The sequence below is a fragment of the Salvelinus namaycush genome, unplaced genomic scaffold (genome assembly GCF_016432855.1).
Source record: "Salvelinus namaycush isolate Seneca unplaced genomic scaffold, SaNama_1.0 Scaffold656, whole genome shotgun sequence".
NCBI lineage: Eukaryota > Metazoa > Chordata > Actinopteri > Salmoniformes > Salmonidae > Salvelinus > Salvelinus namaycush.
The window spans coordinates 1-140,593 of record NW_024061371.1 but is presented as its reverse complement, the minus strand read 5'-3'; the positions used below and the strand labels follow the sequence as shown (position 1 = coordinate 140,593).

General features: G+C 42.4%; 4 protein-coding genes across 4 annotated transcripts; 2 read left to right on the top strand and 2 right to left on the bottom strand.

Moving 5' to 3' along the window:
- The first annotated feature begins 2,395 nt into the window (after positions 1-2,395).
- Positions 2,396-3,523, top strand: LOC120042333 (equistatin-like). Its single transcript, XM_038987142.1, has 4 exons — positions 2,396-2,447; positions 3,098-3,229; positions 3,328-3,413; positions 3,497-3,523. The coding sequence occupies exons 1-4, from the start codon at positions 2,396-2,398 to the stop codon at positions 3,521-3,523; spliced, it is 297 nt and encodes a 98-aa protein (XP_038843070.1).
- A 31,668-nt stretch (positions 3,524-35,191) lies between these two features.
- On the bottom strand, positions 35,192-36,223 carry LOC120042334 (equistatin-like). The gene is made up of 3 exons (XM_038987143.1): positions 36,172-36,223; positions 35,361-35,492; positions 35,192-35,271 (listed from the first exon to the last, which is right to left on the bottom strand). The coding sequence occupies exons 1-3, from the start codon at positions 36,221-36,223 to the stop codon at positions 35,192-35,194; spliced, it is 264 nt and encodes an 87-aa protein (XP_038843071.1).
- Positions 36,224-58,791: 22,568 nt separating this feature from the next.
- LOC120042332 (tripartite motif-containing protein 2-like) lies at positions 58,792-106,750 on the bottom strand. The gene is made up of 20 exons (XM_038987141.1): positions 106,637-106,750; positions 105,070-105,160; positions 102,945-103,076; positions 99,125-99,362; positions 98,683-98,785; positions 98,256-98,368; positions 97,956-98,001; positions 74,502-74,653; positions 74,040-74,220; positions 73,690-73,846; positions 72,183-72,285; positions 69,975-70,113; positions 69,525-69,680; positions 68,325-68,523; positions 67,413-67,516; positions 67,150-67,317; positions 62,330-62,498; positions 61,844-61,914; positions 61,509-61,649; positions 58,792-58,944 (listed from the first exon to the last, which is right to left on the bottom strand). Exons 1-20 carry the CDS (start codon positions 106,748-106,750, stop codon positions 58,792-58,794), a joined length of 2,730 nt encoding a protein of 909 aa, XP_038843069.1.
- A 1,378-nt stretch (positions 106,751-108,128) lies between these two features.
- LOC120042331 (saxiphilin-like) lies at positions 108,129-135,665 on the top strand (the record flags this gene model as incomplete). Its single annotated transcript, XM_038987140.1, has 5 exons — positions 108,129-108,180; positions 108,835-108,966; positions 109,055-109,140; positions 119,542-119,605; positions 135,600-135,665. Coding segments are annotated over exons 1-5 (400 nt in total), but the record flags the coding sequence as incomplete, so codon positions are not given.
- Positions 135,666-140,593: the final 4,928 nt, after the last annotated feature.

The window sequence follows — 140,593 nt, the reverse complement described above, 5'->3', positions numbered from 1 at the left end:
ACTTTTCATACAGTTTGCGCCAAGCGAAGCTACGTCAAAAAAGATGGCGTCCTAAGCCACTAACATTTTTCGACAGAAACACGATTTATCATAATAAATTGTTCCTACTTTGAGCTGTTCTTCCATCAGAATCTTGGGCAAAGAATCCTTTCTTGGGTCTAATCGTCTTTTGGTCGAAAGCTGTCCTCTTGCCATGCAGAAATGCACATTGCGTTCGGCATGAACTGGAACGGTGCCCAGAGATTCACAGTGGCTCAGAAATAAATGTCCCAAAATCGCACTAAACGGATATAAATTGCTATAAAACGCTTTAAATTAACTACCTTATGATGTTTTTAACTCCTATAACGAGTAAAAATATGACCGGAGAAATATAACAGGCTACACTAATGCTTGGAAAAACAGTAGGTCGGTATCCTCCGCGCGCATGACGCACCTAGAAAAGAGGTCCTACCTACAGGATTTTTTCATTTATAGTGGCTGTGATTGGGCAATCGATACCATTCAAAGCGTCATCACGTAAAGGCATCCAGGGGAAGACGTAAGCAGTGTCCGTATACTAATAGGAATAACAGTGGCCTTAAAACTGACTCCAGAACAGGGGCCAAAATGTGTGAAATCTGACTCCATGTCAGGGAAATTGCTGTAGAATGAGTTCTGTTCCACTTAGATAATATGCATATTGTACGATCAAGAAGTTTGTAGGAAGCCGTTTCAAAAATTACACGATTTCCATAAATAGTGACAACAGCACCCCCTAGCCTTAACAGGTTAACCTGTTTGGGCTGCAGGGGCAGTATTGAGTAGCCGGATAAAAGGTGCCCATTTCAAACGGCCTCGTACTCAATACTTGCTCGTACAATATGCATATTATTATTACTATTGGATAGAAAACACTCTCTAGTTTCTAAAACCGTTTGAATTATATCTGTGAGTAAAACAGAACTCATTTTGCAGCAAACTTCCTGACAGGAAGTGGAAAATCTGAAATCGATGCTCTGTTCTAGGCCCTGCGTATAAATGTCCTTGATATATATCAGTATACATGCACTTCATACGTCTTCCACTAGATGAAAACAGTCAATAGAACTAAGTCTGATGACTCTAATGTGAAGGGGGGTCGAAGGAGACAGAAATTCGATATGACACTTCGACTGGCTGTTGTCATATCGATCCCGTTAACGGGACTGCAGCCATAAGAAGTTAATCCCTCCAGTTCAGAATCACCACCTCCACTAGCTAATATCTCTGTTAATCCCTCCAGTTCAGCATCACCACCTCCACTAGCTAGTATCTCTGTTAATCCCTCCAGTTCAGAATCACCACCTCCACTAGCTAGTATCTCTGTTAATGCAATCGCAGTGTTAGAATTCTAAAAATATCTTCATTACGACATAAGGCTTATGTTATAGCGAGAGAGTGGCCAAAACCTGGGCGCAAAACTACTAGTACACAGTTCGACAGATATATGAAAAAGCATCATAAAATGTTTCTTACTTTTGGTGATCTTCCATCAGAATGTTGGACAAGGGGTCCTTTGTCCAGAACAGTCGTTGTTTGGATTTAGAACATCGTTTTTCCCTCTTGAACTAGCAAGCACACTGGCCAAGTGGCGCGAAGCTCTCCATTCTGAACAAAGGGCACACAACGCAACACGCCTAACGTCCCGAATAAATTTCAAAAATCTAATAAAACTATATTGAAAAAACATACTTTACGATGATATTGTCACATGTATCAAATAAAATCAAAGCCGGAGATAGTAGTCGCCTATAACGAAAGCTATTCAGAAGGCAATCCCACTGTCCTCTTCGCGCCTTCCTGAAAACATGAAATCGGTGACACGTCATTCCAAGAGGACGTATTCCATCTCAGACCATAATCACCTCATTTCTTCTCTCACTGCATCTTGACATCCAGGGGAAGGTGTATGACGTGCATGTATACTAATAGCTATCATGCCCATTTATAGGCAGGACTTAGAAGAGAGCCTCGATTTCAGACTTTCCACTTCCTGGTCAGGAAGTTTGTGCCAAATTAGTTCTGTTTCACTCACAGATATAATTCAAACGGTTTTAGAAACTAGAGTGTTTTCTATCCAATAGTAATAATAATATGCATATTGGTACGAGCAAGAATTGAGTACGAGGCCGTTTAAATTGGGCACGTTTTTCCCCAAGTGACAACAGCGCCCTCTGTCCTCATCAGGTTAAATATTTCTAAAAAATATATTTTGAATTTCGCGCCCTGCACTTGAAGTGGCTGTTGTCATATTGTGCCCGGCTTCGGGCTTGCAGCCCAAAGAAGTTAACCTCTCCTCTAGTAACCACAGCCATTCCAGATTTAAAAATGCTCAACTAATCTTACACTCTTTCTCTCTCAGGAGACGATCACCATGGCGATATTGACCATCCTTCTGCTTGTCAGCACAGCTTTTGCTCTGGGAGGTAAGCGTGACATACCTCACACCTACTCACCTACATTTAATAAAAACATTTGTTGGTGTTGCTCTGTCCTACTTCACACACATGTAGGTATTAATATGCAGGTGTGAATGGAAATGCGTTTCTATTCATAACCAGTTTCTCCATGGAACACCCTCTGAGAGGTCAGACATTATCAACCTTGACACTGGAGAAATGAAGGTTGTGCCTTGCAGAAGGGCACATAGATAGATATATGAACTTGTCAGCTCACTGATTTGAACTGCTGGCCCAACTCTCAAACAGCAGGCTACCTGCCACTCCTCTAGTTCCAGAGATGTATATTGGTGTCTAGATGCTGGACTGAGGTATTCTGATATGAACGGTTTGATCATTCAACTGGATGTATGATTGGATTGTCTAGCAACTATCAGGAAATAACACTGATACAATTTCCAGTCTTAGTTTCATCAGGTCTTCTACAAAACACAGAAACTGGAATTTGACTCCACAGGCCTTTTAAACAAGTAGCAGAACTTCAATATTTAGCCAGGAAACTACTTCTGTATAAGGCCCATATGGGACACACCCCAAGATTCCAGAATGTATGTCCAGAAATGTATATTGTCCTGCAATGTTATGGTCACATTACAATGTATGTTACCTGTGTACAGATGCTATGATACGACCCAAGACCCCATGTGAGGATGCTAGACATGCCGCTTTAAATGGCTCAATTGGAGCCTACGTCCCCACGTGTGATGACAATGGACAATACACCCCCGAGCAATGTTGGGGCTCTACAGGTTAACACTGGTGCACACGCACGCACAAAATAATCAATTCAGTTGAATGTGACAATTCAATGTGTATATATTGTATATGCAACATGTCTTTCTGGTAGGTTACTGTTGGTGTGTGACCAGTACTGGACAGAAGATCCAGTGTACTGAGACTCCACCAGGCATTGCTATCAACTGTTCCACCAAGGTGTGTGTATATACATACTCTTTCACTAAATGTTACTTCTTTGCAGCTGGTTATTGATGTGTATTTTTGTTTTCTAATTGTAGATGAAAGGTGTTGGAAGTAAGATGTAGAAGACTGACAGTTGCCTTTAATGTACTACAGGAACTGACTCACATTCCATTCAAATAAATACATGAAGAAATCCTGATATTAAACTGTTGTTTTACTTACTTCATTGTTGGTGTGATATGCTGAACAATGTATATGAACCAGTTCATTTCTGGGAAATGGAGGAAGGAGTAGGACTGTTATGGTGACTGTATTACCACCACACCGGCAGTTACAGGACATGAAGGCAGTCAAATTCCACGTGACCATGTAGTAATTAGGCTTCTCCAAGCTCTGATGCTGGTGATGGTCATTAGTAGTCTACCACACTTGCTAACTGCCTGGTACTCAGCACTCTATTGTCCCTCTAATCACTCTGACATCAACTCTGATTGGTGGAAATCAGCAAGATTGACAGCTAAGAAGGGGGTTGTGGGGTTTAGTCACGTGCACAGGCAAGGCCTTCCTAATGCCTGTGGATCTTGGGTCCATGATATGGGGCATCAGCCTACTCAGTGACACCCACGGAACACAACTGAAAGAGTTTACAAATATTCACATCCTAACTCTGACTGCAGGACTTGGACTGTGGAATCAAATCTGTCAGTATTTCCTTTGTGTGGGTTTCTCTATATTCATTTTAATTATGGCATCTTTGGTCCTCCGTCGACATCGAAATGTCATTCCAATATATATATATATATATATATACAGGAGTTCAGCAGAGTCCATAATCAGAACCATGCTACTCTGAGGCTGAAGAATTGTTCCAGGCCACAGAGGGATGAAAGACCCCTTTACTGAGTCTACATCTTCACATTTCACTAAATCATTCCATTGCTTGCTTCTTGCATTATATCATCCTGTAAAATAAAGTACATGCTCTTCATCTTACATGAGTAAATGTTGTATTAGAACCTGTAGGATGACTTGATGATTCATATCTCCTGGTTTCGTTACATGTTGATGCCATCTGATCTTTTAGGGCCAGACTGATCTATTCATGTTCAGGGTACTTCATGTTCATGCCCATATTTGGAGGCAGGGAGGAAACTTGCCTGAACATGGTCAGTACAGTATTAGCTAGCTAGAATGTATTGGTGATTCACATGATTGCCCTCTGTGAACAGGACATCCAAGAAGTGAAATGAATAACTTTAGTGGGGTAAGTAAATGTTCAGCCTATAATTTGCTAAATAGTTAATTTATAACTAGAACGCAAACCACATGACAAAGTATGTGGTCACCTGCTCATCAAACATATTCAAAAATCATGGAGTTGGTTCCCCCCCCGTAAAACTGCCTCAAGGCTTCCGGGAAGGCCTTGCACTAGATGTCAGAACATTGCTGTGGGGGATGTGCTTCCATTCAGCTACAACAGCTTTAGTGAGGTCGGGCACTGATTTTAGGCGATTAGGCCTGGCTCACAGTTGGCGTTCCAATTCATCCCAAAAGTATTCGATGGGGTTGAGGTCAGGGCTCTGTGCAGGACAGTCAAGTTCTTCCACACCAATCTCATCAAACCATTTCTGTATAAACCTGCACGGGGGGGATTGTCATTCTGAAACAGGAAAGGGCCTTCCCCAAACTGATGCGACAAATTGGAAGCACAGAATCGTCTACAATGTCATTGTAGCAATAGGATTTGCCTTCACTGGAACTAAGGTGCCCAAACCAAGAACAACAGCACCAGACCATTATTCCTTCTCCACCAAACTTTACAGTTGGCACTATGCATTCGGGCAGGTCGCATTATCCTGGCATCTGCCAAATCCAGATACGTCAGTCGGACTGCCAGATGGTGACAAATCACTCCTGAGATCGCATTTCCACTGCTCCAATTGCGGTGAGTTTCACACCGCTCCAGTCGACTCCTGCCATTGAGCATGGTGATCTTAGGGTTGTGTGCGGCTGCTCGGCCATGCAAACCCATTTCTTAACTTCTTTGGGCTGCAAGCCCGATGTCGGGCACAATATGACAACAGCCAGGCCAAGTGCAGGGCGCGAAATTCAAGATATTTTTTTATAAATATTTTACTTTCACACATTAACAAGTCCAATACAGCAAATGAAAGATACACATCTTGTGAATCCAGCCAACATGTCCGATTTAGAAAAATGTTTTTTACAGCGAAAACACCACGTATATTTATGTTAGCTCACCACCAAATACAAAAAAGCACAGACATTTTCCACAGCACAGGTAGCGTGCACAAAACCAACCTAACTAACCAAGAACCAACCAAACTAACCAAGAAACAACTTCATCAGATGACAGTCTTATAATATGTTATACAATAAATCGATGTTTTGTTCGAAAAATGTGCATATTTGAGGTATAAATCATAGTTTTACATTGCAGCTACAATCGGAAATAGCACCGAAGCAGCTAGAACAATTACAGAGACCAAATTGAAATACCTAAATACTCATCATAAAACATTTATGAAAAATACATGGTGTACAGCAAATGAAAGACAAACATCTTGTGAATCCAGCCAATATTTCCGATTCTTTAAGTGTTTTACAGCGAAAACACAATATAGCATTATATTAGCTTACCACAATAGCCAAAAACACAACAGCATTGATTCAAGCCAACAGTAGCGATAACGAATAAACCAGCAAAAGATATTAAGTTTTTCACTAACCTTCTCAAAATTCATCAGATGACAGTCCTATAACATCCTATTACACAATACATATATTGTTTGTTCGAAAATGTGCACATTTAGCGGCACAAATCGTGGTTATACAATGTGAATACGTAGGCAAAATGCAATAACAATGTCCGGAGAAATCTTGGAGAGGCACCTAATCTAATCAAATAACTATTCATAAACTTTACTAAAAAATACATGTTGGACAGCAAATTAACCTGTTTTGGCTGCAGGGGCAGTATTGAGTAGCCAGATAAAAGGTGCCCATTTAAAACGGCCTCGTACTCAATTCTTGCTCGTACAATATGCATATTATTATTACTATTGGATAGAAAACACTCTCTAGTTTCTAAAACCGTTTGAATTATATCTGTGAGTGAAACAGAACTCATTCTGCAGCAAACTTCCTGACAGGAAGTGGAAAGTCTGAAATTGAGGCTCTGTTCCAGGGGCTGCCTATTAAAGTCCATGTTATTTATTAGTTTAGATGCACTTCATACGTCTTCCACTAGATGTCGACAAGGAGTGAGAGGAGAAATGGACTGTGTAACTTGATCTGGACTCGAATTACAGCTCATGGAATGACGTGTCCTCCATTTCCTGTTTTCAGGAAGGCGCGAAGAGGGACATGGATTTGCCTTTTGAAAAGCTGTCGTTATAGGCGACTACTATCTCCGGCTTTGATTTTATTTGATACATGTGACCATATCATCGTAAAGTATGTTTTTTCAATATAGTTTAATCAGATTATTGAAATTTTTTCGGGAGTTTTGCCGTGTTCCGTTCTCTGACTTTGTTGACGATGGAGAGCTTCGTGCCACTTGGCTAGTGTGCTTGCTAAATGAAGAGGGAAAGTGTCCGTTCTAATTCCAAACAACGACTGTTCTGGACAAAGGACCCCTTGTCCAACATTCTGATGAAAGATCAGCAAAAGTAAGAAACATTTTATAATGCTATTTCATATATCTGTCGTACATGTGAAGTAGTCGTCGGCGCCCAACTTTTGGGTACTCTAGCTATACCGAAGCTGGATGTCGTAATGAAGTTATTTTTTAGAATTCTAACACTGCGATTTCATTAAGAACTAATGGATCTATCATTTCCTATACAACATGTATTTTTTAGTTATGTTTATGAATAGCTATTTGGTCAGAATATGTGTCAGAAAAAGTGTCAGAAAAATATCTGGACGTTGTGGAAAAAGTAGCTAAGTTAGCACAATGTATAACCATTGATTTCAGCTCTAAATATGCACATTTTCAAACAAAACATAAGTGTATGTATAACCTGATGTTATAGGACTGTCATCTGATGAAGAATATCAAGGTTAGTCAAAAATTATATATCTTTTACTGGTTTGTCACGATCGCTAACTTTTACTGCTGGGGAAGGGCTTGTGTTTCTGGCTATTGTGGTTAGCTAATATAACGCTATATTGTGTTTTCGCTGTAAAACACTTAATAAATCGGAAATATTGGCTGGAATCACAAGATGCCTGTCTTTCATTTGCTGTACACTATGTATTTTTCAGAAATGTTTTATGATGAGTATTTAGGTATTTGGCGTTGGTGTCTGTAATTATTCTGTCTGCTTTCGGTGCAATTTCTGATTGTAGCTGCAATGTAAACTATGATTTATACCTGAAATATGCAAATTTTTCGAACAAAACATAGATTTATTGAATAACATGTTATAAGACTGTCATCTGATGAAGTTGTTTGTTGGTTAGTTGTGTTGGTTCTTGGTTAGTTAGGTTGGCTTTGTGCATGCTACCTGTGCTGTGAAAAATGTATGTACTTTTTTGTATTTGGTGGTGAGCTAACATAAATATACGTGCTGTTTTCGCTGTAAAACATTTAAAAAATCGGACATGTTGGCTGGATTCACAAGATGTGTACCTTTCATTTGCTGTATTGGACTTGTTAATGTGTGAAAGTGAAATATTAAAAAAAAAAAATCTTTTGAATTTCGCGCCCTGCACTTGAAGTGGCTGTTGTCATAAGTGTACCGACGTCGGGCTTGCAGCCAGAAGAAGTTAAAGATAGCTTAGTTCTTAATGCAATCGCCGTGTTAGAATTCTAAAAATAACTTCAGTACGACATCCAGCTTACGTTATTGCGAGAGAGCGTGCCCAAAATCAAAGCGGAAACACAACGACACATTTTCGACAGAAATAGGAAATAACGTCATAAATGGGTCCTACTTTTGCTGATCTTCCATCAGAATGTTGTACAAGTGGTCCTTTGTCCAGAACAATCGTTGTTTGGATTTAGAATGTCATTTTTCCCTCTCGAATGAGCAAGCAAAACTTGCCAAGTGGCGCGAAGCTCTCCATCGTCAACAAACGCAAAGAACGGAACACGCCAAAACTCCCGAAAAAAATTCAATAATCTGATTAAACTATATTGAAAAAACATACTTTACGATGATATTGTCACATTTATCAAATAAAATCAAAGCCGGAGATATTAGGCGTCTATAACAAAAGCTTTTCAGAAGCCAATGCGGAAGTCATTTCCGCGTCTTCCTGAACAGAGGAAATTGGGGTCCTGTCATTCCAAGCTGTCTCTTTTGACCATAGAAAGAGCTTGAGACCCCATTTCACCTCTCCCAACCTATTGACATCTAGTGGAAGGCGTATGAAGTGCATGTATACTAATAGAATTCAAGCAAACGATTAGGGAGGCCCTGGAACAGAGCCTCGAGTTCAGATTTTTCACTTTCTGACAGGAAGTTTGCTGCAAAATGAGTACTGTTTTACTCACAGATATAATCCAATAGTAATAATAATATGCATATTGTACGAGCAAGAATTGAGTACGAGGCCGTTTGAAATGGGCACCTTTTATCCAAGCTACTCAATACTGCCCCTGCAGCCATAAGAAGTTAAATGAATTACTTTAGTGGGGTAAGTAAATTTTCAGCCTATAATTTGATAACTAGTTAATTTTTTAACTAAAACACACACCACATGGCATTCGGGCAGGTAACATTCTCCTGGCATTTCTCCAAACAGATGTCAAAGTAAAGCTCTCTCTCTCTCACACACACACACACACATCAAGGATGGAGTGACACAGTGCGGTGCTTAATAAAGACACACAGAGCCTGCAATGGCATTACCATTATCTCTAGGCTATGCTGAGTTCAACGAGATGCCCCGCTTGACCGTAGCTCGCTTGGTCTGAGCGCAGCGACTGTGAAAAAAAGTAGGCCCATAATGAAGCCAGGACCTAAATTTCAAGTGCTTTTGGGTGACAGCGAGAGAACCGTTAGGGTTAGAAGCACAATTGGATGTCAGGAACGTTACTGAGGTCCTCCAGATCTGTGCAAGCCTAACATTGACCGTGTGGCATTAACCCTTAACAGTGAAAACAGATTTTTTTCATATCACAGTTTACAATGACATCTCTCCCCATAGGAATACATTGCCTTCTACTCTAAATTCAACCTGAAGCCTATGTGGGTTATGAATTCCTTATGAACCTGTCTTTGATGAAAATCCATCAGGCCACTATGAGGTCTACCTGTGTCGATTCTAAGCTTCCTGAAGAAACCGGAAGTGTTAAAATCACCCTAAAAGTGTTTTGCCATACCCAATCTGCAGTTTGAGAGAAATAGTGCATTCAACCCTGTGTAAATCAGTCAGTTCTTAACGTAAAGCCTTAAAAGTCAGGATTCTGTAAAAGCCTACCCTAATGAGGATATGTGTTTACTTTTAGCATCCTGTGCCAACCGTAAGTGCCATAATTGGGGTCAAATGGGCTGTTTTGAAGGGTTAAAAAAGTCAGAACTTTCCAAAACTTCATATGTGTGATTGGGCAACGTTCATGAACTGTAAATCAGTCATTCATCCCATCAGATTTACAAGAAAAACTCACACTAACACACACAGCAAGGATGGAGTGAGACAGTCGGGGGCTTAGAGACACACATAGCCTGCAATAGTTACCTTTGTTCAAACTATCAAAGAACCATCAGACCTAGAGCTCTGAAACTTTAGAAATCTGTTATAGAGCTCAAGTCGATAGTGCACTGTGAGTTATGTGGCTCTAGAAGGTTCTCAGATCGAGAAACAGCCTCGTACATTTGCAATAACTTCAATTCACTTTGACCATTACGAAAATGACGACATTTAGAAAAGTACCAGAGTCACAAGACTAGGTGCATTGAAACCGCCTCGGCCCATAGAGACGGACCCCAACGTTTCTGTCCTATAGCTCATTCAAGGACCCCGTAGCAACGCCCGGAAAATGTGGATTTTCAGCACCAATTAAGGTCGCTGCTCGGTCTCCAAATGACCTATCGAGCCGAAACTTGGGATTCGAGGTCGCCTCAGCTAGGCCTACACATAATGTCAGAACTGGACCAACAGCTAGATAGTAACTAGGTGTCATATGTTTTTATTATGGTTTAAACAGAAGGCGCTGTGAATTTTGGGCCTGCTCTGAAATATCTGATAGTTGGCTTCTAAATGAGTTTGAAAAAGTGGGTGTGGTGTCAGTTTGTATCAGTTTGTTGTAAGGATGATATCTAATTGACTGATGGACGGTGACTTGCTGACTGACTTTTGTCCATTTGCAATATGTTTCAACAGTGATGAACCATCACCAAAAAGACAGACTGAAATTAACACTAAAAATGGCATCACCATAGTCTCTAGGCCTTGCCGAGTTCAACGAGATGCCCCGCTTGACCGTAGCTCGCTCTGAGCGCAGCAACCGTGAAAAAATGCATGCCCAAAATGCAGCCTGTCCCTAAATTTCAGGTGCTTTTTGGGGACAGCGGTGGAACCGTTAGGGTTAGAAGGACAATTCAACCACAGGAATGTTCATAAGGTCCTCCCGATCTGTGCAAGCCCAACCTTGACCGTGTGGCATTTACCCTTAACAGTGAAAACTGATTTTTTTCATCTCACAGATTACAATGACATCTCTCCCCATAGGAATACATTGCCTGCTCCTCTGAATTCAACCTGAAGCCTATGTGGGTTATGAATGCCTTATGAACCTGTCTTCGATAAAAATCCATCAGGCCACTATGAGGTCTACCTGTGTCGATTCTAAGCTCCCTGGAGCAACCGGAAGTGGTTAGAATCAAATTGCCATACCCAACCTGCAGTTTGAGAGAAATAGTGCATTAAACTCTGTGTAAATCAGTCAGTTCTTAATGTAAAGACTTAAAACTCAGGATTCTGTAAAAGTCTACCCCAATGAGGATATGTGTTTACTTTTAGCTTCCTGTGCCAACCGGAAGTGCCATAATTGGGGTCAAAGGGGCTGTTTTGAAGGGTTAAAAAAGTCAGATCTTTCCAAAACTTCATATGTGTGATTGGGCAACGTTCATGAACTGTAAATCAGTCATTCATCCCATTAGATTTCCAAGAAAAACTCACACTAACACACACACAGCAAGGATGGAGTGAGACAGTCGGGGGCTTAGAGACACACAGAGCCTGAAATAGTTACCTTTGTTCAAACTATCAAATAACCATCAGACCTAGAGCTCTGAAACTTTAGAAACCTGTTATAGAGCTCAAGTCGATAGTGCACTGTGAGTTATGTGGCTCTAGAAGGTTCTCAGATCGAGAAACAGCCTTGTACATTTGCAATAACTTCAATTCACTTTGACCATTACGAAAATGACGACGTTTAGAAAAGTACGAGAGTCACAAGACTAGGTGCATTGAAACCGCCTCGGCCCATAGAGACGGACCCCAACGTTTCTGTCCGATAGCTCATTCAAGGACCCCGTAGCAACGCCCAGAAAATGTGGATTTTCAGTACCAATTATTGTCTCTGCTTGGGCTCCAAATGACCTATCGAGCCGAAACTTGGGATTCGAGGTCGCTTTAGCTAGGCCTACACATACTGTCAGAACTGGACCCGCAGCTAGATAGTAACTACGTGTTATATGTTTTTATAATGGTTAAAACAGAAGGCGCTGTGAATTTTGGGCCTGCTCTGAAATATCTGATAGTTGGCTTCTAAATGAGTTTGAAAAAGTGGGTGTGGGGTCAGTTTATATAAGTTTGGTGTAAGAATGATATCTAATTGACTGATGAACGGTGACTTGCTGGCTGCTCGAAACGTTTGACCCAAGTTAAACAATTTAAAGGCAATGCTACCAAATACTAATTGAGTGTATGTAAACTTCTGATCCACTGGGAATGTGATGAAAGAAATAAAAGCTGAAATAAATAATTATCTCTACTATTATTCTGACAATTCACATTCTTAAAAGAAAGTGGTGATCCTAACTGACTCAAGAAAGGGAATTTTCACAATGATTAAATATCAGGAATTGTGAAAAACTGAGTATAAATGTATTTGGCTAAGGTGTATGTCAACTTCTGACTTCAATTGTATGTCCTGTGGAGAAGTTCATATTTTATTTACCTAGGCATGTCATTTAAGAACAAATTCTTATTTACAATGACAGCCTACTGGGGAAACAGTGGGTTAACTACCTTGTTCAGGGGTAGAACGACAGATTTTTACCTTGTCGGCTGAGAGATTCGATCCAGCAATATTTTGATACTGGCCCAACACTCTAACCACTAGGCTACCTGCCACCCCACATACAGTGGTTGTATTTTAATGTCGGACTATAGGGAAGATAGGTCTTGTGCAGATGTTCATATTGAAACATGTATTTATAAATGTTTTGTTCCCAACTTAATTTGTTAAGATTACTACAGATTTTCTCAGGGGACACCACATGAGTCCTCGACCCCAAGTTTGGGAACCACTGTAATAACCTCTGTCTCTGCTTGCTTCCTCTCTCTCTCTATCTCCTCTGCTTCCTCTCTCTCTCTCTGTCTCCTCTGCTTCCTCACTCTCTCTGTCTTTGTCTGCTTCCTCCTGCATGAATTGCATCCTGCCTCAGCCTCACCACTGAGCACCACATCAATGTCTGTCTCAGTAGCCTACTCTCTGTAAAGCAAAGTTATTGGGTATTCTTTGCTCCTGCTGAGGCTACGTCTAAAGTTAGCTTCATACTTCATCCTACTAGCTAGCTAAGTAATACTAGTAGTAATACTAGCCAGAGCCCTTCAACGTTACTGCAATAGAAGTCTATGCCAGCAGCTAGTCAACTGACTGGCTGACATATCTATAAGCAGTGCTTAATTTGAGCTGGAACAGGATCCGGCACCTCTCAGATTTTACAATGTTTGTTCCGGCACCTATTTACCTGGATCCAGTTCCTCTCGCGGCGTGATTTATTAATTGTTTCACTGTTGACTTTCAAATAAAAGCGATCAGAGTTAAATCAAGATGCCTCCTTGTTATTTATCACCCCACCAGAAGGACCATCATGTAAAAGCACAATCATACTTCTGTGTAATCATTCTATCCTGCCACACTGATTACAGACCTGCTCTCTTATTTATACATAGAGGTTATTGGGAGGGCCAGTCAGGTGAGTAACTGATCTTGACACACGTCTTAGTAGTGGTGGTCAGCTAGTAAAGAGATTCCTACATAATCAAGTTAACCTCTAACGAGCCTCAACCCCGGATCCGGGATCACCCCCCACCCCCCCCCACACTGATTAGCATCGCTAGCATAGCGTCACAATTAAATAGTAGCATCTAAATATCATTAAATCACAAGTCCAAGCCACCTAATGAAAGATACAGATCTTGTGAATAAAGCCACCATTTCAGATTTTTAAAATGTTTTACAGGGAAGACACAATATGTAAATCTATTAGCTAACCACGTTAGCAAAGGACACGATTTTTTTACTCCCAACAGCTTTTTCCTGCGTCAGTAGCTATCACTAATTCGACTAAATAAAAATATATATAGCCACTAACCAAGAAACAACTTCATAATATGACAGTCTGATAACATATTTATGGTATAGCATAGTTTTTTTTGGGAAAAATGTGCATTTTTCAGGTATAAATCACAGTTCTACATTGCAGCTGCAATCTGAAATAGTGCTGACCCAGCCAGAACAATTACAGAGACCAACGTCATATAACGAATTACTCATCTTAAAACATTTCAGAAAAATACACAGCGTACAGATATTGAAAGCCCAACATCTGGTGAATCCAAACAATATTTCAGATTTATTAAATGTTTTATAACGAAAACAAAATGTAGCGCTAAATTAGCATAGCTATACCAGGCAGATTCGGCTAGGCGCCCACGGCCAGTTCACATGCACAACAGATATGATATAACATCGTAAATTGGGTCTTACTATGGCTGATCTTTCATCAGAATGTTGATCAAAGTGTCCTTTGTCAAGATGAGTCGTTGGTTCCGTTCAGAAATCTTCCTTTCCCACTCCATTTAGCACAGGTACCGGTCGAGTGGCACAGATCTCTCAAATGTAAATAAATTGTGACAACGGAACACCGCAAAACTCCCAAAAAAATTCAAATAATCTGATTAAACTATATTGAAAAAACATACATTACGTTGATATGGTCACATGTATCAAACAAAATTCGACACGGAGATAGTTTTCATCCATAACGCCAGCAAAACAGTACACAATCGCAGCTCCAACTCGTGCGAATCAGCAAACCGGAAGTTGTCGGTCACGCCAAAGAAATAGGTCTTATTTCACGTCAGTACCAGATAAACAAAGAATTTCTCCTCTGACGTCCTCTTGACACCCAGAGGAAGGCGAATGAGGTGTGTTTCGGGTCATAGGGGGCACGACCATATATAGGCAGAGCTTTGAAGCCAGCATAACACATCTTGATTTTATGTTCTTGGTCATGGAAAGTGCTGTGAAATGACTTCTGTATCACTCAGAGACAAAATTGAAACGGTTTTAGAAACTAGAGATTGTTTTCTTTCCAATGGTATTATTTATATGCATGTAGTAAGAGCAATAATTGAATAAGAGGCAGTTTAATCTGTAGAGCAAATTATGCTAATGGGAAAATAGCACCCCCTGTATTCTCAAGAAGTTAAAGTAACCTAGTCTAGTCGTCTCCCTACTGAATCTGAAATTTGGGAAAGACAAATAAAGAATGGACAAGAAAAGGTCATCGAGTTTGATGGTAAGTTGATGACAAAAATCCAGACAAAGCTGGTGAATCGAACCCAAAACGAACCAGAAAACGGTCATTGCCGAGGAGTGGAGTGAGGGGAAAACAATTCCTGATGGCGATGCCTTAGCTAGTAGCGCTGTTAATCCCGCCAGTTCAGTATCCACTGGATAGTATCTCTGTTAATCCCTCCAGTTCAGCATCACCACCTCCACTAGCTAGTATCTCTGTTAATCCCTCCAATTCAGCATCACCACCTCCACTAGCTAGTATCTCTGTTAACTTCTTCTGGCTGCAAGCCCGACGTCGGTACACTTATGACAACAGCCAGCTCAAGTGCAGGGCGCGAAATTCAAAATATATATTTTTTTTAAATATTTAACTTTCACACATTAACAAGTCCAATACAGCATATGAAAGGTACACATCTTGTGAATCCAGCCAATATGTCCGATTTTTAAAATGTTTTACAGGGAAGACACAATATGTAAATCTATTAGCTAACCACGTTAGCAAAAGACACCACTTTTTTTACTCCACCAGTTTTTTACTCCATCAGTAGCTATCACAAATTCGACCAAATAAAGATATAAATAGCCACTAACCAAGAAACAACTTCATCAGATGACAGTCTGATAACATATTTATTGTATAGCATATGTTTTGTTAGAAAAATGTGCATATTTCAGGTATAAATCATAGTTTACATTGCAGCTACAGTCAGAAATTGCACCGAAAGCAGCCATAACAATTACAGGCACCAACGTCAAATACCTAATTACTCATCATAAAACATTTCTGAAAAATACATAGTGTACAGCAAATGAAAGACAGGCATCTTGTGATTCCAGCCAATATTTCCGATTTATTAAGTGTTTTACAGCGGGAAAAAAATGTAGCGTTATATTAGCACAATAGCCAGAAACACTTGGGCGCCGGCGACTACGACAGATATATGAAATAACATCATAAAATGGGTCTTACTTTTGCTGATCTTTCATCAGAATGTTGGACAAGGTGTCCTTTGTCCAGAACAGTCGTTGTTTGGATTCAGAACGGCAACTTTCTTCATTTAGCAAGCGCGCTAGCCGGGTGGCACGGATCTCTCCATGTCAACAAACGGAAGAGAACGGAACACGGCAAAACTCCCGAAAAAATTTCAATAATCTGATGAAACTAAATTGAAAAAACATACTTTACGATGATATGGTGACATGTATCAAATAAAATCAAAGCCGGAGATTGTAGTCGCCTATAACGGCAGCTAAACAAAAGGCAATCCCACTGTCCAGCTCGCGCTCTTCAGAGTACCGAAAATGGGGGACACGTCATTCCAAGATGATGTGTTCCATCTCAGACCAAGATAATCACCTCATTTCTTCTCTCACAGCCTCTTGACACCCAGAGGAAGGTGTATGACGTGCATGTATACTAATAGGTCTTGTGCCCATTTATAGGCAGGAAGAAGAACAGAGCATCGATTTCAGACTTTCCACTTCCTGGTCAGGAAATGTGCTGCAGAATGAGTTCTGTTTCACTCAGAGTTTTAATTCAAAAGGTTTTAGAAACAAGATAGTGTTTTCTATCCAATAGTAATAATAATATGCATATTGTACGAGCAAGAATTGAGTACGAGGCCGTTTGAAATGGACACCTTTTATCTGGCTACTCAATACTGCCCCTTGCAGCCCAAACAGGTTAATCACTCCAGTTCAGAATCACCAACTTCTTATTGCTGCAGGGGCAGTATTGAGTAGCATGGATGAAAGGTGCCCAGAGTAAACGGCCTGCTCCTCAGTCCCAGTTACTAATATATGCATATTGTTATTAGTATTGGATAGAAAACACTCTAAAGTTTCTAAAACTGTTTGAATTATGTCTGTGAGATTAACATAACTCATATGGCAGGCAAAAACCTGAGAAGTTCCACTTCCTGTTTGGATTTTTTCTGGGGGTGCCATATTTTCAACCAAGCTCTCATTGAAAATACAGAGAGATATGGATGGGTTTTCACTTCCTACGGCTTCCACTAGATGTCAACAGTCAATAGAACTAAGTCTGATGACTCTAATGTGAAGGGGGGTCGAAGGAGACAGAAATTCGATATGACACTTCGACTGGCTGTTGTCATATCGATCCCGTTAACGGGACTGCAGCCATAAGAAGTTAATCCCTCCAGTTCAGAATCACCACCTCCACTAGCTAATATCTCTGTTAATCCCTCCAGTTCAGAATCACCACCTCCACTAGCTAGTATCTCTGTTAATCACTCCAGTTCAGAATCACCACCTCCACTAGCTAATATCTCTGTTAATCCCTCCAGTTCAGCATCACCACCTCCACTAGCTAGTATCTCTGTTAACTTCTTGCGACTACAGGGGGTGCTGTTCCGAATTAGCATTTTGTCGTCTCCAAATTAAACTGCCTAGTACTCAATTCTTGCTCGTACAATATGCATATTATTAATTCTATTGGATAGAAAACACTTTCAAGTTTCATACAAAGTTGGAATGATGTCTGTGGGTGACCCAGAACTCTTTCTACAGCGAAATCCATGACAGACAGTGAAAGGTCTGAGAGCGAAGCTCTGATTTCAGATCAGTTTTAAAAGTCTCTGTCTATCCTATGGAACGACACGAACTGCACCCGCCTTCCCCTGGATGTCAGTAACCAATGAGAAGTGGAATGGGCCTTCTGCGTAGCTCTCAGAGGTTATAAAGGACCAAGGAGTGAGGGTAGCCCCCCTTTCGACGCTCGCCTTTACGCAGGAAGACACCTCCGGATGCCATTTTCAAAGGCTCGGTTATCAACGTAAAATGTATCCGTCTGTAATTTAATTCGATATAGGACTTAGAAACATCATAAGGTAGTTAATTTAAACCGTTTTATAGCAATTTATATCCGTTTAGTGCGATTTTGATGCATTTCTATGTGAAGCACCGGGCACATTTCGGGGTCCCGGTCGAACGTTAGCGGGCATTTAGACGGACAAAGGACATCTTTCGACCAAAAGAAGATTAAACCCAAGAAAGAATACATTGCCCAAGAATCTGATGGAAGAACAGCTCAAAGTAAGCAATATTTAATATGATAAATCGTTGTTCTGTCGAAATATTTTAAACGCATATTTCGCCATTTTGTTTGTTATCGCGTCACTTGGCGAACCCTGTATTGAAAAGTAAGGATAATTTTAAAAATGTAAGTCAGCGGTTGCATTAAGAACTAATTTGTCTTTCGATTCCTGTCAACCCTGTATTTTTTAGTCAAGTATATGATTAGCTTTCAATTAAACTAGATCACTCTGATAGATGACGTCAGACATATTGAGGCTTGATTTCCTAGTATTGTCATTGTGTAACCACGGTTTTGTATGGCTAAATATGCACCTTTTCGAACAAACTGTATATGTATGTTGTAAAATGATGTTACAGGAGTGTCATCGGAAGAATTCTGAGAAGGTTAGTGAAAAAATTAATATCTTTTGGCGATGTTGACGTTATAGCGCTCTTTGGCTGGAATCGATGCTCTGGTAACGTTTGCACATGTAGTATGCTAACTTATCGATTTATTGTGTTTTCGCTGAAAAACGCTTAGAAAATCTGAAATATGGTCTGAAATCACAAGAACTGGGTCTTTCCATTGCTATGCTTTGTCTATTTTTATGAAATGTTTTATGATGAGTAAATTGGTCATACACGTTGCTCTATCTAGTAATTCTAGTCGATTTGTGATGGTCGGTGCAATTGTAAACTGTGATTTCTACCTGAAATATGCACTTTTTTCTAACAAAAACTATCCTATACCATGAATATGTTATCAGACTGTCATCTGATGGTTTTTTTTATAGGTTATTGGCTATCAATATCTTAGTTGAGCCGAATTGGTGATAGCACCTGAAGGAGTAAGAAACTGATGGAGTTAGAATAGTGGTGTATTTTGCTAACGTGTTTAGCTAATAGATTTACATATTTTGTCTTCCCTGTAAAACATTTTAAAAATCTGAAATGGTGGCTTTATTCACAAGATCTGTATCTTTCATCTGGTGTCTTGGACTTGTGATTTAATGATATTTAGATGCTACTATCTACTTCTGAAGCTATGCTAGCTATGCTAATCAGTGTGTGGGGGGTGGGGGGTGCTCCCGGATCCGGGATTGATACTCGTGAAAGGTTAATCCCTCCAGTTCAGAATCACCACCTCCACTAGCTAGTATCTCTGTTAACTTCTTGTCAATAGGGGGAGCTGTTAGCACTATTTTTTTCTTGATGTTCCCAAATTAAACTGCCTCGTACTCAATTCTTGCTCGTACAATATGCATATTATTATTACTATTGAATAGAAAACACTCTCTAGTTTCTAAAACCGTTTAAATTATGTCTGTAAGTGAAACAGAACTGGACTTAGAGCAATTTCCCTATGTGGAGTTGAGAATGCAGATTTTTCCAACCTGTTCCCAGACCTGTGTATAACTCTCCCTGTCTTCTATTGGTTGAGATGCACTGCATACGCCTTCCCCTGGGTGTCAGCGAATAGAGGGCCTTGAAATGGAGTCTCTACGCAGAGCCGAAAGTCTATAAATTGATTGGAATCGATGTGTCCCTCCTTTTGGATCTTCGCGCTGACGCAGAGAGGGTCTTGGAATGTTGTTTTAGAAGCTCTGGTTTTAGCTCCTAGATATATCCGGCTCTGTTTTTATTCGATATAGGCTTTAAAGACATCATAATCTTGTTATTTTAAACCGATTTATATCAGTTTATGTCAGTATATTGCGATTTTCGGGTATTTCATTTTCTGACGTTGTAGAAAGTTGGGTATCTCTCTTTCGCATGCCATTGTTTACTGCTAATTGCAACGTGGAAGAGGACGTTCTCCAACCCAGCAACGATTCTTTTGGACAAAGGACACCTATCCCAAGATTCTGATGGAAGCTCAGCTAAAAGTAAGAACTATTTATGCTGATAATTCGTTGTTCTGTTGAAAAAAGTAAAATGCATAAGACGCCATTATTTGCAGTGTAGCCTTGCGTTATCGCACCCTGTATTGCACCCTGTATTGCACAGTAACGTTAATTTTAAAAATGTAATTCAGCGATTGCATTAAGAACTAATTTGTCTTTCAATTGCTGTCCACCCTGTATTTTTTAGTCAAGTTTATGATTATTTATTGATTAGACTAGGTCACTCTCCAAGATGGTGCCCGACATTTTCTGGGCAGCTTGGCAACTTTTCTGAAGAATTCTGAGAAGGTTAGTGAAAAAATTAATATATTTTGGTGGTTTATACGTTATTGCTATGTTTGGCTTGAATCAATGCTGTTGTAATGTTTGCTATTGTGCTAAGCTAATATAACGCTATATTGTGTTTTCGCTGTAAAACACTTAGAAAATCTGAAATATTGTCTTGATTCACAAGATCTGTGTCTTTCATCTGCTGCACGCTGTGTATTTTTAAGAAATGTTTTATGATGAGTAATTAGCTAATACACGATGGTCTCTGTAGTTATTCTAGTCGTTTTAGTGAGAGTTGTGATGGGGGCTGCAATAGTAAACTCTGATTTATACCTGAAATATGCACATTTTTCTAACAAAACCTATGCTATACAATAAATATGTTATCAGACTGTCATCTGATGAGGTTGTTTCTTGGTTAGTGGCTATTTATATCTTTATTTGGTCGAATTTGTGATAGCTGCTGATGGAGTAAAAAAAATGGTGGAGTAAAAAAGTGGTGTCTTTTGCTAACGTGGTTAGCTAATAGATTTACATATTGTGTCTTCCCTGTAAAACATTTTAAAAATCAGAAATGATGGCTTGATTACCAAGATGTGTATCTTTCATCTGGTGTCTTGGACTTGTGATTTAATGATATTTAGATGCTACTATTTACTTGTGACGCTATGCTAGCCTATGCTATGTTTTCTATGCTAGTTTTCTATCCAATAGTAATAATAATATGCATATTGTACGAGCAAGAATTGAGTACGAGGCAGTTTAGACACAACGATTTTTTTTGACTAACAATTTTTTACAAAGTCGAAATGGCGCCCCCCTATTGAGAAAAGGTTTAATCCCTCCAGTTCAGCATCACCACCTCCACTAGCTAGTATCTCTGTTAATCCCTCCAGTTCAGAATCACCACCTCCACTAGCTAGTATCTCTGTTAATCCCTCCAGTTCAGCATCACCTCCTCCACTAGCTAGTATCTCTGTTGAGTTTGAGTTTATTTTTACAGGGACAGTGCACATTAATCAACGTTTCAGTAAAAGTGCCGGTTTTAGCCAGCCGGCTAATTTTCAACAGCAGTCCCTGGGCATCACCACCTCCACTAGACAGTAGGTCTACTAGTGAGTCAAACTCAGCGGGCGAGGGAGATGGGAAGCTGGGAAAGTGCATCCACTAACCAAGTGCTTGGAGCAGGTTCAATTTGCAGTTCAATAACAAGCAAATGTATTACCCCTGGCTTGTCATGCAGGATTCAAAGCTGGGCTGTACAACATGCAAAAAGGTAGGGAGCTGTCACGAATACTACCGAAGGTGGCTCCCCTTCCCGTTCGGGTGGCGCTCGGCGGTGGCTCCCCTTCCCGTTTGGGTGGCGTTTGGCGGTCGTCGTCGCCGGTCTACTAGCTGCCACCGATCTCTTTTTCCTTTTCGTTTATGTCTGTCTAATTGTTTTCACCTGTTCCTTGTTGGGGTTTTGGGAGGTGTACTATTTAGTTTCGTTTCGCCCGCTAGTGTTTGAGCGGGCTTATTGGTTGTGATTGTACGTAGGAGGTGTATCATTGATTTTGGGTTTTCGCTGTCCAGTTTATTTAACAGTGGTCTTTGGGTTGTGTTTGCGCCTGTGTTTTGGCGTCACCCATTTTTGTACCTGTTCCTGTTTGACTGTGGACATTAAAGCGTTTGTTCCCTTGAAACTTCTGCTCTCTGCGCCTGACTCCACACCCATCATTCTCCTGACGTTACAGGAGCTTTTGTCTAGAAACAACCCTCTCTCTCTTCTCTCCCCTCCCCTCCCCTCTCTCTCTTCTCTCCCCTCCCCTCTCTCTTCTCTCCCCTCCCCTCTCTCTCTTCCCTCCGCTCTCTCTCTCTTCTCTCCCCTCCCCTCTCTCTCTTCTCTCCCCTCTCTCTCTTCTCTCCCCTCTCTCTCTTCTCTCCCCTCCCCTCTCTCTCTTCCCTCCCCTCTCTCTCTCTTCTCACCCTCCCCTCTCTCTCTTCTCTCCCCTCCCCTCTCTCTCTTCTCTCCCCTCCCCTCTCTCTCCCCTCTTCTCATCCACACATTTGTCTCATATCTTATTTTCTTGTACCACGTCACTTCAGACTCCATCCATCTATTCAATTGTCCTGTTCTTCCAGAAATACAGAAAGTCACGTTGATGACAAGGTTTGGTGAAAGAGAGGCTTGATCCTCACAAAGAAAAGGCACGCTAGCTATTCACCCTCTCCCACCTTCTCTCCTCCTCACAAAGGAATGCTGCTGGTCCTAGGGCATATCTCTCTTCCAATACTTTAGCCATAAGACATTAATCTATTACCTCTTATCTTGCAGACTGTTTTAAATTAAATCACACAGATATTATGTGGTTTATGGTATTTTTTGCACAATACCTTTGCACTGCGATTATGTAAAAACCCACAAACTTCTGCTAAAAATAGCCACCGCTAGCTGAGAATCATTGGGAATGGTGGGGCAGGCTGTGCCTGTCCTCCTCTCTTTTTGTTGCATTTTCAACGGTCTGAAAGATGCTGGAAATGAATATCTTGTTAATGCAAAGACCAGGAAACTCTGGAAATAAATACAAGTCGATTATTTCAATTAATGGCTCTGAATGCGCTGTCAGCATGCAGCCAAAAGTTACCAACCACTTTTGGAGCTAACTAGCTAGTGCTCAAATGGAATTCTTATGTCGACAGCCGATGAGAGTTGTGTTCATAACATGGCTAACTTACCTAGCTAACATTACCTAGCTAACAAAACAAGTTATATTAACAGGATAGATAGCTGGCCATTAGCAACATTGGGTTGTCAATGAGACAGAGCTCGCTAACCAGCTGAGCCAGAAAACAATATAACAAAATAATAATTTTGTATTTGAAAGAACTCCAACAGACTCTGCATTTCAGGAATCACAGTAGCAAGTATCTCTGGTGCACTGTTAAAAATATGTAGCCATTTAAACTATTCGTTTTTCAATAAACTCTACCTTTTTTGTAATCCTCTCAATGGATTTCATGTGTTGTAAACATGAGCTCTTCCAAGTTGTTGGACTTGACGACGGTTGCTATTCATTGGAGCTCTACGATCAGTTGCCCAACATTCTGGGGCAAAAGGTCAGTTAGACAGACGGCAGATAATTCAAATGAATTCAACATTCCAGAGTTTATAGTTAAAATGATGCTGCAACTAAAGTCTATCTGGTGACATCACAATGATGACAAGAGGTTTTCCTGCTCATTATTAATGTCCTTCTGAAATGTCATTGTGTTTTCAAGACATTGTAATGCACTTCAGACTACATCTTCATCAGCTTCAATTAGGTAGAATTAAGTATCTTCATAACCATATTGTGACCCAATATGCAGCACATGAATGTGTTACAAAAGTTCAATACCTTCTCTTTGAATTGACTCCAACCCTGTCAAACAAATAGATGTCGGACAGGTCCAGCAGGTTTTGGGCTGGACAGAATGTATGCGGAGGGTTGAAGGATGAGAGCGAGAGAAAAATAGAGGGAGGGGTCTGACTGGACGGGTCCTTAAATAGGAGTTGAGGGAGAGGTAGAACTCAACTCACAGGCAGGACAGAGAGAGACCCAGTGAAGACCTTTGAAGATCTCTGAAGAAGTGAAGCTACAACTGAAGACTTCAGAAGGTGAGATTTCAACATCTGTTCATCTAATACTGTACCTGTCTATGTCCCAACTGACCTCCTATTCCCTTAGTAGTGAGCTACTTTAGACAAGGGTCCATATTACCTTTGTGGCCCTGAGCAATTCTCTATTTAGTTCACTGTGGGCCCTGGTCCAAAGTAGTGCACTACATAGGGGATAATAAGCCATTTAGGAAGCATCCATGTTCCTGTGTGCAAGGAGAATCTATTGTAAGTGGTTGAAGAGATGATACCTGGGATCACCAGGACCGAGTTGGGAAAATGCTGCCTTAGCAGTAGCATAAGTTTTGTAGCTTACACAGGGTTTCCTTAACCTCTCTGTCACGGATCCCTCCAGTACTGTTGCTCTTTCCGCGCACCGGTTTCGGAGGCCAACGTCACCGGCCTCTAGGAACTGAACTGTGTCATTGCCCACACCTGGTCCACGTATTCTCCCCTGAATAGTAATTGTATGTTTGTGCCCTTTGTTCTCATTCGATTTATTGTTCCAATGTCCGTTGGTCGTGTGAGTACCTGTGCCTTGTTTTGGCTTTCGTGCCGCTTGTATTGTGCATAGATGATTACGAGTCTCATCCCGTGTAATTATTTGAGGTACTCTTCGCTCTTTTGAATGGGTTTCAGCCCTGTGTTTTGTATACGTGTTTGTTAGGTTATAAAAAAAATTGCATGCAGTGGGCATAATACAAGTCAAAATAAAACCCTTTGCTTTTATATTTAAAGGATTGACGCTTTATGGTTACGTGATGACATCACGTACTCCAACACACAACGATTAATCAGTCATTTTCCACAACAATTTGAACCCTTTTTATTCCATTCTTGGACTTCACTGTTCTCCACTCATCTTTCTCGCTAACTGTACTCAACTTGATTTCAACTTCAAATGACACTTTTGCTACCGCCATCTCCACCAACCTCCTCACAAAAATCAAGAGGGAGGGGTCTGACTGGATGGGTCCTTAAAAAGGAGAGGAGGGAGACGTAGGACTCAATCTCATCCCAAATAGCCCTCTATTCCCTATGAAGTGCACTACTTTTGACCAGAGCCCATAGTGAATATGTTGCGCTGGACAAATGTAGTGCACTTGTTTTGAAGGATAATGCTAATTTCACAAACGCCCAATTACCCTCTGGACACGCCCCTCTCCTGCTAACTCACCACACCTGAACTCACTCTGCTAATCACCAATTCCTCTTCCATTCTTATGGTATATAAGCAGCATGTTTAACCTGGGTTTGTTCAGTGTTTGTGGTGTCCCAGTTTCTTTATTGTTCCTGTTGTTGGTTGGCTAAAGTAAGTTCCTGCTATTGTAACTTTTCTAGGGTTTAAAATTCCTGGGTTGTGACATAATATCCTGTTCATCCTAGCTTGTGTATTGTTATGGTGTCTAATACTGGACTAGCTACCTTTAATATAACTGTAAGAGAAGTTTTACAGCTTGTGAGATGAGACATGGTCCAAAATGTCCCTGCTAGCAGAATGTGACTTACATCTATAATCCTGTATACTGTTCTGCTCGGTTGCCTTTTGCACTGCGTCTCAGTGAATAAAACACTATGAAATGCTGTTTTTACTTTCACCCCCCCCCCCCCCCCCCCTCAAAATCAAACGGATTCATTCCATGTTGTGCTCAGCTGTCTTGTTAATCCCCCTCACAACATGGGCACCATGATGGGCCAGACAGGATGTAGAGGAACCATGGATGTGCAAAGCCAGAACAAAACATTGTCAGACGTATTGTAAACTAGATTTATTTGTTGCTCAGTGCTGTAAATGTTGACTTATCACAACCATCTAGTGTATTATGGATTGATCTTCAGAGGTGGGACCCATGCTGCTAGCAGGTACCTCATTGAACAACGTCTAGCAAGCTGTTGCTATGGAATGTCCTTAGACCTTGCTTCATTTATTAATAGGTCTAATATTGGGCTGTGGTGTAGGTTACTGGTCAGTCGTATGTTAATGTGGTGTATTCCCTCCAGCACCACATCTTATCACAGCCTTTCCTGATGGCCATTTCACCTTACCTACTGGTGTTACAAGCCACTAAGCCTTACCTGCCAGCCTTTTGTACTGTGTTTTTATTTTTTGTTGGATAATAAAAGAACCAGAATATAACTTTGTTCAACCATAATGCCTGTATTCTGGCAGATTTGGCAATAGGCAAAGGGTGCAGGACATTTCTACATTTGGGAACTAGACCTCTATTACTCCTGTCTGAGTGGAGAGAAATACGTGCCCAGAAATTCCCCTCAGCCCTGCTTAGGGAATAGGTTGGCGTTTAGGAAAGCAGACATATTCCTGTTCTAATCTACTGTCTGTGCAGTTGAATCTGTGATTAGTACTGGAATACATCGGATAATTGGGATGGCTGGGGTACGTGGAGAGGTCAGGGTTACACTGCACTCCCCTAAACTGTTCTCACTGAATTGGTTTTGATGGCTTCACTCTGTGTTTCTCTCAGGAGACTCCATGACCATGTTGACCAGTCTTCTGCTTCTCAGTGCTGCCTTTGCTCTGGGAGATGCAAGTAAGTCTACTTTTCTTGACACGTTCTGCATGTTTCTTGTTGCAGAGGTGACTGACTGATCTACAAATAAAATTGTAGCTGTGATTTGTACATCTTTCTCCACTAGCCTTTAAAGCCACATGTAACTCCTCCTTACAGATTCACTTCTAGAGGAAGACTTGTGTCCTTCCGGTTGGACCAAATATGGCTCAAGCTGCTTAATGTTTGTCAAGACTACAAGGAGCTGGCCTGAAGCAGAGGTATCACCCTTACATCTACTGTGAATTTGAAGGGGAAGTGTAGTTGAAATTAGCTCTGACTCTAAAAGGTGATACTTTCTTAAACAGAAACACATGACTGATGTGAAATACTGAACTTCCCTTTAAGATGGGAATTTTCTATACTTTTGAATATTTAATGTGCAGTCGTGCCGCCTGTATACTGGAACCCACAGGACATGGCTTAAGACGGAGATAAACTCGTATCTTTAAGATAATGTTTTAAAAGGGAATTAGTTGTGATGGGCAATATTTGGTTGAGAGTCCAGAAGACAGATTCTCAGCTAGGCTGGCCGACTGACTAATACATAATGTCTTTGTTCCCATCTACTGCTTGGCTGTTATTGTAGATAATATTTTTCTTCACTGACTTGCCTAGTTAAATAAATACTTTCTTCTCTAGAGGCACTGTGTGTCCCTTGGTGATCAACTGGTGTCTGTACCCAACGTTGTGAAGTACCTTGGCGCAAACCTGGCATCTGTGCACAGCTCCGAGGAGGATCAGTTTCTACAGGCGTTGGTCTTGGTGAAGACTGTTGGTTTCCCTCCTACCTGGATTGGCGGATTTCTTTCTGCTAAGGTGGGACCAGTAAGCACAGTGTTATATAGAGCCATTATTGCAAGGAACTCCTTTCCATCTCATCTTGCTCAAGTGAACATCAAACCTGGTTAAAAAAAATACAATGTCAGTTGTAGCATGTTAGCTACTTGTAATTTTATGTAGTTCTGTCTGAGCTGTATGTCATTTGTGTGGACCCCAGGAAGAGTAGCTGCTGCTTTTTAACAGCTACTGTAATGGGTTCCATATAAAATATCAAGAGTGCCCAGGAGATAGGTAGCCTCGCCGTTAAGACCATGGGGCCAATAAAGGCAAGGCTGCTAGTTTGAATCCCAGAGCTCACTGTGAAATCTGATGTGCCCTTGAGTAACACCCTGAGCCTAATTGATCCTGTAAGTCATTCTAGATGAATCTACTAAATTACTTCAATGTATTTAACTGTCAACTTCAGTAGGAGGCTTTTATACATTTAAAACGGGTTCTAGTTAAGTATAAATTTGATCAAAGTAATATATTTCAGACAGTCTTCTTGTAAACGTGTGTATGGGGTTTCTAGCTTCAACAGTTGTAGACTAGTTATGGTCTTTGAAATGCATTGGGATGATTGCAAATGTGAGGATTAGGCTCCATGTTCTTTACACAAGCAACAGTCCCAGTCGGATGGTTTTGAAGTAGTGGTAGCTTTAACTGTTTTGTTGTTTGCAGGTGGAATAGAAAGGACTACATTTAGTTTGTATTCTGAAACCCCACTTTCCCCCCTCAGGACAGGCGGTGGTTCTGGAGCGATGGCTCCGACTTTGATCACCAGAACTGGGCTAAAGGAAGGCCCGCTGCTGGTGCCAGAGGGACTTGTATTCATATCAACTTTGGAGGTACAGTAAGCCCAGTATCATTCACTAATCCAGTCATCAAATTAAACTTATTCCTAGTTCATTTAACTACTTATTCTCATGTACAGCTGAATATTTCGGTTGTGTTTCGTCTTCAGCTCAAAAGCGTTGGAACAATGAAATATGTGGAAGGAGCTTGCCCTCGGTGTGCTCCCTGAGACTCCTGCCTCTTCGCCAGACTATACACTAAAAGCAGCAATGCTATTCTGTAGTGTCTGCATCCTTAATACTTCATTGTAACGTCAAATACTTTGTTGCTGTTAAATGAAGTCTCAGTTACTACACAAATGTTGACGAATTGTTTGCAGCCAATAAAATGTGGACACTATTTTGTCTCATGAGTTATTGAACATGAATGATACGTTTTAGTTAGTACTTTTTCTTACTGGTCCCCTGTGGGACTCAAACCCACAACCCTGATGTTGCAAGTGCCATGTTCGACTGTGTCACCAGGACATAACTGTCATTGTGCTTAACTTTTAGTAAATGTACACCTGTGAAATTACGCAATATGTTTCAGATACTGAAGGTTGATTTGTTAATGAATATTTGTTTCATAAATTGTGTATAGAACTGAGAAGGTCATTAAGCATTATGCCTGTTTTTTGTCACCACTCTAAAAATACATGGTTTATATTCACCTAGGCAAATCCACTTTCTAGCTTACAATGACAACCTACTCCGGACGGTGCTGGGCCAATTGTGCGCTGCCCAATGGGACTCAATCACGGCTGAATGTGCTACAGCCTGGATTTGAACCAGGTACTGTGGCAACTCTTGCACCTAGATGCAGTGCCTTTCACTGCTGTGCCACTCAGTCGCAGGTTCCTGGAGTATCCTTTAGGGTTTCTTCAAGTTGTAACTAGGGGGAATCCCTTGTAAGTGATCCTTGAAGAAAAAATTAAATCATGAGGTGAAATGCCAGCGGAGCTTCAAGTACAATGTTTCATATCTGGGGTGTTGATGATCTCTATCCGTAGCCAGAATGCTCACCATGCACTGCAACATCGAACAGGATTCCAGTTACATTCATCAGTGGTGTAGGGAGGTTGAAGTCTGAACATTTTAATTATACAGATGAACAAAACAAGCACACGACAGAATTCATACCTTGGTTTTTGTGGGGACAACTTTTGCTAATAGTTTTAATACCTTGTCCATAACGTAGAGGTCCATGTATTAATTGAAGAGGTAAAGGAGGTGGATGTTAAATGTGATCTGCATAACATACCAATTGACATGCCTTGTCTGTGTACCTGCAGACAAGTGAGCAGTTCAGTCTTCTGCACGCAATACAGCTAACCTTATCTTACCTCATTATCCATTGAATTGTGAATATTTTCTGTTTAAGATTGGAAAATAGATGGTATCAAACAATATTTAGATCATACAAGGGACAAACCTCTCCTTGCTCTTTCCATTTTTCAGTAAAAATGTCTTATGGCTGAAATCGTGCTAACGGGATCGATATGACAACAGCCAGTGGAAGTGCAGGGCGCCAAATTTAAACAACATTCAAACATACATGTATCTCAAACCATTTTAAAGGTAATCTTAATCCCACCAACGTGTCCGATTTCAAATAGGCTTTTCAGCGAAATCACCACAAACGATTGTTAGGTCACCGCAAAATCAGACTCATTTTTCCAGCCAAAGACAGGAGTCACAAAAAGCAGAAATAGACAAATGAATCACTAACCTTTGATCTTCATCAGATGACACTCATAGGACTTCATGTTACACAATACATAAATGTTTTGTTCGATAAAGTTAATATTTATATTTAATAACCTCAGTTTACATTGGCACCATGTTCAGAAATGCCTCCGAATTTGCAGAGAGCCACGTCAAATAACATAAATACTCAACTTTAATTAACTTCTTGCGACTACAGGGGGTGCTGTTCCGAATTAGCATTTTGTCGTCTCCAAATTAAACTGCCTAGTACTCAATTCTTGCTCGTACAATATGCATATTATTAATTCTATTGGATAGAAAACACTTTCAAGTTTCATACAAAGTTGGAATGATGTCTGTGGGTGACCCAGAACTCTTTCTACAGCGAAATCCATGACAGACAGTGAAAGGTCTGAGAGCGAAGCTCTGATTTCAGATCAGTTTTAAAAGTCTCTGTCTATCCTATGGAACGACACGAACTGCACCCGCCTTCCCCTGGATGTCAGTAACCAATGAGAAGTGGAATGGGCCTTCTGCGTAGCTCTCAGAGGTTATAAAGGACCAAGGAGTGAGGGTAGCCCCCCTTTCGACGCTCGCCTTTACGCAGGAAGACACCTCCGGATGCCATTTTCAAAGGCTCGGTTATCAACGTAAAATGTATCCGTCTGTAATTTAATTCGATATAGGACTTAGAAACATCATAAGGTAGTTAATTTAAACCGTTTTATAGCAATTTATATCCGTTTAGTGCGATTTTGATGCATTTCTATGTGAAGCACCGGGCACATTTCGGGGTCCCGGTCGAACGTTAGCGGGCATTTAGACGGACAAAGGACATCTTTCGACCAAAAGAAGATTAAACCCAAGAAAGAATACATTGCCCAAGAATCTGATGGAAGAACAGCTCAAAGTAAGCAATATTTAATATGATAAATCGTTGTTCTGTCGAAATATTTTAAACGCATATTTCGCCATTTTGTTTGTTATCGCGTCACTTGGCGAACCCTGTATTGAAAAGTAAGGATAATTTTAAAAATGTAAGTCAGCGGTTGCATTAAGAACTAATTTGTCTTTCGATTCCTGTCAACCCTGTATTTTTTAGTCAAGTATATGATTAGCTTTCAATTAAACTAGATCACTCTGATAGATGACGTCAGACATATTGAGGCTTGATTTCCTAGTATTTTTATTGTGTAACCACGGTTTTGTATGGCTAAATATGCACCTTTTCGAACAAACTGTATATGTATGTTGTAAAATGATGTTACAGGAGTGTCATCGGAAGAATTCTGAGAAGGTTAGTGAAAAAATTAATATATTTTGGCGGTGGTTACGTTATAGCGCTCTTTGGCTGGAATCGATGCTCTGGTAACGTTTGCACATGTAGTATGCTAACTTATCGATTTATTGTGTTTTCGCTGAAAAACGCTTAGAAAATCTGAAATATGGTCTGAAATCACAAGAACTGGGTCTTTCCATTGCTATGCTTTGTCTATTTTTATGAAATGTTTTATGATGAGTAAATTGGTCATACACGTTGCTCTATCTAGTAATTCTAGTCGATTTGTGATGGTCGGTGCAATTGTAAACTGTGATTTCTACCTGAAATATGCACTTTTTTCTAACAAAAACTATCCTATACCATGAATATGTTATCAGACTGTCATCTGATGTTTTTTTTTATAGGTTATTGGCTATCAATATCTTAGTTGAGCCGAATTGGTGATAGCACCTGAAGGAGTAAGAAACTGATGGAGTTAGAATAGTGGTGTATTTTGCTAACGTGTTTAGCTAATAGATTTACATATTTTGTCTTCCCTGTAAAACATTTTAAAAATCTGAAATGGTGGCTTTATTCACAAGATCTGTATCTTTCATCTGGTGTCTTGGACTTGTGATTTAATGATATTTAGATGCTACTATCTACTTCTGAAGCTATGCTAGCTATGCTAATCAGTGTGTGGGGGGTGGGGGGTGCTCCCGGATCCGGGATTGATACTCGTGAAAGGTTAAAGATACACTTGTTCTTAATACAACCGCTGTGTCAGATTTCAAAAAGCTTTACGGCAAAACACAATATTCAATCTGAAAGCGGCGTTCAGCCACAATAGCAAGCCATACAGTTACCCGCCAAATCATGCAGTCAACAAAACTCAACTTTGCTGATCTTCGTCGGAATGCACTCCCCGGACTCCCACAAGAAATGTTAATTTTGTTCGGTAATGTCCATTTGTGTCCAAATAGCTACTTTTGTTAGCGCATTTGGTAAACAAATCCAAAGTCACGAAGCACGTTCACTAAAAGCTGACGAAATGTCCAAAAGTTCCGTAACAGTAAGAAACATGTCAAACGATGTATTGAATCAATCTGTAGAATGTTTTTAGCATCTTGAATAACTTTCCAACCGGAGAATTACATGGACTTCAGATGAGTGATGGAACAGAGCTCCCTCTCATGTGAACGTGCATGGTCAGGTCATGGCAGACCTGACTAATTCCCCTCTCATTCGGCCCCCCTTTACAGTAGAGGCATCAGACAAAGTTATACAGACTGTTGACATATCTCGCTGTGATTTCAATAGAATCTTGGTTGAAAATCGACCAGCCTCATAATTCCCACTTCCTGTTTGGATTTTTTCTCAGGTTTTTGCCTGCCATATGAGTTCTGTTATACTCACAGACATCATTCAAACAGTTTTAGAAACTTCAGAGTGTTTTCTATCCGATATGAATAATAATATGCATATATTAGCAACTAGGACTGAGGAGCAGGCAGTTTAATATGGGCACCTCTGTGCACCTCTCATCCAAGCTACTCAATACTGCCCCTTCAGCCATAAGAAGTTAAGCACCTGCTACTGTCCTTCAAATCGAAATGTTTGCTGGGCAGGTAGGTTCCTGCAAGAACTCCCACCAGCTAAGGAGGTTCCTTGATGAACCCCACCTTCTATGGGGTTCTTGGAAGAACCTTTTTGGGGCCATTTTCAGTGCCAAGAACTGTATGGTTTTAAAGAACAGAACTTTAGAACTCCAGTTGAACCCCACATTTTTAGAGCGTACTTGGACTAGGATTCAAAAGTTACTCTCACATCTGAGCTATCTTTGTTGCAGGTGCATGGTTACAGTTGAGTAAGATGAAGAACACTGTTCTTGCTAGTCTCACTGCTCTAAAGCTGTACGTATCGGCCTAAAAGCCTTCGTCAGAGCTTTCAGTGTTCACAACCTGACCACACCATCAAAAGACAATATGGCGGTTGTTTTGCTGTACACACAAGCCTCACAAGACTCGTCTGAAGGCATGATGCAGCTTACACCAAATCCTGACTGCCATCAGCATGACGCAACAGGAACCGGGATTCATCGGGCCAGGCGATGTTTTCCACTCAATTGTCCAGCTTGCATGTTACCTGCCATTCTCTTTCGACCTTTCATCAACGAGCTGTTTTCGCCCTAAAGACCTGCCACTGACTGGATGTTTTGTTTGTCACACCATTCCCCTTGCTGACAAGTGTATAAAATTGAGCACACAGCCATGCAATCTCCATAGACAAACATTGGCAGTAGTATTTTCTTACAGGTGAGCTCAGTGACCTTCAATGTGGCACCGTCATAGGAAGCCACCTTTTCAACAAGTCAGTTTGTAAAAAGTCTGCCAGGAGAACACCATCTGCCCGAATGCATAGTGCCAACTGTAAAATTTGGTGGAGGAATAATGGTCTGGTGCTGTTGTCCATGTTTCGGGCCCCTTAGTTCTAGTGAAGGAAAATTTTAATGCTACAGCATACCATGACATTGTAGATGATTCTGTGCTTCCAACTTTGTCGCATCAGTTTGGGGAAGGCCTCTTGTTTCAGCATGACAATCCCCCCATGCAGGTTTATACAGAAATGGTTTGTTGAGATTGGTGTGGAAGAACTTGACTGGCCTGCACAGATCCCTGACCTCAACCCCATTGAATACTTTTGGGATGAATTTGAACGCCAACTGTGAGCCAGGCCTAATCGCCTAAAATCAGTGCCCGTCCGCTCTTATGCTCGTGGCTGAATGGAAGCACGTCCCCGCAGCAATGTTCCAACATCTAGTGCAAAGCCTTCCCAGAAGAGTGGAGGCTGTTATAGCAAAAGGGGACCAACTCCATGATTTTGGAATGAGATGAGATGTAACGAAACCAGGAGATATGAATCATCTTTCATCAAGTCATCCTACAAGTTCTAATACAACATTTACTCATGTAAAGATGAAGAGCATGTACTTTATTTTACAGGATGATATAATGCATGAAGCAAACAATGGAATGATTTAGTGAAATGTGATGTAGACTCAGTAAAGGGGTCTTTCATCCCTCTGGCCTGGAACAATTCTTCAGCCTCAGAGCAGCATGGTTCTGATTGTGGACTCTGCTGAACTCCTGTATATATATTGGAATGACATTTCGATGTCGACGGAGGACCAAAGCTGCCATAATTAAAATTAATATAGAGAATCCCACACAAAGGAAATACTGACAGTTTTGATTCCACAGTCCAAGTCTTGCAGTCAGAGTTAGGATGCTAATATTTTGTCAACTCTTTCAGTTGTGTTCCGTGGGTGTCACTGAGTAGGCTGATGCCCCATATCATGGACCCAAGATCCACAGGCATTAGAAAGGCCTTGCCTGTGCACGTGACTAAACCCCACAACCCCCTTCTCAGCTGTCCATCTTTCTGATTTCCACCAATCAGAGTTGATGTCAGAGTGATGAGAGGGCCAATAGAGTACTGAGTAGCATGCAGTTAACAAGTGTGGTAGACTACTAATGACCATCAGCAGCATCAGAGCTTGGAGAAGCCTAACTACTACATTGTCACGTGGAATTTGACTGCCTTCATGTCCTGTAACTGCCGGTGTGGTGGTAATACAGTCACCATAACAGTCCTACTCCTTCCTCCACTTCCCAGAAATGAACTGGTTCAGATACATTGTTCAGCATATCACACCAACAATGAAGTAAGTAAATAAACACTTTAATATCTGGATTCCTTCATGTATTTATTTGTATGGAATGTGATTCAGTTCCTATAGTACAGTAAAGGCAACTGTCAGTCTTCTACATCTTACTACCAATGCCTTTCATCTACAATTAGACAACAAAAAATACACATCAATAACCAGCTGCAAAGAAGTAACATTTAGTGAAAGAGTATGTATATACACACACACCTTGGTGGAATAGTTGCTAGCAGTTGATAGCAGTGCCTGGTGGAGTCTCAGTACCCGGGATCTTCTGTCCGGTACTGGTCACACACCAACAGTAACCTACCAGAAAGACATGTTGCATATACACATTGAATTGTCACATTCAACTGAATTGATTAGTTTGTGCGTGCGTGTGCGCCAGTGTTAACCTGTAGAGCCCCAACATTGCTCTGGGGTGTATTGTCCATTGCCGTCACATGTGGGAACGTAGGCTCCAATTGAGCCATTTAAAGCGGCACGTCTAGCAACCTCACATGGGGTCTTGGGTCGTGTCATAGCATCTGGACACAGGGAACATACATTGTAATGTGGACATAACATTGCAGAACAATATACAATTCATGACATACATTCTGGAATCTTGGGTTAAGTCCCCTATGGGACCCTATTCAGAAGTAGTTTATACGGATTAGGGTTCCATTTCAGATGTAAGCTAGGTGCTTCCTGTCTAAATATTGAAGTTCTGCTACTTCTTTAAAAGGCCTGTAGAGTCAAATTCCAGTTTCGTAGAAGAGCTGATGAAACTAAGACTGGAAATTATACCAGTGCTATTTCCTGATAGTTGGTAGACAATCCAATCATACATCCAGTTGAATGATCAAACCATTCATAGCAGAATACCTCAGTCCTGCATCTAGACACCAATATTCATCTCTGGAACTAGAGGAGTGGCAGGTAGCCTGCTGTTTGAGAGTTGGGCAAGTAGTTCAAATCAGTGAGCTGACAAGTTGATATATCCGTCTATGTGCCCTTCAGCAAGGCACAAACTTAATTTCTCCAGTGTCAAGGTTGATAATGTCTGACCTCAGTTGTCCCATGGAGAACCAGTTATGAAAATAAACATTACACAAATCACACCGGCATATTAATACCTACATGTGTGTGAAGTAGGACAGAGCAACACCAACAAATGTTTTTATTAAAATGTTGGTGAGTAGGTGTGAGGTATGTCACGCTTACCTCCCAGAGCAAAAGCTGTGCTCACAAGCAGAATGATGGTGAATATCGCCATTGTGATCGTCTCCTGAGAGAGAGAGAAAGAGTGTAAGATTAGTTGAGCATTTTAAATCTGGAATGGCTGTGGGTACTAGAGGAGAGGTTAAGGAAACCCACTGTAAGGTACAAAACTTAAGCAGCATTTTCTAAACCCAGTACTGAGGACCCCAAGAACCGAGTATGGGCAACACGATGCTACTAGTCTTCTGCCAAAACTCAGGTATCATTTCTTCAACCACATACAATAGATTAGCCTGGCACACAGGAATATGTATCCTTCCCAAATGGCTCCTCATGTAATGAACTACCTTTAACGAGGGCCTATAATGCACTACATAGGGAATATGAAGCATATAGATATTGTCAGAGACTACCCATTTACTGAAAAGGTACAGATTAGTCTAAAATCTTTTATTCAGGGAACCACTCCACAAAATGGCACAACTATATAGTGCACTAAGTTTGACAAGAGCCACATAACATGTAGGTACCATTTGAGATGCAGATAGTCTATTAAATAATGATGCACTCTCACCTTCTGCACTCTTCCAAGGGATTCACTGGGTGTCTCTCTCTCTGTTGTCTGTGAGTTATGGTCTCCCTCTTCCACCTCCCCTTTTAAAGGACCTGTCACAGGTGTGACTAGTTGCCTCATTAACCCAACAAGAGATCCCGTTGGCGGGCCATTAGTTAGTGGTGTAAAGCACTTAAGTAGAAATACTTTCAAGTACTACTTAGGTCGTTTTGGGGGGTATCTTTACTTTACTATTTAGATATTTGACAACTTTCACTTCACTACATTCCTAAAGAAAATAATGTACTTTTTACTCCATACATTTTCCCTGACACCCAAAAGTACTCGTTACATTTTGAATGATTAGCAGGACAGAAAAATGGTCCAATTCACGCACTTAGCAAGAGAACGTCCATTGTCATCCCTGCTGCCTCTGACCTGGCAGACTCACTAAATACAAATGCTTTGTTTGTAAATTGTGACTGAATGTTGGAGTATGCCCTTGGCTATCCGTAATTATATAAAAAAAACAAGAAAATGTGCCGTCTGGTTTGCTTATTGTAAGGAATTTGAAATTATTTATACTTTTGCTTTGATACTTAGGTAAATTTGATCAATTACATTTAATGTTGATACTTCAGTATATTTAAAACCGAATACTTTTAAACCTTTACTCAAGTAATATGTTACTGGGTGACTTTCACCTTTACTTGAGTCATTTTCTCTGAAGGATACTTCATAGGCAGTGAAGAGAGTAGTAGAGGAAGATGGGTCCAGTTTAGAGGGATCCTGAGAGGCTCCCTGTGAGTATGCTGAGGCCAATAGAGAGTGATAGGAATAACATGTGTTTCAGTAAGGTTTCTTAGCATTCATAGCCATGGTTATCAACTGTGATGCAGAAATGGAACACAAATCACAGAAAATAGATGTTGTGGTGGTAGCTGCAGAGAACTCCTTGGGTTATGAGATTTTACAGCAGAAGTGTTACAAGGTGTGATGAACGATAGTGTCCCGTTCTCCCAGGCTGCCGGCCTGCTGTAGGATCAGATTGGGCAAAGTAGTGGAATAGTGGTGAGGTTATAAAGGGTCTAGGATCAGATAGGGTCATGTAGTGTAATAGTGGTGAGGTTATAATGGGTCTAGGATCAGATTGGGCCATGTAGTGGAATAGTGGTGAGGTTATAATGGGTCTAGGATCAGATAGGGTCATGTAGTGGAATAGTGGTGAGGTTATAATGGGTCTAGGATCAGACAGGGTCATGTAGTGGAATAGTGGTGAGGTTATAATGGGTCTAGGATCAGATAGGGTCATGTAGTGGAATAGTGGTGAGGTTATAATGGGTCTAGGATCAGATAGGGTCATGTAGTGGAATAGTGGTGAGGTTATAATGGGTCTAGGATCAGATAGGGTCATGTAGTGGAATAGTGGTGAGGTTATATTGGGTCTAGGATCAGATTGGGCCAAGTAGTGGAATAGTGGTGAGGTTATAATGGGTCTAGGATCAGATAGGGTCATGTAGTGGAATAGTGGTGAGGTTATAATGGGTCTAGGATCAGATTGGGCCAAGTAGTGGAATAGTGGTGAGGTTATAATGGGTCTAGGATCAGATAGGGTCATGTAGTGGAATAGTGGTGAGGTTATAATGGGTCTAGGATCAGATAGGGTCATGTAGTGGAATAGTGGTGAGGTTATAATGGGTCTAGGATCAGATAGGGTCATGTAGTGGAATAGTGGTGAGGTTATAATGGGTCTAGGATCAGATAGGGTCATGTAGTGGAATAGTGGTGAGGTTATAATGGGTCTAGGATCAGATAGGGTCATGTAGTGGAATAGTGGATCTCACACTAGCACGAGCGAGCGAGCGCACACACACACATACTACATTTTTCAATTCAACCTCGGGATCGGTGTAGCCCCTGCGGGATGGTTGAGCTAACGTGCGCTAATGTGATTAGCATGAGGTTCTAAGTAACAAGAACATTTCCAAGGACATAGACATGTCTTATTCGGGCAGAAAGATGAACTTCTTGTTAATCAAACTGCACCGTCCAATTTACAGTAGCTGTCACAGTGAAAAAATGTCATGCTATTGTTTGAGGAGAGTGTACAGTTATCTATTTGAAAATGTATATATTGATCAATTTGGCACATTTGGGCAGACTTTATACAACATTTTGAATAGAAATGCAAAACTTTGCACACACTGCTGCCATCTAGTTGCCAAAATCTAAATTCACCTCTGGCCCCTGTTTGCATGATAATTGTCCATTCTAAATCAAAACAAATTTAACAGAGCTGGCCTGAAGCAGAGGTATCACCCTTACATCTACAGATTTAGTACATTTAAAGACCAGATTAAATCAAGAATAGTCTGATGGGTGACAATATTAGCCCATCAGTTGTGAATGATGCCCAGTGGAATTCAAGAAACAGCACATACCTTTTTTTGGCCACTTCTACAAATCATAGTGCCACACCTCATGTTGCTGAGCCAATAGGCCTATATGTTTTATTTATTTAACCTTTATTTAACTAGGCAAGTCAGCTAAGAACAAATTCTTCTTTTCAATGACGGTCTAGGAACAGTGGGTTCAGAGGCAGAACGACAGATTTGTACCTTGTCAGCTCGGGGATTCGATCTTGCAACCTTTCGGTTACTAGTCCAACACTCTAACCACTAGCCCCCCGACACATAAACTACTGCAGCATAAATCACATATACAAAACACAGGGCTGAAACACATTCAAAAGAGCGAGGAGTACCTCGAATAAATACACAAGAGGAGACCCGAAAACAGAAGCGCACAATGATACAACACGGGTGCACGGAAAGAGCAACAGTACCGGAGGGATTCGTGACAGAGACGTTAAGGAAACCCTGTGTAAGCTACTAAACTTATGCAACTGCTAAGGCAGCATTTTCCCAACTCGGTCCTGGTGATCCCAGGTATCATCTCTTCAACCACTTACAATAGATTCTCCTTGCACACAGGAACATGGATGCTTCCCAAATGGCTTATTATCCCCTATGTAGTGCACTACTTTGGACCAGGGCCCACAGTGAACTAAATAGAGAATTGCTCAGGGCCACAAAGGTAATATGGACCCTTGTCTAAAGTAGCTCACTACTAAGGGAATAGGAGGTCAGTTGGGACATAGACAGGTACAGTATTAGATGAACAGATGTTGAAATCTCACCTTCTGAAGTCTTCAGTTGTAGCTTCACTTCTTCAGAGATCTTCAAAGGTCTTCACTGGGTCTCTCTCTGTCCTGCCTGTGAGTTGAGTTCTACCTCTCCCTCAACTCCTATTTAAGGACCCGTCCAGTCAGACCCCTCCCTCTATTTTTCTGTATCTCTCATCCTTCAACCCTCCACATACTTTCTGTCCAGCCCAAAACCTGCTGGACCTGTCCGATATCTACCTGTTTGACAGGGTTGGGGTCAATTCAAAGTGAAGGTATTCAACTTTTGTAACACATTCATGTGCTGCATATTGGGTCACAATATGGTTATGAAGATACTTAATTCTACCTAATTGAAGCTGATGAAGATGTAGTCTGAAGTGCATTACAATGTCTTGGAAACACAATGACATTTCAGAAGGAGATAAATAATGAGCAGGAAAACCTCTTGTCATCATTGTGATGTCACCAGCTAACTCTGGAATTTTTAATTCATTTGAATGAACTGTGTTCTATTTGAATTAAGTGCCAACCCTGCTGTCTGTCTGTTAGCTAATGATGAGCTTTATTCACCCCAAATCCCTGTATCAGAGATGGGCCACTACACCCCTTAGGGACCCACCAAGGCTGTCCCAAATGGCTCCCTATCGCCTATGATATTGTGCCCTACTTTTGACCAGGGCCCATATGACTTTGGTCAAAAGTAGGGCACTATAAAGATAGGAAGTTGTGATTTGTAATGCTACCCATGTAATTGAGTACATATGTTACACTGGCTTGTGTTGCTGTTTGTAACCTTATTTTACAATGAATTTAAAGAATCGACTTGTATTTTTTTCCAGAGTTTCCTGGTCTTTGCATTAACAAGATAATAATTTCCAGCACCCTTCAGACCGTTGAAAATGCAAGACAGGGAGGGGAGTACAGGCACAGCCTGCCCCACCACTCCCAATCATTCTCGGGTAGCGGTGGCTAATGTTAGCAGAAGTTTGTAGGAAGTTTTCACATGATCGTAGCACAAAAGTATTGTGCATAGTCCCCAAAAATACCATAAACCTCATAATCTCACAGTGTGATTTAATTTGAAATGTTGTAAGGAGGTAATTACTTAAATAGAGTTTAGTGAACTAAGCAATACATAAATAGTTGCCTCTAATGGCATTATATGTCATATTTAGCTCTGCCATTTCCTGGTTCCATTTCCATGGTTTCTAAGATTCTTAAATATCCTCCTGATTTCAGTTGATGTGACACAACAATCAATGTAACATGTAGAGAATCACTGTACCATCTAAACCACTGTAAAGTATATTTCCAATAACCACAAATATCAAAGATTAAGGTTTAGAGAAACCATAGTGCACATAGAATAGATCTACAACTTATTGACACACTTCCCATGGGAATGACAGATCTATAACTTGACTATCTATCTGAAATGAGTCCAGTCATACACCAAACTACATAATGGACAATTCAAAGAAAACTTAATGAAACTTGTATTATCCAGGCTTCTAATATGCATCAATAAAATAGATATTCCTAACATCACACCTTGTAAGGCTGCCGGTCCGGTCCAGCCAGCACGGAACGTTGAAATAGAACAGGAATGACTGTCGAATTCTACAACGTCTTCATTCTATTCATTCTATTACAGGTGAGGTGAAGGGTCAATGTCTTAAGGCTGAAGGGCTGGAAGGGAGATATGTAGTAGGACCAGGGTTGTGTTGTTAGGAGAGGGGGGAGAGGAGAAGAGGAGAGGGAAGGAGGTGAGGTGATGGGTCAATGTCTTAAGGCTGATGTATTGGAGGAGAAATATGTTGTAGGACCAGCAGCATTCCTTTATGAGGAGATGAGGGGATGTGAGGCGGAGAGAAGGGGGGAGGGTGATTAGCTAGCATCCCTTTCTTTGTGAAGGTGAAGCCTCTCTCTCTCACCACACCATGTCATCAAAATGACTTTCTGTATTTCTGGAGGAACAATACAATGGAATAGATGGATGGAGTCTGAAGTGACCTGGTACAAGAAAATAAGATATGAGACAAATGTGTGGATGAGAAGAGGGGAGAGAAGATAGAGAGGGGGAAGGGAGAGAAGAGAGAGAAAGAGAGAGTGGAGGGGAGAGAAGAGAGTTAGAGGGTAGGGGAAAGGAGTTTCTGTATTTATGGAAGAACAGGACAGTGGAATAGATGGATGGGTTATAAAACGAATCTATTATGGGTCTACATGTACATTTTGTGGTTTGTTCGTTATGTTCTCCTGTCTCTTAGTGAATCCTGACCAGTGGTGCTATGTTCTCCTGTCTCTTAGTGAATCCTGACCAGTGGTGCTATGTTCTCCTGTCTCTTAGTGAATCCTGACCAGTGGTGTTATATTCTCCTGTCTCTTAGTGAATCCTGACCAGTGGTGCTATATTCTCCTGTCTCTTAGTGAATCCTGACCAGTGGTGTTATATTCTCCTGTCTCTTAGTGAATCCTGACCAGTGGTGTTATATTCTCCTGTCTCTTAGTGAATCCTGACCAGTGGTGCTATATTCTCCTGTCTCTTAGTGAATCCTGACCAGTGGTGTTATATTCTCCTGTCTCTTAGTGAATCCTGACCAGTGGTGTTATATTCTCCTGTCTCTTAGTGAATCCTGACCAGTGGTGTTATATTCTCCTGTCTCTTAGTGAATCCTGACCAGTGGTGTTATGTTCTCCTGTCTCTTAGTGAATCCTGACCAGTGGTGTTATGTTCTCCTGTCTCTTAGTGAATCCTGACCAGTGGTGTTATATTCTCCTGTCTCTTAGTGAATCCTGACCAGTGGTGTTATGTTCTCCTGTCTCTTAGTGAATCCTGACCAGTGGTGTTATATTCTCCTGTCTCTTAGTGAATCCTGACCAGTGGTGTTATATTCTCCTGTCTCTTAGTGAATCCTGACCAGTGGTGTTATGTTCTGCTGTCTCTTAGTGAATCCTGACCAGTGGTGTTATTTTCTCCTGTCTCTTAGTGAATCCTGACCAGTGGTGTTATATTCTCCTGTCTCTTAGTGAATCCTGACCAGTGGTGTTATGTTCTCCTGTCTCTTAGTGAATCCTGACCAGTGGTGTTATTTTCTCCTGTCTCTTAGTGAATCCTGACCAGTGGTGTTATATTCTCCTGTCTCTTAGTGAATCCTGACCAGTGGTGTTATATTCTCCTGTCTCTTAGTGAATCCTGACCAGTGGTGTTATGTTCTCCTGTCTCTTAGTGAATCCTGACCAGTGGTGTTATGTTCTCCTGTCTCTTAGTGAATCCTGACCAGTGGTGTTATGTTCTCCTGTCTCTTAGTGAATCCTGACCAGTGGTGTTATGTTCTCCTGTCTCTTAGTGAATCCTGACCAGTGGTGTTATGTTCTCCTGTCTCTTAGTGAATCCTGACCAGTGGTGTTATGTTCTCCTGTCTCTTAGTGAATCCTGACCAGTGGTGTTATATTCTCCTGTCTCTTAGTGAATCCTGACCAGTGGTGTTATGTTCTCCTGTCTCTTAGTGAATCCTGACCAGTGGTGTTATGTTCTCCTGTCTCTTAGTGAATCCTGACCAGTGGTGTTATGTTCTCCTGTCTCTTAGTGAATCCTGACCAGTGGTGTTATGTTCTCCTGTCTCTTAGTGAATCCTGACCAGTGGTGTTATGTTCTCCTGTCTCTTAGTGAATCCTGACCAGTGGTGTTATGTTCTCCTGTCTCTTAGTGAATCCTGACCAGTGGTGTTATATTCTCCTGTCTCTTAGTGAATCCTGACCATGGTGTTATGTTCTCCTGTCTCTTAGTGAATCCTGACCAGTGGTGTTATGTTCTCCTGTCTCTTAGTGAATCCTGACCAGTGGTGTTATGTTCTCCTGTCTCTTAGTGAATCCTGACCAGTGGTGTTATATTCTCCTGTCTCTTAGTGAATCCTGACCATGGTGTTATATTCTCCTGTCTCTTAGTGAATCCTGACCATGGTGTTATATTCTCCTGTCTCTTAGTGAATCCTGACCATGGTGTTATATTCTCCTGTCTCTTAGTGAATCCTGACCAGTGGTGTTATATTCTCCTGTCTCTTAGTGAATCCTGACCATGGTGTTATATTCTCCTGTCTCTTAGTGAATCCTGACCATGGTGTTATATTCTCCTGTCTCTTAGTGAATCCTGACCAGTGGTGTTATGTTCTCCTGTCTCTTAGTGAATCCTGACCAGTGGTGTTATGTTCTCCTGCCTCTTAGTGAATCCTGACCAGTGGTGTTATGTTCTCCTGCCTCTTAGTGAATCCTGACCAGTGGTGTTATGTTCTCCTCCTGATTGACCTTTAGCAGCATATTCACCACTCTCTCAAACGGCTAACTCCACCCTCTCGCGGAACAGGCCGAGAAACAAACTACACCAGCTCGCAGTCAACTCAGTGTATTTGAGAGATGCCGGAGAAAAGGCAATTTTAAAACCGTCCTGAGACTGCTGCATAGTCTACAGATATCCCTCAAACAAACAAAAAACAACTCTAATAGAATGAGTGGTAAAAAGTCGCTTATAGAGAGTGTTTAATTTGTAAATCAGGAGGTCCCTGAACACACAGATAGTAGGCCTAGTAGCCTACTATCTATGGTGGTGAAATGGACAGCATTTTAGACTTCACTGCAGTGTCATGACGTGGCCCTCTTTGGGGATAGCGAGTACCATCCCCTTGTCTCTGCACCGTCTCTCTCTCTCACCACCTCTCTCTTCCCCCTACACCCAGGCTCTGTTATTGCAGGTCATACATTCCTAGAGGAGTCTCTCTCCTCAGGGCCATGCTGTATAGACAGAGAGAAGGTTTCACAGGAGAACAAAGGAACCTCTTCTCCATCATAGAACTTGAGAACTGAACAATGTCCATGTTTTGGAGAATGTGTACACGGTCGGGGGAGAATCCAGCTACGCCCGGTCCATTTCGTTTAATGTTTGTGAAACTCATGAGAGACAATACAGCAACATTACCATAACTGTGTTTATACAAGAGTCTCAGTTGTGAGGCTTGCATCTAATTGTTGTATAAAATGAATGAGTAAAGATGAAACTATTTGTGAAATTATGTCATGTGTTTTTAAACTGTTTAACTTCTTGCGACTACAGGGGGTGCTGTTCCGAATTAGCATTTTGTCGTCTCCAAATTAAACTGCCTAGTACTCAATTCTTGCTCGTACAATATGCATATTATTAATTCTATTGGAAAGAAAACACTTTCTAGTTTCATACAAAGTTGGAATGATGTCTGTGGGTGACCCAGAACTCTTTCTACAGCGAAATCCATGACAGACAGTGAAAGGTCTGAGAGCGAAGCTCTGGTTTCAGATCAGTTTTTAAGGTCTCTGTCTATCCTATGGAACGACACGAACTGCACCCGCCTTCCCCTGGATGTCAGTAACCAATGAGAAGTGGAATGGGCCTTCTCCGTAGCTCTCAGAGGTTATAAAAGACCAAGGAGTGAGAGTAGCCCCCCTTTCGACGCTCGCCCTTACGCAGGAAGGGACCTCCGGACGCCATTTTCACAGGCTCGGTTATCAACTTGAAATGTATCCGTCTGTAATTTAATTCGATATAGGACTTAGAAACATCATAAGGTAGTTAATTTAAACCGTTTTATAGGAAATTATATCCGTTTAGTGCGATTTTGAGGAATTTCTTTGTTGTGCACTCTGAAACTTTGGACACGTTTTTGGGTCCCGTTCGATCGTTAGTGGATATTTCGAAGGACAGAGGACATCTATCGACCAAAAGACGTTTATAACATAGAAAGGATACATTGCCCAAGAATATGATGGAAGAACAGCTCATAGTAAGCAATATTTAATATGATAAATTGTTGTTCTGTCGAAATATTTTAAACGCATATTTCGCCATTTTGTTTGGTGTAGCTTCACTTGGCGAACCCTGTATTGAAAAGTAAGGATAATTTTACAAATGTAAATCAGCGGTTGCATTAAGAACTAATTTGTCTTTCGATTCCTGTCAACCCTGTATTTTTTAGTCAAGTATATGATTAGCTTTCAATTAAACTAGATCACTCTGATAGATGACGTCAGACATATTGAGGCTTGATTTCCTAGTATTTTTATTGTGTAACCACGGTTTTGTATGGCTAAATATGCACCTTTTCGAACAAACTGTATATGTATGTTGTAAAATGATGTTACAGGAGTGTCATCGGAAGAATTCTGAGAAGGTTAGTGAAAAAATTAATATCTTTTGGCGATGTTGACGTTATAGCGCTCTTTGGCTGGAATCGATGCTCTGGTAACGTTTGCACATGTAGTATGCTAACTTATCGATTTATTGTGTTTTCGCTGAAAAACGCTTAGAAAATCTGAAATATGGTCTGAAATCACAAGAACTGGGTCTTTCCATTGCTATGCTTTGTCTATTTTTATGAAATGTTTTATGATGAGTAAATTGGTCATACACGTTGCTCTATCTAGTAATTCTAGTCGATTTGTGATGGTCGGTGCAATTGTAAACTGTGATTTCTACCTGAAATATGCACTTTTTTCTAACAAAAACTATCCTATACCATGAATATGTTATCAGACTGTCATCTGATGGTTTTTTTTATAGGTTATTGGCTATCAATATCTTAGTTGAGCCGAATTGGTGATAGCACCTGAAGGAGTAAGAAACTGATGGAGTTAGAATAGTGGTGTATTTTGCTAACGTGTTTAGCTAATAGATTTACATATTTTGTCTTCCCTGTAAAACATTTTAAAAATCTGAAATGGTGGCTTTATTCACAAGATCTGTATCTTTCATCTGGTGTCTTGGACTTGTGATTTAATGATATTTAGATGCTACTATCTACTTGTGAAGCTATGCTAGCTATGCTAATCAGTGTGTGGGGGGTGGGGGGTGATCCCGGATACGGGGTTGAGGTTCGGTAAAGGTTAACTTCTTATGGCTGAGATCCCGTTAACTTCTTTCAGCTAGGGGGCACTATTTATATGTTTGGAAAAATAACGTTCCCAAGGTAAACGGACTATTTCTCAGGCCCAGATCATAGAATATGCATATAATTTACAGATTAAGATAGAAAAAAACACTCCAAAGTTTCCAAAACGGTCAAAATATTGTTTGTGAGTATAACAGAACTGATTTTGCAGGCGAAAACCTGAGGAAATCCAACCCGGAAGTGCCTTTTATTTGGAAAAATCCCTGTTTCATTGCCTGACCCTCCTCCATTTAAAGGGGTATCAACCAGATTCCTTTTCCAATGGCTTCCTCAGGCTGTGACCAGACTTTAGACATAGTTTCAGGCTTTTATTTTGAAAAATGAGCGAGATTTATCAAAATGCGTCAGGTGTCCTTTGATTAGTTCCTGCGCGCGAGAGATGTAGCTCGACATTTTCTTTCTCTGTAGTATTGAATAGTTCACCGTCCGGTTGAAATATTATCGATTATGTATGTTAAAAACAACCTGAGGATTGATTATAAAAAACATTTGACATGTTTCTACGAACATTACGGATACTTTTTGGAATTTTCGTCTGCCTTTCAGGACCGGAACGAGCCTGTGGTTTTCTGAACATAACGCGCAAACCAAATGGCGGTTTTTGGTTATAAAACTAATCTTTATCGAACAAAACTAACATTTATTGTGTACCTGGGAGTCTCGTGAGTACAAACATCCGAAGATTATCAAAGGTAAGCGATTCATTTTATTGCTTTTCTGAATTTCGTGACCAAGCTAATTTGCGGCTAGCTGTTCTTACTGTTTTGTCTAGTGATTGATAAACTCACAAACGCTTGGATTGCTTTCGCTGTAAAACATATTTTCAAAATCGGACACGATAGGTGGATTAACAACAAGCTAAACTGTGTTTTGGTATATTTCACTTGTGATTTCATGATTATAAATATTTTTTTAATTTTTTTTTTAATTTGGTGCTCTGCAATTCAGAGGTTGTTTACGAAGATGATCCCGCTAAAGGGATCTGTGCGTCAAGAAGTTAACGGAATCGATATGACAACAGCCAGTGAAAGTGCAGGGCGCCAAATTCAAACAACAGAAATCTCAAAATTAAAATTCCTCAAACATACAAGTATTTTACAGCATTTTAAAGATAATCTTGTTGTTAATCCCACCACAGTGTCCGACAAAAGCACACCATCTGATTATGTTTAGTCAGTACCTAGTCACAGAAAAACACAGCCATTTTTCCAGCCAAAGAGAGGAGTCACAAAAAGCAGAAATAGAGATAAAAATGTATCACTAAACTTTGATGATCTTCATCAGATGCCACTCATAGGACTTCATGTTACACAATACATGTATGTTTTGTTCGATAAAGTTCATATTTAAATCCAAAAATCTCAGTTTACATTGGCGCGTTATGTCCAGTAATGTTTTGCTTCCAAAACATCCGGTGATTTTGCAGAGAGCAACATCAATTTACAGAAATACTCATAATAAACATTGATAAAAGATACAAGTGTTATGCGTGGAACTTTAGATAAACTTCTCCTTAAACTTCTTATGGCTGCAAGGCAAAGTGTTGAGTAGCCAGTGAAATCGTGCCCATTTCAAACGGCCTCCTACTCAAATCTTGCTCGTACAATATGAATATTATTATTCTTTTTGGATAGAAAACACTTTCTAGTTTCTAAAACAGTTGGAATTATTTCTCTGAGTGAAACAGAAGTCCTTCTGCAGCACTTTTCCTGACCAGGAAGTGAAATGTCAGAAATCAATGCTCTTTTCAACTTGATGCCTATACATGGTCTTGACACTTAGGAGTCTGCTGACACTCTATATGCCTTCCTATTGGTGTAAAGAGGATGTCAGAGAAGAAATTTTTGTGCTCATCTTGTTCTGTGGTGGAAAAAAACCTATTTCTTTGACTTGACCGTCCACTTCCGGTACTCTGAAGGAAGTGGGACTGACTTCTGTTTTGCCTTCGTAACGAACGGCTAACATCTCCGGCTCGAATTTTTTTTGATACATGTGACCATATCATCGTAATGTATGTTTTTTCAATATAGTTTAATCAGATTATTGAAACTTTATTCGGGAGTTTTGCCGTGTTCCGTCCTCTGACTGTGTTTACGTTGGAGAAATTTATGCCATCGGCTAGTGCCAATGCTAATTGAAGAGGGAAATTTGCCATTCTGAATCGAAACAACGACTCATCTGGACAGAGGACACCTTCTTCAACATTCTGATGAAAGATCAGCAAAAGTAAGACCCATTTTATGATGTTATTTCATATATCTGTCGTGCATGTGAACTGGCCGTGGGCGCCCAATTGTGTCTGTCTATTGTAGCTACGCTAATATAGCGATACATTTTGTTTTCGCTGTAAAACATTTAATAAATCGGAAATATTGTTTGGAATCACAAGATGCCTGTCTTTCAATTGCTGCAGACTATGTATTTTTCAGAAATGTTTTATGATGAGTAATTAGCTATTTGACGTTGGTGTCTGTAAATATTATGGCTGCTTTCGGTGCAATTTCGGATTGTAGCTGAAATGTAAACTATGGTTTATACATGAAATATGCAAATTTTTCGAACAAAACATATGCTATACAATAAATATGTTATCAGACTGTCATCTGATGAATTTGTTTCTTGGTTAGTGGCTATTTATATCTTTATTTGGTCGAATTTGTGATAGCACCTGATGGAGTAAGAAACTGATGGAGTTAGAAAAGTTGTGTCTTTTGCTAACGTGGTTAGCTAATAGATTTACATATTTTGTCTTCCCTGTAAAACATTTTAAAAATCGGACATGTTGGCTTGATTCACAAGATGTGCACCTTTCATCTGGTGTCTTGGACTTGTTAATGTGTGAAAGTTAAATATTTAAAAAAAAATAGATTTTGAATTTCGCGCCCTGCACTTTGAGCTGGATGTTGTCATAAGTGTACCGGTGTCGGGCTGCCCCCGTAAAAGGTTAATGCAACCGCTGTGTCAGATTTCAAAAAAGCTTTACCGAAAAAGCACACCATGCTATAATCTGAGTATAGCGCTCAGAGCCCAAAACAAGCCATACAGAAATCCGCCATGTTGTGGAGTCAACAGAAGTCAAAAATAGCATTATAAGTATTCACTTACCTTTGATAATCTTCATCAGAATGCACTCCCGGGAATCCCAGTTCCACAATAAATGTTTGTTTTGTTCGAAAAAGTACATAATTTATGTACAAATAGTTCCTTTTTGTTCGCGCTTTTAGTTCACATATCGAAATTCACGACGCGCAGGCCAGACGAAAAGTCAAAACATTACATTACAGTTCGTAGAAACATGTCAAACGACGTATAGAATCAATCTTTAGGATGTTTTAAACATAAATCTTCAATAATGTTTCAACCGGAGAATTCCTTTGTCTTTAGAAATGCATTGGAACGCAGCTACCTCTCACGGGAGCGCGCCTGAGTGAGCTCATGGCCTTCTGGCAGACCCCTTACTCAATCAGCTCTTATTCTCTCCTCCTTCACAGTAGAAGCCTGAAACAAGGTTCTAAAGACTGTTGACATCTAGTGGATGCCTTAGGAAGTGCAATCAGACCAAATTTCCACTGTATATTGGATAGGCAAAGACTTGAAAACCTACAAGCCTACAAACCTCAGATTTCCCACTTCCTGGTTGGATTTCTTCTCAGGTTTTTGCCTGCCATATGAGTTCTGTTATACTCACAGACATCATTCAAACAGTTTTAGAAACTTCAAAGTGTTTTCTATCCAAATCTACTAATAATATTCATATTCTAGCTTCTGGGCCTGAGTAGCAGGCAGTTTACTCTGGGCACCTCTGGGCACCTTATTCATCCAAGCTACTCAATACTGCCCCCAGCCATAAGAAGTTATTAACTGACTTGCCTAGTAAAATGTAGGTGATGATCAGCTGATATAGGTATTACCGTGATGTCGGATCAAGAAACAAAAGCATTTCACCCGCTAAACAGATGTGACCAGATTTGATAGCCCACCCTCTTTTCCCTATGTCAATCACATTTTTAGAAGGCTTGCTGACAATTTGTGATGAAATGCAGGGGGGGGGGGAATCAGAGCCTCTGCCACCTGAAAAGGTCTATGCACAGTCTGTATCTGACACCTTAGAAGGCTGAGCTGATACGTCTCTCGTGTGTTTTTATACAATACATGCACCACTTCGGTTAAGTCTAAATGTGACTCACTCATACGTCAGCCATTAAAATAATATTGTATGATTCTTGATAGTGTATTTGCTGCCATTTGTATTTGACAAGTTCCAGGTAGAACATACAGGAATCTGATTAGATTCTTATACTATACATCTTTTCCATGTTGAAGTCGTCCCCCCCCTCCCCCCAACATACAGATCTAGAATCAGCTTCCTCTCCCCCAATCCTAACCTTAACCATTAGTGGGGTAAATGCAAAACTGACCCAAGATCAGCATCTATGGGTAACGTCACTATATACCGCCTGTCTTTCCACTGTTCCCTGGGCTCCGAAGACATGGATGTCAATTATGGCAGCCCCCCCGCTCTCTGATTCAGAGGGGTTGGGTTAAATGCAGGAAGACACATTTCAGTTGAATGACTAGGTTGTAACACTGACTAGGTATCCCCCTTTCCCTTTCCCTTTCCCTTTCCCAGTCATGTCAAGGTTTTCAGGGTTCTTTGCCTTTCCCTTTCCCTTTCCCTTTCCCTTTCCTAGTCATATCAAGGTTTTCAGGGTTCTTTGCCTTTCCCTTTCCCTTTCCCTTTCCCTTTCCCTTTCCTAGTCATGTCAAGGTTTTCAGGGTTCTTTGCCTTTCCCTTTCCCTTTCCCTTTCCCTTTCCCAGTCATGTCAAGGTTTTCAGGGTTCTTTCCCTTTCCCTTTCCCTTTCCCTTTCCCTTTCCTAGTCATGTCAAGGTTTTCAGGGTTCTTTGCCTTTCCCTTTCCCTTTCCCTTTCCCTTTCCCTTTCCTAGTCATGTCAAGGTTTTCAGGGTTCTTTGCCTTTCCCTTTCCCTTTCCCTTTCCCTTTCCTAGTCATGTCAAGGTTTTCAGGGTTCTTTGCCTTTCCCTTTCCCTTTCCCTTTCCCTTTCCCTTTCCCTTTCCTAGTCATGTCAAGGTTTTCAGGGTTCTTTGCCTTTCCCTTTCCCTTTCCCTTCCCTTTCCCAGTCATGTCAAGGTTTTCAGGGTTCTTTGCCTTCTCTCTGCTTCCATCTAGTGGTTGTTGTGAACAGCATCGGTTTGGGAAAAAAAACTATCAAATCACTCACACAGACAAAGTCTTAAATCAATGCTTTATTTCTGTGTCACGTTAGTACCAAGAAAACAAGGGTTGAAGGTCAACGAGGAAGTGATGTCATCAGTGATGGACGACCCTGGTCCTGTGCAGAGTTTAGAGCCATCCCAGCATTAACTAACAGACTGGCTACAGCTGATCAACTAATCATCAAACCTTGACTATAGCTGTTAACGAGTGTGTTAGTGCTGGGTTGGAACTAATCCCTGCACCCCCTGTGGGTCCCATGGACCAGGATTAAGAGGAGTGATCGTAACCATTATATATATATATATATATTACATAGGCTTGTCTCCCAAATGGCACCCTATTCCCTATATAGTGCACAACTTTTGACATGGGGCTCTGGTCAACAGTAGTGCACTACGTAGGGTATAGGTCAACACTAGTGCACTACGTAGGGGATAGGGTGCTATCTAAGGGGCAGACAGAGTGATATACAGAGTAGAACCTAAAGACATAAACTGAGAAAGTGACCTACTATATCGTTAAAACAATTAGAAAATGACATGACAACTATGGGAAAATAACATTCCTGTTAAATGGCAGCATGAATGAATGTAAAGCTGTGTATCTAATGGAAACATGAATGTAAGGCTGTGTATCTAATGGAAACATGAATGTAAGGCTGTGTATCTAATGGAAACATGAATGTAAGACTGTGTATCTAATGGAAACATGAATGTAAGGCTGTGTATCTAATGGAAACATGAATGTAAGGCTGTGTATCTAATGGCAACATGAATGTAAGGCTGTGTATCTAATGGAAACATGAATGTAAGGCTGTGTATCTAATGGAAACATGAATGTAAGGCTGTGTATCTAATGGAAACATGAATGAAAGGCTGTGTATCTAATGGCAACATGAATGTAAGGCTGTGTATCTAATGGCAACATGAATGTAAGGCTGTGTATCTAATGGAAACATGAATGTAAGGCTGTGTATCTAATGGAAACATGAATGTAAGGCTGTGTATCTAATGGAAACATGAATGTAAGGCTGTGTATCTAATGGAAACATGAATGTAAGGCTGTGTATCTAATGGAAACATGAATGTAAGGCTGTGTATCTAATGGAAACATGAATGTAAGGCTGTGTATCTAATGGAAACATTAATGTAAGGCTGTGTATCTAATGGAAACATTAATGTAAGGCTGTGTATCTAATGGAAACATGAATGTAAGGCTGTGTATCTAATGGAAACATGAATGAATGTAAGGCTGTGTATCTAATGGAAACATGAATGTAAGGCTGTGTATCTAATGGAAACATGAATGTAAGGCTGTGTATCTAATGGGAACATGAATGTAAGGCTGTGTATCTAATGGAAACATGAATGTAAGGCTGTGTATCTAATGGAAACATGAATGTAAGGCTGTGTATCTAATGGAAACATGAATGTAAGGCTGTGTATCTAATGGAAACATGAATGTAAGGCTGTGTATCTAATGGAAACATGAATGTAAGGCTGTGTATCTAATGGAAACATGAATGTAAGGCTGTGTATCTAATGGAAACATGAATGTAAGGCTGTGTATCTAATGGAAACATGAATGAAAGGCTGTGTATCTAATGGAAACATGAATGTAAGGCTGTGTATCTAATGGCAACATGAATGTAAGGCTGTGTATCTAATGGAAACATGAATGTAAGGCTGTGTATCTAATGGAAACATGAATGTAAGGCTGTGTATCTAATGGAAACATGAATGTAAGGCTGTGTATCTAATGGAAACATGAATGTAAGGCTGTGTATCTAATGGAAACATGAATGTAAGGCTGTGTATCTAATGGGAACATGAATGTAAGGCTGTGTATCTAATGGAAACATGAATGTAAGGCTGTGTATCTAATGGAAACATGAATGTAAGGCTGTGTATCTAATGGAAACATGAATGTAAGGCTGTGTCTGTCAAATAATGAGATGAAGAAGTCGGTTCATTCGTTTGTCTGTGCATTCTGTTCTATTAAACAAATTATCGTCACGAAAGACAATCGTAAAACAATCTGTACAAACGTCGTCCATCGCAGATGAGCAACTTTGATTTGAACATGACATGATAATGAATATAAATATTAAAAAAACTTGATAATGCATTTAGGCTATAAATAGAAGAGCAACATGTAAATGAGTGCAATAGTAGTATTCAGATGATTTACATGAAAACAACATGTACAACGGGTACTATAGTAGTATTCAGATGATTTACATGAACACAACATGTACAACGGGTACCATAGTAGTATTCAGATGATTTACATGAAAACAACATGTACAACGGGTACTATAGTAGTATTCAGATGATTTACATGAACACAACATGTACAACGGGTACTATAGTAGTATTCAGATGATTTACATGAACACAACATGTACAACGGGTACTATAGTAGTATTCAGATGATTTACATGAAAATAACATGTACAACGGGTACTATAGTAGTATTCAGATGATTTACATGAAAATAACTTGTACAACGGGTACTATAGTAGTATTCAGATGGTTTACATGAAAACATATATACATGCATTATTCCTTAAATAAATAAATAGCATTATAAACACCCCAAAATTATTATTTTTAAATTATGTTTTATTGTTACATACACCATAGTAGTATGATAGGTGCAGTGTAATGTGTTGTTTTACAGGGTCAGTCATAATAGTATGATAGGTGTTGTTTTACAGGGTCAGCCATAGTAGTATGATAGGTGTTGTTTTACAGGGTCAGCCATAGTAGTATGATAGGTGTTGTTGTACAGGGTCAGCCATAGTAGTATGATAGGTGTTGTTGTACAGGGTCAGCCATAGTAGTATGATAGGTGTTGTTTTACAGGGTCAGTCATAGTAGTATGATAGGTGTTGTTTTACAGGGTCAGTCATAGTAGTATGATAGGTGTTGTTTTACAGGGTCAGCCATAGTAGTATGATAGGTGTTGTTTTACAGGGTCAGCCATAGTAGTATGATAGGTGTTGTTTTACAGGGTCAGCCATAGTAGTATGATAGGTGTTGTTTTACAGGGTCAGTCATAGTAGTATGATAGGTGTTGTTTTACAGGGTCAGTCATAGTAGTATGATAGGTGTTGTTTTACAGGGTCAGCCATAGTAGTATGATAGGTGTTGTTGTACAGGGTCAGCCATAGTAGTATGATAGGTGTTGTTGTACAGGGTCAGCCATAGTAGTATATTAGGTGTTGTTGTACAGGGTCAGCCATAGTAGTATGATAGTTGCAGTGTAATGTGTTGTTTTACAGGTTCAGCCATAGTAGTATGATAGGTGTTGTTTTACAGGGTCAGTCATAATAGTATGATAGGTGTTGTTGTACAGGGTCAGCCATAGTAGTATGATAGGTGTTGTTGTACAGGGTCAGCCATAGTAGTATGATAGGCGCAGTGTAATGTGTTGTTGTACAGGGTCAGCCATAGTAGTATGATAGGTGTTGTTGTACAGGGTCAGCCATAGCAGCACGATAGGTGTTGTTTTACAGGTTCAGCCATAGCAGCACGATAGGTGTTGTTTTACAGGGTCAGCCATAGCAGCACGATAGGTGTTGTTTTACAGGGTCAGCCCATAGTAGTACGGTGCCCCTGGAATAAATAACCCCAAATAATAAATAGTAACATAAATACATTCAGAATGTGAAGTGAAATGTTCTTCAGTATTGTTGTGATCACTTCCTATAGTGTTGGAAATGTGGGCTAGACATTTGTCTGATAGTCAGCATCCTATATAGCACCCTTTTCCCAATGTCGTGCATAACTTCAACCAAGGTCCATAGGGCTCTGGTAAACAGGGTTCCATTTGGTACACAACCCATGATTCCTCATCCAATCCTTCCCATTAGCCTACAGACTTTACAGCATTATATATTTTTTTTACCGTTATTTAACTAGGCAAGTCAGTTAAGAACAAATTCTTATTTTCAATGACGGCCTAGGAACAGTGGGGTTAACTGCCTTGAACGACAGATTTTTACCTTCTCAGCTCAGGGATTCGATTTTGCAACCTTTCGGGTTACGAGTCCAACGCTCTAACCACTAGGCTACCCTGCCGCCCCATGGTATGGATACAGGTTTGAAAAGTGATTTTAATTTTCCCATATTTCCATGCAGACTTTCCAGAAATCCAAGTTATAAAATTCTAGAATTTCCTGCATATTCCCTCCTGATTCCGGAAATCTTACAACCAGGATTTCTGGAAAATCTGCATTGAATTTTTAGGGAACTTACCGGAATTTTGGAACTCTGAATATGATTCTAACAGAACACTGTTTGTTGGATCCTAACAGATAGATGCGGTAAAGGAGTCAACGGAACACAGATGTTCCGTTGACCAGATTGGCGAACATTCAACACATCTGATGTAACAGAGTGGATATTCGTCAAATCCGTCATGATTTATGTATTGTAAGAGGCCCACAATGTGGTTACTGAAGTCCGAATTGGATATATTTGTCTGTTTTCGCTGCATGACATGTGGAAGTTGTCCCTTTTCAGATTTAAGAAATGACTGCTAAATGCTAACTCCCGTTCGTATAAGCTGGTTAGCATCGTTAGCATACAGAAATTGGTGGTGGAAGTTTTTTTAACTGAAATGCGGTTGATTGGAAATGATGACTTGTTGGGGTTGACATCCATGCAAGCATTATACTCAGATTTTTACCTCAACATACCGTGAAATACAAATATTAACAATAGCCTAAATGTAGGCTAATTTTGCTGGGGGGAAATGAAGAGATTCGGGATCTTTCCCCCATGGCCGTTTCCCCCAAGCATTTCCATGGCAATTCCATTGTTTTGGTTGAGTTCCGTTGAGATCTTTACCAAATCTATTGATACAGTTACTAAAAAGAAAATGCATGGTTCTAGAATACTATGTTTTTTATCTTCTAGAAAACCTCTGAAATTGTTCTAGAATACTCTGGTATTCCATTATGAGTGATATATTACTGTACTGACGAGCAACAGCAAACTTAATAATAAACAAACTCATTTGGAATCCTTAACAAGAAAATTATTAATCAAATATTAAGGGCTCGATTCATGAAGACCTACGCTACAGCGTAATAGAAATGTAAAGGCAATGTTCCCGCGTTCCTGGAGACTGCATTCACGGTAAACGCTGCATGTCGGCTCAATCGGAAATGACCTTTGAATTTAAATCGTGCTGAGCCCTACTTCTAAATGTACGTTTAGTTTTTTTCTAATGAGGGGGTGAAAACAGAACTGATGAGAGTTAGTTTGCAAATGGTTATTGATCAGTATTAATAATAAAGATCATTCCCAAATATATATACTCTTCCATGTTATCTTGCAACTGTGTCCGTCTCCCAAATAGCACTCTGTTCCCTACGTAGTGCACTACTATTGCCCTGGGCGCATAGTTTGGAAAGCTTTAATTTGGAAAGCATCCAGTATTTTTTTTTTTCTGAAAAATTGGATGGTTGAATAAATACCTCATCCAAGTGTAAAGTCGCAAGTTGCCTTTTAGCTCAATCAATCAAATCAACCAATCATCAATAATGAATGGATTGATTGATTTATTAATATATCTGGGGAGTATTAGAATAACCATAGCCACGTTCTTGAACAGTACTGAGCATTCCTTATTGATTTTGCAGACAACGATCCTCAAACGAACCATCAATATTATTATTCTATAGAACATACATTTATCTATATCGTTCTCTAGAACCCATATGAACAATTTGTATCGTTCTTTAGAACCCATATGAACAATTTGTATCGTTCTCTAGAACCCATATGAACAATTTGTATTGTTCTCTAGAACCCATATGAACAATTTGTATCGTTCTCTAGAACCCATATGAACAATTTGTATCGTTCTCTAGAACCCATATGAACAATGTGTATCGTTCTCTAGAACTCATATGAACAATTTGTATCGTTCTCTAGAACCCATATGAACAATTTGTATCGTTCTCTAGAACCCATATGAACAGTGTATATATTGTTCTGTAGAGTCCATAGGTTTAAGAGCAGATAAACAAGTTGAAATTGGTTTAATATTGAGTCAGATTAACAAATTGAGATTAGTTTGATATTGAGTCAGATTAACCAATTGAGATTAGTTTGATATTGAGTCAGATTAACAGGTTGAGATTGGTTTCATATTGAGTCAGTTTAACAGATTGAGATTAGTTTGATATCGAGTCAGAAAAACAGGCTGAGATTAGTTAAATATTGAGTCAGATTAACAGATTGAGATTAGTTTGATATTGAGTCAGATTAACAGGTTGAGATTAGTTTGACATTGAGTCAGATTAACAGGTTTCCACGGTGGGATGGGGAGCTGTGACATCATTTTGGCAAGCCGAGAGCTAGGTCTCAGGTCTGTTAGGTCCCAGAACCAATGCTCTCACTGTGCAGCTCTGGCCAATAGTAAGGCAGATGAGTGACGTGTCGTCAGTGCAAAGAGAGGTGCTGATTTGACTGGTCGTCATTTAAGTTCACACCAGGAAGTGGTAGACCTTGAAACAGTGATTCTGTCCATCTCTCCATCTCTCTTCTCCCTCCATTCATTCTCCCATACGTCCCTCCCTCTATTACTGTAGGTATATGTAGACCTTGAAACAGTGGTTCTGTCCATCCATCTCTCCATCTCTCTTCTCGCTCCCTCTATTACTGTAGGTATCTGTAGACCTTGAAACAGTGGTTCCCAGAGTCGGCCACCACCACGTGTCCATCAGAGGTGAGAGCCAGACCCTGAGGTCCGTAGAGAGGGTCAGCTGATGTGTTGATATAGGACAGGAAGGAGCCACTACCATCAAACACCTGGAGAGGAGGGGGGATAGAATGATGAAAATACTTTTTGAATGTTGATATCTGTGTAAGAATGATGAAGATAAAGTATTCTCAAAGTATTTTAAAAGTATTCTGAATGAATTATATTTTTTCTAAAGTAACTGAAAACAATACTTTTGTACCTGTATTTGAATACTTTTGTACCTGTATTTGAATACTTTTGTACCTGTATACAGTGTCTTCAGAAAGTATTCACACCTTTGACTTTCCCACATTTTGTTGTGCTACTGCCTGAATTTAAAATGGATTGTGTCCTTCCTAACTCAGTTGCCGAAGAGGAAGGAAACCGCTCAGGGATTTCACCATGAGGCCAATGGTGACTTTAAAACAGTTACAGAGTTTAATGGCTTTGATAGGACAAAACTGAGGATGGATCAATAACATTGCAGTTACTTCACAATACTAACCTAAATGGCAGAGTGAACAGAAGGAAGCCTATATAGAATAAAAATATTCCAAAACATGCATCCTGTTTGCAATAAGGCACAAAAGTAATATGGCAAAAAAATGTGGTAAAGAAATAAACTTTTTGTCCTGAATACAAAGCGTTATGTTTGGGCCAAATCCAACACAACACATCACTGAGTACCACTCTCCATATGTACAAGTATGGTGGTGGCTGCATCATGTTATGGGTATGCTTGTAATCGTTTAGGACTGGGGAGTTTTTCGTGATTTTTTTTTTTTACAAAATGGAGATAAGCAGAGGCAAAATCCTAGAGGAAAACCTGGATTCAGTCTGCTTTCCAACAGACACTGGGAGACTAAATCACATTCCAGCAGGACCATAACCTGAAACACAAGGCCACATCTACACTGGAGTTGCTTACCATGAGGCCAGTGAATGTTCCGAGTTACAGCTTTGACTTAAATCTGAGTGAAAATCTATGGCAAGACTTAAATGGTTGTCTAGCAATGATCAACAACCACTTTGACAAAGTTTGAAGAACGTAAAAAAATTATCCAGGTGTGGAAATCTCTTAGAGACTTACCCAGAAAGACTCACAGCTCTTAGAGACTTACCCAGAAAGACTCACAGCTCTTAGAGACTTACCCAGAAAGACTCACAGCTCTTAGAGACTTACCCAGAAAGACTCACAGCTCTTAGAGACTTACCCAGAAAGACTCACAGCTCTTAGAGACTTACCCAGAAAGACTCACAGCTCTTAGAGACTTACCCAGAAAGACTCACAGCTGTAACTGCTGTATTGACTCAGGGGTGTGAATACTTATGTAAATAAATTATTTCTGTACTTAATTTTCAGTAAATTTGCAAACATTTAAAAAACTATGTTTTCACTTTGTCATTATGGGGTATTGTGTATAGATGGATGAGGGAAAACATATTTAGTAATTCAAAGAATATGAACACTTTCCGAATGCCCCGAGTGGCACAGCGGTCTAAGGCACTGCATCTCAGTGCAAGAGAAGTCACTACAGTCCCTGGTTCGAATCCAGGCTGTATCACATCCATCCGTGATTGGGAGTCCAATAGGGCGGCGCACAATTGTTCGGGGTAGGCCGTCATTGTAAATAAGAATTTGTTCTTAACTGACTTGCCTGGTTAAATACATTACCTATATTATATCTGTGGCTGTTGTGGCATTCTCTCAACCAGCTTCACCTGGAATGCTTTTCCAACAGTCTTGAAGGAGTTCCCATATATTCTGAGCCCTTGTTGACAGCTTTTCCTTCACTCTGCGGTCCAACTCATCCCAAACCATCTCAATTGTGAGTGTTGAGGTCAGGTGATTGTGGAGGCCAGGTCATCTGTTGCGGCACTCCATCACTCTCCTTTTTGGGCAAATAGCCCTTACACAGCCTGGAGGTGTGTTTGGTTATTGTCTTGTTGAAAAACAAATGATAGTCCCACTAAGCACAAACCAGATGGGATGGCATATCGCTCCAGAATGCTGTGGTAGCCAAGTGTGCCTTGAATTTTTTTTTAAATCACCGACAGTGTCACCAGCAAAGCACCCCCACACCAACACACCTCCTCCTCCATGCTTCACGGTGGGAAAACCACGCATGCGGAGATCATCCGTTCACCTACTCTGCGTCTCACAGAGACACAGTGGGTTTGGAATCAAAAATCTCAAATTTGGACTCATCAGACCAAAGGACAGAATTCCATCGCTCTAATGTCCATTGCTCGTGTTTCTTGGCCCAAGCAAGTGTTTTCTTCTTATTGGTGTCCTTTAGTAGTGGTTTCTTTGCAGCAAAGGCACACCTGTTAATTTAAATGCATTCCAGGTGTTTACCTCATGAAGCTGGTAGAGAGAATGCCAAGAGTGTGCAAAGCTGTCATCAAGGCAAAGGGTGGCTACTTTGAAGAATCTAAAATCTAAACTATATACTGATTTGCTTAACACTTTTTTGATTACTACATGATTCCATATGTGTTATTTCATAGTTTTGTTGTCTCCACTATTATTCTACAATGTTGAAAAAAGTCAAAATAAAGAAAAACCCTTGAATGAGTAGGTGTGTCCAAACTTTTGACTGGTACTGTATATATATATATAAAACTATACCTGTATGCGGCTGTTGCCCCAGTCGGCTACAATGATGTTCCCGTTCACATCGACGGCCACGCCTGTAGGAGCATTAAATTGACCGTTGCCCTCTCCGTTAGATCCAAACTTCAACAGCAGCTCTCCCTCTGGGGTGAACACCTGGAGGGAGGGAGGGAGGGAGGGAGGGAGGGAGGGAGGGAGGGAGGGAGGGAGGGAGGGAGGGAGGGAAATGGCGACTTTTTTAATTGAACCAGGACTTTTTCCCATTCATTCTGTTGGTTTAATTAACGAAGGTCATGTTTAGATGATCCACCAGACCTAGGTGGGAGTGTCCTGATAAGTTAGTTGCTTACCTTGACAGAGTGGTTGTGAAAGTCTGTCACTATGATCTCATTGTTGTTGTTGACGGCTGCAAAATGAGGACCTGGTCGGAAGAGAGGAGAGAGGAGGCAAGGAGGTGGAGAGAGGAGGAAAGGAGGTGGAGAGAGGAGGAACGGAGGAAGTGGAGAGAGGAGAAATGAAGAGGAGGTGGAGAGAGGAGAAATGAAGAGGAGAGGAGGTGGAGAGAGGAGGAGAGGAGGTGGAGAGAGGAGGAGAGGAGGTGGAGAGAGGAGGAGAGGAGGTGGAGAGAGGAGAAATTAAGAGGAGAGGAGGTGGAGAGAGGAGGAGAGGAGGTGGAGAGAGGAGGAGAGGAGGTGGAGAGAGGAGAAATTAAGAGGAGAGGTGGAGAGAGGAGGAGAGGAGGTGGAGAGAGGAGGAGATATGGATCATAATCATCACCATCATTATCATTCCCATCATCATCAACATCATGACCCTCAGCATCATCATCAACACACCTGCAAACTGTTTGTCTCCATTGCCACGGCTACCGAATTTAGAAACGAGCTTGCCGGTTGGCTGGAAGATGAAGACGGTGCATGCCTTGTTGTCAACGACAATCACATGACCGTTCTGATCCACTGACACGCCCTTCGGTCCCATTAGCCTACCAGAGCCCAGCTTGGCCTGACAGACAGACAGATGACACAACAAATCAGAGGACAGGTTAGCCTGAAGATAGAATAAAGTTACCTGTATGTCACTTTTATGTCACCTGTAGATTGTTGTGCTCAGACATCTGAAGGGGCAGATGCTCAAAGTCACCCCCCCCCCCTCAAAAAATGTTTGCCTTAATTAACAACAGCGCCATGTTGTTACGTTATAGCCTTATTCTAAAATGGATTAAATAAAAAAATGTCCTCAGCAATCTAAACACAATATCCTCTAATGACAAATCGAAAACAGGTTTTCCGAAGATTTTTGTGAATTTATATAAAATAAAAAACAGAAATACCTTATTTGCATAAGTATTCAGACCCTTTGCTATGAAACTCTTAAATGTGCGCAGGTGCAATCTGTTTCCATTGATCAACTTGATTGGAATCCACCTGTGGTAAATTCAATTGATTGGACATGATTTTGAAAAGGCACACACCTGTCTATATAAGGTCCCACAGGTGAAAGTACATGTCAGATCAAAACCAAGCCATGAGGTCGAAGGAAATGTCCGTAGAGCTCCGAGACAGGATTGTGTCGAGGCACAGATCTGGGGAAAGGTACCACAACATTTATGAAGCATTGGAATGTCTCTAAGAACACAGTGGCCTCTATCATTCTTAAATGGAAGAAGTTTGGAACCACCAAGAGTCTTCCTAGAGCTGGCCGCCGGCAAAACTGAGCAATCGGGGGAGACGGGCCTTGGTCAGGGAGGTGACCAAGAACCCAATGGTCACTCTGACAGAGCTCTAGAGTTCCTCTGTGGAGATGGGAGAACCTTCCAGAAGGACAACCAAGATTGAACGTCTGGAGGAAACTTGGCACCATCGCTAAGGTGAAGCATGGTGGTGGCAGCATCATGCGGGGGGGATGTTTTTCAGGGGCAGGGACTGGGAGACTAGTCAGGATCAAGGGAAAGATGAACAGAGCAAAGTACAGAGAGATCCTTAATGAAAACCTGCTCCAGAGTGCTCAGGACCTCAGACTGGGGTGAAGGTTCACCTTCCATCAGGACAATGACCCTAAACACACAGCCAAGACAATGCAGGAGTGGCTTCGCGACAATTCTCTGAATGTCCTTAAGTGGCCCAGCCAGAGCCAGGACTTGAACCAGATCGAACATTTGGAAAGACCTGAAAATAGCTGTGCAGCGACTCTTCCTATCCTACCTGACAGAACTTGAGAGGATCTGCCAAGAAGAATGGGAGAAACTCCCCAAGTAAGTGTGCCAAGTTTGTAGTTTCATACCCAAGAAGACTCGAGGCTGTAATCACTGCCAAAGGTGCTTCAACAAAGTACTGAGTAAAGGATCTGAATACTTATGTAAATGTGATATTTCAGTTGTTAATTTTTTATAAATGTGCAAAAATAAAAAAATAAAACTGTTTTTGCTTGTCATTATGGGATATTGTGTGTAGATTGATGAGGGGGAAAAAATTATTTAATCCATTTTGGGATAAGGCTGTAAAGTAACAAAATGTGGGAAAAGTCAAGGGGTCTGAATACCCTTATTCTCTACAGGGCAGTAACAGCTAGTAACGTTACGCAGCTGCCGGTCAGCTAACTAATAACGTTACGCAGCTTCCGGTCAGCTTGCTAGCTTGTAACGTTACGCAGCTTTTGGTCAACTAGCTAGCTAGTAACGTTATGCAGCTGCCGGTCAGCTTGCTAGCTTGTAACGTTACGCAGCTTTTGGTCAACTAGCTAGCTAGTAACGTTATGCAGCTGCCAGTCAGCTTGCTAGTAACGTTATGCAGCTGCCAGTCAGCTTGCTAGTAACGTTATGCAGCTGCCAGTCAGCTTGCTAGTAACGTTATGCAGCTGCCAGTCAGCTAGCTAGTAACGTTATGCAGCTGCCAGTCAGCTTGCTAGTAACGTTATGCAGCTGCCAGTCAGCTTGCTAGTAACGTTATGCAGCTGCCAGTCAGCTAGCTAGTAACGTTATGCAGCTGCCAGTCAGCTAGCTAGTAACGTTATGCAGCTGCCAGTCAGCTTGCTAGTAACGTTATGCAGCTGCCAGTCAGCTAGCTAGTAACGTTATGCAGCTGCCAGTCAGCTTGCTAGTAACGTTATGCAGCTGCCAGTCAGCTAGCTAGTAACGTTATGCAGCTGCCAGTCAGCTTGCTAGTAACGTTATGCAGCTGCCAGTCAGCTTGCTAGTAATGTTATGCAGCTGCCGGTCAACTAGCTAGTAACGTTATGCAGTTTTCAGTCAGCTACATAGCTAGTAATGTTATGCAGTTTTCAGTCAGCTACATAGCTAGTAATGTTATGCAGTTTTCAGTCAGCTACATAGCTAGTCATGTTATGCAGTTTCCAGTCAGCTACATAGCTAGTCATGTTATGCAGCTGCCGGTCAGCTAGCTAGTAACGTTATGCAGTTTACGGTCAGCTAGCTAACTAGTATTGTTATGCAGCTTCTGGTCAGCTTGCTAGCTTGCAACGTTATGCAGTTTACGGTCAGCTAGCTAGCTAGTAACGTTATGCAGCTGCCGGTCAGCTATCTAGCAATCCAATAATGTGGAGCTGGCTAGCTAGTAATGATATGCAGCTTCCGGTCAGTTAGCTAGCTAACCAGTAATATGCAGCTGGCTAGCTAGCTAGTTAATAATATAGCTAACAAAGGAAACAACTTAATACATTTTAACTAAAAATGTATGCCCGTGTAGGAGGAAGGGGAGGACCATCCTCCTCTGTGAATTTCATAAAAATAAAGATCGTGAAAAGTTATCTTTTTAGGATACCTTCAACAGTGAAGAGGCGACTCCGGGATGATGGCCTTCTAGGCAGAGTTGCAAAGAAAAAGCCATATCTGAGACTGGCCAATAAAAATAAAAAAAATTGATAGGCAAAAGAACACAGACACTGGACAGAGGAACTCTGCCTAAAAGGCCAGCATCCCGGAGTCGCCTCTTCACTGTTGACGTTGACTGGTGTTTTGCGGGTACTATTTAATGAAGCTGCCAGCTGAGGACTTGTGAGGCATCTGTTTCTAAAACTAGACACTCTAGTCCTTGTCCTCTTGCTCAGGTGTGCACCGGGGCCTCCCACTCATCTTTCTATTCTGGTTAGAGCCAGTTTGTGCTGTTCTGTCTGTGCCAACACAATTGCAAAAGGGTTTTCTAATGATCAATTAGCCTTTTAAAACGATAAACTTGGATTAGCTAACACAACGTGCCATTGGAACATAGGAGTGATGGTTGCTTATAATGGGCCTCTGTACGCCTGTGTAAATATTCCATAAAAAAATCTGCCGTTTCCAGCTACAATAGTCATTTACAACATTAACAATGTCTACACTGTATTTCTGATCATTTTGATGTTATTTTAACGGACAAAAAATGTGCTTTTCTTTCAAAAACAAGGACATTTCTAAGTGACCCCAAACTTTTGAACGGTAGTGTAGCTATATTTTGTTGTATTTATTTTTCACTTTCACTTACTTAGCTAGCGAATGCAGCTGGCTAGTTTAGCCTGCTCAAACACCCGGCTCAAACAGAGAGATATGCTATGTTAGCAAGCTGACTATGGCTGTCCAACACTGGAACTCTTCTAAGTCAAGGTAAGCTTTTGGTTTTATTAATGTATTGCCACCGGGTCCTGCCGGTGTAACTGCTAAACTGTTTGCTGACTGTACACTGTACTGCATGACCGTAGCGGGTTTCCTAATGCTTAAGTTCTAGTAGCTATTTTGACTATGGTGTTAGCTAATAATGGTGACAAGGATGTAGGCTGTATGTAGCGGTTAGCGGTTATGGTATGAAGGTTTGGCTTGGGAAAAGTATTTTTTCACCTGGTCACAGAGAGCTGATATGTTGTGCAGTGAAGTCCACAAGCGAAGGGAAAAGGTGAGTGGAAGAGAGCGCGTAGATGGGAGAAGGAATTATAAAACAATCAAAGAGATCATGCTGTTTGTATGTGGCTGCTATGAAAGTGAACTGTGTTTGGGTGTGATCAGGGGTGTATTCATTCCGCCAATTCTGTTTAAAAATATTTCTTAAATGGAAGCAACGGAAAAACATACCTGAATTTGTCCAATAGAAACTCTCGCTTGAAACTGTTGGACTAATGATTACAACCTATATCAGGTAGATGCAGGCACTAGTGCTCAAGACGGTATTGAATGTGTCACTTTCTGTCACCTTGATTACTCAAAATCCTCTCTACCTGAAATGAAATGTTATAATAAAAACAACACCAATCTGAAAGTTCGCTTTTCTGTAGGGCTCAGGTACCCTTAGACCTCTATCTGTGCACGTGCCTGCCTATATGTCACCTGTATGTCACCTGTATGTCTCCTGTATGTCTCCTGTATGTTCACCTGTATGTCTCCTGTATGTCTCCTGTATGTCACCTGTATGTCTCCTGTATGTTCACCTGTATGTCACCTGTATGTCACCTGTATGTCACCTGTATGTCACCTGTATGTCTCCTGTATGTCTCCTGTATGTCTCCTGTATGTTCACCTGTATCTCACCTGTATGTCACCTGTATGTCTCCTGTATGTCACCTGTATGTCTCCTGTATGTCACCTGTATGTCTCCTGTATGTCACCTGTATGTCACCTGTATGTCACCTGTATCTCACCTGTATGTCACCTGTATGTCTCCTGTATGTTCACCTTGTATTTGCCCTCGCTGGAGAAGATGCTGACCCACTTGTTGTCATAGTCGGCGATGATGATGTCACCGTTGGGGTGAACAGCCACACCCGTTGGTCGTTGGAGTTGCCCTGGCGACCGACCCCTCACCCCAAAACGACTCTTAAACTCCCCCCCATTAGAGAAGATCTGTCCGGGGGGGGTGGACACACACACACACAAATTATCAAAATTCTGCCACGGTGTGTGTGTGTGTGCGTGCGTGTGTCTATGTGTGTATTTACCTGGACACACTGGTTATTGCTGTCTGCTATTAGAATCCTGCCATTGGAGGACGCTGACACACCCTGCAGGTTAGTAAACTCTCCTTTATTTCTCCCCTTAGTACCTGGAGTGCGCGCACGCACACAGAGTGAAAATATTATTAATGGAGTAACTAGAGGTAGAGAGATAAATAAAGAGAGAGAGAGAAGCAGACAGAGAGAGAAGCAGACAGAGAGATAAATAAAGAGAGAGAGAGAAGCAGACAGAGAGAGAAGCAGCCAGAGAGATAAATAAAGAGAGAGAGAGAAGCAGACAGAGAGAGAAGCAGACAGAGAGATAAATAAAGAGAGAGAGAGAAGCAGACAGAGAGATAAATAAAGAGAGAGAGAGAAGCAGACAGAGAGAGAAGCAGACAGAGAGATAAATAAAGAGAGAGAGAGAAGCAGACAGAGAGATAAATAAAGAGAGAGAGAGAAGCAGACAGAGATAGAAGCAGACAGAGAGATAAATAAAGAGAGAGAGAGAAGCAGACAGAGAGAGAAGCAGACAGAGAGATAAATAAAGAGAGAGAGAGAAGCAGACAGAGAGATAAATAAAGAGAGAGAGAAGCAGACAGAGATAGAAGCAGACAGAGAGAGAAGGAGACAGAGAGAGAAGGAGACAGAGAGAGAAATAAACAGAGAGAGAAACAAACAGAGAGAGAGAGAGAGAAACAAACAGAGAGAGAAACAGACAGAGAGAGAGAAACAGACAGAGAGAGAGAGAAACAGACATAGAGAAACAAACAGAGGGAGAGAGAACAAGCAGAGAGAGAAACAGACAGAGAGAAACAAACAGAGAGAGAAACAGACAGAGAGAGAAACAGACAGAGAGAGAAACAGACAGAGATAGATAAATAAATAAATAAAAATGGACAGATCTCCCTCTCTCACCGATCCTGAAGATAAGATCATCTTCGATGGGATTCTCTTTGCGTCTGGGTGTCCCCAGGGCACTGCCTGTCCTCCTGGAACCCTTCTTCTTACTCCCAGACCCAGGGGACTTTCCTCTCCGCTTAGCCCCCTCAGAGGAGCCTGTAGACGGGGTGGCGGTGGTCGTCAGAGAGGTGGCTGTGGTGGTGGGAGGAGACTCCTGGAAAATACATTTAACATGGAGTTAGAGGGAGGGAGGGACGGTAGACAAAAAAAAAACCTACTGTCCTTACCTCTCTCTCTCTCTCTCTCTCTCTCTCTCTCTCTCTCTCTCTCTGTCTCTCTGTCTGTCTCTGTCTCTCTCTCTCTCTGTCTCTCTCTGTCTCTCTCTCTCTCTGTCTCTCTCTCTGTCTCTCTCTCAATTCAAAGGGCTTTATTGCCATGGGAAACATATGTTTACATTGCCAAAGCAAGTGAAGTAGATAATAAACAAAAGTGAAATAAACTATAAAAAAGTAAACAGTAAACATTACACTCACAAAAATTCCAAAAGAATAGAGAAATTTCGAATGTCATTTTATCTCTATACAGTGTTGTAACGATGTGCAAATTGTAAAGGGAAAATAAATAAACATAAATATTGTTTGCATTTACAATGGTGTTTGTTCTTCACTGGTTGCCCTTTTCTTGAGGCAACAGGTCACACATCTTGTTGTTGTGATGGAACACTGAGTATTTCACCCAGTAGATATGAGAGTTTATCAAAATTGGATTTGTTTTCAAATTCTTCGTGTATCTGTGTAATCTGAGGGAAATATGTGTCTCTAATATGGTCATACATTTGGCAGGAGGTTAGGAAGTGCAGCTCAGTTTCCACCTCATTTTGTGGGCAGTGAGCACATAGCCTGTATTCTCTTGAGAGCCAGGTCTGTCTACAGCGGCCTTTCTCAAAAGCAAGGCTATGCTCACTGAGTCTGTACATAGTCAAAGCTTTCCTTAAGTTTGGGTCAGTCACAGTGGTCAGGTATTCTGCCACTATGTACTCTCTGTTTAGGGCAAAATAGTATTTATAGTTTGCTCAGTTTTTTTGTTGAGTCTCTCTAATGTGTCAAGTAATTATCTTTTTGTTTTCTCATGATTTGGTTGGGTCTAATTGTGTTGCTGTCCTGGGGCTCTGTGGGGTCTCTCTCTCATTACCTCAGGGTCAGGGGACCTGGTAACTCTGAGTCTGAAGGGACTTCCTTTGATGTGTTGGTCATAGAGCCGGAGAGCCAATGAAAACTCTCCTTCCTTGTTTACAGTGTAAACAAAATCATATGTCCCGTTCTTGTAGTCGAGTATCTCCCCGTCCGCCACGCTACCATCTGGAGTACACACCTGGAAGGAAATATAACACTATTTATCCATGTAGGGCAATTAGTTTAGTGTAACGTAGCATAGCGTAGCATATATTCATATATTTTACCTTAGTTTAGCGTAACGTAGCATAGCTTAGCATAGCGTAGCATACATTCATTTATTTTATCTTAGTTTAGCGTAACGTAGCATGGCTTAGCATAGCGTAGCATACATTCATTTATTTTATCTTAGTTTAGCGTAACGTAGCATGCATTAGCTTAGTTTATTTTATCTTAGTTTAGCTTAACGTGCTTGTGCGTGTCGGCCCCCCACCTCAGCAGACAGGATGGCATTGCCGCTCCGGCAGGGTCCGCCGGCCTTGTCTCTGGTCGTTATGGTTACGCAGGCTGGGAGACCCACGATGCACTGCTCCAGTCCCACACCCGACGCCTCACTCTGGCTCGCCACCGCGCTTGGAACGACAATCAGGATGGCATTATTTTTAATTCATTTATATTAATTGTTTCATTTCATTTTTGGTTAAAAAATATTATTTAGTTTATTCATCTTTTATTTATTTGTTAATTCATATTTTTTATCTAACTAACATATTTTATCTCTGATACCAGCAGCCAGTTCACTTCCCAACCTTCCATCGCACCTCCCGGGACTTGAATCAGCAACCTTTCAGATACTGGTCCACCTGACTACACCTGACTACACTGACCTGGTAGTGATGATAGTCCCCAGCTGATATAGACTGACCTGGTAGTGATGATAGTCCCCAGCTGATATAGACTGACCTGGTAGTGATGATAGTCCCCAGCTGATATAGACTGACCTGGTAGTGATGATAGTCCCCAGCTGATATAGACTGACCTGGTAGTGATGATAGTCCCCAGCTGATATAGACTGACCTGGTAGTGATGAAAGTCCCCAACAATATAGACTGACCTGGTATTGATGATAGTCCCCAGCTGATATAGACTGACCTGGTATTGATGATAGTCCCCAGCTGATATAGACTGACCTGGTAGTGATGAAAGTCCCCAGCTGATATAGACTGACCTGGTAGTGATGATAGTCCCCAGCTGATATAGACTGACCTGGTAGTGATGAAAGTCCCCAGCTGATATAGACTGACCTGGTAGTGATGATAGTCCCCAGCTGATATAGACGGACCTGGTAGTGATGATAGTCCCCAGCTGATATAGACTGACCTGGTAGTGATGAAAGTCCCCAGCTGATATAGACTGACCTGGTAATGATGAAAGTCCCCAGCTGATATAGACTGACCTGGTAGTGATGATAGTCCCCAGCTGATATAGACTGACCTGGTAGTGATGATAGTCCCCAGCTGATATAGACTGACCTGGTAGTGATGAAAGTCCCCAACAATATAGACTGACCTGGTATTGATGATAGTCCCCAGCTGATATAGACTGACATAGAAGTGATGATAGTCCCCAGCTGATATAGACTGACCTGGTAGTGATGAAAGTCCCCAGCTGATATAGACTGACCTGGTAGTGATGATAGTCCCCAGCTGATATAGACTGACCTGGTAGATGAAAGTCCCCAGCTGATATAGACTGACCTGGTAGATGAAAGTCCCCAGCTGATATAGACTGACCTGGTAGTGATGTTAGTCCCCAGCTGATATAGACTGACCTGGTAGTGATGATAGTCCCCAGCTGATATAGACTGACCTGGTAGTGATGATAGTCCCCAGCTGATATAGACTGACCTGGTAGTGATGATAGTCCCCAGCTGATATAGACTGACCTGGTAGTGATGATAGTCCCCAGCTGATATAGACTGATCTGGTAGTGATGATAGTCCCCAGCTGATATAGACTGACCTGGTAGTGATGATAGTCCCCAGCTGATATAGACTGACCTGGTAGATGAAAGTCCCCAGCTGATATAGACTGACCTGGTAGTGATGAAAGTCCCCAGCTGATATAGACTGACCTGGTAGTGATGATAGTCCCCAGCTGATATAGACTGACATAGAAGTGATGATAGTCCCCAGCTGATATAGACTGACCTGGTAGTGATGAAAGTCCCCAGCTGATATAGACTGACCTGGTAGTGATGATAGTCCCCAGCTGATATAGACTGACCTGGTAGTGATGATAGTTCCCAGCTGATATAGACTGACCTGGTAGTGATGATAGTCCCCAGCTGATATAGACTGACCTGGTAGTGATGATAGTCCCCAGCTGATATAGACTGACCTGGTAGTGATGATAGTCCCCAGCTGATATAGACTGACCTGGTAGTGATGAAAGTCCCCAGCTGATATAGACTGACCTGGTAGATGAAAGTCCACAGCTGATATAGACTGACCTGGTAGTGATGATAGTCCCCAGCTGATATAGACTGACCTGGTAGTGATGATAGTCCCCAGCTGATATAGACTGACCTGGTAGTGATGATAGCCCCCAGCTGATATAGACTGACCTGGTAGTGATGATAGTCCCCAGCTGATATAGACTGACCTGGTAGTGATGATAGTCCCCAGCTGATATAGACTGACCTGGTAGTGATGATAGTTCCCAGTTTGTGGATAGACTTTCTCAGCCCCTCTGACTTCATCAGTAAATCCAGCTGATCATTCTCCTCAGCCTGGAACGGTAGCCCTACCGGAAATACACATGTTAAAATCGGTAGCCCTACCGGAAATATACATGTTAAAACGGTAGCCCTACCGGAAATACACATGTTTAAAACAGTAGCCCTACCGGAAATATACATGTTAAAACGGTAGCCCTACCGGAAATACACATGTTAAAAACGGTAGCCCTACCGGAAATACACATGTTAAAAACGGTAGCCCTACCGGAAATATACATGTTAAAACGGCAGCCCTACCGGAAATGCACGTGTTTAAAACGGTAGCCCTACCGGAAATACACGTGTTTAAAACAGTAGCCCAACCGGAAATATACATGTTAAAACGGTAGCTCTACCGGAAATACACGTGTTTAAAACAGTAGCCCTACCGGAAATATACATGTTAAAACAGTAGCCCTACCGGAAATACACATGTTAAATCGGTAGCCCTACCGGAAATACACGTGTTAAAACAGTAGCCCTACCGGAAATACACATGTTAAATCGGTAGCCCTACCGGAAATACACGTGTTTAAAACAGTAGCCCTACCGGAAATATACATGTTAAAACGGTAGCCCTACCGGAAATACACATGTTAAATCGGTAGCCCTACCGGAAATACACGTGTTTAAAACAGTAGCCCTACCGGAAATACACATGTTAAATCGGTAGCCCTACCGGAAATATACATGTTAAAACAGTAGCCCTACCGGAAATACACATGTTAAATCGGTAGCCCTACCGGAAATACACGTGTTAAAACAGTAGCCCTACCGGAAATACACATGTTAAATCGGTAGCCCTACCGGAAATACACGTGTTTAAAACAGTAGCCCTACCGGAAATATACATGTTAAAACGGTAGCCCTACCTGAAATACACGTGTTTAAAACAGTAGCCCTACCGGAAATACACATGTTAAAAACGGTAGCCCTACCGGAAATATACATGTTTAAAACGGTAGCCCTACTGGAAATAATCATGTTTAAAACAGTAGCCCAGGTTATCAAGTTATTTCACATTAGACTGGCTGATGTAACCCATGTGAATCACATCACAGGGAGTTCTGTGACCACACTGGTCTGCAAACGAGGCCATTTGCTAATGCAATATTCGCTCAGAGATTGCGTGACAAGTTCTCTAAAAAGTAAAAAAAAAAATTCCCCTCAGGTTTTGAGACCTCTCGTTGTTTGGATTTGAAAATCCAACCATTGTAATAGAAGGGGGCGGGGCTCAGAGGCTGTGGGTGTTTGAGTGAGAAAGCACAGAGGAGAGCCAACCAGTAAAAGCACAACTCCCTTCATTATCAAAACATTGTGCCAACAACATTAAACATCCTTTCCAGACTCTGAAGACAGGAGGACTTTAAAAAATAGGTGTTAGCCTAATTTCACATGCCATGGAATGGAACATCTTAGAATTTACAGACCTTGGCTGGCCAGCTCCCCCAGCATCTCCCCAAGGCCTCTCTCAGCCTGCAGGCTCGCGGCGCTGGCCTCCCCGCTCAGGGCCTTCTCTGTCTGGATACATGTGTCAACGATATCCCCCTGGCCATGGAGTAGGGTGTCCAGCTGGGCCTGCAAGACCTGGGGAGGGAGGGAGGGAGAGAGGGAGAGAGGGAGGGAGGGAGAGAGGGAGAGAGGGAGAGAGGGAGAGAGGGAGAGAGAGAGAGAGAGAGAGAGAGAGAGAGAGAGAGAGAGAGAGAGAGAGAGAGATGTAGGACTCTTTTTTTTCTCCCTCCCTCCCTCGCTCCCTCCCCACTCTCTCTCTCCTCCATACCTTCTGTTTCAGTCCGTAGGTGACCTCTAGCTCCATCAGTAGAACACTCTTCCTGACGTCCAGGGTCTTGTGGAGCTCTTCGAAGCTGACGTGGATGTCCTCCTCGATCACATCTCTCTGATTGGTCAGCTGCTTTAGGACCTCTCTCAGAGACACCAGGGCCTCCGAGATCTGAGGCAGTCTTGATGTAAACACACACACACACAGATCAGAGAGGGTGGGGGGGAGAGAGAGAGAAGAGAGAGAGGGAAGAGAGAGAACGATGGGGTGGGGGGAATGAAACTTGACAATAAAACAGTGAACAATACCTGTTCTGTGCAGCAGTCAGTCTCTCCTGTGCCTGTCAGTGTGTGTGTGTGTGTGTGTGTGTGTGTGTGTGTGTGTGTGTGTGTGTGTGTGTGTGTGTGTGTGTGTGTGTGTGTGTGTGTGTGTGTGTGTGTGTGTGTGTGTGTGTGTGTGTACCTGTTCTGTGCAGCAGTCAGTCTCTCCTGCAGACCGTCTCTGTGTGTCTCCAGAAAGTCTAATAACGGTACCGTGGGATGGTCCGCGTGCTCCCCCGACACACACACCTCACACACACACACCTCACACCCTGAACAGTACAGCTCCGTCACCTGCAGACGACACACACACACATCGTTAACGTGTCTGTGGATGAGGAGTGTGGAGGTGGGGGTGTGGAGGGTTGTGTGTGTGGAGGGGGAGTGTGTGGAGGGGGGGTGTGGGGGGTTGTGTGTGTGAAGGAGGGGGGTGTGGAGGGTTGTGTGTGTGGAGGGGGGGTGTGGAGGGTTGTGTGTGTGAAGGAGGGGGGTGTGGAGGGTTGTGTGTGTGTGGAGGGGGGGTGTGGAGGGTTGTGTGTGTGTGGAGGGGGGTGTGGAGGGTTGTGTGTGTGAAGGAGGGGGGTGTGGAGGGTTGTGTGTGTGGAGGGGGGGTGTGGAGGGTTGTGTGTGTGTGGAGGGGGGGTGTGGAGGGTCGTGTGTGTGTGGAGGGTGTGGAAGGTTGTGTGTGGAGGGGGGTGTGGAGGGTTGTGTGTGTGTGGAGGGGGGTGTGGAGGGTTGTGTGTGTGTGGAGGGGGGGTGTGGAGGGTTGTGTGTGTGTGGAGGGGGGGTGTGGAGGGTCGTGTGTGTGTGGAGGGTGTGGAAGGTTGTGTGTGGAGGGGGGGTGTGGAGGGTTGTGTGTGTGTGGAGGGGGGTGTGGAGGGTTGTGTGTGTGTGGAGGGGGGGTGTGGAGGGTCGTGTGTGTGTGGAGGGTGTGGAGGGTTGTGTGTGGAGGGGGGGTGTGGAGGGTTGTGTGTGTGTGGAGGGGGGTGTGGAGGGTTGTGTGTGTGTGGAGGGGGGGTGTGGAGGGTTGTGTGTGTGTGGAGGGGGGGTGTGGAGGGTCGTGTGTGTGTGGAGGGTGTGGAAGGTTGTGTGTGGAGGGGGGGTGTGGAGGGTTGTGTGTGTGTGGAGGGGGGTGTGGAGGGTTGTGTGTGTGTGGAGGGGGGGTGTGGAGGGTTGTGTGTGTGTGTGGAGGGGGGGTGTGGAGGGTCGTGTGTGTGAAGGAGGGGGGTGTGGAGGGTTGTGTGTATGTGGAGGGGGGGTGTGGAGGGTTGTGTGTGTGGAGGAGAAGTGTGTGGGGGGGGGGGGGGGGGGGGGGGGGGGGATTGAGGTTGAGGGGAGGAGGATGAGTGTGTGTGTGTCCTACCTTGCCAGTGTGTGTGTGACAGTCCAGTCCCTTGCCCGATAGAGCCTCCAGTACTGTACACTCCTCACTACTGCTTTCAGGTGATGGATGTCCCGCCTCCATCAGGCCAGTCCACACCCCTTTCTGCAGCCAGGGGGAGGGGCCAGACAAACAGACACCCCCCTTTTACTGCAGCTAAGGGAGGGTCAGATGGACAAACCCTTTCTTCCTTTCTCAGGACCGCAGTAACTCTGCACGGATTCACCTCAGGACCGCAGTAACTCTGCACGGATTCACCTCAGGACCGCAGTAACTCTGCACGGATTCACCTCAGGACCGCAGTAACTCTGCACGGATTCACCTCAGGACCGCAGTAACTCTGCACGGATTCACCTCAGGACCGCAGTAACTCTGCACGGATTCACCTCAGGACCGCAGTAACTCTGCACGGATTCACCTCAGGACCGCAGTAACTCTGCACGGATTCACCTCAGGACCGCAGTAACTCTGCACGGATTCACCTCAGGACCGCAGTAACTCTGCACGGATTCACCTCAGGAATGGAAACTCACTGTCCTACAAGGAGAAATGGGAGACATGGGTTAGAGAGATACTTCTGAGGTCCTGATAAACAACTTGACGAGGAGCGGAGACACAGCTTTATAATGTCTTTCTATTAAAGAAGCTTTATATCTAATGGCCAAGTTAACCTAATATGTTTTACCATGAGACAAACACAGATACATGATTTATTATTTATGTTGAAGGGGTTCTCTGGTCACTTCTACTGATATAATTCCCCCTCCACTTGACTGGTATGAGAGAAAATCTGTTAATACCTATTAATACACATAGAGCGTCTTTGGAAAGTATTCAGACCCCTTGAATTTTTGCACATTTTGTTACGTTGCAGCCTTATTCCCAAATGGATTCAATTGTTCAAGTTCAAGTCCGAGCTCTAGCTAAAAGGCACACGACAGCCCACTTTTTTGCCAAGCGTCACGTCTGGAGGAAACATGGCACCATCCCTATGGTGACATCGACCCTAAGCACACAGCCAAGACAGCGCAAGAGTGGCTTCAGGACAAGTCTCTGAATGTCCTTGAGTGGCCCAGCCAGAGCCAGGACTTGAACCCGATCGAACATCTCTGGAGAGACCTGAAAATAGCTGTGCAGCAACACTCCCCATCCAACGTGACAGAGCTTGAGAGGATCTGCAGAGAAGAATGGGAGAAACTCCCCAAATACAGGTGTGCCAAGCTTATAGCATCATACCCAAGAAGACTCGAGGCTGTAATCACTGTCAAAGGTGCTTCAACAAAGTACTGAGTAAAGGGTCTGAATACTGATGTAAATGTGATGTTTCATTTGCAACAATTAAAAAAACGTTTTTTGCTTTGTCATTATGGGGTATTATGTGTAGATTGGGGGGAGGGGGAACAATTTAATCCATTTAGAATAAGGCTGCAATGTAACAAAATGAAGCGGTCTTTCAAAATACATATATAGGAAAAATAACATATAGGTCACAAAATGTCTGTCAATAGAGTGGCTCTGGTTCCTATGGTAACACTGGGAGGAAAGGGAAACGCCCACACAAATCTAAAGTCTTCCAATCACGTGCTTTCTACTCTCTACCCCAATTCCATGAGAAGGCCTACAGTGAATAGGAATGGAATAGGGTAGAACACATTTCCTAAAGAGGGGAGATTATGGTAATGTTACGTTTCTTTCTGCCTCTCTTTCTCTGTCTCTTTTTTCCCCTCCCTCCCTTTTTCTCAACCCCTCTCCCTGCAGTAAATCTTGCAGTGCATTCTGGGAGGCAGTGAGGCTGTCTGTTATTGTCGAGCCAGGACTTGGCTGAGTGTCTCTCTCTCTCTCTCTCTCTCTCTCTCTCTCTCTCTCTCTCTCTCTCTGTCTCTCTGTCTCTCTCTCTCTCTGTCTCTCTGTCTCTCTGTCTCTCTCTCTCTCTCTCTCTCTCTCTCTGTCTCTCTCTCTCTCTCTCTCTCTCTCTCTCTCTCTCTCTCTCTCTCTCTCTCTCTCTCTCTCTCTCTCTCTCTCTCTCTCAGAATTCTATTGAGGTAATTTGTGTGTGTGCATGCAAGTGTGTGTGTGTACGTGTATTCGTATGTGTGTTACATGGTGTTTTATTTGCACTAGAACTACACAGCTGATTAAAATAATCAAAGTTTGATGATGTGTATGCTAGGGGCAAAAAATAAAAACGAGGGGCCCCAGGTCCGAGTTTGGGAAAACCCTGCTCTAAATAACCCGTTGACGAAGGCAGTGCACATCTCTCTAACACTGTCTACAGCAAAACACTGTAATGGTACCCTATTCTTTATGGGCCATGGTCAAAGTTGTGCACTACTATTGACCAGGGCCAAATGGCACCCTATTCCCTTTATTGGGCACTACTATTGACCAGGGCCAAATGGCATCATATTCCCTATATAGTGCACCATTTTGTCCAGGACCAAATGGCATCATATTCCCTATATAGTGCACTTCTTTGACCAGGGCCAAATGGCATCATATTCCCTTTATTGGGCACTACTATTGACCAGGGCCAAATGGCATCATATTCCCTATATAGTGCACCATTTTGTCCAGGACCAAATGGCATCATATTCCCTATATAGTGCACCATTTTGACCAGGACCAAATGGCATCATATTCCCTATATAGTGCACTTCTTTGACCAGGGCCAAATGGCATCATATTCCCTATATAGTGCACTACTATTGACCAGGGCCAAATGGCATCATATTCCCTATATAGTGCACCATTTTGACCAGGACCAAATGGCATCATATTCCCTTTATTGGGCACTACTATTGACCAGGGCCAAATGGCATCATATTCCCTATATAGTGCACCATTTTGACCAGGGCCAAATGGCATCATATTCCCTTTATTGGGCACTACTATTGACCAGGGCCAAATGGCATCATATTCCCTATATAGTGCACCATTTTGTCCAGGACCAAATGGCATCATATTCCCTATATAGTGCACCATTTTGACCAGGACCAAATGGCATCATATTCCCTATATAGTGCACTTCTTTGACCAGGGCCAAATGGCATCATATTCCCTATATAGTGCACTTCTTTGACCAGGGCCAAATGGCATCATATTCCCAATATAGTGCACTACTATTGACCAGGGCCAAATGGCATCATATTCCCTATATAGTGCACCATTTTGACCAGGGCCAAATGGCATCATATTCCCTATATAGTGCACTACTTTGACCAGGGCCAAATGGCATCATATTCCCAATATAGTGCACTACTTTGACCAGGGCCAAATGGCATCATATTCCCAATATAGTGCACTACTTTGACCAGGGCCAAATGGCATCATATTCCCTTTATAGTGCACCATTTTGACCAGAGCCCTGTTGCACTTGTAACATATCCCTGATTACTATCTGAAGAAATTACGCACATTCCACCTCCGAGCTACAGTCCCCGCCTTGTAAAGATCGCTGGCACAGGCCTGCCACACACACACACACACACACACACACACACACACACACACACACACACACACACACACACACACACACACACACACACACACACACACACACACACACACACACACACACCGCTCTGTAAGGCCTGAGCCAGATCAGAACTCCATCCGTCCCTCCCTCCCTCTCTTTCTCCTTCCCTCCTTCTCTCCCTCCCTTCTTCCCCTCTTCTCTCCTTTTCCCATCACATCCCTCTCTCCCTCCCCTCTTCCCTCCTTCCCTTCTCCATCCCTCTCCCCCCCCCCTTTCTCAGGAAAACACACTGTGACACAGATGCTGCTGTCATCATCCCTCCTCTCTCTCTCTTTCTCCACTCTCTTTCCATCCCCCTCTCCTCTCCATCTCCTGTAGACTTACTGTGTTGCCTGGTTGTTGTAGTGATAGTAGTACCTCTGGATAATCCACGGTAGATCCATCTTTATAGCGATAAAGGTCTATCCGTCTGTGTGTTATCCAGGGGTTTATGCTGCTCGGTCTGAGGGAGAGAGAGGAGATCGCTACGGCAACAGAGATGGAGAGAGAGAGAGAGATGAAACAGAGCTGCAGCAGGAAACAGAGGGGGAGGGGACTAGGGACTGGCTACAGGGGCCGCAGCCATTCAGAAATAAAAGAGAGGATAGAGGCAGCTCATTGGTTGGTTGATGAGCTCACTTAGTCTCTCGCAAGTGCTCTCTCTCTCTCTCTCTCTCTCTCTCTCTCTCTCTCTCTCTCTCTCTCTCTCTCTCTCTCTCTCTCTCTCTCTCTCTCTCTGTTTGTTTCTTTCTCTGTCTCAGTCTGTTTCTCTCTCTTTCTCTCCTCCCCCTCCCTCTCTCTGTCATATGTGGCAATAAGGGTTACTGTAATTTGTGTACAGCTAGCCTAGCAGTTAAGACTATTGGGCCAGATAACTAAAGATTGCTTGTTCGAATCCCACAGCCAACTAGGTAAAACATCTGTTGATGTGCCCTTGAGCAAAGCACTTAAAACTTCTTCTTAATCTTATGGCTGCAAGGGGCAGTATTGAGTAGCCAGTTAAATCGTGCCCATTTCAAACGGCCTCGTACTCAATTCTTGCTCGTACAATATGCATATTATTATTACTATTGGATAGAAAACACTCTCTAGTTTCTAAAACCGTTTGAATTATTTCTCTGAGTGAAACAGAACTCATTCTGCAGCACATTTCCTGACCAGGAAGTGGAATGTCAGAAATCGATGCTCTGTTCAACTTCCTGCCTATACATGGGCATGACACGTAAGAGTCTACGTACACTTCATACACCTTCCCCTGGTTGTCAAGAGGCGGTGAGAGAAGAAATTTCGTGTTTATCTTGGTCTGAGGTGGAATTAAAGCTCTTTGTATGACGTGACCGTCCATTTCCTGTTTCTGGAGCGCGCGAAAGGAGACATGGATTTGCCTTCTGTTTAGCTGTCGTTATGGACGACTAACATCTCCGGTTTAGATTTTATTTGATACATGTGACCATATCATCGTAAAGTATGTTTTTTCAATATAGTTTAATCAGATTATTGAAATTTTTTCGGGAGTTTTGCCGTGTTCCGTTCTCTGACTTTGTTGACGTTGGAGAGATCCGTGCCACTTGGCAAGTGCCCATGCTAAATCAAGAGGGAAATTTGCCGTTCCAGATCCAAACAACGACTGTTCTGGACAAAGGACACCTTGTCCAACATTCTGACGGAAGATCACCAAAAGTAAGAAACATTTTATGATGCTATTTCTAATATCTGTCGTGCATGTGAACTGGTCGTCGGCGCCCAAGTGTTTCTGGCTATTGTGGCTACGCTAATATAACGCTATATTGTGTTTTCGCTGTAAAACACTTGATAAATCGGAAATATTGTCTGGAATCACAAGATGCCTGTCTTTCAATTGCTGTACACTATGTATTTTTCAAAAATGTTTTATGATGAGTAATTAGGTATTTGACGTTGGTGTCTGTAAATATTATGGCTGCTTTCGGTGCAATTTCTGATTGTAGCTGCAATGTAAACTATGATTTATACCTGAAATATGCAAATTTTTCGAACAAAACATATGCTATACAATAAATATGTTATCAGACTGTCATCTGATGAAGTTGTTTCTTGGTTAGTGGCTATTTATATCTTTATTTGGTCGAATTTGTGATAGCTACTGATGGAGTAAAAAACTGATGGAGTAAGAAAAGTGGTGTCTTTTGCTAACGTGGTTAGCTAATAGATTTACATATTGTGTCTTCCCTGTAAAACATTTTAAAAATCGGACATGTTGGCTGGATTCACAAGATGTGTACCTTTCATATGCTGTATTGGACTTGTTAATGTGTGAAAGTTAAATATTAAAAAAAAATATCTTTTGAATTTCGCGCCCTGCACTTGAGCTGGATGTTGTCATAAGTGTACCGGTGTCGGGCTGCACCCCAAACAGGTTAATAGGGGGCGCTGTTTTCACTTTGGGAAAAAATTGTGCCCAAATTAAACGGCCTCGTACTCTGTTCTAGATCATATGATATGCATATTATTACTATTGGATAGAAAACACTCTGAAGTTTCTAAAACTGTTTGAATTATATCTGTGAGTAAAACAGAACTCATTTGGCAGCAAACTTCCAAACAGGAAGTGAAAATTCTGAAAATGGGTCTCTGTGTTTCAGGGCCTGCCTAATCAATTGCCTCGTATTTATGGATCTGTATGCACTTCATACGCCTTCCACTAGATGTCAACAGGCAGTAGAACGTGGAATGAAGTTTCTAGCCTTTTCTGGGACCGGATGGGACTCGTTGGAGTGAGAGGTCAGCCATATCGGTAGTACTTGGTGACGCACGAGGATTTGTCATATGGTTGGTTGCAATTCGTTTGGTAGACACGAGGAAATGCTCCGTCTGGGACGTTATTGGATGTATTTCTTAAAAACATCCTAAAGATGGATTCTCAACTGAGTTTGACCAGTTTATTCGACTTTTATTTTGACTTTTTGAATTTTTCGTTCATGCGTAAAATCTTTGTGGAAACGTGAGCTCCACCATGCTAGCCAAAGTTGCTAATTCGACAGACGTAATGGACATTCTAAAACCAAACAACGATTTATTGTCGAACAAGGATTCCTGGCACTGCATTCTGATGAAAGTTCATCAAAGGTAAGGGAATATTTATGATGTTATTTCGTATTTTTGTGGACTCTTTGGACTCCAACATGGCGGAGAATGGCTGAACGCTGTCTCAGATTATTGCATGCTGTGCTTCTTACTAAAGATATATTTTTTAATCTAACACAGCGGTTGCATTAAGAACCAGTGTAACTTTAATTTGCTGTACAACATGTATTTTTCAGCAAAGTTTATGATGAGTTTTTCTGTTAGATTACGTCGCTGTCTAAAATTTCTCCGGACATTTTGGTTTTATTTGTGACGATGGCTGCGTTGTAAAACCCAGATTTGTAGCTATAAATATGCACATTTTCAAACAAAACATAAATGTATTGTATAACATGATGTCATAAGACTGTCATCTGATGAAGTTGTTCAAAGGTTAGTGATTAATTTTATCTCTATTTGTGGGTTTTGTGAAAGCTATGTTTGCGGTGAAAAAATGGCGTTGTGTGTTTGGCTATTGTGGTGAGCTAACATAAATATATATTGTGTTTTCGCTGTAAAACACTTAAAAAAATCGGTAATATTGGCTGGATTCACAAGATGTTTATCTTTCATTTGCTGTATTGGACTTGTGATTTCATGAAATTATATTATATGATATCCCTGTGGCGCTAGGCTATGCTAGTCAGCGTTCTGATGAGGAGGATCCCGGTTCCGGGAGGGGGATTAAGTAGAGGTTATTAACCCTAATTTCTGCTGTAAGTCGCTCTGGATAAGGGTGTCTGCTAAATGACTCAAATGTATACGATGTGTCAATCATGTTATTAACCCACCCCTTTATGTGTGTGAGCAAAAATCATGTAGGGTTGACTCCAATTACCTGAAGAGGCGCATCTGCTTGTCTCTCTTATAATGAGGGATTGATGCACCTCTCTCTCCTCCTTATAATGAGGGATTGATGCACCTTTCTCTCTCCTTATAATGAGGGATTGATGCACCTCTCTCTCCTCCTTATAATGAGGGATTGATGCACCTTTCTCTCTCCTTATAATGAGGGATTGATGCACCTCTCTCTCCTCCTTATAATGAGGGATTGATGCACCTTTCTCTCTCCTTATAATGAGGGATTGATGCACCTTTCTCTCCTCCTTATAATGAGGGATTGATGCACCTTTCTCTCTCCTTATAATGAGGGATTGATGCACCTCTCTCTCCTCCTTATAATGAGGGATTGATGCACCTTTCTCTCCTCCTTATAATGAGGGATTGATGCACCTTTCTCTGTCTCTCCTTATAATGAGGGATTGATGCACCTTTCTCTCCCCTTATAATGAGGGATTGATGCACCTTTCTCTCTCTCCTCCTTATAATGAGGGATTGATGCACCTTTCTCTCTCTCCTCCTTATAATGAGGGATTGATGCACCTTTCTCTCTCTCCTCCTTATAATGAGGGATTGATGCACCTTTCTCTCTCTCCTTATAATGAGGGATTGATGAACCTTTCTCTCTCTCCTCCCTATAATGAGGGATTGATGCACCTTTCTCTCTCTCCTTATAATGAGGGATTGATGCACCTTTCTCTCTCCTTATAATGAGGGATTGATGCACCTTTCTCTCTCCTTATAATGAGGGATTGATGCACCTTTCTCTCTCCTCATAATGAGGGATTGATGCACCTTTCTCTCTCTCTCTCTCTTCATAATGAGGGATTGATGCACCTTTCTCTCTCCTTATAATGAGGGATTGATGCACCTTTCTCTCTCTCTCCTTATAATGAGGGATTGATGCACCTTTCTCTCTACTCCTTATAACGAGGGATTGATGCACCTCTCTCTCTCTCTCTTCATTATAATGAGGGATTGATGCACCTTTCTCTCTTCCTTGTAATGAGGGACTGATGCACCTTTCTCTCTTTCCTTATAATGAGGGATTGATGCACCTTTCTCTCTCATTATAATGAGGGACTGATGCACCTTTCTCTCTTTCCTTATAATGAGGGATTGATGCACCTCTCTCTCTCTCTCCTCCTCATAATGAGGGATTGATGCACCTTTCTCTCTCCTCCTTATAATGAGGGATTGATGCACCTTTCTCTCTCCTTATAATGAGGGATTGATGCACCTTTCTCTCTCCTTATAATGAGGGATTGATGCACCTTTCTCTCTCCTTATAATGAGGGATTGATGCACCTTTCTCTCTCCTTATAATGAGGGATTGATGCACCTTTCTCTCTCCTTATAATGAGGGATTGATGCACCTTTCTCTCTCCTTATAATGAGGGATTGATGCACCTTTCTCTCTCCTTATAATGAGGGATTGATGCACCTTTCTCTCTCCTCATAATGAGGGATTGATGCACCTTTCTCTCTCCTTATAATGAGGGATTGATGCACCTTTCTCTCTCCTTATAATGAGGGATTGATGCACCTTTCTCTCTCCTTATAATGAGGGATTGATGCACCTTTCTCTCTCCTTATAATGAGGGATTGATGCACCTTTCTCTCTCCTCATAATGAGGGATTGATGCACCTTTCTCTCTCCTTATAATGAGGGATTGATGCACCTTTCGCTCTCCTTATAATGAGGGATTGATTCACCTTTCTCTCTCCTTATGAGGGATTGATGCACCTTTCTCTCTCTCTCTAACTTCATAATGAGGGATTGATGCACCTTTCTCTCTCCTTATAATGAGGGATTGATGCACCTTTCTCTCTCTCTCCTTATAATGAGGGATCGATGCACCTTTCTCTCTACTCCTTATAATGAGGGATTGATGCACCTTTCTCTCTCCTCCTTATAATGAGGGATTGATGCACCTTTCTCTCTCCTCCTTATATTGAGGGATTGATGCACCTTTCTCTCTCCTCCTTATAATGAGGGATTGATGCACCTTTCTCTCTCCTCCTTATAATGAGGGATTGATGCACCTTTCTCTCTCCTTATAATGAGGGATTGATGCACCTTTCTCTCTCCTCATAATGAGGGATTGATGCACCTTTCTCTCTCTCTCCTTATAATGAGGGATTGATGCACCTTTCTCTCTCTCCTCCTTATAATGAGGGATTGATGCACCTTTCTCTCTCTCCTCCTTATGAGGGATTGATGCACCTTTCTCTCCTCCTTATAATGAGGGATTGATGCACCTTTCTCTCTCTACTTATAATGAGGGATTGATGCACCTTTCTCTCTCCTCCTTGTAATGAGGGATTGATGCACCTTTCTCTCTCTCCTTATAATGAGGGATTGATGCACCTCTCTCTCTCTCTTCATTATAATGAGGGATTGATGCACCTCTCTCTCTCTATTCATTATAATGAGGGATTGATGCACCTTTCTCTCTCATTATAATGAGGGATGGATGCACCTTTCTCTCTCTCTCCTTATAATGAGGGATTGATGCACCTCTCTCTCTCTCTCTCCTTATAATGAGGGATGGATGCACCTTTCTCTCTCCTTATAATGAGGGATGGATGCACCTTTCTCTCTACCTTATAATGAGGGATGGATGCACTTTTCTCTCTCCTTATAATGAGGGATTGATGCACCTTTCTCTCTCTTTCCTTATAATGAGGGATTGATGCACCTTTCTCTCTCTCCTTATGAGGGATTGATGCACCTTTCTCTCTCTCCTTATAATGAGGGATTGATGCACCTTTCTCTCTCTCCTCCTTATAATGAGGGATTGATGCACCTTTCTCTCTCTCTCTCCTTATAATGAGGGATGGATACACCTTTCTCTCTCTCCTCCTTATGAGGGATTGATGCACCTTTCTCTCTCTCTCCTTATAATGAGGGATGGATACACCTTTCTCTCTCTCTCTCCTTATAATGAGGGATTGATACACCTTTCTCTCTCTCCTTATAATGATGGATTGATGCACCTTTCTCTCTCTCTCATTATAATGAGGGATTGATGCACCTTTCTCTCTCTCCTCCTTATAATGAGGGATGGATGCACCTTTCTCTCTCTCCTTATAATGAGGGATTGATGCACCTTTCTCTCTCTCCTTAGAATGAGGGATTGATGCACCTTTCTCTCTCTCTCCTTATAATGAGGGATTGATGCACCTTTCTCTCTCTCCTCCTTGTAATGAAGGGTTGATGCACCTTTCTCTCTCCTCCTTATAATGAAGGGTTGATGCACCTTTCTCTCTCTCCTCCTTGTAATGAGGGATTGATGCACCTTTCTCTCTCTCCTCCTTGTAATGAAGGGTTGATGCACCTTTCTCTCTCTCCTCCTTGTAATGAAGGCTTGATGCACCTTTCTCTCTCTCCTCCTTGTAATGAGGGATTGATGCACCTTTCTCTCTCTCCTCCTTATAATGAAGGCTTGATGCACCTTTCTCTCTCCTCCTTATAATCAGGGATGGATGCACCTTTCTCTCTCCTCCTTATAATCAGGGATGGATGCACCTTTCTCTCCTCCTTATAATGAAGGATTGATGCACCTTTCTCTCTCTCCTTATGAGGGATTGATGCACCTTTCTCTCTCTCCTCCTTATAATGAAGGATTGATGCACCTTTCTCTCTCCTCCTTATAATCAGGGATGGATGCACCTTTCTCTCTCCTTATAATGAGGGATTGATGCACCTTTCTCTCTCTCTCCTTATAATGAGGGATTGATGCACCTTTCTCTCCTCCTTATAATGAGGGATTGATGCACCTTTCTCTCTCTCCTTATAATGATGGATTGATGCACCTTTCTCATTATAATGAAGGATTGATGCACCTTTCTCTCTCTCCTTATAATGAGGGATTGATGCACCTTTCTCTCTCATTATAATGAGGGATGGATGCACCTTTCCCTCTGTCTCCTGCCACATTCAGTACCAGGGCTGGGTTTCCCAAATGTATCGTAGCACTGAGATCATTTTAATTCCATTGAAACTAAATGGACTAAAGATGATCTGTGCTACGACCCTTTTGGGAAACCTAGCCCAGAGCTCCAGCTCTGGCACAGCCACACCGAAACCATTTGATACCACAACAGCCATGGCCAGCTAGCTACTAATCTAACAGAACCAGCGACGAAGCATAGATGAGAAGTAGAGGAATAGAAAAAGATGGTGGTATACTCCACAGGGAGCAACACCGCCGGGAGTCGACTAGGAGAGGGACAGAATCAAATCAAATGTATTTATATAGCCCTTCGTACATCAGCTGATATCTCAAAGTGCTGTACAGAAACCCAGCCTAAAACCCCAAAACAGCAAGCAATGCAGGTATAGAAGCACGGTGGCTAGGAAAAACTCCCTAGAAAGGTCAAAACCTAGGAAGAAACCTAGAGAGGAACCAGGCTATGAGGGCTGGCCAGTCCTCTTCTGGCTGTGCCGGGTGGAGTATATAACAGAACATGGCCAAGATGTTCAAATGTTCATAAATGACCAGCATGGTCAAATAATAATAATCACAGTAGTTGTCGAGGGTGCAGCACCTCAGGAGTAAATGTCAGTTGGCTTTTCATAGCCGATCATTAAGAGTATCTCTACCGCTCCTGCGTTCTCTAGAGAGTTGAAAACAGCAGGTCTGGGACAGGTAGCACGTCCGGTGAACAGGTCAGGGTTCCATAGCCGCAGGCAGAACAGTTGAAACTGGAGCAGCAGCATGGCCAGGTGGACTGGGGACAGCAAGGAGTCATCATGTCATGTCATCCTGAGGCATGGTCCTAGGGCTCAGGTCCTCCGAGAGAGAGAAAGAAAGAGAAAGAGAGAAAGAGAGAATTAGAGAGAGCATACTTAAATTCACACAGGACACCGGATAAGACAGAAGTACTCCAGATATAACAAACTGACCCTAGCCCCCCAACACATAAACTAATGCAGCATAAATACTGGAGGCTGAGACAGGAGGGGTCAGGAGACACTGTGGCCCCAACCGATGATACCCCCAAACAGGGCCAAACAGGAAGGATATAACCCCACCCACTTTGCCAAGGCACAGCCCCCACACCACTAGAGGGATATCTTCAACCACCAACTTACCATCCTGAGACAAGGCCGAGTATAGCCCACAAAGATCTCCGCCACGGCACAACCCAAGACAGGAAGACCACGTCAGTGACTCAACCCACTCAAGTGACGCACCCCTCCTAGGGACGGCATGAAAGAGCACCAGTAAGCCAGTGACTCAGCCCCTGTAATAGGGTTAGAGGCAGAGAATCCCAGTGGAGAGAGGGAAACCGGCCAGGCAGAGACAGCAAGGGCGGTTCGTTGCTCCAGAGCCTTTCCATTCACCTTCACACTCCTGGGCCAGACTACACTCAATCATAGGACCTACTGAAGAGATGAGTCTTCAATAAAGACTTAAAGGTTGAGACCGAGTCTGCGTCTCTCACATGGGGTAGGCAGACCATTCCATAAAAATGGAGATCTATAGGAGAAAGCCCTGCCTCCAGGTGTTTGCTTAGAAATTCTAGGGACAAGATGTCTAGGGACATCTTGTGACCATAGCGTAGGTATGTACGGCAGGACCAACTCGGAAAGATAGGTAGGAGCAAGCCCATGTAACGCTTTGTAGGTTAACAGTAAAACCTTGAAATCAGCCCTTGCCTTAACAGGAAGCCAGTGTAGGGAGGCTAGCACTGGAGTAATATGATCAAATTTTTTGGTTCTAGTCAGGATTCTAGCAGCCGTATTTAGCACTAACTGAAGTTTATTTAGTGCTTTATCCGGGTAGCCGGAAAGTAGAGCATTGCAGTAGTGTAACCTAGAAGCAACAAAAGCATGGATTAACTTTTCTGCATCATTTTTGGACAGAAAAGTTCAGATTTTTGCAATGTTACGTAGATGGAAAAAAGCTGTCCTTGAAACAGTCTTGATATGTTCATCAAAAGAGAGATCAGGGTCCAGAGTAACGCCGAGGTCCTTCACAGTTTTATTTGAGACGACTTTACAACCCTGGAGCAACACCACCAGAAGTCGACTAGCGGAGGGACAGAGCACTGGAGCAACACCACCAGGAGTCAACTAGAGGAGGGACAGAACCCTGTAGCAACACCGCTGGGAGTCAACTAGAGGGACAGAGCTCTGGAGCAACACCGCCTGGAGTCGACTAGCAGAGGGACAGAGCACTGGAGCAACACCACCAGAAATCGACTAGCGGCGGGACAGAGCTCTTGAGCAACCCCGCCTGGAGTCGACTAGCAGAGGGACAGAGCACTGGAGCAACACCGCCTGGAGTCGACTAGCAGAGGGACAGAGCACTGGAGCAACACCGCCAGGAGTTGACTAGGAGAGGGACAGAGCACTGGAGCAACAACGCCAGGAGTTGACTAGGAGAGGGACAGAGCACTGGAGCAACAACGCTGGGAGTCGACTAGCAGAGGGACAGTGCACTGGAGCAACACCGCAGGGAGTTGACTAGGAGAGGGACAGAGCACTGGAGCAACAACGCTGGGAGTTGACTAGAGGAGGGACAGAACCCTGGAGCAACAACGATGGGAGTTGACTAGGAGAGGGACAGAGCACTGGAGCAACACCACCGGGAGTTGACTAGCGGAGGGCCAGAGCACTGGAGCAACACCGCCAGGAGTTGACTAGGAGAGGGACAGAGCACTGGAGCAACAACGCTGGGAGTTGACTAGAGGAGGGACAGAGCACTGGAGCAACAACGCTGGGAGTTGACTAGCAGAGGGACAGAGCACTGGAGCAACAACGATGGGAGTTGACTAGCGGAGGGACAGAACCCTGGAGCAACAACGATGGGAGCCGACTAGCGGAGGGACAGACAACTCCATCCACCACTGAGTGCCCCAATAGGGGAGGGACAGACCAACTCCATCCACCACTGAGTGCCCCAATAGGGGAGGGACAGACCAACTCCATCCACCACTGAGCGCCCCAATAGGGGAGTGACAGACCAACTCCATCCACCACTGAGCGCCCCAATAGGGGAGGGACAGACCAACTCCATCCACCACTGAGTGCCCCAATAAGGGAGGGACAGACCAACTCCATCCACCACTGAGCGCCCCAATAGGGGAGGGACAGACCAACTCCATCCACCACTGAGCGCCCCAATAGGGGAGGGACAGACCAACTCCATCCACCACTGAGCGCCCCAATAGGGGAGGGACAGACCAACTCCATCCACCACTGAGCGCCCCAATAGGGGAGGGACAGACCAACTCCATCCAACACTGAGCGCCCCAATAGGGGAGGGACAGACCAACTCCATCCAACACTGAGCGCCCCAATAGGGGAGTGACAGACCAACTCCATCCACCACTGAGTGCCCCAATAGGGGAGTGACAGACCAACTCCATCCACCACTGAGTGCCCCAATAGGGGAGTGACAGACCAACTCCATCCACCACTGAGTGCCCCAATAGGGGAGTGACAGACCAACTCCATCCACCACTGAGTGCCCCAATAGGGGAGTGACAGACCAACTCCATCCACCACTGAGTGCCCCAAAAGGGGAGGGACAGACCAACTCCATCCACCACTGAGTGCCCCAATAGGGGAGGGACAGAGCAACTCCATCCACCACTGAGTGCCCCAATAGGGGAGGGACAGACCAACTCCATCCACCACTGAGTGCCCCAATAGGGGAGGGACAGACCAACTCCATCCACCACTGAGCGCCCCAATAGGGGAGGGACAGACCAACTCCATCCACCACTGAGTGCCCCAATAAGGGAGGGACAGACCAACTCCATCCACCACTGAGCGCCCCAATAGGGGAGGGACAGACCAACTCCATCCACCACTGAGCGCCCCAATAGGGGAGGGACAGACCAACTCCATCCACCACTGAGTGCCCCAAAAGGGGAGGGACAGACCAACTCCATCCACCACTGAGTGCCCCAATAGGGGAGGGACAGAGCAACTCCATCCACCACTGAGTGCCCCAATAGGGGAGGGACAGAGCAACTCCATCCACCACTGAGTGCCGCAATAGGGGAGTGACAGACCAACTCCATCCACCACTGAGTGCCCCAATAGGGGAGGGACAGACCAACTCCATCCACCACTGAGTGCCCCAATAGGGGAGTGACAGACCAACTCCATCCACCACTGAGTGCCCCAATAGGGGAGTGACAGACCAACTCCATCCACCACTGAGTGCCCCAATAGGGGAGTGACAGACCAACTCCATCCACCACTGAGTGCCCCAATAGGGGAGGGACAGACCAACTCCATCCACCACTGAGTGCCCCAATAGGGGAGTGACAGACCAACTCCATCCACCACTGAGTGCCCCAATAGGGGAGGGACAGAGCAACTCCATCCACCACTGAGTGCCCCAATAGGGGAGGGACAGACCAACTCCATCCACCACTGAGTGCCCCAATAAGGGAGGGACAGACCAACTCCATCCACCACTGAGTGCCCCAATAGGGGAGGGACAGACCAACTCCATCCACCACTGAGTGCCCCAATAGGGGAGGGACAGACCAACTCCATCCACCACTGAGTGCCCCAATAGGGGAGGGACAGACCAACTCCATCCACCACTGAGTGCCCCAATAGGGGAGGGACAGACCAATAGGGGAGTGATTGCGTCCTATAAGAGCACAAAACGTGTATGTTTCTAGACTTCTTTGAAAAGCGAGTCAGGTAAAGAGCTTTTGTCTTTAAAGGGGCAGTGTTGTATTTTGAGGCAGGCTTGAATAAGCTAGGTAGGCAGAGGGTAGTATAATTTGTCTGATTCTCTGTAATAAGGGTATGGGAATAATAATGCATTTTATTTTGTAAAGCAGTTTCTTGCATCAAACAACGTGTTCAGTCACCTCCTTGTCTGAAGGACAGGTGGATAAACAGATTAATGTCAAGCCCTGCATGTTTTTTTCAAAAGTCTCATAGAATGTAGTCCTACATTAAACACCACACATTGTCTGCTACTGTAAGGCTGAATGATAGAACAGCTATTTCCATGTTATAATGTTATGGGATGCATTTTCTCCATTGTTTTTGATGCTAGGCCACTCTGGTAGGTCTACATTATGATCAAATAGCCACAGTAGCCTACTTGACCACTGTTAAAACTAACTTAAAGCTGGTGAAGCCTCAGTGTTCACAGTAAATGCGCTCGGGAAGTTTCACATAATTTTCACAGCATTCAAGTTTGCGCTTAGCAGACCTGAAATTTGCTTTGTTCCAAAAATTGTGTGGCCGATTGGACATACTGTCGAGTTTGGTTGTTTTGAATGGTTGCCGGGCAACAGCGGACAGTATCAGGGCCTGGGGTTTCCAATGCTCTCATGTCAGTGACTTCGGCAGTGTGGCACATTTCAATGGTAGTTCATGTTTAAGCCAATCAGGTGCATGTCCTCATTTGCAAATTCCCAGTACTATTGTGTCACGAAGAGTTCACCTTTCAATCCCCCTATTCACAAGTTGTGGATCTTTCTCTCAAACCGGTTACAAAATTGTGCACCAACTCAACCTCTTCTAGTTTACAGCTTTCAAAAATGAACCGCTTGTAAATGACGTTCCTGGCTGGTTTGACGTAATTCACAAAAGCCTCCAGTATGGCCTTTGCGTCACCCAGTTGTTGCGTTGTGAGGGTGAGATGATGCCGGTAGATGTGTCTGTGTTCACTGCCCATTAAACTCATCAGAGTTGTGCAAGGATTTGTCAAGCAGAAAACAAAAATGATTAAAAAAATAAGTTTGGTTCTTTGGTCAAAACACAGCGAATACATTCCATTCTCAGTCAATTTTCTATGGATACCCTAGCCTGCTGAGTAGACAGGTTGTAAAATATTCATTGATCCGTTTTCAGCTCCTCATTGACCTCTAAACGTGGTAGTGCTGAAAATGTTGACGAGAATCAAAAGTGAGGAGCACCTGTTAAACATTTTCATTTACCAAATATTTCATTTGGACCGTCACATTACAGAGTTTCAAAGCTGGCTCCACCGGGTGTTTTGTATAAATGACCACTGAACAGGTAATATTGCAAACTGTGGCTTTATTGAAAACAATCCCACAAGCCAAGTCTCTCCAATGTAGTCTCTCCCAAACTGTAGAAATCACAGCTTTCTGGAACACTATAAATAATGTTATTTTATTACATTTAACTGCCCGAAAAAGCTGTTATTGAAGAACAGTTGAAGTCGGAAGTTTACATACACTTAAGTTGGACTCATTAAAACTCATTTTTCAACCAATCCACAAATTTCTTGTTAACAAACTATAGTTTTGGCAAGTCGGTTAGGACATCTACTTTGTGCATGACACAAGTAATTTTTCCAACAATTGTTTACAGACAGATTATTTCACTTATAATTCACTGTATCACAATTCCAGTGTGTCAGAAGTTTACATACACTAAGTTAACTTAACTGTGCCTTTAAACAGCTTGGAAAATTCCAGAAAATGTCATGGCTTTAGAAGCTTCTGATAGGCTAATTGACATCATTTGAGTCAATTGGAGGTGTACCTGTGGATGTATTTCAAGGCCTAACTTCAAACTCAGTGCCTCTTTGCTTGACACCATCCCAACCGTGAAGCACGGGGTTGGGCAGCATCATGTTGTGGGGGTGCTTTGCTGCAGGAGGGACTGGTGCACTTCACAAAATAGATGGCATCTTGAGGAAGGATACATTTTGTGGCTGTATTGAAGCAAAATCTCAAGACATCAGTCAGGAAGTTAAAGCTTGGTTGCAAATGGATCTTCAAATGGACAATGACCCCAAGCATACTTCCAAAGTTGTGGCAAAATGGCCTAAGGACAACAAAGTTAAGGTTGTGAAGTGGCCATCACAAAGCCCTGACCTCAATCCTATAGAAAATTTGTGGGCAGAACTGAAAAAGCGTGTGCGAGCAAGGAGGCCTACAAACCTGACTCAGTTACACCAGTTCTGGCAGGAGGAACGGGACCAAATTTACCCAAGCTTGTGGAAGGCGATCCGAAATGTTTAACACAAGTTAAACAATTTAAAGGCAATGCTACCAAATACTAATTGAGTGTATGTAAACTTCTGACCCACTGGGAATGTGATGAAAGAAATAAAGCTGAAATAAATCACTCTCTCTACTATTATTCTGACATTTCACATTCTTAAAATAAAGTGGTGATCCTAACTGACCTAAGACAGGGAATTGTTACTAGGTTTAAATGTCAGGAATTGTGAAAAACTGAGTTTCAATGTGTTTGGCTAAGGTGTATGTAAACTTCAGACTTCAACTGTACCTTCCCTTAGGAGGCATTTTCCTTTATTATGGATCCCCATTACAGCTACTCTTCCTGGGGTTCAGCTAAATTATGACAGTTATACATTTTAAAAACGTGTATTTTTTTTTTTTTCCTATCCATTTCCCCATAATTTTTTATCCACCCCTTTGTGTCACAAATTGTAATGAATTCACACTCCAGAACACGACTCAGCCCACGCGGTACGACTCAGCCCACGCGGTATTTATTATGGATCCCCATTAGCTGCTGCCAAGGGAGATACTCATCCGTGGGTTCAGCCAAATAAGTTTTAGTAACATTACCATACATTCATAACAGATTTCCCGAACATATTAAGTGTGTGCCTTCAGGCCTCTACTCTACCACATATCTATAACACAAAATCCATGTGTACATATATGTATATCATTGTGTGTTTGTATGCATGTGTCTTTGTGTTGCTTCACAGTGCCCGCTGTGCCATACGGTGTATTTTAATTCTTTTTTTTTTTTTTAAATCTAATCTTACATTGGCATAAGTTTCTTGATGTGGAATAGAATTCCATGTAGTCATAGATCTATGTAGTACTGTGCGCCTCCCATAGTCTGTTCTGGACTTCAGGAATGTGAAGAGACTTCTTGTAGCATGTCTTGCGGGTTATGCATGGGTGTCCGACATGCATGGGTGCATTCAACATGTCAATACCTCTCACAAATACACGTAGTGATGAAGTCAATCTCTCCACTTTGAGCCAGGAGAGATTAATAAAATGCATGTCAATGTTAGCCCTCTAGACATCCAACGGCCATCCGTGCTGCCCTGTTATGAGCCAATTGCAAATTCCCTAAGTCCTGACCACACGACTGAACAGTAGTCCAGGTGCTGTTTGCAAAATCAGCTCTTTATTGACAGACTTCTCCCCATCCTAGCTACTGTTGTATCAATATGTTTTATATGTTGTTGAACGTTACAATCTGGGGTTTCGCCAAGCAGTTTAGTCTCCTCAACTTGCTCAATTTCCACATTAGTCATTACAATATTTAGTTGAGGTTTAGCGAACGATTTGTCCCAAATACAATGCTTTAACTTCTTCTGGCTGCAGGGGCAGTATTGAGTAGCTCTGATAAAAGGTGCCCATTTCAAATGGCCTCGTACTCAATTCTTGCTCGTACAATATGCATATTATTATTACTATTGGATAGAAAACACTCTAGTTTCTAAAACCGTTTGAATTATATCTGTGAGTAAAACAGAACTCATTTGGCACAAACTTCCTGACCAGGAAGTGGAAAGTCTGAAAACGATGCTCTGTTCTAGGTCCTGCCTATAAATGGGCATGATACGTATTAGTATACATGCACGTCATACACCTTCCCCTAGATGTCAAGAGGCAGTGAGAGAAGAAATGGAGTGTTTATCTTGGTCTGAGTTGGAATAAATCCTCTTGGAATGACGCGTCACCCATTTCCTGTTTTCTGGAAAGCGCGAGGATGGACCTGGAATTGCCTTCTGAAAAGCTGTCGTTATAGGCGACTACTATCTCCGGCTTTGATTTTATTTGATACATGTGACAATATCATCGTAAAGTATGTTTTTTCAATCTAGTTATTAGATTATTGAAATTTATTCGGGACGTTAGGCGTGTTGCGTTGTGTGCCTTTGTTCAGGAAGGAGAGCTTCGCGCCACTTGGCTAGTGCGCTTGCTAATTCAAGAGGGAAAAAGGACGTTCTAAATCCAAACAACGATTGTTCTTGACAAAGGACCTCTTGTACAACATTCTGATGGAAGCTCATCAAAAGTAGGACCCATTTTATGATGCTATTTCATATATCTGTCGAACTGTGTACTATTAGTTTTGGGCACTCGCTCGCCATAACGTAAGCCTTGTCGTAATGAAGTTATTTTTAGAATTCTAACACTGCGATTGCATTAAGAACTAGTGTATCATTTTCTATACAACGTATTTTTTAGTAATGTTTATGAATAGTTATTTGGTCAGAATATGTGAGAGTCAGAAAAATATCCGGACGTTCTGGGAAAAAGATGCTACGTTAGCACAATGTGTAACCACTGATTTCAGCTCTAAATATGCACATTTTCGAACAAAACATGTGTATGTATAACCTGATGTTATAGGACTGTCATCTGATGAAGCATATCAAGGTTAGTCAAAAATTATATATCTTTTGCTGGTTTGTTACGATCGCTAACTTTCGCTGCTGGTAAATGGCTTGTGTTTCTGGCTATTGTGGTAAGCTAATATAATGCTATATTGTGTTTGCTGTAAAACACTTAAGAAATCGGAAATATTGGCTGGAATCACAAGATGCCTGTCTTTCATTTGCTGTACACCATATATATTTCAGAAATGTTTTATGATGAGTATTTAGGTATTTGACGTTGGTGTCTGTAATTACTCTGGCTGCTTCGGTGCTATTTCTGACAGTAGCTGTGATGGTAGCTGCAATGTAAAACTGATTTATAGCTCAAATATGCACATTTTTCAAACAAAATAGATTTATTGTATAACATGTTATAAGACTGTCATCTGATGAAGTTGTTTCTTGGTTAGTTTGGTTGGTTCTTGGTTAGTTAAGTTGGCTTTGTGCATGCTACCTGTGCTGTGAAAAATCTGTCCTTTTTTGTATTTGGTGGTGAGCTAACATAAATATACGTGGTGTTTTCGCTGTAAAACATTTTAAAAATCGGACATGTTGGCTGGATTCACAAGATGGTTATCTTTCAAATGCTGTATTGGACTTGTTAATGTGTGAAAGTTAAATATTTAAAAAAATATATATTTTGAATTTCGTGCCCTGCACTTGAGCTGGCTGTTGTCATAAGTGTACCGACGTCGGGCTTGCAGCCAGAACAAGTTAAGTGTTTGAAATATTTAGGACTAATTTATTCCTTGCCACCCATTCTGAAACTAACTTTAGCTCTTTGTTAAGTGCTGCTGTCATTTCAGTCGCTGCCCTGGAGAATTCCTGATTCTACCTGGATTTTGCTGGAGATAGAGATCAAGATAAGACCGATGCAGACAATGTTGAAGTAACAATGTTTATTACAGCAACAGGGGTAAAGGTACAGGACGGCAGGCTCAGGTCAGGCAGAGTGGTCAGGCGGGCACAGGGTAAGGACAGGCAAGGGTAAAAAAAAACATGAGAAAAGAGAAAGCAGGAGCTGAATACAAAAACACTGGTTGACTTCATTAAACAAGACGAACTGGCAACAGAGAACAGGATAATGGGGAAGATGGGAGACATCTGGAGTGGGGTGGAGACAATCACAAAGACAGGTGAAACATCCCCCCCCAGGGGCGCCACCTGGCGTCCTACCTGGGTGCATACCTGGTCGACCGGGGTGCCGGCTATGGAAGTCGGCGATGAGAACTGGGTCCAGGATGTCCTCAGCGGGGACCCAGAACCTCTCCTCCGGGCCATAAACCTCACCGGTCAAGCAGGGACTGGAAACCTCTGCCCCGTGGTCAAACAGTCAGGGAGGCGTCTCACCGTGTTCGCCGGATGGCCATCGATGACACCGGGAGGAGGGCTGGGCCTGGAAATAGAAGACAAGGGCTGTGACACACGGGCTTAATTTAGACTAATGTTGGATGAATACAAAGGGTACAGTGCAACAGAAGGCAGACAGCATAGGGGCCTATTGATCCTGAAGATGGGGAAAGGGTCAATAAACCGGGGTGCCAGGAGGACAGCCATACCTTCTGCCGGAGATGATACCGGGGAGCCGGGGAACTCAAAGGGAGAGCAGTGGCAGAGCAGGGAAGGGTGTTGTGGGCATATTCGACCCACACAAGCTGCTGGCTACAGATGGTGTTGTTGGCGGAGACCAGGCAGTGCAGGGTGGTCTCGAGGTCTTGGTTGGCTCTCTCTGACTGGATGGTGGAACCCGGAGGACATGCTAGCTGACAACCCAATGAAGGGGCAGAACGCCTTCCAGAAATGGGACGAGAACTGAGGACCCCGGTCGGAGACCATGTCCACGGGTCCAGAAGACGTGCTGCACCATGAGCAGGGCCATCTTTGGCAAAGGATAGTTTGGGGAGAGGAATGAAGTGGGTGGCTTTGGAAAACTGATTCACAACAGTCAGGATGGTGGCGTTTCCATCAGACGGTGGAAGACCCTTGACAGAGTCCATGGAGATGTGAGACCAGGGACAGGCAGAGGTTGGTGGAGACCAGCCGGAGCTTGCCGAGGAGTGTGGTTCTCTGCACACACTGTGCAAGCAGCAATGACTTCGAACACGTCAGGGACCATAGGACACCAAAAGTTCGGTCGCTCAAAGGCCAGGGTCCGACGGGCGTCCGAGTGGTAGGCAAGCCTGGAGCGGACAGCGTCAGGAATGAACATCCGGTTATCAGGCACCCCCCCCCCCCCCCCCCCCCCCCGGGGTTCGGCTGGGAACGCTGCGCCTCATGGACCTGTTCTCTATTCCCCAGCTGAGTGCCATCGCCAGGCACAAAGTGGGAAGGATGGTCTCAGGTTCTGGGGTAGTAGTCGTGGGGCAATAGCGGTGGGACAGTGCATCCGGCTTGATATTATTGGATCCCAGCCGGAGAAGTTGAACCATGTGAACAGCATGGCCCATCTGGCTTGCCTGGAATTGAGGCGCTTGGCGGTGTGGATGGGGCAGGTCGGGAAGCCTCAGGTTCTCACTAACGAGACCATCGGGAGCTTCCGGGATGACTTGGAGGCAAGGTCGGATCCCAGGGCGTGCGAGCAAAATCCAATTCTCTCCCTCCGTTGTTCCCGTAATCGCCCATCGATACGGATGGTCAAAGCGATGACGGAATTGAGCTCCGTGGGTAACTCCCGGGCTGCAAGCTCGTCCTTGATCTCCTCTGAGACGCCGTGCAGGAACATATCGAACAGTGCCTCTTGACTCCAAGCACTCTCCACTGCCAACGTGCGGAAATCCACCCGTATAATCAGCTACACTGTGGGAGTCCTGCCGAAAGCTGGATTAGCTTCCGGGCGGCCTCTCATCCCGGAGAACGGGGGATCAAAGACCTTCCTCACATCTCCCACGAACCCCTCAAACTAGTGCATATGACCGGCTGTTGTTCCCACACGGCAGTAGCCCAGGTGAGAGCCCTTTATTGTAGCTGGGGACTTTAACAAAGCAAATCTGAGGACTACGCTGCCGAAATTCTATCAACATATTGACTGTCCTACTTGCGCTACTAAGACTCGACCATTGCTAGTCAAACTTCCGGGATACTTACAAGACCATCCCCCGCCCTCCTTTCGGCAAATCTGACCACAACGCCATCTTGCTCCTGCCATCCTATAGGCAGAAACTCAAACTGGAAGTGCCCGTGCTTCATACTATTAATTGCTTGTCTGACCAATCAGAATCCACGCTTCAGGATTGTTTTGATCACGTAGACTGGGATATGTTCCGGGTAGCATGCATAAATAATCTAGACGCATACAGATACAGTGACTGAGTTCATAAGGAAGTGCATAGGAAATGTAGTACCCACTGTGACTATTAACCTACCCTAACCAGAAACCGTGGATAGATGGTAACATTCGTGTGAAACTGAAAGCGTGAACCACCGCATTAAACAATGTCAAGGCGACTGGTAATATGGCAGAATGTTAACAGTGTAGTTATTCACTCCTCAAGGCAATCAAACAAGCTAAACGTCCATATAGAGATAAAGTGGAGTCGCAATTCAACGGCTCAGACACAAGACATGTGGCGGGGACAACAGACAATCACGGACTACAAAGGGAAAACCAGCCATGTCGCCGAGATCAACGTCTTGATTCCGGACAGGCTGAACACATTCTTTGCACGCTTTGAGGATAAGTGCCACCTACGCGGCCCGCTACCAAGGACTGTGGGCTCTCCTCCGTGGCCGACGTGAGTAAAACATTTAAACGTGTTGACACTCGCAAGGCTGCCGGTCCAGACGGCATCCCTAGCTGCGTCCTCAGAGCATGCGCACACCATCTGGCTAGTTTGTTTACAGGCATATTCAATCTCTCCCTATCCCAGTCTGCTGTCTCCACATGCTTCAAGATGGCCATCATTGTTCCTGTCAAGGATCATATCACCTCTACCTTACCTGCCACCCTAGACGATGCAATCGCACTCACTCTGCCCTATCCCATCTGGACAAGAGGAATACCTACGTAGGAATGCTGTTTATTGACTATGGCGCCTCAGCATTTAACACCATAGTACCCTCCAAGCTCATTAAGCGCGAGGCCCTGAACCCCGCCCTGTGCAACTGGCTCCTGAACTTCCTGACGGTCCACCACCAGGTAAGCAACATCACGTCTAATCCACAACACTAGAACCACAAGGGTCCGTGCTCAGCCACCTCCGGTACTCCCTGTTCACCTATGACTGTGGCCAAGCACACCGCCAACTCAATCATCAAGTTTGCAGACAACAGTAGAAGGCTTGATTACCAATGATAAACAGCCTACAGTGAGGTGGCTCTGGGAGTGTGGTGCCTGGAAAACAACCTCACTCAAAACAAGACGATCGTGGACTTAAGGAAACAGCAGAGGGTGCAACCCCCCCCCCCCCCCCCCCACATAGATCGACGGGACCGCAGTGGAGAAGGTGGAAAGCGTCAAGTTCCTTGGCGTACACATTACTCACGATGTGAAATGGTCCACCCACACAGTGTGGTGAAGATGCAACAGAGCCTCGTCAACGTCAAATTTAAGAAAATTTCACTTGTCACCCAAAACACTAATTTCAGATGCACAATTGAAAGCATCCTTTTGGGCTGTGCTCTCCAGACGACGGTGCGGTCTGCCCAACGCATCACCAGTGGAAAACTACCTTTCCTCCAGGGCACCTACAGCATCCGGTGTCACAGGCAGGCCAAAAAAGATCATGGACAACCACCCGAGCCACTCCTTGTTCACCCCGCTATCATCCAGAAGGCGAGGTCAGTACAGGTGCATCAAAGCCTGTTCACCCCGCTATCATCCAGAAGGCGAGGTCAGTACAGGTGCATCAAAGCCTGTTCACCCCGCTATCATCCAGAAGGCGAGGTCAGTACAGGTGCATCAAAGCCTGTTCACCCCGCTATCATCCAGAAGGTGAAGTCAGTACAGGTGCATCAAAGCCTGTTCACCCCGCTATCATCCAGAAGGCGAAGTCAGTACAGGTGCATCAAAGCTGGGGACCGAGAGACTGAAAAAAAAACAGCCTCTCTCAAGGACATCACTAGCACATGAGGGTGCTGACTAGAGGCATAGACTAAGAATGACTTGAATTTTACACTAGTCACTTTAATAATGTTTACAAATCTAGCATTACTCGTATGTATATACTGTATCTTAGTCCGTGCCGCTCGTTAGGCGCTGTTCCATATGTATATAGTCTTAATTCTGTAATTTCTGGGCTGTCAGCGCTAGATACACAAGCATTTCACAACACCTGCAATAAAATCTGCTAATCACGTGTATGTGACCAATAGTTGATTTGATATGACATTGATAGTGATTAGAGGTTCAATAAAGTGCTGAATTCCATGCAGTTAGCAAGTATAGTAGGCTACTAATGACCATCGGCAGCATCATAGCTTGTTAAAGCCTAATTACCTTGACTAGCGTCAACAGCAACCTTGGGAAAAACCTCTGTATTATCATTAACAGACTCGTACATTTGCTCAGTGAAAACAATGTACTGAGTAAATGTCAAAATTGGCTTTTTAACCGAATTACTGTACGACAGCCCACGTATTCCCCCTGCACACCCTAATTGACAACAAAAAAACAAGGCAAAGTCTTCTCATGCTTTGTTGATTTCAAAAAGCTACCTGGTCTGGAGTTTGACTGCCTTCATGACCACCGGTACGGTCTTTCCTCCATTTCCCAGAAAGGGACTGGCTCAGCTAAAAGATTCAGCAATTCACACCAAAAAGAATGTAAAGCAACAAATTTTATTTCTGGATTTCTTCATTTATATGGAATGTTAATCAGCTCCCATTGTACAGTAAAGACAATTATCAAAGTATCTCCAATGTATTTTTACAGTCTTCTCTTCAACACCTTTCATCTGCGAGCACCACTACAATTAGACAAAAAAAAACTAATATTAACATACTGAACCAGCTGCAAATAATGAACACTTAGTAAATGAGTGTGTACCTGTATGCACATTTGATTGGAGCAGTGCCCGGATGAGTTTCAGTACCCGGGATCTTCTTTTCAGTTCTGGTAAGACAGGAAGAGGAACCTACCAGAAGCGGACATGTTTAAAAACATGTTGCATAAGTCCCCGCAAGAAAAGTAAACAAACCACAAATAACTGGTGACATTTCATTAGTCCCCATGAGGTCAAATACTATTTCCAGGGGGTTAAGGTTAGAATTAGCAGTTAGGTTGAGTAAGAGAACGGGTTGAGTAACAGAACAGGTTAGGGAAAAATCGGATTTTAAATGGGACTGAATTGTGTGTCCCGACGAGGTTGCTGTACAAGACTGCGTTTATGTGTGAGTGGTAACCTGTTGAGCCCCAGTGTTGCTCAGGGGTGTATTCTCCCTGGCTTTCAAACGCGGGGACGTAGTCTCCAGGTGGGCCGTTTTTCACAGGATCTCCAACACGCTCACAGGGGGTCTTGGGTTGTGTCGTAGCATCTGGACACACAGGTAACACACATTGTAATGTGGACATAACATTCTGGAAGCTTGGCCTGCATCTGGAATCGTAACCCGTATGGGACCCTATATGGTCAGAAGTAGTTTATAGGGAATAGGGTCCCATTTCAGATGTAACCAAGTGAGTTCCCTAAATATTGAAATTTGTTTAAAGGGCCCATGCAGTCAATTCTGTTTCTGTGTTTAATATAACTGCTGATGAAACTTACTGTAAATTGTATCAGTTAGTTAGACAACCCAGTTGAATGATCAAACCATTCATATCAGAATACCTCAGTCCTGCATCTAGACACCAATATTCATCTCTGGAACTAGAGGAGTGGCAGGTAGCCTGCTGTTTGAGAGTTGGGCAAGTAGTTCAAATCAGTGAAATGACAAGTTGATAGATCCATCTATGTGCCCTTCTGCAAGGCACAACCTTCATTTCTCCAGTGTCAAGGTTGATAATGGCTGACCTCTCAGGTGTCCCACGGAGAAACAGTTATGAAAATAAACATTACACAATTCACACCTGCATGAAATAGGACAGAGCAACACCCACTAATGTGGTCATTAAAATGTTGGTGAGTAAGTGGGAGGTAGGTCACGCTTACCTCCCAGAGCAAAAGCCGTGCTGACAAGGAGAATGACGGTCAAGATCGCCATGGGGATGGTCTCCAGAGAAAGAGATTAGTTAGGCTGTGCTTGTACTGGAAAACTCAAAATCAGTGGAATGACTAGTGGAACGAGAGGTTACAGAAACCCTGTGTTGGGAACTAAACTTAAGAAACTGCTAAGGCAGCAATTTCTAAATGCAGTCCTGAGGAGCCCAAGAACAGAGTTCAGGCAACACGGTGCTACTAGTCTTCTGCCAAAACTCCGGTATCATCTCTTCAACCACATACGATAGATAAACCTGGCACACAGGAATATGGATCCTTTCCAAATGGCTCCTCATTCCGTTTGTAGTGAACCACCTTTGACGAAGGCCCACAGTGCACTACATAGGGAATCATCCTAGATCTAGTCAGAGACTACCCATTTTCTGCAAAGGTAACTGTTAGTCTATGCTCTTAATTTTAGGGGGGGGGGGTGTCACTCCACAAAATGGGGACCTATATAGTGCATTACATTTGACCGGGGACACATAAGATTAAGGTGCCATTTAAAGGGGCAGCTAGTCTATTAAATAATGTCACAATCTCACCTTCTGCACTCTTCCAAGGGATTCACTGGTTGTCTCTCTGTTGTCTGGGAGTTATGGTCTCCCTCTTCCACCTCTCCTTTTAAAGGACCTGTCACAGGTGTGACTAGTTGCCTCATTAACCCAACGAGAGATCCCGTTGTCGGGCCATTAGTTAGTGGTGTAAAGAACTTATTAAGTAGAAATACTTTCAAGTACTACTTAAGTAGTATTTTGCTCTGTCTTTAATTTAATACTTCTATTTATTTCGACTTTCACTTCACTACATTCATAAAGAAAATATGGAACTTTTTACTCCATACATTTTCCCTGACACCCAAAAGTACTCGTTAGATTTTGAATGATTAGCAGGACAGAAACATTGTCTAATTCACACACTTATCAAGAGAATGTCCCTGGTTATCCCTGCTGCCTCTGATCTGGCAGACTCACTAAACAGAGAACATCCCTGGTCATCCCTGCTGCCTCTGACCTGGCAGACTCACTAAACAGAGAACATCCCTGGTCATCCCTACTGTCTTTGATCTGGCAGACTCACTAAACACAAATGCTTCATTTGTAAATTATGTCTGAGTGTTGGAGTGTGACACTGGCTATCCGTAATCAAATAAAAAAACACGAAAATGGTACCATCTGGTTTGCTTAATATAATGAATTTGAAATGATTTATACTTTTGCTACTTAAGTATATTTTATCAATTACATTTAATTTTGATACTTCAGTATATTTAAAACCGAATACATTTAGCCTACTCAAGTAATATTTTACTGGGTGACTTTCACCTTTACTTGAGTCATTTTCTCTGAAGGAACCTTCATAGGCAGTGAAGAGAGTCGTAGAGGAAGATGGGTCCAGTTTAGAGGGATCCTGAGAGGCTCCCTGTGAGTATGCCGAGGCCAATAGAGAGTGATAGGAATAACACGTGTTTCAGTAAGGTTGGTTTCTTAGCATTCATAGCCATGGTTATCAACTGTACCGCAGAAATGGAACATAAATCACAGAAAATAGATGTTGTGGTGGTAGCTGCAGAGAACTCCTTGGGTTATGAGATTTTACTGCAAAAGAGTGACAAGGTGTGATGAACGATAGTGTCCTGTTCTCCCAGGCTGCCGGCCTGCTGTAGGACAAAGCCCACGCAGTAGTTCTCAGCTCACGTGCTAGGACACAGCCCACGCAGTACTAGTCAGCCTACGCAGTAGTTCTCAGCTAACGCACTAGGACTCAGTCCACCCAATAGGACTCAGCCAACCCCATAGTATGATTATGCATTTAATGCTTTTGTTATAAAATTATATTTTTGGGGTGAAAATGATCTTCCCCAAACGTGAAACTCATGTGCTGCATGTGCATGCCAGTTAGGCTCTACACTCATTGTAAAGAGGTTATTTGGCCACTTTAGTTGTAATACAAATGTAGCCAGGTGGTTAAATGGCATAGTTGTATTCATTTATATCCACTAGATGGCACTGTCCCTTTAAGAGATTCATAAATAAGGTGTGCAAGCAGTTATGGGATTGTACATGCGCAGCGTGTAAGAGTAAGCAATTACACTGGAGGGCTACTGAAATCCATCGTGGGTCCAACGTTACTTTGGATTGACATGGGGATGTTAGCTTCTTGCTAGCTGAATACCAGTGCTCCCAGAGACACGTTGTGGAGTTAATCATTACATTATTTAAAGCTGCTGTATGGGTGAGAATCTACTGTTCCATGTAGGGTTAGGGTATCACGTGGACAGTGTGTTTAAAGCAGAGCCACTTCTCAGATTGTTTTTATGCACTTTACCAACAGATGTATTTCACTTGATTGTGATTTAGACTGAATATGACATCATGGTGACTTCCTCTTGTGGTGATTTCCCTTCTACATGATCCTATTTTATATATAAGCTTCGATGGATTTCAGTAGCCCTCCAGTGTAATTGCTTACTCTTACACGCTGCGCATGTACAATCCCATAACTGCTTGCACACCTTATTTATGAATCTCTTAAAGGGACAGTGCCATCTAGTGGATATAAATGAATACAACTATGCCATTTAACCACCTGGCTACATTTGTATTACAACTAAAGTGGCCAAATAACCTCTTTACAATGAGTGTAGAGCCTAACTGGCATGCACATGCAGCGCATGAGTTTCACGTTTGGGGAAGATCATTTTCACCCCAAAAATATAATTTTATAACAAAAGCATTAAATGCATAATCATACTATGGGGTTGGCTGAGTCCTATTGGGTGGACTGAGTCCTAGTGCGTTAGCTGAGAACTACTGCGTAGGCTGACTAGTACTGCGTGGGCTGTGTCCTACATCAGTCCGGCAGCCTGGGAGAACAGGACACTATCGTTCATCACACCTTGTAACTCTTCTGCTGTAAAATCTCATAACCCAAGGAGTTCTCTGCAGCTACCACCACAACATCTATTTTCTGTGATTTGTGTTCCATTTCTGCATCACAGTTGATAACCATGGCTATGAATGCTAAGAAACCTTACTGAAACACATGTTATTCCTATCACTCTCTATTGGCCTCGGCATACTCACAGGGAGCCTCTCAGGATCCCTCTAAACTGGACCCATCTTCCTCTACGACTCTCTTCACTGCCTATGAAGGTTCCTTCAGAGAAAATGACTCAAGTAAAGGTGAAAGTCACCCAGTAAAATATTACTTGAGTAAAGGTTTAAAATTATTCGGTTTTAAATATACTGAAGTATCAACATTAAATTGAATTGATCAAATTTACTTAAGTATCAAAAGTAAAAGGATACATATTTTCAAATTCCTTACATGAAGCAAACCAGACGGCACCATTTTCTTGTTTTTTAAAATATAATTACGCATAGCCAAGGGCATACTCCAACACTCAGTCACAATTTACAAACAAAGCATTTGTATTTAGTGAGTCTGCCAGGTCAGAGGCAGCAGGGATGACCATGGACGTTCTCTTGATAAGTGGGTGAATTGGACCATTTTTCTGTCCTGCTAATCATTCAAAATGTAACGAGTACTTTTGGGTGTCAGGGAAAATGTATGGAGTAGAAAGTACATTCTTTTCTTTAGGAATGTAGTGAAGTGAAAGTTGTCAAAAATATAAATAGTAAAGTAAAGATACCCCCAAAAACGACTTAAGTAGTACTTGAAAGTATTTCTCCTTAAGTGCTTTACACCACTAACTAATGGCCCGACAACAGGATCTCTTGTTGGGTTAATGAGGCAACTAGTCACACCTGTGACAGGTCCTTTAAAAGGAGAGGTGGAAGAGGTAGACCATAACTCACAGACAACAGAGAGACACCCAGTGAATCCCTTGGAAGAGTGCAGAAGGTGAGAGTGCATCATTATTTAATCAACTATCTGCATCTCAAATGGTACCTAAATGTTATTTGCCCCTTGTCAAACGTAGTACAATATATAGTTGTGCCTTTTTGTGGAGCGGCCCCCTGAATTTAAGCGCATAGACTAATCCGTACCTTTGCAGTAAATGGGTAGTGTCTGACAATATCTGTAATGCTTCCCTTTCCCTATGTAGTTCATTGTAGGCCCTCGTCAAAGGTTGTTCACTACATAAGGAATGAGGAGCCATTTGGGAAGGATACATATTCCTGTGTGCCAGGCTAATCTATTGTATGTGGTTGAAGAAATGATACCTGAGTTTTGGCAGAAGACTAGTAGCACCGTGTTGCCCATACTCGCTTCTTGGGGTCCTCAGTACTGGGTTTAGAAAATGCTGCTTAAGTTTTGTACCTTACAGTGGGTTTCCTTAACCTCTCCTCTAGTACCCACAGCCATTCCAGATTTAAAATGCTCAACTAATCTTACACTCTTTCTCTCTCAGGAGACGATTACCATGGCGACATTGACCATCATTCTGCTTGTCAGCACAGCTTTTGCTCTGGGAGGTAAGCGTGACATACCTCACACTTACTCACCTACATTTTAATAAAAACATTTGTTGGTGTTGCTCTGTCCTACTTCACACACATGTAGGTGTTAATACGCAGGTGTGATTTGGAAATGTGTTTCTATTCATAACCGGTTCTCCATGGGACACCCTCTGAGAGGTCAGCCATTATCAACCTTGACACTGGAGAAATGAAGGTTGTGCCTTGCTGAAGGGCACATAGACGGATATATCAACTAGTCAGCTCACTGATTTGAACTACTGGCCCAACTCTCAAACAGCAGGCTACCTGCCACTCCTCTAGTTCCAGAGATGTATATTGGTGTCTAGATGCGGGACTGAGGTATTCTGATATGAACGGTTTGTTTGATTATATTGTCTAGCAACTAACAGGAAATAACACTGATACAATTTCCAGTCTTAGTTTCATCAGCTCTTCTACGAAACTGGAATTTGACTCTACAGGCCTTTTAAACAAGTAGCAGAACTTCAATATTTAGACAGGAAGTACCTAGGTTGCATCTGAAATGGAACCCTATTCCGTATAAACTACTTCTGAATAGGGCACATAGTGGACGCACCCCAAGATTCCAGAATGTATATTGTCCTGCAATGTTATGGTCACATTACAATGTATGTTACCTGTGTCCAGATGCTATGATACGACCCAAGACCCCATGTGAGGATGCTAGAGATGCCGCTTTAAATGGCTCAATTGGAGCCTACGTCCCCACGTGTGACTACAATGGCCAATACACCCCTGAGCAATGTTGGGGATCTACAGGTTAACACGGCCGCACAAAATTCTCAATTCAGTTTAATGTGACACTTCAATGTGTATATATTGTATATGCAACATGTCTTTCTGGTAGGTCACTGTTGGTGTGTGACCAGTACTGGACAGAAGGTCCCGGGTAGTGATACTCCACCAGGCACTGCTAGCAACTGTTCCACCAAGGTGCATGTATATACATACTCATTCACTAAATGTTACTACTTTGCAGCTGATTATTGATGATGTTTTTTGTATAATTGTAGGTGAAAGGCGTTGGAATGAAGACGTTGAAAAGACGAACAGTTGTCTTTACTGTACTACAGGAACTGATTCGCATGGAGAAATCCTGATATTAAACTGTTGATTTACTTACTTCCTTGTTGGTGTGATATGTTGAACAATGTATCTGAACTGGTCCATTTCTGGGAAGTGGAGGAAGGAGTAGGACTGTTATGGTGACTGTATTACCACCACACCGGCAGTTACAGGACATGAAGGCAGTCAAATTCCACGTGACCATTTAGTAATTGAGCTTCTCCAAGCTCTGATGCTGCTGATGGTCATTAGTAGTCTTCTACCACACTTGCTAACTGCCTGGTACTCAGCACTCTATTGTCCCTCTAATCACTCTGACATCAAAGCAAATCTAAATCACTTCATGAGCTCATGTTGCACAACATTTCTATAACCTATGCAATTGTGTGAAAACAGCCTGATGGCTTCTATTAAAAAGAGGAGGATCCCAATAGCTTCTACAGGCTAGATCTACTATAGTTACAGAACCAGTCCCAAATGAACACACCTACTCATACCAGGGTTTTATTTTCTATGTTGTAGAACAGTGAAGACAGCTATGAAATAACACCTATGGCATCATGTCTTAAACAAATCAAAAAGTAGCTACCCTTTACCTTGACAGCTTTTTACAAACTCGGCATTCTCTCAACTAGATGAGGTAGTCACCTGGAATGCATTTCAGTTAACAGGTGTGCTTGTGGAATTTCTATCCTCAATGTGTTTGAGCAGATCAGTTGTGTTGTGACAAGGTAGGGGTGGTATACTAAGTCCTACATGTTAAATGTCAAGTCCATATTATGGCATGAACAGCTCAAATAAGCAAAGAGAAACAGTCCATTACTTTAAGACATGAAGGTCAGAAAATGCGGAACTTTGAACCTTCAAGTGAAGTCTCAAAAACCAAGCGCTATGATGAAACTGGCTCTCGAGGATCACCACAGGAAAGGAAGACACACTGTAGTTACCTCTGCTGCAATGAGTAGACCTGTGGGAACCTGTCATTTGGTCTTAGTCCAAATTTTTGGTTTGAGGCGCCGACTAGGTGAACGGATGTTCTCCGCATGTGGTGTTCCCACCGTGAAGCATGGAGGTGTGATGGTGTGGGGCTGCTTTGTTGGTGACACTGTCAGTGATTTATTTAGAATTCAAGGCACACTTAACCAGCATGGCTACCACAGCATTTTATATTACCTTGATTTAACCAAGTAGGCCAGTAACAAGTTCTCATTTACAACCGTGCCCTGGCCAAGGTAAAGCAAAGCAGTGTGACAAAAACAACAGCTACACATGGGATAAACAAACATACAGTCAACACAATAGAAACATCTATGTACAGTGTGTGCAAATGAACTAAGATTAGAGAGGTAAGGCAATAAATAGGCCATTGTGGTGAAATAATTAAAATGTAATATTAACACTGGATTGATAGATGTGCAGATGATGTGCAAGTAGAGATACTGGGGTGCAAAAGAGCAACAAATAATATGGAGATGAGGTAGTTGGATGGGCTATTTACAGAGGGGCTGTGTACAGGTGCAGTGCACGGTAAGCTGCTCTGACAGCTGATCCTTAGAGCGTTGGACTTGGACCGAAAGGCTGAAAGTTTGAATCCCAAGGCTAACAAGGTAAAAATCTGTTGTTCTGCCACTGAACAAGGCAGTTAACTTCTTTGGGCTGCAAGCCCGAAGCCGGGCGCAATATGACAACAGCCACTTCAAGTGCAGGGCGCGAAATTCAAAATATATTTTTTAGAAATATTTAACTTTCACACATTAACAAGACCAATACAGCATATGAAAGATAAACATCTTGTGAATCCAGCCAACATGTCCGATTTTAAAATGTTTTACAGCGAAAACACCACGTATATTTATGTTAGCTCACCACCAAATACAAAAAAGGACAGACATTTTTCACAGCACAGGTAGCATGCACAAAACCAACCTAACTAACCAAGAACCAACCAAACTAACCAAGAAACAACTTCATCAGATGACAGTCTTATAACATGTTATTCAATAAATCTATGTTTTAGTTCGAAAAATGTGCATATTTGAGCTATAAATCAGTTTTACATTGCAGCTACCATCACAGCTACCGTCAGAAATAGCACCGAAGCAGCCAGAGTAATTACAGACACCAACGTCAAATACCTAAATACTCATCATAAAAGATTTCTGAAAAATACATGGTGTACAGCAAATGAAAGACAGGCATCTTGTGATTCCAGCCAATATTTCCGATTTCTTAAGTGTTTTACAGCGAAAACACAATATAGCATTATATTAGCTTACCACAATAGCCAGAAACACAAGCCATTTACCAGCAGCGAAAGTTAGCGATCGTAACAAACCAGCAAAAGATATATAATTTTTGACTAACCTTGATAAGCTTCATCAGATGACAGTCCTATAACATCAGGTTATACATACACTTATGTTTTGTTCGAAAATGTGCATATTTAGAGCTGAAATCAGTGGTTATACATTGTGCTAACGTAGCATCTTTTTCCCACAACGTCCGGATATTTTTCTGACACTCACATATTCTGACCAAATAACTATTCATAAACATTACTAAAAAATACATGTTGTATAGGAAATGATAGATACACTAGTTCTTAATGCAATCGCCGTGTTAGAATTCTAAAAATAACTTCATTACGACATGCAGTTTACGTTATGGCGAGAGCGTGCCCAAAATCTGGGCGCAAACTACTAGTTCACATGTTCGACAGATATATGAAATAGCATCATAAAATGGGTCCTACTTTTGATGATCTTCCATCAGAATGTTGTACAAGGGGTCCTTTGTCCAGAACAATCGTTGTTTGGATTTAGAATGTCCTCTTCTCCAGTCAATTAGCACGGAAAGCTAGCAAAGTGGCGCGAAGCTCTCCTTCCTGAACATACGCAGACAAAGCAACACGCCTAACGTCCCGAAAAAATTTCAATAATCTAATAAAACTATATTGAAAAAACATACTTTACGATGATATTGTCACATGTATCAAATAAAATCAAAGCCGGAGATATTAGTCGTCTATAACGACGAGCTTTACAGAAGGCAATACCAGGTCACTTCTCGCGCGCTCCAGAAAACAGGAAATTGGGGTCACGTCATGCCAATGAGCTTTTATTCGACCTCAGATGATGTTATACACTCCATTTCTTCTCTCACTGCCTGTTGACATCTAGTGGAAGGCGTATGAAGTGCATGTATACTAATAAATATCAAGCACATTTATAGGCAGGCCCTAGAACAGAGCATGGATTTCAGATTTTCCACTTCCTGTCAGGAAGTTTGCTGCAAAATGAGTTCTGTTTTACTCACAGATATAATTCAAAAACGGTTTTAGAAACTAGAGAGTGTTTTCTATCCAATAGTAATAATAATATGCATATTGTACGAGCAAGAATTGAGTACGAGGCCGTTTGAAATGGGCACCTTTTATCCAGGCTACTCAATACTGCCCCTGCAGCCCAAAGAGGTTAACCCACTGTTCCTAGGGAGTCATTGAAAATAAGAACTTGTTTTTAACTATTGTTTAAAATACTCTCCCTGTCCTAAGGGTAAAAAATGACCCACCTTCGCTAAACCCCTAAAATAAAGCAGCTTAATTGATTTTTAAACTCCAAATCTATTTTGCATAAAGAAACATCTGGGTTTTACCTCTTCACATTGCAGAAAGACTGCATTTAATCAGTGGACACCTCTCGTTTCTTTTTTACAACAGACCTGTTATAATTGTTTTCTTTACCAAAGTAGAGGTTTATTATTATTATTGCTAAAGGTACTGCGTAGGTGTAAACATATTTTTGTTAGCAAGAGATAGCACTTGTATAGCCTAAGAAAGTAGCAGAAATGTGCAGAAAGTAGTTTTGAAAAAAATATTTTATTTAAGCGAAACAAGTCTTGAACTTTTTTGGCAACATAGTGATATATTCTTATATACTGTACAATGAGGAATTCAACTACAAAATACTAGTCTCCTCCCATTTTTTTTAACTATTGCCCACACCCACAAGGTGTTTAAACAACAACAATAAATAAGAATAAAATAGGATAATAGATACAAAACAAAAATGCAAACAACATAAATCAATCAACTCTATTTAGCATGTAGCACAGTATGCAAGTGTGTGCATGGACTTTGCAGTTGTATTTCTCACATGTGCAGCACATAGTATTTGTTTTACAGTCCCTCTTTGGGGTCAGAATTGGAATTTCCTCCTCTTGCCTGCCCCAGCTGCAGCCTCAGGTGGATCAGGACAAGATTCAGCCCACTGAACAGCTTTCACAAGCGCTGCAGAGGCTGTTAGGAGGAACTCCCTTCTTTGAATTTGTGGGGTTACAAGTGCCTTTCCCAGCTGCTCCAGGAAAAACTTCCTCTTGTTACTCTCATCAGGCATCCAGGTACGGTTGATCTTGTTCCATATAACGAAGGCATTGTAGGGGACACATCAATGATGTTATGGAAGATGACCATGGGCCAGCGGGCAGTCATCCTCCTGCAGCTGTCAGTTCCAATCATTTTGTCCAGGTTGTCCACGCCTCCTTTGCTGTGGTTTTAGTCTAGGATGATGGCTGGCTTCCTGTCCTTTTGATCACTGATCTCAGCTGCTTTGGGCAGTTTGCTGAAGAGGACCACATTCTTGTTCCTCTTTGGTAGGTAAGAAACTAGAATGGGGGTGGGGGTGAAGGCAAACGTTGATGAGAAGGCCTCTCTCCCCCTTGTTGCGAGGAGTGCAGGGTGGAGCTCAGGCCTGTTCTTTCTAACTGCGCCAACCATGCTGATCTTCCTCTCCAGGAGCTAGTGGCTGAGTTCATAAGAGGTGAAGAAATTGTCACATGTGACATTGTGCCCCCTCAGTCCATCTGTCACATCAAGCACAACCCGCATCCCCTGGTTCTTCTCCGGGCCTCCACTGGTCGGCTTCCCCGTGTAGACTTGCATCTTCCGAGCGTAGCTGGATTGTGCGTCACAGGCCACCCATATCTTGATGCAATACTTTGCCGACTTGCTGGGCATATTCTGCCAGAAAGGACAGCGACCTTTTGACAAAGAGATTACTATCAGCAATTAGTATCAGTGTCACAGAAAACAGTCACATAAATCAATGATATTACAACAATACATAATACAATTATTTGTACACTGGTGGTGTACAGCTTTCATGGAAATATGAACAAAGGCGATGTTACACTTTTTCTAATGTTGGGGTCACTCTAGGAAAAGTAATCACATTTCAAGTAGAAAAAAATCATTTAGTGGGGTTTTCTCTACTATTTAACCTCTCTGGGATCGTGGGACGCTTGCGTCCCAACAGCCTGTTAAAATGTAGAGCGCCAGATTCAAAAAAAATCTATAAAATCAAACTTTATTAAATTACACATATAAGATACCAAATTAAAGCTACACTCGTTGTGAATCCAGCCAACATGTCAGATTTCAAAAAGGCTTTTCGGCGAAAGCATAAGATGCTATTATCTGATGATAGTGCAATGGCTACACTCTCTTTGTTGACAATTTCAACCATGCCGGCGCTACTCAAAACGCAGAAATAAAATATGAAACATGCATTACCTTTGACGAGATTCTTTTGTTGGCACTCCAATATGTCCCATAAACATCACAAATGGTCCTTTAGTTCGATTAATTCCGTCCATATATATCCAAATTGTCCATTTATTTGGCGCCGTTGTACCAGGAAAAACAGCCTTCAATTTGCGCAAAATCACGACAAAATATCTTTAAAAAAAAGTACTTTTGTAATACCACTTAAGGTATTTGTAAACGTTAATAATCGATCAAATTGAAGACGGGTCAATCTGTTTTCAATACAGGATATCAACAAACTCACGGTACTTTTCAAGTCTTGCTCAACTCTCAAACATAAACACACGACGTCACTCCACTTCCGGGTCAATATCTTTCTCAGTTTACTAAGGAAAAACCTTAACCTTTTTCCATACAATGGCGACATCCAGTGGAAGCAGTAGAAACTGCGTGGATAGTGATTAGAATTCTGGTGTGCCCATGATAACCCATTGAACATACAGTAACTTAACAATAAAAAAGTTAGTCCTCAGGGTTTTGACTGCTATATAAGTTCTGTTATACTTACAGATATGATTCAAACAGTTTTAGAAACTTCAGAGTGTTTTCTATCCAAATCTACTAATAATATGCATATCTTATATTCTGGGGATGAGTAGCACGAAGTTGAAATTGCGCACGCTATTTTTCCCTAAGTGAAAACTCTGCACCCTATCCTCAAGATTAAAGGGATATTGTGAGATTTTGGCAATTTAGCCGTCTTTCTTTAGTTTGAAGGAAGTTTTTAAATTAACTACTGCAGCTTCAGCACAATTATTAACTCTGAGAGCAGATCCCAAAGACTTCTAGTCATTGCGCTGACGCTAGTTAGCGATCGCTGGAAAAACTACCTTCAAAGTCCTTCAAATTTCATGCAGAGACAAAATCTGACTCTGGGTTAGAAGAAAAAGGTTGTAATTGCCAAAATATTGCACTATCCCTTTAAGGAGGAAATGGCATCGGTTCCAATCCAAGTGCCATTTATCAAACTCCAGGCGGTGCTATGGTCAGATGACATGAAAATAGAGCTCTTTAGTCATGAACTTCAGCGGTGGTTTTGGTGTGGAAAAACAGAAGCATGTGCAGAGAAGTACCTCATACCTACAGTAAAATATGGTTCTGCATCTTTCACGTTTATGAAGCTTTTTTGCTTCCCTGGTTCTGTGGCCCTTTTTAAGCTCAACGGCATCATAAACTTGGTACCAAGTACAAGGACATTATAGCCCCAAAAAAACTAGTTCTCTCTGCCGGGATGCTGACATTGGCTGCAAGTGGATCTTCAAGCAAGACAATAACCCCCAAGCACACATCAAAATCCACAATGAAATGGTTAAATGACCACAAAATCAATATGTTGCAATGTCCATCTCAGTCTCCGGACAGAAAGGACGCCTGTATCTTTGTAGTGACTGGGTGTATTGATACACCATCCAATGTGTAATTAATACCATTCTCAAAGGGATATTCAATGTCTGCTTTTTTTTATTTTACCCATCTTTCAATAGGTGCCCTTGGTTGCAAGGCATTGGAAAACTCCCTGGTCATTGTGGTTGAATCTGTGTTTGAAATGCATTGCTCGACTGAGGGACCTTACAGATAATTATATGTGTGGGGTACAGAGATGAGGTAGTCATTCAAAAATCATGTCAAACATTATTATTGAACACAGAGTGAGTCCATGCAACTTATAATGTGACTTGATAAGAACATCTTTACTCCTGAACTTGTTTAGGTTTGACATAACAAAGAGGTTGAATACTTATTGACTCAAGACTTTTCAGCTTTTCATTTTGCTTTTATCATCAAGCTGCAAATTTAGAGTGAAAATGATTTTCCCCAAATGAGAAACTCACGCGCTGCAAATATATTCCAGTTAGGCTCTACACCCATTGTAAAGAGGATTAATGGGCTTCATTTTAACAAGTTATTTGGCCACTTTAGTTGTGATACAAACCTTATCAAAACATATGGGGCGGCAGGGTAGCCTAGTGATAAGAGTGTTGGACTAGTAACCGAAAGGTTGCAAGATTGAATTCCCTAGCTCACAAGGTACAAATCTGTCGTTTTGCCCCTGAACCCACTGTTCCTAGATCGTCATTGAAAATAATAATTTGTTCGTAACTGACTTGCCTAGTTAAATAAAGGTAAAATAAAACATATAGGCCTATGGGCAGCTACATGAGGTGTGGCACTATGATTTGAAGAAGTAGCCAAAAAAAAGGTATGTGCTGTTTCTTGAATTCCACTGGGCATCATTCACAATTGATGGGCTAATATTGTCACCCATCAGACTATTCTTGATTTAATCTTTAAATGTACTAAATGTGTGCAATTTGTTTTGATTTAGAATGGACAATTATCATGCATCTGTCTCAAAAAACAGGGGCCATAATGTTTTATTCCAGCCCAGGTGAATTTAGATTTTGGCTAGATGGGGTTCATTGTATGTGCAAAGTTTTACGCTGATCCAATGAACCATTTCATTTCTGTTCAAAATGTTGTATCAACACTGCCCAAATGTGCCTAATTTGTTAATGAACATTATCTGACTTATTAAACATTATCTGACTAGGCACAATTTATATTTTGGCTGCTAGATTGCAGCAGTGTATTAGCAAAGTTTTGCATTTCTATTCAAAATGTTGTATAAAGCCTACCCAAATGTGCCTAATTGGTCAATATATACATTTTCAAGTAGATAACTGTACACTCTCCTCAAACAATAGCATGGCATTTTTTCACTGTAACATCTACTGTAAATTGGACAGTGCAGTTTGATTAACAAGAAGTTAAGATTTCTGCCCGAAAAAGACATGTCTATGTCCTGGGAAATGTTCTTGTTACTTACAACCTCAGGCTAATCACATTAGCGCACGTTAGCTCAACCATCCCGCAGGAGGGACACCGATCCCGAGGTGAACTGAATTGGAGAATTTAGTATGTGTGTGTGTTTGTGTGTGTGTGCGCTCGCTCGCTCGTGCTAGTGTGAGATCCTAGACCCATTATAACCCCACCACTATTCCACTACTTGGCCCAATCTGATCCTAGACCCATTATAACCTCACCACTATTCCACTACATGACCCTATCTGATCCTATACCCATTATAACCTCACCACTATTCCACTACTTTGCCCAATCTGATCCTACAGCAGGCCGGCAGCCTGGGAGAACGGGACACTATCGTTCATCACACCTTGTAACTCTTCTGCTGTAAAATCTCATAACCCAAGGAGTTCTCTGCAGCTACCACCACAACATCTATTTTCTGTGATTTGTGTTCCATTTCTGCATCACAGTTGATAACCATGGCTATGAATGCTAAGAAACCTTACTGAAACACATGTTATTCCTATCACTCTCTATTGGCCTCGGCATACTCACAGGGAGCCTCTCAGGATCCCTCTAAACTGGACCCATCTTCCTCTACGACTCTCTTCACTGCCTATGAAGGTTCCTTCAGAGAAAATGACTCAAGTAAAGGTGAAAGTCACCCAGTAAAATATTACTTGAGTAAAGGTTTAAAATTATTCGGTTTTAAATATACTGAAGTATCAACATTAAATTGAATTGATCAAATATACTTAAGTATCAAAAGTAAAAGGATACATATTTTCAAATTCCTTACATGAAGCAAACCAGACGGCACCATTTTCTTGCTTTTTAAAATATAATTACGCATAGCCAAGGGCATACTCCAACACTCAGTCACAATTTACAAACAAAGCATTTGTATTTAGTGAGTCTGCCAGGTCAGAGGCAGCAGGGATGACCATGGACGTTCTCTTGATAAGTAGGTGAATTGGACCATTTTTCTGTCCTGCTAATCATTCAAAATGTAACGAGTACTTTTGGGTGTCAGGGAAAATGTATGGAGTAGAAAGTACATTCTTTTCTTTAGGAATGTAGTGAAGTGAAAGTTGTCAAAAATATAAATAGTAAAGTAAAGATACCCCCAAAAACGACTTAAGTAGTACTTGAAAGTATTTCTCCTTAAGTGCTTTACACCACTAACTAATGGCCCGACAACAGGATCTCTTGTTGGGTTAATGAGGCAACTAGTCACACCTGTGACAGGTCCTTTAAAAGGAGAGGTGGAAGAGGTAGACCATAACTCACAGACAACAGAGAGACACCCAGTGAATCCCTTGGAAGAGTGCAGAAGGTGAGAGTGCATCATTATTTAATCAACTATCTGCATCTCAAATGGTACCTAAATGTTATTTGCCCCTTGTCAAACGTAGTACAATATATAGTTGTGCCTTTTTGTGGAGCGGCCCCCTGAATTTAAGCGCATAGACTAATCCGTACCTTTGCAGTAAATGGGTAGTGTCTGACAATATCTGTAATGCTTCCCTTTCCCTATGTAGTTCATTGTAGGCCCTCGTCAAAGGTTGTTCACTACATAAGGAATGAGGAGCCATTTGGGAAGGATACATATTCCTGTGTGCCAGGCTAATCTATTGTATGTGGTTGAAGAAATGATACCTGAGTTTTGGCAGAAGACTAGTAGCATCGTGTTGCCCATACTCGCTTCTTGGGGTCCTCAGTACTGGATTTAGAAAATGCTGCTTTGGCAGTTGGTTAAGTTTTGTACCTTACAGTGGGTTTCCTTAACCTCTCCTCTAGTTTCCACAGCCATTCCAGATTTAAAATGCTCAACTAATCTTACTCTTTCTCTCTCTCAGGAGACGATCACCATGGCGATATTCACCATCATTCTGCTTGTCAGCACGGCTTTTGCTCTGGGAGGTAAGCGTGACATACCTCACACCTACTCACCAACATTTTAAAGACATCATAATGTTGTTATTTTAAACCGAATTATATCAGTTTAAGTGTTTTACAGCAAACACAATATAGCATTATATTAGCTTACCACAATAGCCAAAAACACAACAGCATTGATTCAAGCCAACAGTAGCGATAACGAATAAACCAGCAAAAGATATTACGTTTTTCACTAACCTTCTCAAAATTCATCAGATGACAGTCCTATAACATCCTATTACACAATACATATATTGTTTGTTCGAAAATGTGCACATTTAGTGGCACAAATCGTGGTTATACAATGTGAATACGTAGGCAAAATGCAATAATGTCCGGAGAAATCTTGGAGAGGCACCTAATCTAATCAAATAACTATTCATAAACTTTACTAAAAAATACATGTTGGACAGCAAATTAAAGATAGCTTAGTTCTTAATGCAATCGCCGTGTTAGAATTCTAAAAATAACTTCAGTACGACATCCAGCTTACGTTATTGCGAGAGAGCGCCCAAAATCAAAGCGGAAACACAACGACACATTTTCGACAGAAATAGGAAATAACATCATAAATGGGTCCTACTTTTGCTGATCTTCCATCAGAATGTTGTACAAGTGGTCCTTTGTCCAGAACAATCGTTGTTTGGATTTAGAATGTCATTTTTCCCTCTCGAATGAGCAAGCAAAACTTGCCAAGTGGCGCGAAGCTCTCCATCATCAACAAACGCAAAAAACGGAACACGCCAAAACTCCCGAAAAAAATTCAATAATCTGATTAAACTATATTGAAAAAACATACTTTACGATGATATTGTCACATTTATCAAATAAAATCAAAGCCGGAGATATTAGGCGTCTATAACAAAAGCTTTTCAGAAGCATGACTTCCGCGTCTTCCTGAACAGAGGAAATTGGGGTCCTGTCATTCCAAGCTGTCTCTTTTGACCATAGAAAGAGCTTGAGACCCTATTTCACCTCTACCAGCCTATTGACATCTAGTGGAAGGCGTATGAAGTGCATGTATACTAATGAATTCAAGCAAACGATTAGGGAGGCCCTGGAACAGAGCCTCGAGTTCAGTTTTTTCACTTTCTGACAGGAAGTTTGCTGCAAAATGAGTTCTGTTTTACTCACAGATATAATTCAAACGGTTTTAGAAACTTGAGAGTGTTTTCTATCCAATAGTAATAATAATATGCATATTGTACGAGCAAGAATTGAGTACGAGGCCGTTTGAAATGGGCACATTTTATCCAAGCTACTCAATACTGCCCCTGCAGCCATAAGAAGTTAAATGAATTACTTTAGTGGGGTAAGTAAATTTTCAGCCTATAATTTGATAACTAGTTAATTTTATAACTAAAACACACACCACATGGCATTCGGGCAGGTAACATTCTCCTGGCATTTCTCCAAACAGATGTCAAAGTAAAGCTCTCTCTCTCTCTCACACACACACATCAAGGATGGAGTGACACAGTGCGGTGCTTAATAAAGACACACAGAGCCTGCAATGGCATTACCATTATCTCTAGGCTATGCCGAGTTCAACGAGATGCCCCGCTTGACCGTAGCTCGCTTGGTCTGAGCGCAGCGACTGTGAAAAAAAGTAGGCCCATAATGAAGCCAGGACCTAAATTTCAAGTGCTTTTGGGTGACAGTGAGAGAACCGTTAGGGTTAGAAGCACAATTGGATGTCAGGAACGTTACTGAGGTCCTCCAGATCTGTGCAAGCCTAACCTTGACCGTGTGACATTAACCCTTAACAGTGAAAACAGATTTTTTTCATATCACAGATTACAATGACATCTCTCCCCATAGGAATACATTGCCTGCTCCTCTAAATTCAACCTGAAGCCTATGTGGGTTATGAATTCCTTATGAACCTGTCTTTGATGAAAATCCATCAGGCCACTATGAGGTATACCTGTGTCGATTCTAAGCTTCCTGAAGAAACCGGAAGTGTTAAAATCACCCTAAAAGTGTTTTGCCATACCCAATCTGCAGTTTGAGAGAAATAGTGCATTCAACCCTGTGTAAATCAGTCAGTTCTTAATGTAAAGACTTATAACTCAGGATTCTGTAAAAGCCTACCCCAATGAGGATATGTGTTTACTTTTAGCTTCCTGTGCCATCCGGAAGTGCCATAATTGGGGTCAAAGGGGCTGTTTTGAAGGGTTAAAAAAGTCAGATATTTCCAAAACTTCATATGTGTGATTGGGCAACGTTCATGAACTGTAAATCAGTCATTCATCCCATCAGATTTCCAAGAAAAACTCACACTAACACACACACAGCAAGGATGGAGTGAGACAGTCGGGGGCTTAGAGACACACAGAGTCTGCAATAGTTACCTTTGTTCAAACTATCAAATAACCATCAGACCTAGAGCTCTGAAACTTTAGAAACCTGTTATAGAGCTCAAGTCGATAGTGCACTGTGAGTTATGTGGCTCTAGAAGGTTCTCAGATCGAGAAACAGCCTTGTACATTTGCAATAACTTCAATTCACTTTGACCATTACGAAAATGACGACGTTTAGAAAAGGACCAGAGTCACAAGACTAGGTGCATTGAAACCGCCTCGGCCCATAGAGACGGACCCCAACGTTTCTGTCCGATAGCTCATTCAAGGACCCCGTAGCAACGCCCAGAAAATGTGGATTTTCAGCACCAATTATGGTCTCTGCTTGTGCTCCAAATGACCTATCGAGCCGAAACTTGGGATTCGAGGTCGCCTCAGCTTGGCCTACACATACTGTCAGAACTGGACCCGCAGCTAGATAGTAACTAAGTGTTATATGTTTTTATAATGGTTTAAACAGAAGGCACTGTGAATTTTGGGCCTGCTCTGAAATATCTGATAGTTGGCTTCTAAATGAGTTTGACAAAGTGGGTGTGAAGTCAGTTTATATAAGTTTGGTGTAAGAATGATATCTAATTGACTGATGGATGGTGACTTGCTGGCTGCTCGAAACGTTTGACCCAAGTTAACTTCTAGTTCCTCCCAAACCCGGATCCGGGAGCACCCCCACCAGTAAAAAAGCTGACTAGCATAGCCTAGCATAGCGTCACAAGTAAATACTAGCATCTAAATATCATTAAATCACAAGTCCAAGACACCAGATGAAAGATACACTTCTTGTGAATCCAGCCACCATTTCTGATTTTTAAATATTTTTACAGGGAAGACACAATATGTAAATCTATTAGCTAACCACGTTAGCAAAAGACACAATTTTTCTTACTCCACCATATTTTCACTCCATCAGTAGCTATCACCATTTCGACCAAATAAAGATATAAATAGCCACTAACCAAGAAAAAACTTCATCAGATGACAGTCTGATAACATATTTATTGTATAGCATATGTTTTGTTAGAAAAATGTGCATATTTCAGGTATAAACCATAGTTTACAATTGCAGCCCCCATCACAACTCTCACTAAAATGACTAGAATAACTACAGAGACCATCGTGTATTACCTAATTACTCATCATAAAACATTTCTTAAAAATACACAGCGTACAGCAATTGAAAGACACAGATCTTGTGAATCAAGACAATATTTCAGATTTTCTAAGTGTTTTACAGCGAAAACACAATATATCGTTATATTAGCTTACCACAATAGCAAACCAGACAACAGCATTGATTCCAGCCAAACACAGCGATAACGTATTCACCACCAAAATAAATTAATTTTTCACTAACCTTCTCAGATTTCTTCAGATGACAGTCCTGTAACATCATATTACACAATCCATATAGGTTTTGTTCGAAAATGTGCATATTTAGCAGCACAAATCGTGGTTATACAATGTGATCAGTGGCAACAGGTCATGCATTCTGGCCGGCGCCATCTTGGAAAGGCACCTAATCTAATCAATAAATAATCGTAAACTTGACTAAAAAATACAGGTTGGACATCAAATGAAAGATGCATTAGTTATTAATGCAACCGCTGAGTTAGATATTTTAAATTAACGTTACTAGACATACAGTGTGCGTTACAGCCAGACTAGTGCCGCAATAATGGCGGACAAATCCGTTTACATTTTTCCACATAAATACGGAATAACATCATAAATAGCTCTTACTTTTGGACGAGCTTCCATCAGAATCTTGTGCAAGTGGTCCCTTGTCCAAAAGAATCGTTGCTTGGTTGTAAAACGTCGTCTTCAACTTCGGAATTAGCAGCTAAGAATAGCTATGTGGCCACAACATGCCCAAATCCTCCAAACGCAATACTAAGGAAATTCCGAAAATAGCAATATGCTCGCATAAACTGATATAACTCGGTTTAAAATAACTTCGTTATGATGTTTCTAACACCTATATCGAATTAAATTACAGACGGATATATCTAAGGTCGATAACTGAGCGTTTCAAAATGCCATCCTGAGGTCCTGCTTTGCGCAATGACGAATGTCGAAAAGAGAGCTCCCCTCGTTCCTTGGCCTTTTATAAACTCTGAGAACTACGTAGAAACTCCATTCCACTTCTCATTGGTTACTGACATCCAGGGGAAGGCGGGTGCAGTTCATGTCGACCCATAGGATACATACAGAGCTTTAAACCTGTTTGGGCTGCAAGCCCGACACCGGTACACTTATGACAACAGCCAGCTCAAAGTGCAGGGCGCGAAATTAAAAAGATATTTTAAAAAAATATTTAACTTTCACACATTAACAAGTCCAATACAGCATATGAAAGGTACACATCTTGTGAATCCAGCCAACATGTCCGATTTTTAAAATGTTTTACAGGGAAGACAAAATATGTAAATCTATTAGCTAACCACGTCAGCAAAAGACACCACTTTTTTTACTCCACCAGTTTTTTACTCCATCAGTAGCTATCACAAATTCGACCAAATAAAGATATAAATAGCCACTAACCAAGAAACAACTTCATCAGATGACAGTCTGATAACATATTTATTGTATAGCATATGTTTTGTTAGAAAAATGTGCATATTTCAGGTATAAATCATAGTTTACATTGCAGCTACAATCAGAAATTGCACCGAAAGCAGCCATAAAACTTACAGACACCAACGTCAAATACCTAATTACTCATCATAAAACATTTCTGAAAAATACATAGTGTACAGCAATTGAAAGACAGGCATCTTGTGATTCCAGACAATATTTCCGATTTATTAAGTGTTTTACAGCGAAAACAAAATGTAGCGTTATATTAGCTTAGCACAATAGCCAGAAACAGTTGGGCGCCGACGACCAGTTCACATCTACGACAGATATATGAAATAGCATCATAAAATGTTTCTTACTTTTGCTGATCTTCCATCAATGTTGGACAAGGTGTCCTTTGTCCAGAACAGTCGTTGTTTGGATCTGGAACGGCAACTTTCCCTCTTCATTTAGCATGCGCACTTGCCAAGTGGCACGGATCTCTCCAACGTCAACAAAGTCAGAGAACGGAACACGGCAAAACTCCCGAAAAAATTTCAATAATCTGATTAAACTATATTGAAAAAACATACTTTACGGTGATATGGTCACATGTATCAAATAAAATCAGAGCCGGAGATAGTAGTCGTCCATAACGGCAGCTAAACAGAAGGCAATCCCACTGTCCACCTCGCGCTGCCAAGAGTACCGGAAATGAGGGACACGTCATACAAAGAGCTTGTATTCCAATTCAGACCAAGATAAACACGAAATTTCTTCTCTCACAGCCTCTTGACATCCAGGGGAAGGTCTATGAAGTGCACGTAGACTCTTACGTATCATGCCCATGTATAGGCAGGAAGTAGAACAGAGCATCGATTTCAGACTTTCCACTTCCTGGTCAGGAAGTTTGTGCCAAATGAGTTCTGTTTGACTCACAGATATAATTGAAACGGTTTTAGAAACTAGAGTGTTTTCTATCCAATAGTAATAATAATATGCATATTGTACGAGCAAGAATTGAGTACGAGGCCGTTTGAAATGGGCACCTTTTATCTGGCTACTCAATACTCCCCCTGCAGCCCAAACAGGTTAAAGCGAGACCGCGCCGAAATTAATGGCGGAATAATAGTTTAACTTTTTCGACAGAAATTACGAATTAACATCATAAATAGTTCTTACTATTTGATGAGCTTCCATCAGAATCTTGTACAAGTTGTCATTTGTCCAGAATAATCGTTGCTCGGTTGTAGAATGTCGTCTTCAACTGTGGAATTAGCAGCAAACGTTAGCCATGTGGTGCAGACGTGTCCAAATCCCCAGAACGCAGCACAAAGAAAATCCCGAAAATCGCAATATACTGATATAAACTGATATAACTCGGTTTAAAATAACTACATTATGATGTTTTTAACACGTATATCGAATAAAATCAGAGCCGGATATATCTAACGCCTATAACAACAGCTTTTCAGAACGCAATCCTGAGGTCTGTCTCGCGTCATGACGAACGTTGAATAGATTGCACCCCCGGTTCCAAGAGCTCTTGTTCGGCCTCAGATCTACCTAGACACCCCATTCCAATTCTCACTGTTTACTGACATCTAGGGGAAGGCGTATGCAGTGCATGTAGACCCATAGATTACATGCAAATTAATAAACTGACCCTGGAACAGAGCCCCCGATTTCAGATTTCTCACTTCCTGACAGGAAGTTTGCTGCAAAATGAGTTCTGTTTTACTCACAGATATAATTCAAACGGTTTTAGAAACTAGAGAGTGTTTTCTATCCAATAGTAATAATAATATGCATATTGTACGAGCAAGAATTGAGTACGAGGCAGTTTAATTTGGGAACGATTTTTTACAAAGTCGAAATGGCGCCCCCCTATTGAGAAAAGGTTTAATCCCTCCAGTTCAGCATCACCACCTCCACAGCTAGTATCTCTGTTAATCCCTCCAGTTCAGAATCACCACCTCCACTAGGTAGTATCTCTGTTAATCCCTCCAGTTCAGCATCACCTCCTCCACTAGCTAGTATCTCTGTTAATCCCTCCAGTTCAGCATCACCACCTCCACTAGACAGTAGGTCTACTAGTGAGTCAGACTCAGTGGGCGAGGGAGATGGGAAGCTGGGAAAGTGCATCCACTAACCAAGTGCTTGGAGCAGGTTCAATTTGCAGTTCAATAACAAGCAAATGTATTACCCCTGGCTTGTCATGCAAAATTCAAAGCTGGGCTGTACAACATGCAAAAAGGTAGGGAGCTGTCACGAATACTACCGAAGGTGGCTCCCCTTCCCGTTCGGGTGGCGCTCGGCGGTCGTCGTCGCCGGTCTACTAGCTGCCACCGATCCCTTTTTCCTTTTCGTTTATCTCTGTCTAATTGTTTTCACCTGTTCCTTGTTGGGGTTTTGGGAGGTGTACTATTTAGTTTCGTTTCGCCCGCTAGTGTTTGTGCGGGCTTATTGGTTGTGATTGTACGTAGGAGGTGTATCATTGATTTTGGGTTTTCGCTGTCCAGTTTATTTAACAGTGGTCTTTGGGTTGTGTTTGCGCCTGTATTTTGGCGTCACCCATTTTTGTACCTGTTCCTGTTTGACTGTGGACATTAAAGCGTTTGTTCCCTTGAAACTTCTGCTCTCTGCGCCTGACTCCACACCCATCATTCTCCTGACGTTACAGGAGCTTTGGTCTAGAAACAACCCTCGCTCTCTTCTCTCCCCTCCCCTCTCTCTCTTCTCTCCCCTCCCCTCTCTCTCTTCTCTCCCCTCCACTCTCTCTCTTCTCTCCCCTCTTCTCATCCACACATTTGTCTCATATCTTATTTTCTTGTACCACGTGTTCTTCCAGAAATACAGAAAGTCACCTTGATGACAAGGTTTGGTGAAAGAGAGGATTGACCCTCACAAAGAAAAGGTAGGCTAGCTATTCACCCTCTCCCACCTTCTCTCCTCCTCACAAATGAATGCTGCTGGTCCTACAACATATTTCTCCTCCAATACTTCAGGCTTAAGACATTGACCCATCACCTCTCCTCTTTCCCTCTCCTCTTCTCCTCTCCCCCCTCTCCTAACAACACAACCCTGGTCCTACTACATATCTCCCTTCCAGCCCTTCAGCCTTAAGACATTGACCCTTCACCTCACCTGTAATAGAATGAATAGAATGAAGACGTTGTAGAATTCGACAGTCATTCCTGTTCTATTTCAACGTTCCGTGCTGGCTGGACCGGACCGGCAGCCTTACAAGGTGTGATGTTAGGAATATCTATTTTATTGATGCATATTAGAAGCCTGGATAATACAAGTTACATTACGTTTTCTTCGATAGGTCCATTATGTAGTTTGGTGTATGACTGGACTCATTTCAGATAGAAAGTCACGTTATAGATCTGTCACTCCCATGGGAAGTGAGTCAATAAGTTGTAGATCTATTCTATGTGCACTATGGTTTCTCTAACCTTAATCTTTGACATTTTTGGTTATTGGAAATATACATTACAGTGGTTTAGATGGTACAGTGATTCTCTACATGTTACATTGATTGTTGTGTCACATCAACTGAAATCAGGAGGATATTTAAGAATCTTAGAAACCAACCAACTTCCTACAAACTTCTGTTAACATTAGCCACCGCTACCCGAGAATGATTGGGAGTGGTGGGGCAGGCTGTGCCTGTACTCCTCTCCCTGTCTTGCATTTTCAACGGTCTGAAGGGTGCTGGAAGTTATTATCTTGTTAATGCAAAGACCAGGAAACTCTGGAAAAAAATACAAGTCGATTCTTTAAATTCATTGTAAAATAAGGTTACAAACAGCAACACAAGCCAGTGTAACATATGTACTCAATTACATGGGTAGCATTACAAATCACAACTTCCTATCTTTATAGTGCCCTACTTTTGACCAAAGTCATATGGGCCCTGGTCAAAAGTAGGGCACAATATCATAGGCGATAGGAAGCCATTTGGGACAGCCTTGGTGGGTCCCTAAGGGGTGTAGTGGCCCATCTCTGATACAGTGATTTGGGGTGAATAAAGCTCATTATTAGCTAACAGACAGACAGCAGGGTTGGCAGTTAATTCAAATAGAACACAGTTCATTCAAATGAATTAAAAATTCCAGAGTTAGCTGGTGACATCACAATGATGACAAGAGCGAGTAGTCGCATTTCGCTTCGCTCCACAGGTAGTATTACATTTAATTTAATTTCATTACAGTACAACGGTTTGATTTGTTTGATCTTAGCACTTTTTTCTTAGCTAGCTACATAGCCGTCTTTGTATCAAAGATAATTGTGTAGTTTAGATTATTATCGAATTATCGAATCTTCTAACGTTGTCAACACTGCTAGCTAGCCAGCTAGCCAACTTCTACCGAAACAGTACAACGGAACGATTTGATTAGTGTAGTGTTAGCTAGCTACATAGTTGTCTTTGCTGTCTTTGTATCTAAGATAATTGTGTAGTTTAGAGTAATTATCTAGCCAGTTATCGAGGTTACCTAGCCAGCTCCACTTTCAAACAAAGTCAGCTAGCCAGCTATTTTCGCCGTCCTAACGTTGTCAACACTGCTAGCTAGCCAGCTAGCCAACTTCTACCGAAACAGTACAACGGAACGATTTGATTAGTGTAGTGTTAGCTAGCTAGCTACTTAGTTGTCTTTGCTGTCCTTGTATCTAAGATAATTGTGTAGTTTAGAGTAATTATCTAGCCAGTTATCGAGGTTACCTAGCCAGTTATCGAGGCTACCTAGCCAGCAACACTTTCAAACAAAGTCAACAACGCAGCCACTGCTAGCTAGCCTACTTCACCAGTCAGCAGTACTGCATCATTTTAATCATTTTAGTCAATAAGATTTTTGCTACGTAAGCTTAACTTTCTGAACATTCGAGACGTGTAGTCCACTTGTCATTCCAATCTCCTTTGCATTAGTGTAGCCTCTTCTGTAGCCTGTCAACTATGTGTCTGTCTATCCCTGTTCTCTCCTCTCTGCACAGACCATACAAACGCTTCACACCGCGTGCCGCTGCCACCCTAACCTGGTGGTCCCAGCGCGCACGACCCACGTGGAGTTCCAGGTCTCCGGCAGCCTCTGGAACTGCCGATCTGCGGCCAACAAGGCAGAGTTCATCTCAGCCTATGCTTCCCTCCAGTCCCTCGACTTCTTGGCACTGACGGAAACATGGATTACCACAGATAACACTGCTACTCCTACTGCTCTCTCCTCGTCTGCCCACGTGTTCTCGCACACCCCGAGAGCTTCTGGTCAGCGGGGTGGTGGCACTGGGATCCTCATCTCTCCCAAGTGGACATTCTCTCTTTCTCCCCTGACCCATCTGTCTATCGCCTCCTTTGAATTCCATGCTGTCACAGTTACCAGCCCTTTCAAGCTTAACATCCTTATCATTTATCGCCCTCCAGGTTCCCTTGGAGAGTTCATCAATGAGCTTGACGCCTTGATAAGTTCCTTCCCTGAGGATGGCTCACCTCTCACAGTTCTGGGTGACTTTAACCTCCCCACGTCTACCTTTGACTCACTCCTCTCTGCCTCCCTCTTTCCACTCCTCTCCTCTTTTGACCTCACCCTCTCACCTTCCCCCCCTACTCACAAGGCAGGCAATACGCTTGACCTCATCTTTACTAGATGCTGTTCTTCCACTAATCTCATTGCAACTCCCCTCCAAGTCTCCGACCACTACCTTGTATCCTTTTCCCTCTCGCTCTCATCCAACACTTCCCACTCTGCCCCTACTCGGATGGTATCGCGCCGTCCAAACCTTCGCTCTCTCTCCCCCGCTACTCTCTCCTCTTCCATCCTATCATCTCTTCCCTCTGCTCAAACCTTCTCCAACCTATCTCCTGATTCTGCCTCCTCAACCCTCCTCTCCTCCCTTTCTGCATCCTTTGACTCTCTATGTCCCCTATCCTCCAGGCCGGCTCGGTCCTCCCCTCCTGCTCCGTGGCTCAACGACTCATTGCGAGCTCACAGAACAGGGCTCCGGGCAGCCGAGCGGAAATGGAGGAGAACTCGCCTCCCTGCGGACCTGGCATCCTTTCACTCCCTCCTCTCTACATTTTCCTCTTCTGTCTCTGCTGCTAAAGCCACTTTCTACCACTCTAAATTCCAAGCATCTGCCTCTAACCCTAGGAAGCTCTTTGCCACCTTCTCCTCCCTCCTGAATCCTCCTCCCCCTCCCCCCCCTCCTCCCTCTCTGCGGATGACTTCGTCAACCATTTTGAAAAGAAGGTTGACGACATCCGATCCTCGTTTGCTAAGTCAAACGACACCGCTGGTTCTGCTCACACTGCCCTACCCTGTGCTTTGACCTCTTTCTCCCCTCTCTCCCCAGATGAAATCTTGTGACGGCCGGCCACCCAACAACCTGCCCGCTTGACCCTATCCCCTCCTCTCTTCTCCAGACCATTTCCGGAGACCTTCTCCCTTACCTCACCTCGCTCATCAACTCATCCTTGACCGCTGGCTACGTCCCTTCCGTCTTCAAGAGAGCGAGAGTTGCACCCCTTCTGAAAAAACCTACACTCGATCCCTCCGATGTCAACAACTACAGACCAGTATCCCTTCTTTCTTTTCTCTCCAAAACTCTTGAACGTGCTGTCCTTGGCCAGCTCTCCTGCTATCTCTCTCAGAATGACCTTCTTGATCCAAATCAGTCAGGTTTCAAGACTAGTCATTCAACTGAGACTGCTCTTCTCTGTGTCACGGAGGCGCTCCGCACTGCTAAAGCTAACTCTCTCTCCTCTGCTCTCATCCTTCTAGACCTATCGGCTGCCTTTGATACTGTGAACCATCAGATCCTCCTCTCCACCCTCTCCGAGTTGGGCATCTCCGGCGCGGCCCACGCTTGGATTGCGTCCTACCTGACAGGTCGCTCCTACCAGGTGGCGTGGCGAGAATCTGTCTCCTCACCACGTGCTCTCACCACTGGTGTCCCCCAGGGCTCTGTTCTAGGCCCTCTCCTATTCTCGCTATACACCAAGTCACTTGGCTCTGTCATAACCTCACATGGTCTCTCCTATCATTGCTATGCAGACGACACACAATTAATCTTCTCCTTTCCCCCTTCTGATAACCAGGTGGCGAATCGCATCTCTGCATGTCTGGCAGACATATCAGTGTGGATGACGGATCACCACCTCAAGCTGAACCTCGGCAAGACGGAGCTGCTCTTCCTCCCGGGGAAGGACTGGACTGCCCGTTCCATTGTGTCCTCCTCCCAGAGCGCTAAGAACCTTGGCGTGATCCTGGACAACACCCTGTTGTTCTCAACTAACATCAAGGCGGTGGCCCGTTCCTGTAGGTTCATGCTCTACAACATCCGCAGAGTACGACCCTGCCTCACACAGGAAGCGGCGCAGGTCCTAATCCAGGCACTTGTCATCTCCCGTCTGGATTACTGCAACTCGCTGTTGGCTGGGCTCCCTGCCTGTGCCATTAAACCCCTACAACTCATCCAGAACGCCGCAGCCCGTCTGGTGTTCAACCTTCCCAAGTTTTCTCACGTCACCCCGCTCCTCCGCTCTCTCCACTGGCTTCCAGTTGAAGCTCGCATCCGCTACAAGACCATGGTGCTTGCCTACGGAGCTGTGAGGGGAACGGCACCTCCGTACCTTCAGGCTCTGATCAGGCCCTACACCCAAACAAGGGCACTGCGTTCATCCACCTCTGGCCTGCTCGCCTCCCTACCTCTGAGGAAGTACAGTTCCCGCTCAGCCCAGTCAAAACTGTTCGCTGCTCTGGCACCCCAATGGTGGAACAAACTCCCTCACGACGCCAGGACAGCGGAGTCAATCACCACCTTCCGGAGACACCTGAAACCCCACCTCTTTAAGGAATACCTAGGATAGGATAAAGTAATCCTTCTAACCCCCCCCCCCCCTTAAAAGATTTAGATGCACTATTGTAAAGTGGCTGTTCCACTGGATATCATAAGGTGAATGCACCAATTTGTAAGTCGCTCTGGATAAGAGCGTCTGCTAAATGACTTAAATGTAAATGTAAGAGGTTTTCCAGCTCATTATTTATCTCCTTCTGAAATATCATTGTGTTTCCAAGACATTGTAATGCACTTCAGACTACATCTTCATCAGCTTCAATTAGGTAGAATTAAGTATCTTCATAACCATATTGTGACCCAATATGCAGCACATGAATGTGTTACAAAAGTTGAAAACGTTCACTTTGAATTGACCCCAACCCAGTCAAACAGGTACATATCGGACAGGTCCAGCAGGTTTTGGGCTGGACAGAAAGTATGTGGAGGGTTGAAGGATGAGAGAGTGAGAAAAATAGAGGGAGGGGTCTGACTGGACAGGTCCTTAAATAGGAGTTGAGGGAGAGGTAGAACTCAACTCAAATGCAGGACAGAGAGAGAGAGAGACCCAGTGAAGACCTTTGAAGATCTCTGAAGAAGTGAAGCTACAACTGAAGACTTCAGAAGGTGAGATTTCAACATCTGTTCATCTAATACTGTACCTGTCTATGTCCCAACTGACCTCCTATTCCCTTAGTAGTGAGCTACTTTAGACAAGGGTCCATATTACCTTTGTGGCACTGAGCTATTCTCTATGTTGTTCACTGTGGGCCCTGGTCCAAAGTAGTGCACTACATAGGGGATAATAAGCCATTTAGGAAGCATCCATGTTCCTGTGTGCAAGGAGAATCTATTGTAAGTGGTTGAAGAGATGATACCTGGGATCACCAGGACCAAGTTGGGAAAATGCTGCCTTAGCAGTTGCATAAGTTTTGTAGCTTACACAGGGTTTCCTTAACCTCTCTGTCACGGATCCCTCCAGTACTGTTGCTCTTTCCGTGCACCGGTTTCGGAGGCCAACGTCACCGGCCTCTAGGAACTGAACTGTGTCATTGCCCACACCTGATCCACATATTCTCCCCTGAATAGTAATTGTATGTTTGTGCCCTTTGTTCTCATTCGATTTATTGTTCCAATGTCCGTTGGTCGTGTGAGTACCTGTGCCTTGTTTTGGCTTTCGTGCCGCTTGTATTGTGCATAGATGATTACGAGTCTCGTCCCGTGTATTTATTTGAGGTACTCTTCGCTCTTTTGAATGGGTTTCAGCCCTGTGTTTTGTATACGTGTTTGTTTGGTTATTAAAAAAAATGCATGCAGTGGGCATAATACAAGTCAAAATAAAACCCTTTGCTTTTATAATTAAAGGATTGATGCTTTATGGTTACGTGATGACATCACGTAGTCCAACAAACAATGATTAATCAGACTCATTTTCCACAACAATTTGAACCCGTTTTATTCCATTCTTGGACTTCACTGTTCTCCACTCATCTTTCTCACTAACTGTACTCAACTTGATTTCAACTTCAAATGACACTTTTGCTACCGCCATCTCCACCAACCTCCTCACAAAAATCAAGAGGGAGGGGTCTGACTGGATGGGTCCTTAAAAAGGAGAGGAGGGAGACGTAGGACTCAATCTCAGCCAAAGGGAGCGTTAGAACTCAACTCACAGGCAGGATTTCAGAAAGGGAGATTTCAACATCTGTTCATCTAATACTGTATGTGAATGTATCCCAAATAGCCCTCTATTCCCTATGAAGTACACTACTTTTGACCAGAGCCCATAGTGAATATGTTGCCCTGGACACATGTAGTGCACTTGTTTTGAAGGATAATGCTAATTCCACAAACTCCCAATTACCCTCTGGACACGCCCCTCTCCTGCTAACTCACCACACCTGAACTCACTCTGCTAATCACCAATTCCTCTTCCATTCTTATGGTATATAAGCAGCATGTTTAACCTGGGTTTGTTCAGTGTTTGTGGTGTCCCAGTTTCTTTATTGTTCCTTTTGTTGGTTGGCTAAAGTAAGTTTCTGCTATTGTAACTTTTCTAGGGTTTTAAATTCCTGCGTTGTGACATAATATCCTGTTCATCCTAGCTTGTGTATTGTTATGGTGTCTAATACTGGACTAGCTACCTTTAATATAACTGTAAGAGAAGTGTTACAGCTTGTGAGATGAGACATGGTCCGAAATGTCCCTGCTAGCAGAATGTCTTACATCTATAATCCTGTACACTGTTCTGCTCGGTTGCCTTTTGCACTGTGTCTCAGTGAATAAAACACTATGAAATGCTGTTTTTACTTTCACCCCCCCCCCTCAAAATCAAACAGATTCATTCCATGTTGTGCTCAGCTGCCTTGCTAATCCCCCTCACAACATGGGCACCATGATGGGCCGGACAGGATGTAGAGGAAACATGGATGTGCAAAGCCAGAACAAAACATTGGCAGCCATATTTGAATTGGTATTGTAAACTAGATTTATTTTTTGCTCAGTGCTGTAAATGATGACTTATCAGAACCATCTAGTGTATTATGGATTGATCTTCAGAGGTGGGACCCATGCTGCTAGCAGGTACCTCATTGAACAACGTCTAGCAAGCTGTTGCTATGGAATGTCCTTAGACCTTGCTTCATTAATTAATAGGTCTAATATTGGGCTGTGGTGTAGCTTACTGGTCAGTCGTATGTTAATGTGGTGTATTCCCTCCAGCACCACGTCTTATCACAGCCTTTCCTGATGGCCATTTCACCTTACCTACTGGTGTTACAAGCCACTAAGCCTTACCTGCCAGCCTTTTGTACTGTGCTTTTAATTTTTGTTCAATAATAAAAGAACCAGAATATAACTTTGTTCAACCATAATATCAGCATTCTGAAAGATTTGGCAATACCCAAAGCTGCAGGGCATTTCTACATTTGGGAACTAGAACTCTATTACTCCTGTCTGAGTGGTGAGAAATACCTGCCCAGAATTTCTTCTCATCCCTGCTTAGGGAATAGGTTTGTGTTTAGGAAAGCAGACATATTCCTGTTCTAATCTACTATATGTGAAGGAAGATGCCTAGTCCTTCATTAGTTGAATCTGTGATTAGTACTGGGATACATCTGACAAGTGTAATTCTGGGGTATGTGGAGAGGTCAGGGGAACACTGCACTCCCCTACATGCTGAAGTTCTCTGACTTGGTTTTGATGGCTTCACTCTTTGTTTCTCTCAGGTGACTCCATGACCATGTTGACCAGTCTTCTGCTTCTCACTGCTGCCTTTGCTCTGGGAGATGCACGTAAGAATCTACTTTTCTTGACTCGATCTGTATGTTTCTTGTAGCAGAGGTGACTGACTGATCTACAAATAATTGTAGCTGTGATTTGTACATCTTTCTCCAATAGCCTTTAAAGCCACAACTTCTCCTTACAGATTCACTTCTAGAAGAAGACTTGTGTCCTTCCGGTTGGACCAAATATGGATCAAGCTGCTTAATGTTTGTAAAGACTACAAGGAGCTGGCCTGAAGCAGAGGTATCACCCTTACATCTACTGTGAATTTGAAGGGGAAGTGTTGTTGAAATTAGCTCTTTGACGTTACCTTAAAGGTGATACGTTCTTTAACGGCAACACATGACTGTAAAATACTGGACTTCCCTTAAAGATGGGAATTTTCTATACTTTTGAATATTTAATGTGGAGTTGTGCCGCCTGTATATTGGGACCCACAGGACATGGCTTAAGACGCAGATAAACTAGTATCTTTAAGAAATGTTTTAAAAGGGAGTTAGTTGTGATGGTCAATATTTGGTTGAGAGTCCAGAAGACAAATTCTCAGCTAGGCTGGTAGACTGACTAATAGATGAAATGTCTTTGTTAATTGCTTGGCTATTATTGTAGATAATATTTTTCTAAACTGACTTGCCTAGTTAAATAAATACTTTCTTCTCTAGAGGCACTGTGTGTCCCTTGGTGATCAACTGGTGTCTGTACCCAACGTTGTGAAGTACCTTGGCGCAAACCTGGCATCTGTGCACAGCTCCGAGGAGGATCACTTTCTACAGGCGTTGGTCTTGGTGAAGACTGTTGGTTTCCCTCCTACCTGGATTGGCGGCTTTTATTCTGTTAAGGTGGGACCATTAAGCACAGCGTCATATAGAGCCATTATTGCAAGTAACGCCGTTCCATCTTTCGCAAGTGAAAAGCAAACCTTGTTAAAAATGTGAGGTTTGGCATGTAGGCTACCTGTAATTTGTGAGTTGTCTGAGTTGTGTGATGTTCTAATGTGATGTTGTGTGGACCCCAGGAAGAGTAGCTGCTTTTTTTAACAGATACTCAAATGGGTTCCTAATAAAATGTCAAGATTACCCAGGTGACAGGTAGCCTCGCCGTTAAGGCCATGGGGGCAATAAAGGCAAGGTTGGTAGTTTGAATGCCAGAGTTCACAGCCTGAAATCTGACATGCCCTTGAGCAACACCCTTAACCCTAATTGATCCTGTAAGTCATTCTAGATGAATTTACTAAATTACTTTAATGCATTTAACTGTCAACTTCAGTAGGAGGCTTTTATACACATGTAAAACAGTTGTAGTTAAGTATAAATGCCATCGAAGTAATATATTCCAGGCAGTCTGCTTGTAAACATGTGTATGGGGTTTCTAGCTTCAAGTTGTAGACTAGTTATGGTCTTTGAAATGCATTGGGATGATTGCAAATGTGAGGAGTAGGCTCCAAGTTCTTTACACAAGCATCAGTCGGTGTGTTGTGGTAGCTTAGTTTCAGGTGGTCGAAGAAAGACTATACATTAAGTTTATTCTGAAACCCCACTTTCCCCCCCCCCCCCCCCCCCAGGACAGGCAGTGGTTCTGGAGCGATGGCGCCAACTTTGATCACCAGAACTGGGCAAAAGGAAGGCCTGACTCTGCTGGTGCCAGAGACACTTGTATTCATATCAACTTTGGAGGTACAGTAAGCTGTCATTCACTGATCCAGTCATCAAATTAAACTTATTCTTAGTTCATTTAACTATTTATTCTCAGACTTTCCTACTGTTGTCTGTGTACAGCTGAGTATTTTGTTGTGTTTCGTCTTCAGGTCAACAGCGCTGGAACAATGAATTATGTGTAATGAGCTTGCCCTCGGTGTGCTCCCTGAGACTCCTGCCTCTTCACCAGACTATACATTAAAAGCAGCAATGCTATTCTGTAGTTCTACATCAATACTTCATGGTAATGTCAAATACTTTGTTGCTGTTAAATGAAGTCTCATTTACTACACAAATATTGAGGAATTGTTTGCAGCCAAAAAATGTGGACACTATTTTGTCTCATGAGTTATTGAACATGAATGATACGTTGAAGATAGTATTCTTTCTTACGGGTCCCCTGTGGGACTCAAACCCACAACCCTGATGTTGGAAGTGCCATGCTCGACTGTGTCACCAGGACATATAACTGTCGTTGTGCTTAACTTTTTGTAAATGTTTACCTGTGAAATGACGCAGTATGTTTAGGAGGTTCAAAAGACATGTTTAACCTATCATGAAGTTTGTTTCTGAAGTTCAGTTTTAAAAGAACTGAGGCCATTAAGCATTATGCCTGTCCTTTGTCACTACACACTAAAAAAAGTCCACTTGTTTACAATGACGACGGCGCCATCCTATAGGAAACCGAATGATGGCTGAATGTGCTATAGCCTGGATTTGTACCAGGTACTGTAGTGATGCCTCTTGTACTGAGATGCAGTGCCTTTGACTGCTGTGCCACTCAGGCACAGGTTCCTGGAGTACCCTTTAGGGTTTCTTCAAGTTGTAACTAGGGGGAATCCCTTGTAAGTGATCCTTAAAGCAAAAATTCAGTCATGAGGTGAAATGCCAGCGGAGCTTCAAGTCCAATGTTTTATATCTGGGGTGTTGATGTTCTCTATCCGTAGCCAGAATGCTCACCTTGCACTGCAACATCGAACAGGATTCCAGTTACATTCATCAGTGGTGTAGGGAGGTTGCAGTCTGAACATTTTTATTATACAGATTAACAAAACTATCTCACGACAGATTTCATACCTCGGTGTTTGTGGTGATTGACTTTTGCTAAAAGTTCTCATACTTTGTCCATAATGTAGAGTCCTATAGGGTATTAACATTTCTAGGACACACGTTTCCCCCCCACAACATTCCGCTGAAAAGGCAGCGTGCGAAATTAAAAAATATTGTTTAGAAAATTTTTCACACCTTAACAAGTCCAATACAGCAAATGAAAGAAACATCTTGTTAATATACCCATGGTGTCTGATAAATGTACAGCGAGATCAACATTTATGCTAGATCTCCAAAACGCACACAGCCATTTTTCCCAGCCAAAGATAGTCAAAGCCGAAATAGAGAAAATGAATCACTAATCTTCATCAGATGACTCATAGGACATGTTACACAATACATTTGTTTTGTTCGATAATGTGCATATTTATATCCACAAATCTCGGTTTACATTGGCGCTATGTTCAGAAATGCCTCCAAAATATCCGGAGTAATTAGAGCCACGTCAATAACAAATATTCAAACTTTGATGAAAGATACATGTTTTACATATAATTAAAAATACACTTGTTAATGCAACAGCTGTCAGATTTTTAAAAAACTTTAGGAAAAGCTTACCGTGCAATAATCTGAGACGGCGCTCAGAAATACACATTTCTCCGCCATGTTGGAGTCAACAAATTACATAAATATTCCCCTTGATCTTTCATCAGAATGCAGTGCCAGGAATCCTAGTTCCACAAATCGTTGATTTGTTCGATAATGTCCATTACTAGTGTCCAATTAGCTACTTTTGCTAGCACGTTTAGTTCACATGTCCAAACCCTTGCGACGGTCCAGTTGATCTCGGACGAAAACTTCAAAAAGTTATATTCCAGGTCGAATAAACTGGTCAAATTAAGTAGAGAATCAATCTTCAGGATGTTATCATATATCTCCAATAACGTTCCAACCGGAGCGTTCGTTTTTGTCTACAGAGCAATGGAACACATGGCCATATCATGACTAGTGCTTCCTTCCACGTTCTACTGACTGTTGACATCTAGTGGATGGCGTAGGAAGTGCCGTCAGATCCATATCTTACTGGGATGTGAATAGACAATGAGTTTAACATCAACCAGCCCCAGAATTTCCACTTCCTGTTTGGAATTTTGCCTGCCATATGAGTTCTGTTATAATCACAGACATAATTCAAACAGTTTTAGAAACTTCAGAGTGTTTTCTATCCAATAGTAATAATAATATGCATATATTAGCATCTGGGACAGAGTAGGAGGCAGTTCACTATGGGCACACGATTAATCCATAGTGAAAATGCTGCCCCCTATCCCTAAAAAGTTAATTGACGAGGTACGGGAGGATGAATGTGCTCTGCATAACATACCAATACCAATTGACGTACCTCGTCTGTATACCTGCGGACACAAGTCTTCTGCACGCAATACAGCTAACCTTATCCATTGAATTGTGTCCATGTTCTGTTTAAGATTGACACAGGAAAAGATGGTATCAAACAATATTTGTCATACAAGGGACAAACCTCACCTTCATCATTCCATTTTTCAGTTAAGAGCCTGCTTCTACTGTCCTTATCTAAATGTTTGTTGGGCAGGTAGGTTCCTGCAAGAACCCCCACCAGCTAAGGAGGTTTATTGATGAACCCCACCTATCTTATTCAACTGTAATCATGCACCTGCAACAAAGCTAGCTCAGATGTGCGAGTGCCTTCTGAATCCTAGTCCAAGTACGCTCTAAAAATGTGAGGTTCAACTGGAGTTCTAAGGTCCGCAGTTCTTTTTAGAACCTTACGGTTCTTGGCACTGAAAATGGCCCACAAAAGGTTCTTCCAAGAACCCCATAGAAGGTGGATAGATCAAAAAATATATATCAGAAGACACTAATATGACCCCACCATCAATAGACACTAATATGACCCCACCATCAATAGACACTAATATGACCCCACCATCAATACACACTAATATGACCCCACCATCAATACATGATATGACCCCACCATCAATAGACACTAATATAACCCCACCATCAATATACAATATGACCCCACCATCAATACACTAATATGACCCCACCATCAATACACTAATATGACCCCACCATCAATACACACTAATATGACCCCACCATCAATATACAATATGACCCCACCATCAATAGACACTAATATGACC

Bases quoted from the DNA above. Each gene is read 5' to 3' on its own strand.
- LOC120042333 (XM_038987142.1), top strand. From the start codon at position 2,396: ATGGCGATATTGACCATCCTTCTGCTTGTCAGCACAGCTTTTGCTCTG. The intron at 2,448-3,097 runs GTAAGCGTGACA...ACCTGTGTACAG, and splicing joins CACAGCTTTTGCTCTGGGAG to ATGCTATGATACGACCCAAG. The intron at 3,414-3,496 runs GTGTGTGTATAT...TTCTAATTGTAG, and splicing joins CTATCAACTGTTCCACCAAG to ATGAAAGGTGTTGGAAGTAA.
- LOC120042334 (XM_038987143.1), bottom strand. From the start codon at position 36,223: ATGGCGATATTCACCATCATTCTGCTTGTGAGCACAGCTTTTGCTCTG. The intron at 35,493-36,171 runs GTAAGCGTGACA...CCCTGTGTCCAG, and splicing joins CACAGCTTTTGCTCTGGGAG to ATGCTATGACACGACCCAAG. The intron at 35,272-35,360 runs GTTAACACTGGC...TCTTTCTGGTAG, and splicing joins GCAATGTTGGGGCTCTACAG to GTTACTGTTGGTGTGTGACC.
- LOC120042332 (XM_038987141.1), bottom strand. From the start codon at position 106,750: ATGGTTATCAACTGTGATGCAGAAATGGAACACAAATCACAGAAAATA. The intron at 74,654-97,955 runs GTGAGACGCCTC...TGTCGTCTGCAG, and splicing joins ATGGCCATCCGGCGAACACG to GTGACGGAGCTGTACTGTTC. The intron at 58,945-61,508 runs GTATAGTTTTAT...CCTCCTCTCCAG, and splicing joins GGGGCAACAGCCGCATACAG to GTGTTTGATGGTAGTGGCTC.